The 101,292-nt window shown below is 46.2% G+C and overlaps 1 protein-coding gene and 1 long non-coding RNA gene across 2 annotated transcripts; one reads left to right on the plus strand and one right to left on the minus strand.

The window, feature by feature from the left end:
- Nucleotides 1-6,562: 6,562 nt before the first annotated feature.
- On the plus strand, nt 6,563-87,842 carry DDX11 (DEAD/H-box helicase 11). Its single transcript, XM_053658796.1, has 37 exons — nt 6,563-6,679; nt 7,169-7,451; nt 9,440-9,518; nt 12,214-12,308; nt 13,667-13,814; nt 36,061-36,309; nt 36,838-36,924; nt 37,214-37,371; nt 42,486-42,531; nt 43,495-43,602; nt 43,833-43,920; nt 44,285-44,493; nt 46,066-46,218; nt 47,138-47,184; nt 47,437-47,516; nt 48,338-48,382; nt 48,501-48,568; nt 50,117-50,155; nt 50,399-50,510; nt 50,671-50,802; nt 51,305-51,417; nt 54,615-54,687; nt 54,982-55,085; nt 55,766-55,915; nt 56,174-56,242; nt 56,334-56,434; nt 56,874-56,958; nt 57,269-57,347; nt 57,561-57,715; nt 59,526-59,560; nt 68,040-68,109; nt 77,176-77,221; nt 84,009-84,115; nt 84,434-84,556; nt 85,454-85,616; nt 86,657-86,749; nt 87,708-87,842. Exons 5-37 carry the CDS (start codon nt 13,671-13,673, stop codon nt 87,764-87,766), a joined length of 3,390 nt encoding a protein of 1,129 aa, XP_053514771.1. The 5' UTR covers nt 6,563-6,679; nt 7,169-7,451; nt 9,440-9,518; nt 12,214-12,308; nt 13,667-13,670; the 3' UTR covers nt 87,767-87,842.
- Nucleotides 51,987-57,158, minus strand: LOC128626414 (uncharacterized). Its single transcript, XR_008390365.1, has 3 exons — nt 56,944-57,158; nt 53,538-53,684; nt 51,987-53,332 (listed from the first exon to the last, which is right to left on the minus strand). It is a non-coding gene; the product is annotated as an uncharacterized LOC128626414 (long non-coding RNA).
- Nucleotides 87,843-101,292: the final 13,450 nt, after the last annotated feature.

Below are 101,292 nucleotides of genomic sequence, written 5' to 3' on the forward strand. Positions count from 1 at the left end.
TGTGCCTGAGCTCCATGCCAGGCAGGGCTGGCCACCAATGCTCCCCACGCGGGCGCTTGCAGAAGGAAAAAGCCACTTTCACTTAGGACTGTCCTCGATGAAGCAGTAAACATTAATTTTCTTAAATCTTAACTCCTGAGGACACTCTTTGGAAGATTCTCGGTAACAGACAGGGAAGCACACATAAAGCCCTTCGGTTGCACACCAAAGTGGTGATCTGGAGGAAAAGCACTTGTGCGGGCGTGTGAGCAGCAGACGGCACTAGCCACTTCTTACACAGGGCACTATTCTTACTTGAAAGAAGGATTCATGGTCTATGAGCATGTAGAGGTTGGTATCTGGTATCAAAAAGAAGTGAGCCAGTCACTTCAATGAATACAAATAACAGTAATTTTTGCCAGTGACAAAATTTGAGCTTCAAGAGGAAATTTGAATTTTGGAAAATTTGCATCTGCCTTTGAGACCTTGATAGCTTTCCACCACTTAATTTTTCTTTCATAAAATGAATAGTAACAAACATATTTTCTATTATATTGTATAAACAGATGTGTCAACATGGAAAAGAGCTCCATAAACATTTCCCAAGTAAGGAATGTATATGATGCTACAAAAGGGGAAATGATCCCTTCAAAGTTGAAGATAAACTGATACAATCTAATGTCACAGAACAGGAAAAGGTCATTAATAGGTTTCACATTCCACATTACGACTAACCTTTAAGAAACCACTTTTTTGTGGAGTTTCACTATAGTATTAAAGATGACTATGCACAACTATTTTTAAAAGCTTAGTAAAATATTTTCTCCTTTTAAAACCACATAGCTGTGTATGGCTGTAATTCTTCATATACTTCAGTCAAAACAACACATTGCACCAGACAGAATGTGATAACAGAAATAAAAATTGAGCCGTCTCCTATTAAGACATTGAAAAGCCTTGCAGAAGTACAAAACACTCTCCCCAGGGTGATGTTGTCCTCGTCCACCCCCCAGGTGACATGAGGAACTTCTGGGCCGTCCTACCTGGGAGGAGGGAGTGCTAGCAGCACCTGGTGGGGAGAGACCAGAGATGCTGCCGAACACCCTGCAATGCACAGCACGGCCCACAACAAAGAATTACCTGGTCCGAGCTTTCAATAGTGCCAAGGCCAAGAAACCCTGATACAAAATAACGCCACTTACTGTTTTTTTGTTTCAAAAATATTGGCCTTAGCATGTAATGGGCTTGTTATCTTTAAGGGACTTTCTAGTTTTCTAATTTCATACTTTTAATCATAATTTAGTAACTACTAATAGGTGTAACTCACATAAACAAAAGCCTTTTGGTGTCCTCAATGACTGGTAAGATTAGAAAGGGTTTCTGAGACTAAAGAGTTTCAGAACTCCTGATACAGACAATAGAGTGTATAGATGACAAAACCCCATTTGCTGAGCAGCCCCCCACAGTCCACTCTAAAGAAGAGAACATTTCATGGCAGGTGTGCCCAAGGGCATGCAGTTTCTTCTCAAGAAAGAGGTCTGGAGTGAGGCAAAGTGAAGGGGTCAGTGCACAGGACAAGAAATACAAGCCTCTTCTGTGTCAGGGTTTTTCTGATCACTGTTAGGAATGCCACCATGACTAACATGCAGTCACTATTCCCACCCAGCTTACTGTCTCGAAGGTTAGAGAGACACAGTAACTGAAATTTTAGTTGAAATACAGGTAGGAAGAAGAGAAATAAGGACGGGGTGTGTGAGATCAGTGGGGATGAACCTTAGGTTAGGGATGTCCAGACCGGCAGAGCTCCCTGGAGGAAGGGAGGTCTAAATTAAGTTTCAAGGAATGAGTAGGAATTTGGTCACTGAGAGTGGGCGGGACACTGGAGGAGAAGGCGGTGTTCCAGGTGGTGGGGGCAGCAGAAGCAAAGACACACAGTTGTGACACAGCAGGGTGCACTTGGAGAAGATACGAAAGGGTATAGAAAAAATGAAAAATATACTAGCTGTGCACACCAGTGAAATACATGTAATGCCCTCAATAAAATTCAGATGTTTTAAAATGAAGAAATAACAGCTCTGATAACATCAAATTATCACTATATTTAAAAGGCTGGTTCTTAATTTAGGTATACTGATACAAAGAACCTATTTGGGAAACAAAAATAAGACTTTGCTCGCTTCTCCTGATACAACGTGAAATGCTCCGGCCACTCCTCCCCTTGGAGACCCTCTCTGTCTTACACTGTCTCTGTCACTGGCTCACAAGGGCTTCCCAGTGTGTTTGACTGGGTCAACAGTTTCTGCTGGGAAAGGAGGGGAAAGCCCAAACCTTCATGGTTCATTAGCAGGAACATGCCCCCCGACCGAGGATTTCACTTGACATTTTCCAGGAAGGATTTACATGGTTAGTTCATGCAAAGACATATGAAGCTGTTTTTCCCTACCAAAGAAGTTGGTCAAGGGAGTTGAATATTTATTTCAAAAGCAGCATATCCACACCATGCTGGAAAAAGAGGTGAACAGGGGCCCTGCTAGTTATGTAACGTAGTAGAGAAGAGGGAAGAGAAAAGGAATGTTTTCTGCTAGTAATCGCTGCCCAACTATTCCCCTCACAGCCATCATCAAAGGTTGAATTGACCCAAAGGACATCCTGGCATTCACCCAGGGTGCCAGGGGGGAGCCTGCCCTTTCCAACAGAAGCTTGGTATTCGGCTTCCAAGAGAAGACAGATTGATACTGCTTGCAGTAAAGAGGGCCAGCCAAGGCCCCAGCTTCGGGCCTTGGCTCCCAGAACCCCCTCAGAGGGCCTGTGCAAGCCGGTGTCAGAGCGGCCTGTGGAGGTCAAACCAGGATGGCCATTTAACCAGCACAGTGGGCAACGTTTTCCCAGGCAGTGAGGCCAGTGATGGGGTATATGGTGGTCAGGATAGGGAGCTAGACAGTGAGGGCAGGGCTGGCTTGGTTCGGTTAGCTGAGGCTGGAGGCAACTCTAGAAACAGGAGAAAGGGCAGGAAGCCCAGAGGCTGTTGAGATTAGAGTCTCTGAGCAGATTGGGGCAAACAGCAAAGGACTGTGGATACTGGCAGTGGGCAAGTGAGCAGGTCAGTCCTTCACAGCTACATGGTTCGGGAGCAGGCAACCTAACTAAAAGGATCTCACCCTCGGAGACCCTGGTTTACACCTCTCTGGCCAGTAGTCCAGTGGCAGAGAGTTACTCCCAGACATTATGAACATCTGCAGGCCAAGGCCCAGGAGGGCAGTGGGTCTGTATGAACCAGAGGGCCTTGGCCTTCCCTCCCTTCTGGGCCAAGGTGCAGGCCTGGACCCAAGCCTTATCCATTGAGTCTCTAATCCCAGTGGTATCACATGGGCACCCCAATACCATGCAACCCTGCTATGCTGCCCTCAAATTTTCCCTCAAATCAATCCTTCATTTTTATGCTACACAGACCTCCCTGTACCATCTCTGACCTTCCCCAAGGGAATAGGTGGCACCACAGGAGGCCATGCTTTGTGGACCCTGTGCTTCACTCACCTACACGCTTTTCCTTCCAGGGACACAGCTTGCAGCTGCATCCATTGTGGGGCCACAGAGTGGGAGCACTGTGGGCAGCTGCCGCCTTCCTTCGGCCTGCAGCATCAGTCCACTTTGAAACACTGGTAATGAAAACGCTCAGAGATGATGGAGTACTGCTGCAAAATAAAAGAAGTGAAGGGTATACAAAGTGAAATAAAGAAAAATATACAGGGAACCAACAGTGAAGGGAGGGAGGCCAAAACTGAAATCAATGTCTTGGAGCAGAAGGAAGAAATAGAGTCAACCAGAATAAAATGAAGAAAGAAGAATTCAAAAAAATTAGGAGAGACTTAGGAACCTCTAAGACAATTTTAAATGTGCCAACATCCAAATCATAGGAGTGCCAGGAGGAGAAGAGGAAGAGAGAGAAATTGAAAATTTACTGGAAAAAATAGTAAAAGAAAACTTCCACAATCTAGTGAAGGAAATAGACATACGAGTCTAGGAAGCTCTGAGAGTTCCAAACAACATGGACCCAAAAAAGTTCACACCAAGACTCATCATATTTACAATGCCAAAGGTTAAAGATAAAGACAGAATCTTAAAAGCAGCAAGAGAAAAGGAGACAGTCACCTACAAAGGAGTTCCCATCAGACTGTCAGCAGATTTCTCAAAAGAGACCTTACAAGCAAGAAGGGGCTGGGAAGAAGTATTCAAAGTTATGAAATCCAAAGACCTACAACCAAGATTACTCTATCCAGCAAAGCGTTCATTTAGAATGGAAGGGCAGATAAAGCACTTCTCAGGTAAGGTCAATGTCAAGGAGTTCATCATCACCAAGCCATTACCATATGAAATGTTAAAGGGACTTATCTAAGAAAAAGAAGATAAAAAACTATTAACAGTAAAATGACAACAACTCACAGCTATCAACAACTGAACCTAAAAAAAATGAACTAAGTAAACTAAAACAGGAACAGGTTCACAGAAATAGAGATCATATGGAGGGTTATCGGCAGATTGGGAACGTGGAGAATGGGGGAAAGGTACAGGGAATAGAAGCATAATTGGTAGGTACAAAATAGGGGAAGTATAAGAATAGTATAGGAAGTGGAGGAGCCATAGTGCTTATATGTATGACCCATGGATATGACTAACGTGGGGGAGTAGAATGCTGGAGGGAATGTATATACTGGGCATAGGGGGATACAAGAGAGAAAAAAAACGAGCAACTGTTGTAACATGATCAAGAAAATATAATTTAAGCCCTGGCTGGTGTGGTTCAGTGTATTGAGTGCCAGGGGCACAATTTTCATTCCCACTCAGGGTACCTTCCTGAGGCCAGGTCCCCAGTGCGAGGTGTGTGAGAGGCAACCACACATTGATGTTTCTCTCTTTCTATTTCTCCCTCCCTTTCCTTCTCTGTAAAAATAAGTGAATAAATTAAATCTAAAAAGCAAAGACTTCCCACCCTAAAATGTACGTTAAAAAATATATACTTAAAGAAATAAACGTTGTTAGGAAAAAAAGTGTTTTCACAGCAAAGGAAACCATCAACAAAATGAAAAGAAACCCACTGAATGAGAGAGCATATTCACCAATGATACATCTGACAAGTAGTTAATATCCAAAATTTATAAAGAAGCCATACAAGTCAACGCCAAAAATATACAATTAAAAAATGGGCAAAGAACCTGAATATACATTTCTCCAAAGACATACAGATGGCTAGTAGACACATGAGAAGATGCTCAACATTACTAATCATCAGAGAAATGCAAATTAACCATGAGTTATCACTTCGCACCTGTAGAATGGCCATCATCAGTTAATGCACAATTGTTGGTGAGGATGTGGAGAAAAGAGAATCCTCGTGCACTATTGGTGGGATTGTAAATTGGTGCAGCCACTGTGGAAAACGGTATGGAGGTTCCTCAAAAATTTTTAAATAGAACTACCTTACAACCCAGCAATTCTACTTCTGGGTATTTATCCAAAGGTATCCAACACACTAATTTGAAAAGATAATATGCAGCCCATTGCATCATTATTCATGTAGCCATGAAATGGAAGCAACCTAAGTGTCCATCCATAGACGAATGGACACAGGAGAGGTGTGGCACAAGTATAATGGGATATTACTCAGTCACAAAAAGGAATGAAATCTTGCCACTTGAGACAATATAGAGGGACCTAGCGGGTATTATTCTCAGTGAAATGAGACAAAGACAAATACTCCATGAATTCACTTCTGTGGGATCTACAAAACAAAATAAAACAAACAAAAGAGAAACTCAGATGCAGAGAACAATTTAATGGTTGCCAGGGTTGCTGGATGGGAGAGGATCTGGGCGATGGGTGAAAAGGTTGTAGAGACTCAGAAGTAGAAATTGCCAGTTATAATTACAACGTGGGTAGGGGGTAAAAATAGTATACAAAAAAAAGCGAGTAGTATTTTAATAACTTCATGTGGTATCAGGTGGGTAAGAGACTTTTCAGGGTGATCACTTACTTCAAAAGTTATATGAACATCTAATCAGTATGTCGTACTCCTCAAACTAATGTTTTATGTCAACTGTAATTGGAAAAAAAAAAAAAAGACGTCCTAGTTCCTGTACAACCCATGCACAACCCAGTAGAGGTGCGTACCGTCAATCGCGAGGTAAAATAACAGGTTTGTACATATTAAGGCCCGACTATGGCGGGGACCGGTACACAGGATTCTCAGTTTTCGGATACAGCACTCAGGCCCTGCGGCGTTTAGTGACTACCCGACACTTTGCCCACGTCCAGGAACTGCAGAGGGCTTGGTACCTCTAGCGCTAATTAGCGGAAGATCAAACATTCTGCATCGAGCAGGAGCGCAGCGGAGGTCCACCATCCAGAGCAAAGGCTGCGCTCTGAAGAGAGGTTCTGAGAGTCCGTTACGCTCAGCGTCCAGCAATCCCACCGCTCGAAAAAAACCACCCCAGCTCGGAACCCGCCGCGCAAACGCAGTGAGGCAAAGAGAGAAAACGCGCCAGAGGCCGGTGTGAGCACGCGCGTGGCGCGGGGGCGTGGCGGCTATGCAGGATCCTATTGGGGTTGGTGTGGTCTGTGGGAGTCGCGATTTTGAATTCAGCTTCGTTCGCTCTGCTGCCTCACCAGTCTTCTCTCATGTAAACCCGTTCTTCCGGAAAACAAGGTGAGCAGGGTGCGGTGTGGTAACAAAGTTTAGGACGAGGAGAAACGAAGTGAGAAAGGGCAAACTCCGGGGTGAGCCTAAACCGGAGGTCTGCTAGGCGGGATTGGGGGGCGGGGAGGGCAGTCCAGAGCGGGAAAAATTTTCCGGATATTTAGGGGCGGGGCTAAGGTGTGATGGACAGGCGGTAAACCAATGCGAAGGGGAATGGGAGGTGCGTTGAGAGTGGGAGCTGCAGTTGAACTGGAGCAGTGCTTAAGAGTCCCAGTAGCTAACGCGCACCAGGGGGTTCAGTAATCCAAGTGAGGTAAGCGCTTTTCATAAAATATCTTGTTTAGTGGTATCTGCAACCTTGTGAGTATGCGCTTTGACCTCTCTTTTACACATGAGGAGACTGAGGGTTAGGGGTGTTAACTGAGGCACAAATACGGCTGGAATCCCAAATTTGGCAGTGTGACCCCAGAGCTCACACTGTTAATGGCTCTTCCCTAGTGTCTACCCTTCAGAAAATCAAGGTGGAGTGAGGTCCAAGTCGAGAAGATTCGGATGAGTGGAACTGACCACATTGTTGGAGGACGTGCCGTGAAAAGTAGCGGGTTTTTCCTACACAGTGTGAGAGCTCTGAGGATGGATGGGGCTGGCGGTGGACAGAGCAGGCTTGTCGGGGCTGGGCCATGCACCCAGCTGTGGCAGTATTGCGGCTCTGCATACTGTGGCTTTGGATTCACAGTAGGTGTAGGAGACGTTTTGTTTTGAGGCGGCGTTGTCTCCCCAGGTGTGTGAAGTTAAAGCGTTTTAGGAGCTTAGAAGCCAGGTAGTGCATGGAACATACTTGTTTCTGCCTTCTGTGATTTCTATAAGATAACACCACCATATGCAGCGTAGCTTAAAGCGCAGAATTTTTTTCTTACAGTTTTAGAGGCTGGGAAGTCCAAGACCAAGGTCCCAGCCTATGCAGTCAGCAGCGAGAACCCCCTTCCTCTCTCGCAGAAGGACTCCTTCTCGTCTGCACAGGGCTAGTGAAGAGAGCTCTCGCTCTTCCTCCTGTAAGGATTAGGACCTCACTATTCATGACTTAATTTTTTATTTTTTAATATATTTTATTAATTATGCCATTACAGTTCTATTTCCCCCTTCATTCCCCTCCACCCTGCACAGCCCCTCCCCCACTGTTACCCCCCTTTAGTTTATGACCACATGCTTCAAGTTCTTTAGATTCTATATTTCCCATACTATTCTTGCCCTCCCCCTATCTATTTTCTACCTACCGTCTATGCTACTTATTCTCTGTACCTTCTCCCCCCTTCCCCTCCTCCCACTCCCCTGTTGCTAACCCTCCATGTGATGTTCATTTCTATGTTTCCACTCCTGATCTAGCTGTCCTCTTAGTTTGCTTTTGTTTTAGGTGTGGTTGTTAATAACTGTGAGTTTGCTGTCCTTTCACTATTTCTATTTTTTATCTTCTTTTTCTTAGATAAGTCTCTTTAACATTTCATATAGTAAAGGCTTGGTGATGATGAATTCCTTGAACTTGACCTTATCTGAGAAGTGCTTTATCTGCCCTTCCATTCTAAATGAAAGCTTTGCTGCATAGATCTATCTTGGATGTAGGTCTTTGGATTTTATGACTTGGAATACTTCTTTCCAGCCCCTTCTTGCCTGTAAGGTCTCTTTTGAGAAATCATCTGACAATCTGATGGGAACTCCTTTGTAGGTGACTGTCCCCTTATCTCTTGCTGCTTCTAGGATTCTCTCCTTCATTTTAATCTTGGCTAATGTAATGATGATGTGCCTTGGCATGTTCCTTCCTGGGTCCAACTTCTTTGGGACTCTCTGAGCTTCCTGGATTTCCTGGAAGTCTATTTTCTTTGCCAAATTGGAGAAGTTCTCCTTTATTATTTGTTCAAATAAGTTTTCCACTCGTGGCTGTTCCTCTTCCCCTTCTGGTACCCATATAATTCGGATGTTGGAACATTTAAAGATGTCCTGAAGGTTCCTAAGTCTCTCTTCATTTTTTTTTGAATTCTTGTTTCTTCACTCTTTTCTGTTTGGTCATTTCTTTCCTCTTTCTGGTCCACTCCTTTGATTTGAGTCCCAGTTTCCTTTCCATTACTATTGGTTTCCTGTGCATTTCCCTTCATTTCAATTAGTTTAGCCTTCATATGTTCCTCTAATTTGTGACTAAAATCCACCAGTTCTGTGAGCATCCTGATCACCAGTGTTTTGAACTGTGCATCTGAAAGTTTGGCTATTTCTTGTTCGCTTAGATTTATCAGCTGTGGGGCTCTGAGTTGTTCTTGAGCCATGTTTTGATCTGTTCCTGCCTGTTATGCATCTCAGTTTCCTTTTCCATTTGATGTTAATTATCTCCTAAAAGTCTGGAGTCTCTTGTTGGGGGTTGAGGCTTTAACACATGACTCTGTGGCAGTTCAGTCTGTAAGAATAGTTTATACCTAAGTAAATAAGGAATGGTAATTGAGGGTTGAAGAACATGAACACTTTAGGACAGTATGTACCTGAGGTTCTTTCACAGTTAATGAGTGTAAAGTTTTCTGTGCTGGTATGTGCTTTAGCACTGGTGAGGCATTCTAGGAAGAACTTGTGTGGGAGGTCACGATTGAGCTCCCTACAACCAACCTAAAGAGGTCAGAAAAAGCAACACCAATCAACCTTAAAAGGTGTACTTAGTGTATCCACTATTCATGGATTTATCTTAACCCTTATTTTTAAATCCTCGCCCGAGGGTATGTTTATTGATTTTAGGGAGAGAAGAAGGGAGAGAGAAGCATTGATTGGTTGCCTCCCATAGGTGACCAGACCAGGCATCAATCCTGCAACCTAGGTATGTACCCTGACCGGGAATCAAACCTCAACCTTTTGGTGCGGGGGACAAAGCTCCGACCAACTGCGCCACCTGGCAGGGGCTAAACTTTTCTTTAACCTCTCCCTTAGCTTTCTGCTGCTTCTGGAATAATGAGATCCATAATTACCACTGACAGTGAATGAAATAATAATAACTGTCTTTCTGTATTGTTTTCTGTTGTCACTCTAAAGTTGTTACTCTACCAAGTCTCTTCACCCTACCTATCCTGGTGAGAAGGGAGAGTGAAGTGATACAAAGTCAGGGCCGGGACGGTCTGGCAGATGTGCGTTCAAAGCTCAGATTCAGGCAGTTTCTCATTGACTGAGGGCAAATCACTTAACATTTCTGAGTGTCAGTTTCTTCATCTGTCAAATGGAGCTAATAAAAATATTGGCCACACAGGGTTGTTGTGAGGTTAAATGAAGACAGTTGGAAACTTAAAGAACTGTCCTGTGGACTAGATATTTAAGTCACGGGGTAGCTCCACCCTTACCTCTGAAGAACAGAAACCTCCACCTACAGCCCCCATGTCAAACTGGCTTTTTATTTATACATCAGATTTTTATTGAATGTTTTCTAGTTGCCAAAGCACCTGTCTCTGAGTGCTAAGGGTAGGGAAAAACAAGATAGACAAGGTCCCTTCTTATATGCTGCTTACAAGGTCTGTCCAGAAGGTACCAAGCCATGTATTATGAAAACTAGAGGCACTTATCGAAGAAGATACAAGGAACATTGTACATAGGACAATGGCACCTCAGTCCCCTTCAGAGGAGGCACCTTGGGACCTCACACAGTTCTCCCAGTTGCCATCAGCAGCCCTAACATATTTTTCGGTATCTCATCAACAGTCTGAAACCTCTTCCATTTCCAAGGTGATTTTAGTTTTGGGAATAGCCACAAGTTGCAGGGCACCAAATGTGGGCTGTGGGGGGCTGAATCAGCTGGGTGATGTGATGTGTTGCCAAAAAAAAACTGTATAAGACACAATTCATCAGAAGGAGTGTTGTCCTGATAAGGCTGCCAATCACCAGTTGGCCATAGCTGTGGCCTTCTGAATCATCTGGATAGTTTTTGCTGAGGAATGTTCAAGCTTAGCACAGAATTTGATGCAGATTCATTGTTCTACTTGCTCAGTCATTTTGCAACAGCCACACAATATACAGTCACTCAATGGCATCTACCAACCCCATGACTAGTAAAGTAAAATCATCGTTCACACATGTGCATTCCAGTCCACTTGCCTTCGCTGCCAGGTTACATCAATTTCATGCAAACAATTCCCATTATGTTAACAGTGGGTGGAGTTTTTCCAGATGGACCTTATATATTCTAGTGGGAAGGACTAAATAAAATAGTGGACTGGCCAAGAAATTCATTTGTTTTTTTCTGTAAGATGGCTCTAGTCATGCTCAGTTGTCTTTAACTACATTCAAGACAACTTTGTTAGATTTTTTTGTGACAGCTTTTACATTGATGTGCCTTAAAAAAAGCATATCAAAATTGGTGAATTTTTGTGTTGGCATTTTAATATTAAGAGCATTTTCAGCATATTATGCTTCATTATGTCAAGAAAGGTAAAAACACAACTGAAGCACAACAAAGATTGGCGTAGTGTATGGAAAAGATACTGTGACTGGTCAAATATGTCACAAGTGGTGTGTGAAGTTTGGTGCTGGAGATTTCTCAGGACAATGTTCCAGGATCAGTTAGACCAGTCGAAGTTGATAGCAATCAAAACGAGGTATTAATTGAGAACAATCAACAATACACAAGCAGGAGAGAGCCAGGCCAACATACTCAAAATACCCAAATCAATAAATTTATTGGTGAAAATGAAATTTGTGTCTTTATTTTATGAGGAAAAAAACGACATGGACTTTTTGGCCAACCCAGTTAGCTGCTAGTGCTAAGAGCTATGAAGAAATTAAACATAGGGTATTGAAATAAGAGTGATTTACAGTAGAGCAGTGTGTGTGTGTGTGTGTGTGTGTGTGTGTGCGCGCGCGCGCGCACGCTCGCATGCATGCACGCACGAATGCGCACATGGCTGTATTTGGAGAGAGGGTATTTGACCACTAGGATGGTGAAGCAGAGGGAGAGGCTTCTCTGAAGAGCTGAGTGGCCCTAACTCTTGAGGACTCATCCTTCCCTGGTGTGGGGGGCTAGGGTGACAGTGGGGAGGGCGGCAAGTGCAAGGCCCAGGAGGATCAGGACCGCCTCGTGCTTTACCCTTGTGTGGGTTGACCAGGGATCTGTCTTAAAAGGTCAGGAGGTACTGATCAGATATTTCTCTTGGGGTTTAAAACTGAGAAACATGAAAAGCATTTTGTGGTAGTGGGAGCTGAAGCTAAAAGGTACAGACAGCTGAACCTACAGACATGGTACAGACCATGTTCAGGCTGAAGTTCTGAATGAGCAGAAGCTGTGAGTAAGCAGAGGAGGTCAGTCAGTGGCTCCATCTGGCATGTGAGTGAGCCAGAGAATGAAAATCCATGGATTTACTGGTTGGTGAGGTTCTGGGAGCTGTTTTGAGATTTGAGTGTGTCAGTAGTTCTAGTGTGCCAGAACTCCCACCCTGGTGGTAGCTTCCATTGTTTTTTCCAGATGGTCTCAATTCTCAATAGGTATCTTTTCAATAAATCTCCCTTTTATGTCTGTTGGTTATCTCCTGCAGCCTGTTAAATTTGACTAAAACAATCCTCTGGACCTCGGTTTGGATCCCTGGTTTTCCTCTAACTAGCTGAGACTTTGAACAATTATTCCATTTCTGTAAGTATCCAGATGCAACAACTGTATCCTTAAGTGTTTTTCAGATTAAATGAGATAATAGAAGCAAAAGGGCCTGTGGCATGCTTAGCACACAGGTGTTCAAAATTTGTTACACGCCTTTCTCTATCCCTTCACGTGGTAATGGTTATTTGATTACATGCCTCCCTCTCGTTATTGAATTGTCCATGTTTTTTAAAGTCACTGTTCTTGTAGTTCATCCTCCCACCTCTACAGTCATTTGAACTGCCCTTAAACTGTAACTGGAAGAACATTATAGTAACTGCCTTTCAAAACCTCATGTTGAACAGACACTGCTGTTGGTTTTATTGAGGCTAGTTAGGTAACAAAGATGCAAATGGTTTTAGGGTTATTAATGTTTGTACTTGTGAAAGATGGGCCTGCTAAAGAGCTTGGAGCAGTGACTTTCATAGAGAGAGTGTGGGACCAGGATGGAAGAGTCAGTCCTCCAAATGGTGACTAAGGGAAGGAAGTTCCTTAGATGCAAATGCTATCTCAGAGAAATCAGGTTCAGAGAGGACAAAAAGATGGCATAGACATGGAGCGGAAGAGTTTGCCTTAGACCTTGGCCTGGCAGGGGAAAGAGATGCCGTGGTCTCCCTTTGTGGAGCTCTTCCAGCTGGGCGCAGTCCTTGTGAAGAGCGCTCTGCCAGTCCGGAGCCAGACAGAAAGCTGTGGTTCTTAAGGCTCAACCATTTTGTGGAGGCAGCTCTGGTTGGTACTGGAAATGGAGGAGGGTAGGGTGAACTCAAGCAATTTGAAGATAATCTGTAAAATAGGGATATGTATGTTAATCTGCACCACATAAGAAAAGCTGTAAGGTACTTGTAATTTTCTGCCAGTGTGCCATGATTTTACTTAGAGATCTTTGCAACAGGATAAAGTGAAGCAAATAAATATGACATGCAAATGCTGCCCTGAGGACAACGGAGAGAAGAAAAACTAAAGACGTGATTATAGGCAACACCTCTGATCCCAGAGGAAATCTCCAAGGCTTTCCTAGGGGGCACTACAAGGCTATCCTAGCAGCAAAAGCATCCCAGGAGAAATGACAAGGAGTTCCCGTACAGGGGCTTTCCTAGGCTTCCTTCTTCTAGAGCCACTTTTGATGTCACTAGATAGATTCCCCATGGCTTGATACGGCTACATGGGGACATGCACATGATGGAGAGAGCATGGTGTGTGTTTGCAAAAAAAAATGTACAACCTAAGGAGAAGTTCCATAACTGGTCCTGCGACTGTTCTCAGGAATTGTTCTAGTTTTTAAACCAGTTTTTTCTGGCTCATCAGAGAACCACAAGGTGTTTTGTTTTTTTGGTTTTTTTGTTTTTTCCTCTTAGGATCATGGCTGATAAAACCCAGGAGGTTGGTGGCATCCATTTCCCTTTTCCTTTCACACCCTATTCCATCCAGAAAGACTTCATGGCAGAGCTTTACCAGGTGTTGGAGGCTGGCAAGATTGGGATATTTGAGAGTCCAACCGGCACTGTAAGTATGAATAGTGGGGCCCAAGAGGGCTCTTGGGAGTCCTTGATTACAATTAGTCAGAGGCTTATTTACCCAAGCAGAGATTTTCATGGTTTGAAGTTGGGCAAAGTAGTTCTTTCAGTTTATTTTTCTGAGCAATGCTCACTCCCCTCTATTAAATCATTAAACACACCCCAGGGTCCACGGAAAATTAGCCTGAAGGTGAATGAGAATCTGAATGGTTACGGAAGCACAGCACCGAACCTTTCTGGATTTCTCTGGGCACACAACTGCTTTGATGTTGAGCAACATAGAAATTACTTTGGTTTATTCACATACTGAATACATTGGTTTAATCTCCAGGAACTAGGTTATTGAGTGCTTCAAGGGCCCTTAAGTTTTGCTTCCTGGCCTGCAATGAGGGATTTATTAGATATTGACTGTTGAGGATTGCTAGGGCTGTGGTGATCCGTTCTTGCTTCTCTCTTGTACTTTATTTATTGTCTTTTATAGCAAGTACTATGTGATAGTAGAATGTATGCGTTGATGTGAGGGTCCCTCAACTAGGCTGTGACCTCCTGGAGGATATGACCCTGTGGTCCTCACTTTTGTATCCCTGTTATCTAGAAGAGCTTGGCCTATTAGGTCCCCAAAAGGCTCTTAGTAGGTGTGTGTTGAATGAATAAAAGAAAGTGACCCATTCCTTTTCTCTCACTTGCTGATGGAAGCATGTCATGTTTCTCGAGATGACATGATCTCCTGAGACAGGAGGAGGGCAGACTGGGGTACTGTACTGTCTCATTTTGTTCTTTCATGTATGTTTAGTAAGCAGGAGAGAACAAGTCTTGCCGATGGATAAAGTGCAGGTCAGGAATGCAATGTGCAGGGGGGGGTTGTTTTTTTAACTAGTATTCCACTAACATTCATACCTTCCATTTAAACCCAGTGCAGTGTGACTTCTACTACCAACCCACCAAAATGTCTTAAGATCAGTAGTGACTTCCTGCTTCATAGATCTGGATATTGAAAGTCCTTATTTTCACTACTCCACGGTGTTTGACTTTGTTGGACTCCTTTGTTGAAAGCCCTGTAAAAATGGTTATCACAGAATACTACATGTTACTTACAAAGTCAAACTTATTGATTTGGTGGGCAGGTGCTTTTAGTTCTTTTGTCTGTGTCTTAGAAAATACACTTGCTTAGCACATTTCAAAATCGTAAGCTGCATGCTGCTATTTCTTTATTTCTTGATTTTAATCATGGGTGCCTTCCTGTTGTGATGGATAAGACGTAGCTTTCTTCCCATTTCTTTTCCCTCTCTGTCCTGATGTAGTAATCTATTTTTAGTCTCTGCTAAGTCAGTATACTCTGATCATTTTTTTCCTTGAATAATTTTGTTTTTCTAGAGTTAATAACTGCCTTTTAAAAGTTTTTTTAAAAATATGCTTATGCCAATTGCTCACACATTATCCAGTGTTCTCAATAGAATACAGGTTTCCAGGCCATAGAAAGTTCAGCACCCATGGATTCAATCAACCTCAGATCAAAAATATTGGGCTGGGGGGAGCTACCTTGTTGCTGACTTGTACTATGTAGTTAGGCCTACAGTGGTTGCTGAACATGTACAGACTTCAGTATAGCAATTACTTACATAACATTTGCCTCATGTTGTCTATTATAAATCTAGCCTCTTGGTCGCAGGTGCCTCCTATCGCCAGAGTCTGGAGAGAGCTGTGAGGAAGGGGAGCTCTCAGCCATGTGCACCACCCCTACCACCACACCCCCACCTTCTTGGTGCTGGCACGTCTGGGGGAACTTGGCCTTTGGTGCTGAAGCAGTGGGGTGTTCCCTGTGGCCAGACTAGTTCCAGCATGTGCGCCCAGCTGCAGCCCGAGCTGGACAAATCTGGTTCAATGTCCAGCCACCTTTGGCTGGCATCTGCCATTGCCCCAGGCAACCTCCACCCACCAGGCCCCAGAGCCAGGCCCCTCCATCTGGGTTTCCTCCCTCACCCCCCCAACCACGCTGATGCCTCCTCATCTGCCCCCCCATATACCCTCGCAGCCCCTCGCCCTCCAGGCCCTGCAGGTGTGGGGAATTGCCCACAGAGGCACGAGTGGCATTGTGAGCTGGCAGCGCAGACAGCAGGGTGGTGGCGGTAGGTTGTGTGCCCCTCCACCCAACCATTTGCTCTCTCCCCCCTTTCTAGGTATCTTGCAGGTCCCATGGCAGAGGTTTAAAGACACTTTGGGGGTGGCCTGTCTGCCCTTGAGGACTTCAGGAGGGCCAGGCCTGGCCTTCTCTCCCTTCCCCCTGGACTCTGCCTCCCCACCTTGAGGTGGGGGAAGCTGGGAAGAAAACAAATCATCTAGACACGATTTAAAGTGTACTGGACGATGCGCACAGGTTATGTGCAAATACTAAGTCATTTTATAGCTAGGACATGAGCATTGACAGAGTTTTATATCTGTGGGGATCCTGGAAGTAGTGGCCTGTGGATACTGAGGAACAACTGCACAGCATTCCGAAGAAACCTTTCATAAGCCGAAATGGCATAAAGTGAGGAGAATCTTCCACTTTCCAAAAATGTGCTTTAAGCAGATTTGTGTTGTGCCATTTTGCTTTTAGCAAGGACCCAAGTTTGCCTAATGAAGTGGGGGATACCTGTATTCCATACCTAGAATTACCATCTCAGTCTGCTAGAGCTGCCACAGCACAGTCCCGTAGATTGGGTGGCTTGAATGACAGGAATTGATTTTCTCATGGTTCTGGGGACTGCAACATTCAAGATTCAGGTTGCATCAGGCTTTGGTTTCTGGAGAGGACCCCTTCCTGGCTTTCAGACTGCCCCTTGCTAGCTCATTTGGCACAGAGAGAGGGATCTTTGGTGTCTCCTCCCTTTCTATAAGGACACCAGTGGTTCTATCTGATCAGGGTTCTACTTTTACGACCTCATTTAACTGTAGTCACCTCCTTAAAGGCTGCTTTTCCAATATGGCCATAAGGGGGTTAGGGCTCCAACATGAACTGGGGGTGGGGGTGGGGGTGCACATTGAGTCCATAGCAGTAATCAATTTCATTTTACTCTGGAGACTTCTGTGAAATGCTCCATCCATTTGTTCTAGTTTGAATTAGTTGCTCGTTAGACCTACTTCACAGCTATTGCTTTATTGAAAAAACATCAATTTTATTGAGAGTAATTGACATAAAAAATGTACACCCTTTTAATTAAAGTGTACAATATTAGTGACTTTTCTGGTTTTGTAATTTTTTAAAAAATGTTTTTTATTCATTTCTGAGAGTGAGAGGAAGGGGGGGGGATATCCACTTGCTGTTCCACTTAGTTTATGCACTCACTGGTTGCTTTCTGTATGTGCCCTGGCCAGGCAAGGAACCTTACAACCTCAGGGTATCGGCACGACCCTCTAACCAACTGAGCTACCCTGCCAGGGCCTCAGTGAGTCCTGATAGATGTGAAAACCCATGTCGTCACTACCACCACCACAAATAAGACGCAGAACATTTCCCTCACCCTCGAAAGTTTACCTCTTGGAAGTTGCTCCCTGCTGCTGCTTCTCCATTCCCACCTCACCCTGGCCCCAAGCAGTCACTGGTCCACTTTCTGTTTCCACAGATTAATTTTACCTTTCCACCTTTTCCTAAAAATGGAATCACATTGTGCTCTTTTGTGTCTTTTGGTTTCTTTTACACAGAACAATATTTTTAAGATTTATCCGTGTTGTTATGTGTGTCTGTTTTCTGTGTTGGATTCTCGGTTTCTTCAGTTCTACATCTTGGTTTTCTTCCTTGTTTTGACAGAGAATCTTCCTGACAAGGCTGTATAGGAGGTAAATGTTGAAGACTTGGCTGTTCTGAAAATGTATTAATTCTGCTTGGTTGGTATTAGTAGTTTGGCTGGGTACATAAGTCTAGTTTGAAGGTAATTCTCCCTCCAAATTGCTCCTTCTCTGTGCTAGTTTCCATGGTGGCTGTTGAGAAGTTCAGTGGCATCGTGCACTCAGTCCTTGGTGACATGACCCCACCTTGCCCTCCAAAGTTTTCAGGATCTTCCCTTTCTCCTTGGTGCTCCGAGATCGCAGGTCAGGGGGCCTGCTGTGTTCTGTGGAATTCCTTGCGTGGGCTGCTTGGTGAGCACTTTCCATCTGGGGGCTTTGCCCCGTCATTCCTGAAACATTTTCTTATGTTTGTTAATAATCTTCCTGATGCCCCCCTTCACTGGTTTTGGACCTCCCGCTTCCCCTGTAATTGTTTTCTTCTAATTGCCTGTCTCTTAGGGCAGCATGATTTGTTTTTGTTTTGTTTTTGCCTCAGTTCCACTTCATCGAGACTTTTTTACCTTTATTGCCAAGTCTTTGTTTAGTTTATTTTGGCTGCCATCTCTGAAATATTCAAGAAGTTGTTCTGTAACTTCTTTAAAAGTAGCATCCTGTTCTTGTTTCATGGAAATACTGTCTTTCTGAAGACATCACTTAGGGTAGTTTTGAGGTTTTCTTCCATTGCATCGTCTTGTCCCGTCCCTCCCACCCCCACCCCAGTTTTGGGTTATGTGTTGTGTTCTGAGGCTTTCCTCAGATGTCTGGCAGTCCATGGCTGTCTTCTGTTGGTGTCCAAGAAAAAGGTGCCGAAGGATGAGGGAAAGGTCTGTGGTGCAGGCTCACTGTGGACCCATAAACTGAGTCTCTCTGTTGGGGCTTCCAGTGTCAGTATTTGTGGAATTCCCTAGAGCCATCCAGCCGTTTTTCCAGAGAAGCCTCTCCTCTGAATTTTTGCCCCGAGGCTCTGAGCCTGACAACCAATATTCTTGAGCGTGTCCTGGAGAAATGGCTTCAGGTACACTGTCTTCTCTGCCATGCTTCCCTCCATCTGCTGTCTCCAGGGCCATCCTGGCTCAGCTGCACCAGAGAAAAAAAGTCCTGTTTTCTATGAGGAGTGGGGACGGACTACAGTTGGGGGTGTAATTTTTTTGTTAAATTAAAAAGCAATTTTTAATTATTTATGGTATTAGAATTGTCCCAATGTTTTCCTCTTGCACCCCCCCCCCCATTCAGTCTCCTCACCCTCTCAGACAGTCCCACTTTGTCGTTCATGTCCACAGGTCATGCATACATGCATGGCTAATCTCTTCACCTTCTTTGAAACAGTCCCCACCTCACACCACCCCTCTTACACCTGTCAGTCTGTTCCATGTTTTTATGCCTCATATTCTGTTTTGCTTGTTACGTTATTTTGTTATTAGATTCCACATGTAAGTGAGATAATATGGTCTTCGTCTTTCACTGACTGTCTTATTTCACTTAGCATAATTGTCTGGAGGTCATCCATGCTGTTGCAAAAGGTGCATGGTACTTCTCTTTTACTGCTGTGTAGTAGTCCATTGTGTAAATAAACTATAGAGCTTTTTTTATCCACTCATCTACTGATAGGAAGTAAGGCTGCTTCCAGATCTCAGTATCCTAAGTAATGCTGCTATGAACATGGGCGTATATATTCTTTCTGATTGTTGTTTCAATATATCTTAAGATATATTCCCGGAAGTGGAATTGCTAGGTCAAAAAATAGTTCCATTTTAAATTTTTTGAGGAAATTCCATACTGTTTTCCACAGTGGCTGCACCAGTCTGCAGTCCCACCAACAGTGCACTAGGGCTCCCTCTTCTCCACATCCTCGCCAGCACTTGTTTGATGGTTTATTCATGATAGTCATTCTGATAGGTGTGAGGTGATATCTCATTGTGGTTTTAATTTGCATTGCCCTGATGATTAGTGATGTTAAGCATCTTTTCAAATGTCTGTGTGCCATCTATATGTTTCTCTTGGAATAGTGTCTTTTCAGGTCCTTTGCCTATTTTTTAATTGAATTGTTTGTCTTCCTGGTGTTGAGTTGTATAAGTTCTTATTGTGGAGATGAAACTCTTGTCTGATGTATCATTGACAAATATGTTCTCCTATACAGTGAGTTCCCTTTCATTCTTTTTCTTTTGTCTTTTTAAAGTATTTTTAATTGATTATGCTATTACAGTTGTCCCAGTTTTTTCTCCCCTTTATTCCCCTCTTCCCTGCACCACAACCCACCCCACCCCCCACCATCCAGCATTCCCCCATGCCTTAGTTCATGTCCATGGGTTGTACATGTAAGTTCTTTCGCTTCTCCATTTCCTATACTATTCTCAACACCCCCCCGTCTATTTCGCACCTACCATTTATACTTCTTATTCCCTGTACCTTTTCACTCCTTTCCCCCCCTCCCTGCTGATAACCCTCCATGTGGTCTCCATTTCTGTGATTCTGTTCCTGTTCTAGTTGTTTGCTTAGTTTTTGTTTTTGTTGTTTAGGTCCAGCTGTTGATAATTGTGAATTTGTTGTGACTTTACTGTTCACAAGTTTTGATCTTCTTATATTTCTTAGATAAGTCCCTTTAACCTTTTATACAATTAGGACTGATTGATGATGAATTCCTTAAAGTTTATTTTATCTGGGAAGCACTTTATCTGCCCTTCCATTCTAAATGAGAGCTTTCTGAACAGAGTAATCTTGGGTGAAGGTCCTTGCCTCTCATGACTTGTGGAATACTTCTTTCCATCCCCTTCTTCCCTGGCAGGTTTCTTTTGAGAAATCAGCTGGCAGTATTTTGGGAACTCCTTTGTAGGTAACTCTCTCCTTTCGTCTCACTAGTTTTAAGGTTATGTCCTTATCTTGCATCTTGGGTAATGTAATTATGATGTGTCTTGGTATGTGCTTCCTTGGGTCCAACTTCTTTGGGACTCTCTGAGCTTCTTGGACTTCCTGGAAGTCTGTTTCCTTCCCCTTTGGGGAAATTGTCCTTAATTATTTTTCGAAATAAATTTTCTACTTCTTGTTATTCCTCTTCTTCTTCTGGCACTCCTACAATTCAGATGTTGGAGGGTTTAAAGTTGTCCCAGAGGTTCCTCGGTCTCTCCTCATTTTTTGAATTCTTTTTCATTCTGTGCCAGGTCGATGTTTATTTCTTCCTTTTGTTCCAAATTGTTGATTTGAGTCATGGTTTCCTTCCCTTCACTGTTGGTTCCCTGTATATTTTCCTTTATTTGACTTTGTGTAGCATCATTTCTTCATTTTGCAACAGAGCTCTGTCATTTCTGTGAGCATCCTGATTACCAATATTTTGAACACTGCATCAGATAGGTTGTCTTATTTTCTGTTCTTAGTTCTTTTTCTGGAGTTTTGATCTTTTCTTTCAGTTGTACCATATTTCTTTGTTTCCACAGGCCTGTTGCATGGTAAGGTGTGGAGCCTTAGGTATTGGCCGAGGCAGGGCAACTCACTTCGCTGTGTTGTGGTGCTGTTTGTCAGGGAGGCATCGGAGAGGGAACAGTGACTCTTGTCTAGCCCTTGCTCCACTTTCTGTCACTTCCCTTGCTTCCCACAAGTGGGTCTTGCCCTTGCAGGTGTTGATTTGTATGTGGGTGGGTTTGTGTATGTTTTAGGACCCCATGGGCCTTTCTAACAGACTCGACTGTGAGACTGGGGGTTTCTCCCTCCAATGCAACCCCCCACGGTTTTTACAGCCAGAGGTTTTGAGTCTTTTGTTTCTTGTACTGAACCCTTGGGATTTGTGGTCTCATGTACTCCCCAGAGACACTTCCTGGTATCTCTACATGTGATATGGGACCCCACCCAATCAGCCAGCCCCACCTTACCTGTGTGGTCTACTGCCTTGCCTTGCTGTGTGTCCTCTGTGCCCCCATCTTCACCCTTCCCACCTGTTTGAATAAATGTTTCTTTGACTCCTTGGTTGTTGGAATTCCAAGCCGTTTGATTTTTCTGACAGTTCTGGTTATGTTTTTTTATCGTTGTTGTTATCCTTCTTTTGGTTGTGTGAGGAAGTAAAGTGTTTCTTCCTCTGCCTCCATCTGGGCCAGAACTTCTCATTCTGATGATGGTTTCTTTAGCTATTCAGAAGCTTTCTAATTTGATATCCCATTGGTTTATTTTCTCCTTTGTTTCCCTTGCCCTGGGAGATATTTTAGCAAAACTATTGCTATGCAAGTTATCTGAAATTTTACTGACTATGTTTTCCACTAAGGTTTTTATGGTATCATGAGTTATAGGTAAGCTGTTTATCTGTTTTGAGTTTATTCTTGTGTATGGGGTCAGTTCGTGGTCTAGTTTCATTTTTTTGTATGAACCAGTTAAGTTTATGAAACACTATTTATTGACAAGACTGTCTTTACTCCATTGTCTGCTCTTGTCTCCTTTGTCAAATATTAACTGAATGTAAAGGTATGGGTTTATTTTTGTGCTTTCTGTTCTGTTCCGTTAATCCATGTACCTGTTCTCATGCCACTATTAGGCTGTTTTGATTACAGTGGCTTAGAGAATAGTTCAATACCAGGTATGGTGAAACCTCTACCTTTGTTTTTTCTTAAGATTTCTAAGGCTATTTGGAGTTTATTTTGGTTTCATATAAAGTTTTGAAATATTTGTTCCACCTCTGTGAAATATGCCATTAGTATTTTAATAGGAATTGCATTGAATATATAGATTGCTTTGGGGAGTATGGACATTTTAATGATGTTGTTTCTTTGAATCCATAAGTATGGAATATACGCTTCCACTGATTTGTATCTTCCTCAGTTTCTTTATTGAGTGTCTTGCAGTTTTCTGAGTACAGGTCTTTTATCTCCTTGGTTAAATTTATTCCTAGTTACCTTAATTTGTTTTTGTTGCAGTGATGGTAGTAAATAGGATTTTTTTTCTTTTTTTTTTCATTTAATTTTTTTAAAGATTGTACTTATTTTTAGAGAGGGGAAGGGAGGGAGAAGGAGAGAGAGAAACTTCCAATTTGTGCTTACCTCTCACACACCCCCTACTGCGGACTTGGCCTATAACCCTAGCATGTGCCCTAGACTGGGAATCGAACAAGGGAGCCTTTGATTTGCAGGCCAGCACTCAGTCCACAGAGCCATACCAGCCAGGGCAGGATTGTTTTCTTAAATTCTCTTTCTGATAGTTCATTACTGATATATAAAAATGCCATCAATTTTTGAATATTGATTTTGTATCCTGCTACTTAACAAATTCATTAGGTCTGATAATTTGTTGGTAGAGTCTACAGGGTTTTCTATGTACCATATCATGTCGTCTGCAAATAATGTTAGTTTTACTTCCTCCTTTGCAACTCGGATGCTTTTTATTTGTTCTTGTCTGATTGCTATGCTAGGACTTCCAGTACTGTGTTGAATAAAAGTGGTAAAAGTAGACATCCATATCTTGTTCCTGATTATAAGGGAAACACTTGTCATTTTTGCCCATTGAATGTGCTGTTGTTGGCTGTAGGTTCTTCATATATGGCCTTTATTATGTTGAGGTGTGGTCCCTCTATTCCTGCTTTGCTGAGTGTTCTTATCATAAATCAGTGCTGGATTTTATCAGAAGTCTTTTTGGATCTATTGATGTGATCATGTGATTTTTGTATCTTTTATTTTTTTTAATGTGATGTATCATGTTTATTGATTTGTGAATATTATACCAACATTGCACCCCAGGATAAATACAACTTGATCATGGTGTATGATTTTCTTTTTTTAATGTATTGCTGTACCCAGTTTGCTAACATTTTCTTGAGAGTTTTAGCATGTGTGTTCATTAGGGATATTGGCCTGTAATTTTCTTTCTTTGTTGTGTCTTTATCTGGCTTTGTAATTAGAACAATACTGGCTTTGCAAAAGATCTTGTAAGTCTTTCCTCCTCTTGAATTCTTTGGAATAGTTTGAGAAGGATAGGTGTTAGTACTTCTTTGAATGATTGGTAAAATTTGCCTTTGAAGTCCTCCGGTCTAGGACTTTTGTTTGCTAGGTTTTTTATTACTGCTTCAGTTGCATCAGTTGTTATCAGCCTCTTCAGGTTTTCTGCTTCTGCCTGATTCAGTTTTGGAAGATTTTATGCTTCTAGAAATGTACCCATTTTTCCCAGGTTGTCCAAATTCTTGGCATACAGTTGTTCATAGTGTTTTCTTACAATCCTCTGTATCTCTGTGATACCAGTGGTTACTTATCCTCTTTCATTTTTTATTTTATATGTTTGGGTCCTCTCTCTTTTTTTCTTGATGAGTCTGGTTAAAGGTTCGTCAATTTTGTTGACCTTTTCAAAGAACCAGTGCCAAGTCCATTGATCTTTCTAATTGTGTTTTAAGTCTCTATGTCATTTATTTTCGCTCTGATCTTAATTATTTTTGCTCTGATCTTGATTATTTTCTTCCACTCAGTCTGGGTTTGTTTGTTGCTGTTTTACTGGGTATTTTAGGTGTAGGATTAGATTGTTTGTTTAAGATTTTTCTTCCTTCTTGAGGTAGGCCTATAATGCTATGAACTTCCGTCTCAAGACTGCCATCTCTTTGTCCCATAGATTTTGGGTGTTTGTATGTTCATTTTCATTGTTTCTAGGTAATTTTCTATTTCTTTCTTAATGTCATTGATAACCCATTCATTATTCAATAGCATGCGATTTAGCCTCCATGAATTTGAATGTTCTTGAGTTTTTTTAAGTGAAGTTGATTTCTAGTTTCATGCTGTTGTGATCCAAGAAAATGCTTGATCTGATTTCAGACCTCTTGAATTTGTTAAGATTTATTTTAATCTTAACACATCTTACCTTGTCCTAATGTGTGATATATCTTTGAGAATAATGCATGTGTACTTGAGAAAAATGTGTAAATATCATTTAAACCCATTCAATCGAGTGTGTCATTAAAAGCTGCTGTTTCCTTGTTGACTATTGTCTGGAAGATCTATCCAATGATGACAGTGGGGTCTTAAAATCCCCTACTGTGACTTTATTGCTGTCGATCTCTTCTTTAAATTCCACCAAAATTTTCTTTATCTATTTAGGTGTTTCTATAGTGGGTACATATATGTTTACAAGAGTTATGTCCTCTTGTTGCATCAACCCCTTTAATATTATGTAGTGACTTTTCTGTCTTTTGTTATGGCCTTTGTTTTGAAGTCTTTTTTTCAGACGTTAGTATTGCCGCCCCAACTCTTTTTTTTCTCTCCATTTGCATGGTATATTTGTTTTCTATCCCTTTCATTTTCAGCCTGTGCAAAAATTTGTTCTGTGGTGCATTTCTCGTAGACAGCATCTTTATGGGTCGTGTTTTCTTATCCATTCAGCTATCCTATGTCTTTTGATTGGCGTATTTAATCCATTTACATTTAAGGTTACTACTGATAGGTACTTATTCATTGCTGTTTTTTTTTCTTTGTACCAATTCTTTTCTCTATTCTTGAAGCAGTCTCTTTCACATTTCTTACAAACCTAAACTCCTTTAGGTTTTTTGTTTGTTTGTTTTGGTCTGGGAAACTGCTTATTTCACCGTCAATTTTAAATAATAGCTTTGCTGAATAGAGTAGTCTTGGTTATAGGTCCTTGTTTTCTTTACTTTGAGTACTTTGTGGCAGTCCCTTGTGGTCTGTAGTGTTTCTGTTGAGAAATCAACTGACAGCCTTATGGAAGCTTCCATGTAGGTAACTAACTTTCTTGCTGCACTTAAGATTTTCTCTTTGTCTTTCAACTTTGCCATTTTAATTATGATGGGTCTCATTGTGGGTCTCTTCGGATTTGTCTTGAATGGATCTCTTTGTACTTTCTGAAGTTGTACGACTTTTCCCTTCACCAGGTTGGGGAAGTTTCCTGCCATTATTTCCTCAAACAGGTTTTCTATCCCTTGCTCACTTTCTTCTCCTTCTGGTGGTACTCACGTTATGTGGATATTGTTACGTTTCATGTTGTCCCCAAGTTGCCTTACACTATCCTTGTCCTTTTTAATTCCGATTGTTGTTGTTGCTCTTCTTGGGTGTTTTATCTACCTTGTCTTCCAAATTGTTAATTCAGTGCTCTGCTTCATTTAGCCTACTTTTAATTTTTCTAGTGTAGTCTTCATTTCAGATATTATAGTCTTCCTTTCCTACTGTTTCTTATTTGTGTTTTTCCATGTCCTTTTTAATGCTGATGTCATTGTCCCTAAGTTCCATATAGTTTCTATAAAGTTCCTTGTGGTTCTAAGTTCCTTGAGCATCTCGAGTAACCATTAATTTGAACTCTGTGTCTGATAAATGGCTTGCCTCCATTTCATGTAGTTGTTTTCCTGAAGATTGCTCGTTTCTTTCATGTGGGGGTTGTTTCTTTGTCTTTCCTTGCGTTTGTTTCTATGTGTTAGATCTGCTTTGACTCCCAGTCTTCGTGGGGTGGCCTTACGTGACAGGAGTCCTGCATGATGCAGTATGCCGTGCCCTTGATCTCCTGAGCTGGATGCTCCAGGAATGTTCCTTGTGTGGGTTATGTGAGCTTTCCTGCTGTAACTGGGTCTTGATTGTGGTTGGCCTTTTGTGGGTGGTACCTCCCCTCTGGCTGGCTGATTTAGAGGCTCAGCCACAACATTGTCTTGCAAGCTATTGTACAAGTGGTGATGGAACAAAATAAAACAACACAAAACCTCCCAAATCCCCAACAACAATAGTAAAAACAACAAAGAGAAAAAAATAAGAAAAGAAAAATAGGGAAAGAGAATATGAGAAGACAAAAGAAAGGCGTAAGGAAGGAAGATTATGAGAGAAAAGAAGGAAGAGAATAAGACTAAGAAATAGCAAAACCGAGAAAAGAATAAGGAAAAAGAAAAGAGGGACAGATAGAGTAAGAGAAAGGAAGAATAAAATAAGAGATATGAAAAGAGGAAGAGAAAAAAATAAAGCTTTGAAAAAGATAAAATAATAAAAAGAACAAAGTAGAATTCATCTCAGCAGAATTTAGTGCCTGCCTGCTGGGATATCCCTTTGGATACAGCTCTGATGTCTGAAACTGGTGCAAGCCAATGTCAGATGCTGTCCATGTGAGTCTCAGAAGAGCTTGTTTGAAGCTATGAGTGATCCACAGTTTGTGGCTGCCTCTACCGGGTTTGGCTGCCCATGGGAGGGGCCAAGCTGTGCTCCAAAGCCAGCTTTTACCAGCACAGGGCCCACAGGTGGATGAGCAAATGTCCCAAGGCACCTCAGGATCTGCCTCCCTGACCTCTGCCTGCCAGCCGGCTGTCAACTATAGTCACTGAAATGGCTGTTTCTGAAAGGGCTTCTGGCAGAATTGGGGGGGTGGGACTCCTGGATCTCTCATAAGTCTGGAAGGTACCCTACAGACTTCAGAGAAAATGGTGAGCTATTCCGGATTATCTCCCTGAACTCAGGAGGGCAGAGCCTGTGGTAGGCAGGTGGGTGAGGCCTCTGGAGCCTAGAGTTTGGGTCTCTGGGTGGTTCTCTTGGCTCTCCGGTGAAGGGGAGCACCAGTCTGGTTCTTGGTAAAGTGTAGGGAATGGCTATGCCCAAAGCCAAGTCTCTGACACCCTCTGAGTCTGCATATGTTGCTGTCCCTTCAGCAAATTTAAGATTCATGTTGGGCAAGCAGCATTTCAGAGGGTAGGACCAGCAGTATCTCAGAAGATGCAGTAATTGCTTTTCCCCAACTGATTTCCCTGAGAAGGGCTTGCTCTTCTCAAGAAAAATGGCTGCCGTGATATGTGACGGATGAACCAGTACAGGGATCCGGGCAGCCGCTCCTCCACGTCTCCCCCAGTGCCTCCCACTCCAGACTCACCTCAGGTTACTCCAGTTCCCACTGCCCTCCCTTACTGGAGCCCAGGGTAAGTGGTACAGATAAAAAACTTGTGCTTTGGCCCTCAAGAAAAATGGCTTTGTCTCCAGTAGGCTTGGTCTCCACCGATGGATAGAGCTCTGCCATTATTCAGTGCTGCATGCTACATGGGCAGCTGATCTGGCTATGGCACTCAGTGCCAGGGAGTGCAGTTTGGGGTTCAGGCTTCACTTCTCTCAGTGGGAAGCTCCCGCAGCCGTGCTGTCCCTCTGTAACCTTGGCCTGCCACCTATAGGAGTAGGCCAGCCCATTTGTGATCCTATCCTTCCTACCAGTCGGGAGGTGGTTTCTGCCCACCCTTGCTTAAAAGTCTCTTCAGATGGTCTTCACTTGGTAATTCCAGGTGACTGTTCCCCTCTTTAGATCTATTTCCAGATTGGTTCTGGGAGGAGGTGCCATCCTGTGACTCCCTCTAATTATTCTTTAAAAGAATTTCAGACTTCTGCCAAGATGGAGGCATAGGTGGAAGCACTGTACCTCCTCACACAACCAAGTTTAAAAACAACAAAGTTTTAGCAACAAAAACGCAGCCAAACCACAGAAAATTGAACTATACGGAAGTCTGACAACAACAAATCCTTCAGCCAAAACAGTAAAAGGGGCAGAGCCAGCAGCAGAGTGGGATCAAGCAGGAAAGATCCACCGAACCACCCCAGGCACGCGACCCAGGCACGCTGGCAGCCATAGACGGATCCCAGGTGTGGAGTAGCGGGCGGACCCACTGAGGGCGCAAGGCGGTGGACTCACTGAGGGCTGAGCCCAGTCACATATTCGCGCGCAGATAAACCGGTGAAGGAGCAAGCGGTAAGACAGACCATGCAGGGCCAGGGCCAGTGGCAGGAAGCGGCAAAGGGAACCGCCATTGTCCCTTTCTGACCCCGCCCCCACGTACAGCGTCACAAGCCAGCGACCTGGGTTGCCCTGCCCTGGTGAACACTTAAGGCTCCACTCCTTATACAAAACGGGCACGAACAGATCAAAACATGGCTCAAGAACAGATCAAAACATGGCTCAAGAACAACTCAGAGCCCCACAGCTGATAAATCTAAGCAAACAAGAAATAGCGAAACTTTCAGATGCACAGTGCAAAACACTGGTGATCAGGATGCTTACAGAACTGGTTGATTTTAGTCACAAATTAGAGGAACATATGAAGGCTAAACTAATTGAAATGAATGGAAATGCACAGGAAACCAATAATAATGGAAAGGAAACTGGGACTCAAAGGAGTGGACCAGAAAGAGGAAAAAAATGACCAAACAGAAAAGGATGAAGAAACAATTCAAAAAAATGAAGAGAGGCTTAGGAACATTCAGGACATCTTTAAACATCCCAACATCCAAATTATAGGGGTACCAGTAGGGGAAGAGGAACAACCATGAGTGGAAGACTTATTTGAATAAATAATAAAGGAGAATTTTCCCAATCTGGCAAAGGAAATAGACCTCCAGGAAGTCCAGGAAGCTCAGAGAGTCCCAAAGAAATTGGACCCAAGAAGGAACACGCCAAGGCACATCATGATTACATTAGCCAAGATTAAAATGAAGGAGAGAATTCTAGAAGCAGCAAGAGATAAGGGGACAGTCACCTACAAAGGAGTTCCCATCAGACTGTCAGCGGATTTCTCAAAAGGGACCTTACAGGCAAGAAGGAGCTGGAAAGAAGTATTCCAAGTCATGAAATCCAAAGACCTACAACCAAGATTGCTCTATCCAGCAAAGCTTTCATTTAGAATGGAAGGGCAGATAAAGTACTTCTCAGATAAGACCAAATTCAAGGAGTTCATCATCACCCAGCCCTTATTATATGAAATCTTAAAGGGACTTACCTAAGAAAAAGAAGATAAAAAAAGATGAACAGTGAAAGGACAGCAAACACAGTTATTAAGAACCACACGTAAAACAAAAGCAAACTAAGAGGACAGCTAGATCAGGAGCAGAACCATAGAAATGAAGATAACATGGAGGGTTAGCAACAGGGGAGTGGGAGGAGGAGAGGGAGGGAGAAGGTACAGAGAATAAGTAGTATAGACAGTAGGTAGAAAATAGATAGGGGGGAGGGCAAGATTAGTATGGGAAATAAAGAATCTAAAGAACTTAAGACACGTGGTCATAAACTAAAGGGGGGATGGTGGGGGAGGGGCTGTGCAGGGTGGAGGGGAATGAAGGGTGGAAATAGAACAACTGTAATGGCATAATCAATGAAATATATTTTTTAAAAAAAGAATTTCAGTTCCTCCCTCTGTTTTCAGTGCCATGACTTGGTCCCTCTGGTCTCTGAGCACTCCAGAGGGGACCCTGGGGATATCTCTGTTGGCACCTAGGCTCAGTGTCCCTTACTGTGCTCAGTCAGTTCGTGTCACTGCTTTCCCTCTCTCCTAAATCTTGTGACTGTTCCTTCTTCTACTTTCTGTGTTTTAGGGCATGTAATCCTCTTTGATTCCTTTGGTGTAATTTTAGTGCATGTCAGAAAAGGTCATAGAAGAGCACATGTTCATTCCACATTCTTTAACCTGAAAGTCCACTTCTCCACCTCAGGTATTCCCGAGTCACTTGCCCATTCCAGGCATCCATTTCCTCCGCTCAGCCCTTTATGCTGATGCTCTTGGTTCTGTGGCCTTGTCTGCTTGTGGCGTTTCAGTGACCTTCACATTTGATGTCTTCACATCACACCCCTAATAGAGCTCCTCTCCTGTCCATGTGCCCCAGTACCTGCAGGGGATGCCATGCTGTTATAGGTTGTGCCTGATCTAGCTGTCCTCTTAGTTTGCTTTTGTTTTACGTGTGGTTCTTAATAACTGTGAGTTTGCTGTCCTTTCACTGTTCATCCTTTTTATCTTCTTTTTCTTAGATAAATCCCTTTAACATTTCATATAATAGGGGCTTGGTGATGATGAACTCCTTGAACTTGACCTTATCTGAAAAGCACTTTATTTGCCCTTCCATTCTAAATGAAAGCTTTGCTGGATAGAGCAATCTTGGTTGTAGGTCTTTGGATTTCATGACTTGGAATACTTCTTTCTAGCCCCTTCTTGCCTGTAAGGTCTTCTTTGAGAAATCAGCTGACAGTCTGATGGGAACTCCTTTGTAGGTGACTGTCCCCTTATCTCTTGCTGCTTCTAGGATTCTCTCCTTCGTTTTAATCTTGGCTAGTGTAATTATGATGTGCCTTGGCATGTTCCTTCTTGGGTCCAATTTCTTTGGGACTCTCTGAGCTTCCTGGACTTCCTGGAGGTCTATTTCCTTTGCCAGATTGGGGAAATTCTCCTTTATTATTTGTTCAGATAAGTTTTCCACTTGTTGCTCTTCCTCTTCCCTTTCTGGTACCCCTATAATTTGGATGTTGGAACGTTAAGAGATATCCTGGAGGTTTCTAAGCCTCTCATCATTTTTTTCGAATTCTTATTTCTTCATTCCTTTCTGTTTGGTTTTTTCTTTTTTTTTTCTGGTCCATTCCTTTGATGTGAGTACCAGATTTCTTCCCATCACTCTTGGTTCCTTGTGCATTTTCCTTCATTTCACTCAGTGCAGCTTTCATTTTTTCACCTAATTTGCGACCAAAATCAACCAGTTCTGTGAGCACCCTGATCACCAGTGTTTTGAACTGTGCATCTGATAGGTTGGCTATCTCTTGGTCACTTAGAAGTATTGGCTGTAGGCTTTGAGCTGTTCTTCTGTTTGAGTCATAATGTTTTGGTCTGTTTGCACCTGTTACATATGAGGGGCAGAGACTTAGGTGTTCACCAGGGCGGGGTAACCCAGTAGCTTGGTTGTGACGGTATATGTGGGGACAGGGTCAGAGAGGGAGGAATGGCACTTGTTCCACTCTCTCTTGGATTTCAGGCCCTCTGCTGCTTCTCACAAGCTGGCACCTTTTTAATCGGTGCTTTTAGGCTTTATTTCCTGTTGCTGGGGCCCTGATTTGTGTTCTTTCTTTCTGCCCGTTTTTGCTTAGGTGTTCACCAGGGCGGGGCAATCCAGTTTCTGGGCTGTGATGCTGTATGTGGGGGCAGGGTCATAGAGGGAGCAATGGCATTTGTTTCACAGTCTTTGGGATTTTGGTCCCTTCTGCCGCTTCCCATAAGCAAATTGGGCCCTTCTGGTGCTGGTCCCGGGTGGGTGGACTTGTATTTGTTCTAGGACCCTGTGGGTCTCTCCAACAAACTCTCCTGTCTCTCCCAGCATCTCAACCCTCGCTAGTTTTTTAAATTGGTCCTTTTGGGCTTTATATCCCGTTGCTGGGGCCCTGGGTTGTGCGGTTTGTCTCACTGCCCATTTTTTGCCTGATTTATCTGCCTGCGAATGTGTGTCCACGGTCAGCCAACCACCTTATGTACCTTATTGGGTTTGGTGGTTTCCTCCCTGTGCCTGAGTTGCCAACCACCACCTCCTTCTGCCAGGACCCATCTCTGCTGGCTGCTAACTCCGCCCCTCTTACCGGTCTGGCTGAATGGTTCGTTGTTGTCGTACTTCAGTACAGTTCAATTTTCTGTCTGTTATGGTTGTGTTTTTGTTTCTAAATCTTTGTTGTCCTTAAATTTGGTTGTGGGAGGAGGTACAGTATTTCCACCTCTGCCTCCATCTGGGTTGGAAGTTGTCAGAGTCACCTTTTGAAGAGTTTTATGAGTGCACCACATTGAGTTGACCTCTCACCTTTCTTTGTGCCTGCTATGCCTTGTGTAGCACTGCAGTTCTGGGATTTCTAAAACCTGGATTCCATGTCCTGCATGTGTTCATGAAGCCCTTCAAATCATATGTTTACATCTGTGCTTGTGGGCACTTTGTAGGGAGGTCTGTGTTCCCTACAAATCTTAAGCAAAAATGGGCAGTGAGACAAACCGCACAACCCAGGGCCCCAGTGCTTGCTACAACATAGATGTTTAGGATGAATGAATTTATTTGTCTCTCCATAAATTTGAACTGTATTTTCTTAGCAGAATCCCCAGTAAATAACATTGCCCAAAGCTAGGTATACTTTGGATACTTCATTAATTTTACTTCATAACTGAGGTGAGCATTTGGTTATGTATCCTCTAAATATTTTCCAGTGTATAATCTCTCTGGCCTTATTACAGAATAAAGATCTGCAGGCCTTTAATGATCTTTTTTCTTGGTGTTAATATATACCCCCCATTGTTTCTGGAAGGTAACTTAGACCATCCCCTCAGAAAATTTCTCAGCTTGCTTTCAAGAGGTGGAGGCTGGCTCTCTAACCAGGCATCTGTCCCTGGGCCGTTTTTACGGGCCCTCGTTCCTATTCTGAGGTTGGTGACAGCTGAAGCTGATGGCTCCCCACCCACAGGCCCCACAGAATGGCTGCCCCCGGTTCTCTTGGGGACTGCTCTCTACAAGTCTTTGCCACTCTATTTACCAAAAACTAAGAAATGGAATAGATGGGTCTTTGCCAAAGACATGTGAGCCATCTATTCTTCAGGAGTAGCAGTCTGTCACAGGGTCTTCTGAGAATTTGATGACAGCTGATAGATCCTCATCTAAATTAATAGTGATTTTAATATTACTCACTAGCAGAGAGAGGGGGGGAGACTCCAATTGCTCACTTCTCCCAGGCATTCTTCTAATCTGGGTATAGATATTATTCTTTATGTGTATTAACTTACTTAATGCTGGCAACAACTCTGAGGAAAGTCCTAGTTTTATTCCCACTTTGCATTTGTAGAAAGAAACCTAGAGAAGTTAGTCTAAGGTCATGGAACTGCTAAGTGGAACAGCCTGTATTTGGCCCAGGTTACCTGGTCGTGGAATCTGAAGCTTTATCCAGTGCGCTCTGCCACTTCCCGCAACTCTAGAAACAAGCATTTCACCAACTGTCCATTCAAGGCCGAATTAAGATCAACCCCGGGTGAAGCAGGCTTGGGAAGCTGATGGCTGGGACCCAAAGGTATTGGCCCCCCTGAGACTCACCTGAAATGAACTTCTCTTTGGACACCAGAAGAGGCAGCTTTGTGAAACTCACTGCACCCTCCACTCCAGAAGGACTGTGTTAGTCTTTTCCTGCTGCTGTAACAAATCCCACAAACCTCAGGGGCTTAAACAACAGGAATGTATTCTCTCCCAGTTCTGGAGGCCAGCAGTCTGAAATCAAGATGTTGACAGGGTTGGTTCTTCCCGAGGGAAACATGAGAAGGAGCTGCTCAGGCCTGTGTCCTTGGCTTAGAGATGGCCCTCTTCTCCCTGACAGTCACCTTCCTTCTGTACATGGTCCTGTGTCCACATTTGCCCTTTTTTATGACATTTAGCTTCCAACCGTGGGAAAGATAAGAACCCACTGCCTGGGCTGTCTATGGGGCCAGAGTTATCGACCTCTGTACTGGGTCACAAACCAAAATTGATCATTACATGGTACCAGGTTTTGGAAATTTGCTCATCTGCATGCCAAAGACCCACCTTTCTCTTTCTCAGCCTCCTGGGAAGAACAGTGTACCCCTGGATTTCATTTTACCCATTAGTGGTGTCCAGGCCAGCATGGACTCTGGGTTCATTTACCCTTTGGTTGGAACGATGAGCACCGTGCCCAGACTGCCCACGCAGCCCTGTGTTTACAGCAGAGGCCTTGATATGGAGATAGAGCAAGTGAAAGGTGGTTCTCAGTAAACTGTTAAAAGGAAAACGAAGCAACCAGACACGGAGGGATTCTGGAGTACAAGGTTTATTGTTTAACGTGTACGGGCGCAGAGGAGTAAGTCTCCAAATTCTGAGCCTTGAACAAAGGATTCTTGGGGTTTATATAGTCTACGGGTCTTCCTGTCCACGTGACAAAAGCGGGATACAGAAGCAGAATGTGACAATTGTTCTATCAGCAGGGGTGCTAGTCGCAGCCCTACTGACTATCCCGGCTATCAGCATTCCCAGCGGGGGTGCTAGGTGAGTCAAAGTCTCCTAGGACCTCTCCCTTCATTTCCAGTCCTCACTATCCGGCCACCCGCCCTCCCAGACGGCCCCATCATTCTCTCTAGGGCGCCTGGGGCCTGGGCAAATAAAGGTTAAACAGAGGTTTTTCAAAGCTTCCCATATCAAACAAGGCTTTCACAGGACCCGATTCAGGCTTCTGAACCTCAAACTACTCCCTGCCTTTTGGCCTCTGCTAAAGAAGAAAGTGAATTTGAAGTATAGTCTGTGGCAGACTCTGGCCAGCAGAGTCCACCTGTTGTGACTGAAGACAAGAATAAATGCACAGGCTACAGCAGTCTTGTAGAGAAAAAGGGGACGGCATGGCTACTCTCTGAAGCGGAGAGCACCTCGATTCTTGCCAAGACAGGCTTTTATTGTTTTTCTCGGGTTTTACATCAAAGAAGGATTTATTATCTTTTACATAAAATATTATTGTCTACATTTCAGGTACAATCAAGGAAATGAAAATAACATGCAGAGGGGAAAGGTGGCAAGCTGATTAGCTCTGTCCTTGGGAGACCTCACACAGGCTTTGGAAATTGCCTTGAAGATAGACAATACACATTTGTTGTTTCAGAACAGGGTGATGCAGTTTTAGCAAGAGCAAGCCATAACAGTCTGCATGCATTTTCTAGGCCTGATTCCCATGGGAAAACTCGGTTTGAAGGTCTGGCTCCTGCCCAGCACTTTGCATCTGCAGGTTTTCCATACAGGGCTGAGTCACATTTGCCAGACCAAAACAAACTGGTCCCCTACAGTAGTCATTATTGCAGTGCTGTAGAAGTGGTGGTCACAGCTGAGCATAGTGTTCAGTCAAAGGACCTCCACCAAGTTTGAAAGAAACGGATTTTATTTTCAGTTTCTTCAGAGTTTACATTATTCCGCATTGCTTACCCTTGAGAATGTTTATTGTATGGGGACCGTGCAATTAAAAGCAAATGAACTAAAAGGTAACATTTTCTCAAACCCCACAATTACCCCTTTTTATGAGGACACCAGTCGTTCTGGATTCAGGTCTTCCTCATCTAACTGACTACATTGGCTCTGACCCCACTTCCAAATAAGGCCACATCTGAGACATGGGGAGTTGGAAGTATGGTATATGAACTTCGGGGAGACGTGACTCAACCCGTAACACAGACCCACTGGGAAAATTCTGATCTTTAAATCAAGAGCTGTGTTCATCAGAGTCATGGCTTTGCTTTACCAGAGTTCTGAGTGCCAGGACCCCCAGGACTGCTCACGCTCTGTCTGCACACTGGCTGCTTTAAAGGGCCAGTCCAGGTGGCTCCTCCTCAGTGCTGGGGGGGTTTCACGCTCTGCTTTCCATGGCCTTGATTCTTTTGGGGGCTGTTTATCTAATTTCTCACCTTTTCTGATTACTTTAACTTGCAGAAGTTGTATGTAGCCTGATGAGTCACTTTAAATTGTTTTGGGAATTGTGAGCTGTATAATTAAGCAAAGAACTTCATTTTTATTTCTTTGGTTCTACTTTTCCTGGCTATTCTCTTGCTAATTCCCTTCCCTTTCTTCCGCAGGCTGGTCTTAGAACACCCTCTCACATTTAAAGTCAGACCTTCCTCAAAGCTTTAGTAGAATGGACAGGGTCGTTCTGGGAAGCTTTGCTTTTGTTCTCTGTTTCTGAAAACATTTCTTTTCCCTTAGGGAAAATCCTTAAGTCTTATTTGTGGGGCTCTGACCTGGCTCCGTGACTTTGAACAGAAGAAACACCAAGAAGAGGCAGGACTCCTTGAAACTGGAACTGCCCCCTTAAATGATGGGAAGGACCAGCCCCCATTTATTTCATCCTCTTGTCAAGAGCTGCCAGACACCCTGAGGCCTGCTGGAGAACCTGACTGGATTACGCAGTTTGTGCAGAAGAAAGAAGAAAGGGACCTGGTAGATCGACTAAAGGTGAGATCTGGGACAACAGGAAGTGGGAGTGAGCTAATAAACAGGACTACACTGGTTATTTTGGATTTAGATAGCATGTGTTCTTTGCCTTTGCAGTGCCTAGGAGCTAGCCTGGCAACTTTCTTGGATCAGTGGGGCCACACCCTTGCTGTCTGTCTTTTTTAAGATGATGTCAATGCTTAACACAGCTGTCTCTAGACCAGGGACTGGCAGTTCCCATTCATTACCACCTGGGAAAGGACCCTTCCTCACTGTTGCCATTGGCCAAAGGGTTTTGTGGCTACTAACTCAGTTAAGGAATGCATTTGATTGAGTGTGTGTGGCTTTGGAGGGAGTATACAGACTTCCTGCAGTGAGCAGTGATCCTGGGACCTGGCCAAGTTCAGGGTCTGGTGAGGAGTGCTGGCCAAGGGAGGCGGATTACCCTGAGTGAAGAGGCACTAAACCCAGCAGCCCCAGACTCTCTAAGAAAGGCCTTGGTTTGGGGCTTCCTGCTGGAGTCTCCTTTATGGCTTCTTTACCTTTTAGAAGGAGCAGATCAGGAGAAAGAAGAGAGAAGAACGCCTGCTGCAGCTCCGGCACAATACACAGCTCAAGTATGCAGCCAAACGTGAGGTGAGTGTCCCCTTCTGGAGTAGCTGCTTGGGGCCTCAAGGTGTGGCTCCTTTGGGTGAGTGGCTGGGACCTCGGTCTCCTCTGCCTGCCCTTCACTGGCTAAGCTCTTCTCACCCAGTGGTTGGGCAGCTTGAGCCGAGGCATTGATACCAATAAAACAGCAAGGCCCGCGTTAATGGTGTGTGTTTATTGTCCTGGGGAATAGCCACACTGAGGCCAACTCTGTCGAGGAAATGGAGACACCATTACTGAGTTGTTCTCTTTCCCCACTTGCAATGCTCCTGAACAGAGACTGGAAGAAGAAGAGACTGGGCGTCTCCTCCGCCTCAGCAAGGACATACTGGCCGCAGGAACAGAGGCTGAGCCGCCCGAGCAGCTAGCATCGGGGGAGGAGGAGCTGGTCCTCTCGGAGTACGAGAGTGATGAGGAGAAAGGAACAGCTAACAGGTGAGATGGCACTTCTGCCCCTCCCACTGCACTGCTGAGTCTGCAAGGAGACTTCCTGGGAAGCAGCTCCTTTTTCATTCTCAAAAAGAGGCAGGCTTCTTTGTCACTCTTAGGGTGTCTGAAGGGATGGAATGTCAGCCACTGCCTCTGTTCCCTCATTAGGGCTCCTCCTTAGGGTGCCGAAGGGATAATGACAGTGATGACCAGCCCCCTCTCTCTGCCAGGTACTGGCTACATGTGTGTTAACGCCATTATTTTCAGAACAGTACCTGTGTTTTCCCTTTATTTTTATTTTTTAATGATTATGCTATTATCAATTTAAAAATTATGAATAAATTATCTTTTATTGATTATGCTATTACACTTGCCCTGATTTTCCTCCCTTTGTCCCCCTGCACTCAGATCCCCCATGTCCACAGGTCATACCTGTAAGTTCTTTGGCTATTCCATTTGCTACACTATATCTTAAAGCCCCTATTCTGTAACTCCCTATTTACTTCTTAACTCCTCGCCTCTTCACCCCTTTCCCCTCATCCCCCTCCCATCTGTCAACCATCAGAAGGCTGTCCATGTTCATGAGTCTGTCTCTGCTCTTCTAGTTTGCTTAGTTTGCTTTTTGGAATTCAGTTGTTGATAAGCATTTTTGTCCTTTTGTTGTTCCTAGTTTTGATCTCCTTTTTCTTAAATAAATCCATTTAACATTTCCTATAATAACGGTTGGGGGATGAATAACTTCTTTAGTTTTTTCTTGTCTGGGAAGCTCTTTATCTGTCCTTCGATTCTAAATGATAGCTTTGCTGGGTAGAGCAATCTTCAAGGGAAGTCCACCCTTTTCATGACTTTCAGTACTTCTTGTTAATCCCTTCCAGCCAATAAAGTGTTTTCAGAAATCAGCTGACAGTCTTATGGGAACCCCACTGTAGGTAACTAACTGCTTTTCTCTTGCTGCTTTTAAGATTTTCTTTTATCTTTAACCTTTGACATTTTATTATGATGTGTCTTGGAGAGGGCCTCTTTGCATCCCCCTTGTTTGGGACTCTCTGTTCTTCCTTTTCTTGCATGTCTATTTCCTTCACCAAATCAGGGAAGTTTTCTTTCATTATTTTCTGAAAGAGATTTCTAATTTCTTGCTCTTTCTTTTCTCCAGCACCCCTGTGATGTGAATGTTGGAACACTTGAAGTTGTCCTAGAGGCAGCTTATCTACTATCCTCATTTTTTTAATTCTTTTTTCTTCTTGTTCTGGTTGGCTGTTTTTTGCTTCCTTGTGTTCCAAATCATTGATTTGGTTCTTGGCTTCATCCACTCTACTGCTGCTTCCCTGTAAATTGTTCTTCATTTCAATTAAGGTATTCTTTGCTTCTGGGTGGATATTTTTATGCTGCTGAGGTCCTCACTAAGTTCCTTGAGCATCCTTAAAACCAGTGTTTGGAACTCTGCATCTGATAGATTGCTTCTCTCCATTATGTTTAGCTCTTTTTCTAGAGTTTTGATCTATTCTTTCATTTGGGCCACATTTCTTTGTCTTCCCATTTTGGCAGCCTCCCTGTGTTTCTTTCTGTCTTAGGTAGAGCTGCTTTGATTCCATGTCTTGGTGGTGTGGTCTAATGTGGGTGTCCCTGTAGGGCCTAGTTGTACAGCCTCTTCATCATTCAAGCTGGGTACTCTAGATGCACCCTCTGTGTAAGCTAAGTGCGCCCTCCTCTTGTAGTTGAGCCTTGATTGCCATTAGCAAGTCAATGCAAGGGATTTACCCTGGCCAGTCAGCTGCGAGGACTGGCTGTGACCGCTGACCTGCAACGTCTGCTCTCTGTGGAGGATCAGCTAGCTGTACAGGGGTAGTGTGGTGGTGGTCTGACATGGTGGGTAGCGGCCCACTGGGTGAGTAGGCTCTGGGGTTTCCTGGGTGGTGCTGGCTAAGGTCAGCCCCCACCTGTGTTTTGCCCAGGGCCATCCTGTCAGAGTTACAAAGCAGTCTGAGATGGCTGCTATTTGTGCTGGGCTTAGAGTTGGCCAGGCAAAGCCAAGCTGTGAATCTAGGCTGTGTGCTGCTAGTGCTGGGCCTGGGGCTCAATGAGGCCAGCTCTTGCTTGTTTGAGAGGATTTAGGAAGTTGTGAAGCATGAGCCAAGAGCAGCCACTCATATGGAAAAGTAGCTCGGGTGGACCCGTAAGTTGGGTGGGATGGAGTCCCTGTGGATCTCCAGGGCAGAGCAAACAGTATTTGCCAGGTTGATGGAGTCTCATATATGGTGCCAGCTTACTGGCTCTTTCAGGGGAGGGTTTAGTTAAGGGACAATGGCCTCTGCTCACCTTGATGCCAAACACTTCAGTTTCTCCCTATATGCCACTGGTGCCCTTCAAGCTGCCCCCCTGGTGCTAGAGCTCAGGGGGAGTGAGTCTGAGTAGGTGAGTCTGTGTGGGGGCTGTTGAAGAGGAACTGCTTGGGGCTCTAGGAGTTTCTTCCACCAAGTCAATCCCAGCTGGTTTTTATAGCCAGAAATTGTGGAAACTTACCTTCCTGGCACTGGAACGGTGGGGTGGCAGGCCTGGTGTGGGGCTGGGACTCTGGCCTCCTGAGATAGCCCTCCTAAATTTTCATCTACCACATATGGGTGTGGGACCAGCTCATTCTGTGTGTCCACCCCTCCTACCAGTCTGGATGGACGTGGGTCCTTTAATTCTGTAGTTTTCCAACTTCCATTCAACTCAATTTCTGATGGTTCTGAGTGATGGTTGTTCTATATTTTAGTTGCAATTTTGACATGGTTGTGCAAAGAAGTAAGCCATAGCTGGCTGTATCATCTTCTTGACTGGAAGTCTCTTCTATTTATACCTGAGGACACTCTGGTCAGCAAGAAGTGATGCCTTGGCCAAGAATGCAAGGCCCAGAAGCGGAGAGCTGAGACTTGAACCCTCACCCCCAGCTGTAGATCTTGGGCTCCTAAGTACCAAACTGCAGTGGGTCAGATTTGTGGTTAACCCATTGAGGCATCCTTAACTGTTTTTCTTTTCACTGTCAGTCACCTTTGGTCCAAGTTAATAAGTTTCTAATTTATGGGCTATGACACATGGGTGAACTAGAAACACAGATAACAAGTAGGCATGTTTCTGGACCACAGTGCCCGTCATGAGATTCTCCTTTTTCATTGACGAATTAGCTTCCCAAATGACCTCTGAGTGTCTGCTCTGGGTGTGGCGCATTTCTAGATGCTGTGCATGCTGTGATATGGAGCTGAATAAGACAGATGTGTCCCCTGCCCTTCGAGAACTTGCGTTTAGTGGAGGGAGACAGTAAGTGTGAAAACAGCCCTTACTTGAAAGTAGCACATGTACCTCTGAGGGCAGTGAAGCAGCCTAAAGTGGGTAGGGTGTGGTTTGCACCTCCAGGTGGACAAGTCAGGGAAGGCCTTCTGAGGAGGTGATGTTTGTGCCAAGGCCTGAAGCATGAGAAAGATTCATGGGAAGAGCTGGAAGGGGAGAGTTGTGGTCAGAGACCTGTCAGTGCAGCGGTCTGGACATGGAATGGGTTCGGTGTGTTTGGGGAAGAGAAAGGAGGCCCGTGTGTCGAGCAGAGAGAGGTTAAGGAAGAAAGGAAGAAATGGCCAGAGATGAGGCAGCTGGTAGTGAGGCATTTGGGTGTTATTGTCAGTGCAGTGGGACTCTGTGGGAGGTTTCAAGGAAGGGAGTGGATTTGGACATTAGAAAGGTCATTACCACCTTGAGGTTCAGTGGCTTTTCCTCTAAGGTGTGAGTGCTCCTACAGATTATCCATCATAACCCCTAGCTCCGAAGAGGTCTTTCCTGTCCTCAGAAGGTGACAATAGGTTCTACATGTCCCACATTTTCATCAATGCTGTGGTCGTCATGTGTGTCTGAAGTGTAACTTCAAGGCCTAAAACCCTTGGTTGACTCTGGTTAAGGATAAACCGATGCTCTTTCACAGTCTGTCTGCCACGCAGCTGGATCCTGCTGTGCTTGTTCACAATGTGGCATGTGATTTCAATCCAGGCCTTTTCGACAAAGCTGACTGAACAGTTTTTTACTGACCAGGAAGCCGCCCCTGTAAATAACTCTTTCTCTCTTAGCCCAAGGCAATTAGCATTTCCACCTTTAAAAAAAAAACTGAATTGGCCTGGTAAACAACAAAAATCCATGTGATAGCCCTACCTTATACACAAGGAGGAGTGTATCTGTAAAAGGGTTTTGTGTCCATTCTAGGGAGCTTAAACGGATGATGTTGACTAATCATCTAGCCAAGTGTGACAGGGTTGAGTCACCAGTCCCCAGTGTTGATGAGCCCCTCGTTCACTCCTAGAAAGGGTAGACTGAGGAGAAGAGATTTGTCTGGTCATGAATGACGGCACCTTTTACTCACTCAGAAATGTGCATGGAGTTCCTTCTGTGTGTGGGGTCGGGTCCAGGGGCGGCACTCCACAGAAACAAGACATGCCCTGTGGTACTGCCTGTGGATGTGGCAGTGTGGTCAAGGAGACGGAAGGAGAAGGGACGGCTTTGAATGAGATGAGTATGCAGAGAACAGGGGCAGGGGCCGTGGAGTCGTATCACAGGGCAGCCACGCCTGCCAGGGGAGATGGAGGAAGGTGGCCCGGAGGAGGTGATAATTTGTAGAGATCTCGAGGTTGACTAGGAGTTGGCTCCGTCAGAGGAGGAAGTGAGGGCAGAGAGCATTCCAGGCACAGAACACAGCATGTCCCTGGCTCTGGGGAACTGAGATGAGACAAGCAAGTCCAGTTTGCTGGAAGTTGGACAGTGAGGGGAGAGGGGACATCAGTGGCAGTCAGACATTGAACCTTGGCTTTGGGAACACCCTGTCCTTTCTCTGTCCTCTCCTGAGTGGCAGTGGACGGATGGCTGTGGTGTCAGCCTGGGGCATCTTTGACTGAGGGAGCAGGCGAGCACCTGCTGCTTTGGTGGAACTTCCCTGCAGGGAGCTCTGACCTTCCGGCGCAGAGCTCCATCCTCAGTTCCATCCTTGTTTGTTTCAGTCTAGGGCTGGTCGCTGGCATGTGGTAGATGCTCAGTAAATGCATCTCTAGTTGACCCGAGTTCTCTGAGGAGACTGTTTTTTCGTGTTCTATTTTTCTCTCTCTCAGATTAGAGGAGGATGAGGATGACCTAGAGGAAGAACATGTAACTAAGGTAAGATGCCATATCCTGGCCTTCTGCTCTCCTGTGATTGGTCTTGAGTCCAGGGCTCTCCATCCCCAGGGAGACTGTGTAGTCCCTCCAGCCCACTGACTCGCCATCTCCCCAGACCCAGACCTTGGTCTGTAGGTGCTCACTGACCGGCTGGGCTGGGCTGGGCACCTGGGGAGACCTGTCCTGGGAGCAAAGCCTGGGCTCATGCATCCCAGGGCATCAAAGAGCAGGCGTCTGGGCCAAGGATCTGGGGTTTCTCTCTCCATTAAGGATGTAGGGAAGGCCAGGGCCGGTCCAAGTGAAAGTCGTCTGCCCTTTGGGTGTCTGATGGTGGGCTCCTCTTTTCATACTTTCACTTGCGTGGAGTGCCACGGTGCACATGCGGTGCCGACTGGAGTCATGTCAAATCATTTGGTTTCATTAATGCAAGACTTCTCTTTTCTCTGTGAAAAATTAGGTGTTTTCTCTTTTTCTCTCCTCACTCTTCTAAATCTTGGCACAGTTCAGAGAGAGTATTCAGCAGGGCCTCCTGCTTTACAGCCAGCCCATCCTCCAAGCCATTTGGGGGTGGGGCGTGGAACAGCCCCCCTCACACATTCCCCAGGGTCTTAGGAACCTTTGCCATGTCAAGAGTCACCACTCGGGGACATAGCCCTTCCTAAGATGACCAGCCCCTGCAGAATAGTGGGATTAGAGGCTGAGCGTGACCAGAGGGAAGAGTCCTGTCCTGTAGGCATTCTGTTGAACTTCAGGAGTGGAGAGTGAGGTGGGAAGTCCCTGGGCCCTGTGTTTGCCAAGATCTTCTGTGAAACAGTCACCTCGTCAGGTGTGTATTTCCGTGGCCAATCTCTTTGTTCGCTTAGCCCGGCGTCACTTAGGCCATGGCATTCCTTGATGTGCAGAGAGTATCTGAGGATGTAGCATCCTGTCTCCTTTGAAACCCCCTGCTTTTCCCTGGATCAGATTTATTACTGCAGTCGGACCCACTCCCAGCTGGCCCAGTTCGTGAACGAGGTACAGAAGAGCCCCTTCGGCAAGGACACCCGGCTCGTCTCCCTCGGCTCTCGGCAGGTAGGCAGAAGCAGGGTGTCCTGGCCCAGGTGCTGTCTGCTTCCTTCCCTGTGCGTTTGTCTTCCCCTTCCAGGCCTAGAGGAAGGATGGGTCCAAGGCAGGCCGAGCTGGGGGAGGAGAGCCCCTTCCCTGGCCTTGCTGGCCCTCGGAAGGGAACAGAGGAGGGCGGGCTGCTGTGTCGATGAGGCAGCCAGCACCAGTTCTTTAACCCTTGCTCCTCTGTTGTACAGACTCTGTGTATAAACAAAGAAGTGAAAAACCTGGCTTCTGTGCAGCTGATCAACGACCGCTGTGTGGAGCTGCAGAGGGGCAGACATGGTAGCCACCCCTGACCTAGAGGAGCAGCCTCCGCGACCATTTTTGTGGCCTCGGGCAGTATTGGGAGTCAGGGGGCTGGAGGGGGTATGGACCGAGGTCACAGGAAATACAGAGAGTATCTTAATAGAGGTGATGGTTTCTTCCTGAAGATCCTCTCCTTGGGAAAGGTTTTTTTTTGCTTTCTGTGTCAGTGTTCATTCTGAAACCCTGGCTTTGAACACTGACCAAAATACCAGAATGTTATGATGAGACCAAAATAAATAGTTCATAAAAGGGTTTTGTAGACTTGATTTTCCAGGCCAGCTCCTGGCCACAGGACAGTTACCATTCTTTCTGCCTCTCCACCCTCCGGTGCCCCGCACAGAGAACAAGAGCAGAGCCGAGGAAGGGGGTCTCAAGAAGAGAAGGAGGGAGCCCCAGGCTGCCTGTCCCTTCTACCACCACACTCAGCTGCAGCTTCTCCGGGACGAGGTTCTGCTGGAGGTGAAGGACATCGAGCAGCTGGTGACCCTGGGGAAGGAGGCTGGGGCCTGTCCCTATTACGGGAGCCGGTTTGCCATTCCAGCGGCCCAGGTGAACACCGCGGAGGGCTGGGCAGTAGGTCTTGGCTCCGACTGCAGCCTCGGCAGTGAGGGAATCCTTTACTCCTCTTAGCTTGGGAGGATGTCACCGGCTGTGGCTGGACTGACTGACTGAACTGCACACTGACGACACGTAACCCGCTCCCCTGGTACATAGGGTGGCTGGAGGCCCCCGGGGTCCTTGGTAACTGGGCTTCAGGGACTGTTGGCACCATGGGGCACAGCAAGCAGGTCAGAGCCAGGAAGGAGGGTGCAGGACTAGTTGAAACCACAGTGAGAGATGCCAGGACGGAAACTGAGAGGAATGGAGTAAGGGAGCTACAGAATGTACATCTACTTCCAAATGCCCTTCTAGAGTCACTGTCCTGACTCTGCACCTGCCTGCTGCATTTGAGCATCCTATTTTCTAGACTGGCCATGTGGAGGATAATTTAATTGAGAAAACCTGCCCGTTTGACAGGCCCAAACTGATGTCTTTGTTATCTGGTATGACTTACCTGTTTTCTCACTTCTCCTTCATTTGAGTGACTTTTGGAAATAGGCTATTATTTGTGGAGAGTTCTGTATTATCAAGAAAAGGTTAAAGTCGATTTTAAAGTTTCCGGGAAGTACATGAGTGAGCATCCACGTGGCACTGATTGGGCTTCGGCGTCCTGCCCTGCACTGTGTGTGTCACTCACAGAGGAGCCCAGGGGCCCCCGGCTGTCCCACTCGGAGGGTTAGTGCCATCCACGCTGTGTGCCAGTACGGTTTTATGTCCCCGGAAATCTTCATGATCTTGACTTTTTAAGGCGCTTTTCACCTCATACTGGCTTTTGTGGTATCTCATTGAGACAGCTAAGACAGGCGCTTTCTGCATTCTCCACACGGGGACCCTGGGGTCCAGAAGGGTTAGGTGATTTATCTGTTTTCTCACAGCAAGTGTGGAATGGAACCGCTGTTAAAACCTGGCTCTTAAGTTTCCGTTTTCCTGCATTTTCACTTTGCTTATCAGTATCCTTTAACTGGAAAGTCATCATAACACCACAGCCACGGGAATGCTTAAAGAGCACTTTATTTTTGTTCCCCCATCCCCACTCCTTAACTGTGTCTCAGGTGGATTCATTGAGTCCGATTTGCAGATGAGGAAACAAGGGTCATGAGGTTAAGTGACTTTGTTGGAATCGCTGGGGGTGGGGGAATGGCAGCTCCAGGACCAGAACCCTAGGCTGCCTTCTGGTGCATAAGTGGTTTTCACAGCCTTTCAAGGAAGCTTGGGTGCCTCAGGGCTGCCTTGGGGGCGTGGACATGGCTAAGCCGTAGGGGTTTCACTCCTGTCCCTCATCCCCATTCAGTCAGAAGGTAGATCGGCTTCACTTTTACGTTTTATGCATTTGACGCTCCACATAAAAGGTCTGAGGGAAGAGTCTGTTGCTAAAAGCACAATATGACGCATTAGCTTTCTCTCTGCACGTGTTCTGGGCAGGAAATAAAACTTCCCACCAGGAACTTGGAGCAGGCTGGGTGAACCTGCTGTGGAGGCTGTCCTGCCACCACTCTGGGGGCCACTGTGTCTTCCTCCCAGGTGGTGGTGCTGCCCTACCAGATGCTGCTGCACACGGCCACCCGGCAGGCCGCAGGGATCCGGCTACAGGGCCAGGTAGTGATCATCGATGAGGCGCACAACTTGATCGACACCATCACGGGTATCTACAGTACAGAGGTCAGCGGTGCCCAGGTAGGGACGCCCCTCTAACTGCCTGGAGCTGGGATTCCTTCAGAGACGGAGCTTGTTAGAGGTGCACTGAGTCAAGGCAGTGGCCTCGTGAGAGGCTGACTCTGGCTTTCCAGCAGACCTCAGAACTTGGGGATCCATCTGGCTCAGGCAAAGTGGCCCGTTCCCTTGATCTTCACTGGCCTGTGTTATGCTGAGTTCCTTCAGCCCAGGAGGCTGCTAACTGTAGTCTCCATGATCTCGGATAATGGCGTGAGAGCAACAGAGTCTGCGTGAAGTTGGATGTTACTGTTATCACTATTGCCTTGAGGGGATTTAACTGAGGAATGTTCAAGGTTTCTGAAAACCGCTATTTGTGTATTACCTAGTATGTGCCTTGCCTACTCTGCATGGGCTGGCATTCCCACTGTCCACTGAGAACTCAGACATGCAGAAAGGTTTAACCAGTGCCTAAGGCCACGCAGCTAGTAGTGGGGAGCTGGGATCAACCACTGCTTTCTGACCCTGAAACCCACATGACACCCCACCACATCTGCTGACCAGTGCCTGGGTTGACCTTAGGGCAGGACGTGATGGTTAACTTGAAACATCGCTCTAGCACACAATACGTCTTTTCCCAACCCAGTAAATATTAGCAGGGAGCTTCAGGACCTAGGAGATTCAGGCCCTGGCTTTTTGCCCTGGCACAAAGTGGACACTGTAGCAGAACATATTTTTGTTTCCCTCCCTCTCAGGTCCCACCAGCCTCAGGGCCTTTGAAACCCACAGTTTTGTCTGTTCCGAGACCCTCCCAACTCCCCAATTGCCTCCTGTGTGTCCCGGGCTGGCATTTTCTGGGCACAGACTAAGATGTCACTGGCACAGCCCCAGGCTGCTTGCCCAGAGCCTGGCCTCCCTTCACGCCCATTTCTTCTCTCCCCAGCTCTGCCAGGCACATTCCCAGTTGCTCCAGTACATGGAACGATACAGGTGAGACACCACCACCTGAGAGCGAAGGGAAAATCCCGCTGAGCCTCAGCGCCCCTAAGTGGGCCCCTGAGCCGAAGCACTGAGGTTGCCCACTCCGGCCAGGCTACGTGGCCATGGCCTCTTTTTCTAGGAGGGTGTCTGTAGCTTGGGAAGTAGTTTGAAAGCACCAGACAGAAAAGCCTCAGCTTGGGGCACCTAGAAGGTAACTGCTGTTGGAGTAACCCCGCTTGCCGTCCACTGGTTTGTCCTCAGGAAGCGTTTGAAGGCCAAGAACCTGATGTACATCAAGCAGATCCTGTATCTGTTGGAGAAGTTTGTGACTGTGCTGGGTGGTAAGGAGTCCCATGCCCACCCAAGTCCAGCCTGCTCAGCGGGCCTCACCCAGTTCCCTGGGTGCCATCAGGGCATCTGGGTTTCCCGTGTCCTCAGATTGTCTGGGCCATTCATTAGGAAAATTCTTATTTTACAGAGCTTGGTTTAATTGTCTGACTTAGATCTTTGTTTAGAAGCCTGGTTTATTTGCCACCAATCTGTGGCAGTAACAATAATATAGTAAAAGTATATGGCACTTTATGCAATAGCGATAGCAGCGTAGAGTGCTCCAGTGAGGAAGCAGCACAGGCGTGTTCACCCTCAGTGACCCAGGAGGAAAGGAAAGCTAAGAGCAGAGAAGTGACCTGCGTCTGGTTCCTGAGCCCTGTGAAAGGAACTAGAGTCTGCTGGCTTCAGGCGCCACAGGACTCTCCAACATTCTGTGCAACAGCCTTGTCCTTCCTCGGTGACCCCCCTGAAGGCTTTCGTAGAAGTGGAAGTCAGGAACGCCAGCTGGTTTGCTCTGCGGGATTGTGTGTCCTATTGCTGCTCTTTGCTTCCATCTCTGCCTTGCCCCTGTCCCAGTGCAGCCTGGGCACCTCCTGTTGGCACCTGTGTGAAATGGGCCTCTCTGTCCCTGCCTCCTTGGAGGAGGTGTGAGAGGAATGAAGTCACACGGGGGTCAGACTTCGAGGCTTCCTGGGACTTCCTGTGCTCTGGGTTCTAAACGCAGCAAAACATCTGCTCAAACACAGGTGTTCTTATTTGACTGGCCTGTGGTAGAGTGTGAGAAGATGGGGGTAGAGGACCACCGTCCTGACCTGTTTGCATTCTCTTTTAGGGAATATTAAGCAAAATCCCAACGCACAGAGCCTCTCACAGACAGGTAAGGGGGCGGCCCTCATGGGCCCAGAGCTGGTCTGAGCCAGTTCTGATCTTCCCTCTGGGGCCCAGAGCTGTGGGTTCAGAGCAGAACTCCCAGACTCTCATTCGTTTGCCCTTAGGGACCGAGCTGAAGACCATCAATGACTTCCTCTTTCAGAGCCAGATCGACAACATCAACTTGTTCAAGGTAGAGGTTTTACCTGTTTACATTAGCACATCACATCTTATCCTTACCACCACCTGTGGGCAGAACCCTAGGTTAACGTTGGAAGGAATGAAAAGTAAATTCCTTCTGTCCTCCAGCAGTCCAGAGGAATAAGTATCTACGGCACACGCATGTCATTTATCCTTAAAAAAAGCAATGTGTCAGCAAGAAGAAAATCCTCTTCCTAGGGTTGAAGGGTCACAGAGATTAGGGAAAAATGGCGCCTGCTTTTGTACCTGATAAGCAGAAGTGGGGAGGCCCGGGCCCTGCACCTTTTGTGTCTTCCTTGGGCACAGTGTTTCCTTGGGCAGAGCAGGAAGTTAATTTTGTGAGCACGACCCTGCCCTTGGGCTGAGGTGAGTAAGGACACAGCGGGGCCTTGCGGGGCCTTTCCAGGTTGCAGCCCCCGTTCTTTGCCTGCCCCAGGCCCACACAATCGGTGCCCCCCCAGGTGGGGCACAGCCACTGGCGCTGGACATGCAACCATTAGCAATTCTAGTTTCCCGAGTGGACCGGACCAGTTACTGTGCTTGAGGCTGTGTGCCAGCTTCTGTGACTCCAGGGCAGGGTGTTCCAGAGCAAAGGAAACGGAGGCAGGGTGAGGCCACATCAGGAGGGCAGCACACACAAGCCACACAAAGGGCGCAAATGGTGTGTGGCGGAGCCAGCGTGTGAACCCGGCTGCACACACTCAGGACCCTGCTTGCTTTCTGTGCTGACTTTGCGTTTCAAACCAGCTTCCCCCTGGCTCACCCACTGTGGTCGTGGTTACTGCCGTTATCCCCCTCCGCCAGGCTGGCAGTCCTGTCAGTTTTGAGTGCTTTCTTTTTCCCATTGTGTCCCACATCCCAACAGCTGCCTGGCCCCACAGCCTGAAATAACTCGCGTGTACCCCACCTTTTCATTTCCACAGCTCCTACTTCATTGCGGCTCTTTTTCCTCTGCCTTCTTTCTGGTCTTCTCATTTTACTTCATTCTGTTTCCCTTCCGAAGGCTTTACCAACTAGAGACTAGTGACTCTTATTTGAAAGGTACTGTTCTTTTCAGAAACCTTGAAAGGCTCCAAAGTCATCGTCTTGCATTTCAAGCCACATGGCTACTGAACCGCAGCCCAGGCCTCCCCTGAACAAGTCCCAAGCTTCACCTCCTTAGTGCTTTGGCTCCTAGGATTTCTTTTTATTTTTAAACTAACAATCCTTCAAGGTGCAGCTTAGGTGCTGTCATGTTGAGGGAAAGCGGAGGGGACAGAGCTATCACCAAGCACCTCTGAGAGGGTCGGGCCGTGCAGACTTCTCCGTAAGGAGGTCATGTGCGAGGCCTGGCAGTGGCCCTGCCATGGGAGAGGGCTGGGTGATGTAGGGACACAGGGAGGAGTGACCTCAGAAAGGAGGATGACACTATCACCCCCAGGAGGCTCTGGACTCCTGGGGAGGTGGTGGTGGTGAGTCCTGCTCCCTGGATTTTGGAAAGGGGTCCTTTTGTTTCTCAGCGTAAGGTTCCCACACACCTGCAGCAGGCTTGGTCTTACAGGTGCGGCGCTACTGCGAGAAGAGCATGGTCAGCAGGAAGGTATGGCCGCCCTCCCTTGGGACTTGGGCATGGTGGGGTAGCACCCAGCTTACTGCCCTCACAAAGGCAGCCCAGTCTCCACGGCCCCCACTGTGGCGCAGCCTTGCTGGGGTGGGGAGGGTCTGCCAGGACGCCTGGGGTTGCTGGTTGTACAGGGGAGGAGAGATGGAAGCCTCTCTACTGGCTCAGTCTCCCTCAGCACTGCTACCCTCATTAGTCTTCATTGCTCTCACCCCTGCTCAGCTGTATGGCTTCACCGAGAGGTGGGGGGCAGTCCTTGTACCCCCTGTGGAGCAGCGCAGACTGGCTGGGTTCCAGCACTTCCTACAGAGCCTGCAGCCCATGGTGACCAAAGGTGAGTCAGGAAGGTGGGGGCAGGGCCACAGGCCCTGGGCAGAAATGTTCCTGCCTCACATGTGGACTGGTCTTCCCCAGAGAACCACTTTAGCCCACCTGCAGAGCGGCCCTCTGCCCTTGTCTGTGGTCCCAGACTCTTCTCCTCCTGCTCTGTGCAGCTCCCACAGCCCCTGTGGAGGAGAGAGAGGCCATGGCACCTCGGCCTGCTTCCCCGCTGATGCACATCGAAGGCTTCCTTGCAGCTCTCACCACTGCCAACCAGGACGGCAGGGTCATCCTGAGCCGCCAAGGTATCTGAGGAGGAGCCCATCTGCAGCTGGGAGGCCAGAGCATGAAAGGAGTCTGCTTCCAGCCCGGCACCTCCCTGGGTCAGACAAGGAATCAGGGTGGTGACACCTAGTCTCCTATGGCCTGGGAAGGCGGTGGGTAGTGAGGAGGGATGCCGCTGAGCTGAGATGGTTGGCCATTTCAGGCGAGGGTGCAAGAGAAGCCATGCAGCCTCGTGGTGAAGGTTATATGAGTTTGCTTTGAGTCTTAGTTCCAGCTGCGTGCCTTGGACCAGTTTCTTTGTCTCTCAACCTCATATTCTTCATGTGAAAAGGGAGATAGTCGTACTCCCTGCCTCAGGGTGGTCCTGGGCAGCAAACGAGGTGTAAAGAGAAAGTGCTGTCGCTCATGCCTCCTAAGCGGACCCAGCTGGAGATCCCCTTTGCCTTGAATAGAGAGATGTTTCTCTTGGGCCTGTACGTGCCCCCTTCCCTTGTAATTGTCTCTTGTTTGTCTTTTTACCAGGCAGCCTCAGCCAGAGCAGCCTCAAATTCTTGCTCCTGAATCCAGCTGTGCCTTTTGCCCAGGTGGTAAAGGAGTGTCGAGCAGTGGTCATTGCCGGAGGCACCATGCAGCCGGTAAGGACACCAGGCTTGGCCTCTTGTACTGGATCTGTGCACTGGATCTGGATGGGACAGGGACTGGGAAGGGTGCACAGTCAGGCCTCTTCACCTCATCATCCCTTGGGCTCCCAACCCAGAAAGGGGTCGGCTTCACCAGGTGGCATTGCTGTGCTGTCCCCCTGCCCAGGCCTTTCAGGCCTGGGGACCGGGCACTGCCACGCTCCAGTGTCCCTAGCAGTGGGATCACACTTGTGCAGAGCACAAGTGAAGGTGGCGGCTCCTTCCTCTCACGAAGTCCCCTCAGTGCCCCAGCCTGCCTGTGGCCACCGTAGCTGTGACCTCCCCTCTTTTACAAATGTAAATACACCGACTGTGCTGTGTGCACCCCTGTTTCTGTGTGTACTGCACATGGGACTGGTATTCCCACGCTGCGTAACCATTATCCCCATGTACAGTGTGCATCCTTATGCTTCTCTCACAAAGTTGGGCAGGTATGTGCATTATACACAGCAAAATATGGAACTTTTAGAAAAGTATTATATTTTCAAATGTGGAAAACAGAGACAAACAAAAACAGGGAAAAGGATCATAATTTGACAAGCAAAAGATTCATTTTGTTGTGCACATCATTATAGCTGTCTTTGCGTAATTTTTACAAATACATATTTTTTAAAATGGTACAGTATTATCTGTATGAGCTATTGTTATAATTTGATTCCCCCCACCCAGCAACAGAATGCCATGCATGTTTTTTCTTCTCAACAAATAAGCATCTATTTGCCACGCCCTAGCCGTACTTTGTCCTATTGCATGGAACTGTTTTCTGTGGCTGCTCTTCTTCAGTGAGATACTCAGGTAACTCCTACTTCTCCTGTGTGAACGAAGGCGTGGTAAATGTAACCCATCCCTGCACAGCAGTTGTGTCCTTGGGAGACGTACGTCCTAGATCAGGACTTGGTGCTGGGAAAGCCCCTCAACACCTTCAAGCCGTCTGTGCCAACCTGGGCTTGTCCGACCACCCCTGTAGCTTTTTTTTTATTTCCATTCATTCTTGTGTATAGACTTGTAGATCTTAATTTATTTGTGTGTAAAATTGTAGCCCCTGTGGCTTTTGATGCTCAAGTTGTCTCAAACTTGGCCTGTGGGAACCCCCTAGCTGCCTCCGGTCCTCTGGGTGTGACCCCCATGGCCTTGGAAGGCCTTCCAGCTCGCTTGCTTTCTGGCGTGACAAGAGCACGCTGGGCCGCCTGATGCTCTCTTTGACCCCGCGTCCAGGGTGCCCTGGTTTCTATTACCAAGGTGGCTGCTGAGAAGCCAAGGTCTGGGTGCTGCGCTGTTTGCAGTGTTCCTGGGTGACTGTTTTTTATAGGCCTTTTCAGTGCAGACCTAGGAAATATATTTTCAGACTTCATGAGTCCATATTGATATTTCTAAATCAAAATCAATGTATTTGACTGTATGCTGTATCTCTTTTCTCTTGAGCTCAACTTTGGATTTCTTATATTCATATAATTATTTATTCACTCTATCCCACAATATACTCAAAACAGTGTCCAAAAGATAATACCAGTGTTCTAACAGTAAGCTGTTGATTAACATTTTATTTCTTTGCACTTAGTTTTTGCCCTTAGAGTACATCCTACTAAGGATATATATATGGTTGTTAAGGATATGAAGTCACGCCTTGACCCGTGTGGCTCAGCTGGTTTGAGTGTCATCCTATAAACCAAAGGTTGTGGGTTCCGTCCCTGGTCGGGGCACATGCGACAAGCCCCCAATCGATGTTTCTCTCCCTCCCTTCCCCTTTCTTTAAAATCAAGGAGCAGGTCCTCAGTTGAGGTTTTGAAAAAAGGATATGAAGTCACTTGGTATCAGGCTTTGTTGCAATTTGTTTTCAGTTTCAGTGTTTGCCTTTTTTGTTGACTTCATTCTGTTTTTAGAAAATGTAAACGTGTGTGGTTCCAAAGTTGAACCTGAAGAAGTTTTAGCAAGTCTCACTTCTACCCCTTTCCAACCTCTTCCCCATCCCTGTAGGTGATGAGCATGTTTTATTAGCTGCTGGTCTGTCTTCCCACTGTTTCATGTGATGTTTTGCAAAAAGAAGCAGATGTACGTCCTTATTCTTTTTTACTTACCTCAAAGGTGGCAGAACCTGCTTTTCTGTGCCTGTACGTTCTGGCAGTGCCTCCCTCCCAGTCCACAGCGGTGGAGGGGCCGAATTCCTCAGCTGGGCTGTGCAGGGTTCCGTCGGGCGGATGTGGCGCAGCTCAGGGGACCAGTCCCTGTGGAAAGGTGGCCATGCTCTCACATGTCATTTCACATGTCACTTCACAGGAAATACCCTTGTGCAGGTGGGGTTTGGTTTGTGGAGCTGAGTCTTCGGGGGAGACTCCTGAGTGTGGGATTGCTAGGTTAAAAAGTAACAGTGAACCTCATTTGTTAAATATTGTGCAGATGCCCTCTGCCTGGAGCAGCACCACTCTGTACCCCACCCGCAGAGTGAAGATGCCAGTTCCTCCGCAGAGTGGTCGAACATTAGGATCATTGCCCATGTGATGTGTAAAAAACCTGGATGGGATTCATTAAATAAATACAAAAGCCTAGTCATTCCCATAGAGATTCTTTATCTTTGTTTTTTGTTTTTAAAAAGATTGTATTTATTTTTAAAGAGAGAGGAAGAGAGGGAGAGAAACACCAGTGTGTGGTTGCCTCTCGCACCCCTCCTCCTGGGGACCTGACCCACAACTCAGGCATGTGCCCTGACTTAGAATTGAACCTGCAAGCTTTTGATTTGTAGGCCTGCGCCCAATCTACTGAGTCATACCAGCTAGGGCTCCCCCTAGAAATTCTTATTCAGTAGTTTGGGCTGGGGACTGGTTGTGTATGTATATATGCATATATTTAGATTCCCACTCCTGATTTTGTGGCACCCCCAGAGCTGAGACTCAGTGCTAACGTTGCCAAATATCCTTTGCCATTGCCACAAGTAGTTTGAATGAGACTGCCAACACTGGCGTCATTAAATTGTTTTTTCGTGTTTGCTAATTTATCAGCCTTTCCTTCAACCTCTCTTCTGTTCCTAGGCACGTGCTGCCTCCTCACCCTGACTTGTGTCTTTCCAAGTGATTCTCTCTTCCCCTGCCTGCCAAGGGCCCTGGGTCCCTGACCCTGGACCCCTGCAGGTCACAGAGCCTTGATGTTGTGGTCTTCAGGTGTCTGAATTCCGGGAGCAGCTGCTGGCATGTGCTGGGGTGGCAGCTGAGCGTGTGGTGGAGTTTTCCTGTGGTGAGGATCTGTGTCCAGGGTGGAGTGGGCCCCATAGTCACGTCATGGGCTGTACTAGAATTGAGCTGTATGCTGTTAGCAGGCCGAAGGGGCTGAGGGGACCACGGGATGCTAGCTGTCTGTGTCCCCCCACCTGCATGGGAGAGGCCTGAGCATCGCCGTTTTACTGTGCAAACAGCACGGGAGGGTGACAGTTCAAAGCTGCTGCTCCTAGTCTGCAGGACAGTCCCTGTGGCATCTGCCTCACAGCAGAGTCTGCACCTCAGGTTTCAAATCCTCCCTCTGCCTGCCCAGGTCACGTGATCCCTCCAGACAACATCCTGCCCCTGGTCATCTGCACTGGGCCCTCCAACCAGCAGCTGGAATTCACATACCTGAAGAGAGAGCTGCCTCACATGGTCAGTACCAGCCAGCCAGCTTCACCGCTGCCATCTTTGCTGGGGCGGGAGGGAGATTTCTGGGGTGGGGGGCATGCTGGCCAATCCAGAACTGGCACAGGATGAATAGTATCTAGATACTTATCAAGGAAGGTCTGAGTTTCCCACACCCCTCACCCCTTGGGCTGCTAAGTAAGTTTTCCTGACACCTCCAGCCTTCCCTGTAGGATGAAGCTCATGAGAAAGTGACTCAGTCCCTTTGCTTCTCTTGTCCTTTGGTTATATCGGTTCCTGCCTGGCAAGGAGGCAGGTGCTGGGACACTTCTCTAGTGCCATGCCTCGGGTTTTCAGTGCCCAATCTGTCACAGACAGTGCTTAATCCCAAGTTGCCGACAGGACATAGGGTGCTGGGGAAGGATGGCCTTGGCCCACACCCACAGCAGGTGCAGCTCTGCTGTGCACGCACGGTGGCGTGTGTCAGATGCTTCCTGTCACCAGGAGCACCCCTTGGGTGTGTTTGGTGGGGAGAGTGGCACGTTCCAATCTGATTCCCAGCCGGGGGGTGTTGCCCAGCTGCAGGCCTCCCTGACCGCATTCACCTGTGTGTCTCTGTACTTGGCTCTGAGCCCTAAGGTTAGGAGCCTTTTGGGGGTGTGGCTTTAGGAGTGGCCTCCTGGAGGGCCTTTGTCTTCTTTTCTTAGATGGATGAGACAGGTCGCATCCTCTGTAACTTGTGCAATGTGGTCCCCGGAGGAGTGATCTGTTTCTTCCCCTCCTATGAGTACCAACGCCAGGTCCATGCCCACTGGGACAAGAGCGGCCTGCTGGCTCGCCTGGCTGTCAGGAAAAAGGTGAGTTACCCTCAGCAGGACTTTCCACTCCTGGGGACATGGAACCCAGAGTTCTCCCTGGAATTTCTGGTGCACATCAAACCAGATGGTCAGGCCTCACGTACGGGCGCTTCTCCCACCACTTCTAATCCCCGATGACCACCCAGAGGAGTCTGTGAAGGTCCCCGGGGCTCTCTGGGCTGGAAAACAAGGCTTGGGCCAGACCTGTGACCCAGGCGTCCTGAAACCCTGTTCTGGGAAACAATTCTTTATGTCCAGATATTTCAGGAACCGAAGAGAGCAAGCCAGGTGGACCAGGTGCTGACGGAGTATTCCACGTGCATTCAGGTGAGAGGTGGAACTCCGGCTTGGGTCTAGACTGTGGGGTTGGCAGCTGAAAACGTTTTGATGGTGACCCAGCTTTGGGTGGTCCCCGCAGTGCCATGTTCAGGCAGGAGGCACAGTGACAGGGGCCCTGTTGCTCTCAGTGGTTGGAGGCAAGATGAGCGAAGGCATCAACTTCTCTGACAACCTTGGCCGGTAAGTAGTATGCTCCATGTCTCCTGGAACGCTGATACCCGCCCACCCCTCACTCCGAGCATCTCACCACCATGCTCCCCCAAGCCCTTTCCAATCTGCTGCCATCTGAGTCTGCACCTGGGCTGACCGGGAAGGTCAGTCTTCTGCATGGGGAAGTGATTCGGCAGCTTTGGGTTTGCCCCTTTGAGTCCAGGTGAAAAATGAGGCAGACACGAACTTTCTTGAACTCAATTCCTTGGTCTGGCTGGGATGTTTCAGACTAAAAACCCCTTTCCAGGTGGTAAGTTTAGGCTGGGGAGGCAGAGGTAGAGCCTCTGAGCACAGCTTGACTGAGGGAATGGTAGAGGCAGCTGTTGTGACTTGTGGGTGAGAACCCGGCCTTTTGTCCTGGGCCTTGAGGACCCCGGATGCTTCTGGCTCCCATGTGCCCCCACCCCAGGTGTGTGGTCATGGTGGGCATGCCCTACCCCAACATCAAGTCTCCGGAGCTCCGAGAGAAGATGGCCTACCTGGATCAGACCCTGGTGAGTGCCTCCAGTGTTGGAAGGATGAGGGGAGAGGGCAGGGAGAGCTCGGTAGCCCTGAGGACTGAGGTACGCTGGGACTTCCCACTGCCCCTTGCTGTGTGCCACTGTTTTCTGTTTGCCCGGAGGGATGGCAGTGTCCTCTGTGGCCTCTGGACCCACACATGACATCATCCATCCTATCAGCTGCTGGCAATTGTGCCCCGGAAGCTGACTGGTCTTGCTCACAGCCCAGCAGTGTCATTTTCTCAGAATGCTAGGCAGGAGGCAAGAAACAGTTCTGATAGGTCATCTGCTTTGCCCTTCCCAGCCCCGGACCCCAGGTCAGCCCGCCCCAAGTAAAGCTCTGGTGGAGAATCTGTGTATGAAAGCTGTCAGTCAGTCTATAGGTGAGCCTGGGACTGCTCCTCACTTATCAGGAAGGACTGCTCCTTCCCTGCTGGGGAAGGAGGGAGGGAGGGAGAAGGGATGAGGGAGGAGATAGGATGGGGTCTGTTCCTGGCCATCTCTCCATCCTGGGGGCCAAGGAAGGGAAAGGGACCGAATAGCAGTGCTCTGTCGAGAGGCAGGTTTGATCAGAGCCCCAACCTGTTCCCGTCCAGGCAGGGCCATCAGGCACCAGAAGGACTTTGCCAGCATAGTGCTCCTGGACCAGCGGTATGCACGTCCACCTGTCCTGGCAAAACTGCCCACCTGGATCCGAGACCGTGTGGAGGTCAAAGCCACCTTTGGCCCCGCCTTTGCTGCTTTGCGGAAGGTCAGTCCTGCCTTTCCCTTCTCAGCAAACTCCCCACCGACACCTCCATCTGGTGTTTCATGGTCTTGCCCTATCTCCTCAGTTTCATCATGAGAAGTCTGGCCTCTCCTAAGGAATATCCACACTTGTCTGGCATGCAGACCAGGCCCCTTCTGCAATCACCAGGCCGCCAGGACCCAGGAATAGGCGTAGAGGCCAGTTGGTGAAAACTAGGTTACTTGGGTCCCAGCCATCCTTGGGCCCCTCCCAGAAACTGGATCTGCCCTCCTGCCCACCACGGCCCAGTGTCCTCCCTGCCCTCCTTCCTGGCCAGCCTTCCTGGGCAGCTGTGGAAGCTGCACCTTCCACCGCATCTCTGGCCCTGCCTGTTTCTCAGCGTCCAGTTCGTCAGAGGTGAGGTGGAGCAGGCCTCTGCCGCCTCCCCTTCTCCTCCTCTCCCTTTCCCAGCTCAGATTGGCTGTTTGAGACCTTCACCCTTTCCTCAAAATTAGGGGCGTTCCCCACTCCCAGAACCCCTGGTGTCCAGGGCTCCTCGGCCCTCAGGCTTCTGGTTACTTACTGCATCCAACTGCCATCTGGGCATTAAAAACCACCCCTGGGAAATCCGGCACTGAAGTCACTGAGAACTGGGAACAGGGCCCCGTGTGTTGCTGCGCCACCTGCTGGCCTCACCCCTTTACTTCCAGGCTGCTCCCTAACCTGTTCAGGCCCTGCACAGCACCCTTATGCCCCTGGATGAGTACCAGGTCCTGCAACTCAGTAGCACCTCTCCCCCTCTCAGCCACCTGGGCAGACTCCAAGACACCTCTTCCCCTGACACCAGCAATTACACCAAGGGCCATTAGGCTCTTAGCATGGCTACTTTTAGATACTCTGTGTCCGTCAGCCAGGCAGTTTTTCCTCTGTGAGAATACCCCTGCCCCCAACTGCAACAACTGCCCCTGTTGACACCTCTTCTCTCCCTGACCCCAGAGAAAGGGCCTTGGTCGGTCCCCTTGGCACCTGGCCCCATTGCCTGAGACCAGTGGGAGCAGGTGCACAGGCCCTGCCTCGGAGAAGTTTGCATTCTGCATGGCTCTACTTCTTTAATTAAAAGTGTACTGCTGGTTGATGGCTTTCTGCTTTCTACTTCTTTATTGATTTGTGCACTGCTGTATCTCAAAGTCTCAGGGAAGAGCAGAGCACACCAGTGAAGGAGGTGGGTGGAGCACAGGCATGGAGCCGGGAACCCTCCCCCACCCCTCAGGAGCCAGCCTCCCTCCCTCCTTGAAGCGGGCCCAGCCACAGCCCTGGTGGTCCTCCAAGACCCCCGTCCCTCCAAGGGCATCAGGGGATGAGAGACCTGCAGACCAAGGAGCCCATCCCAACTGCATCCATGTAAGGGCAAGAGCCTCAGCCTGGGCTTGGGAAGAAGAGGGAGCCGCTGAGCTCCTAGGACTCCCAGTCACGGTCATCGTCCTCTCCAGGTGGCTGCTGTGGGGGAGGCAGAGGTGGGATGGAGTCTGACATTCGAGTGGAGTCTTGCCCCTCCCTGGCGCTGGCCCCGGCCCCAAGTCTTTTCTGAGAGATGCCTGGAAGGGAAAAGATGGAGGGTGAGGGGGGTGCTTTGGGGCACCAGCTCACCAAGCCCCTAGAGACTTAAAAGCTCCTGGAGACCTAAGGCAGATTGTACATGGCGCACAAGCCCCGAGTCCCCCGGAAGGCAGTGGTGCTCCATCTACCTCTGCGCCTCAGGACCAGCTTGTTGGAGGGATGTGACGTCAGGCCCCACCGTGGCCTGTGGCCCTCACTGCAAGGTTTCTCCTCACAGGGGACACCACCGGCAAGGAAGGACGAAAGGACCAGGTATGAAACCTGCTCCTGGGTGACAGCCCCAGGGTTCAGTCACATTTGTCCTCTTTTCCTTCATCACTGACACACCACCCCACAGCCACCGGGTCACCACCAGCTTCTGGACCTTCAGTCTGTCAGTGGAACCAGCACCAGGGCACCGATAAGAAAATGGTTAACGTTTAAGAAACACCAGCACAGCCACCCTGTGAGACAAAGGGGCTCCAACATGCAGCCCCAGTGTGTGAGCAACCAAGAGTCTTAGGCAGTTGGCCCAGGTCACAGTGTAAAGCTCAGAGGCCAAGCTGGGAGTCAATGGCAGGACTGCTGCTTCATGCCCAGGTGTCACATTTTAATCGTGGTCCCAGTGGAAGAAATCCGTAGCCCCAAGGAGCTTAGAGAAGCAGGACTGAGCCACCCCTCCAGGTCCTCTGTTTCTAAAATATCTCAGGTCTGGACCTGAAACACTGTCCATTCTTCGTTCCTCGGACAACTGCCGGAGTATGAGAAGATTCTCTCTTGCACTTGGAGCTGGAGGAGGCTCTGTTGCCTATCCCCTCAGCAGGCTCCGAAACCCAGCAGGAACCCACTGCCCAGGCAGCAGAGACGGGGATGTCAGGGTGGCCACCCAGGGTTTCCAGCAAACACCCAGGGGACAGCAGGGGGCTGGTCTTTTAACATGTGGGTGGCATGGAGCACCCTGTTGGAGTCTGGTGGTGATTGGAAGAGCTGGCCTTTCTCTCAGCCCTCCTGGAGTGGGTGCATCTGAATCCCCTCACCTTGCTCCAGCTCCTTCTCATTTATCTTGCACTCCCTGACACTGCGGAGCTTGGCCTTGCAGGTGCCCCCAGCCTGGTGGATGGACAGCAAGCGGCCTGGCCACTGGAGGAGTCCATCATGTCTTTGGGAGCTCCCTGAACTGGGAAGAAAGGCTGCTCACTCAGGCCTAGGCTGTGGGAGAGCCCTGCCCAGCATAAGGTTCTGGGGATCCCGAGGAGCTGTCAGCAGCCTGGCTGTGAGGAGGGGCCCTTCGCGAAGAGGAAGCTGGCTGGTGAGGCCGGGCCTTTGCTGAAGCCCGGATGCTGACTGCCTCTGCCTGAGCTCAGGACCCTCTCCAATCCCCACCCAGCTTAGCTGCCACCTGTGGAGGGGGGCCTGACAGTTTATGATATGCCGAATATCTCAATGTGACATGTGATCCAACAAGGAATTTCTCTGCTACTTCTGGAAGAGGGAGATGACTGGAAGATACATTGAAACAGCAATTCTGCAATTTAAGGAACCCATGGATATTCTGTTGCTGTAGTTTTCAGTGATTTCAGCGGCCCCTCTTATTCCACTGGTGTCAGTGGGGGACCCACAGCCCCATCTGCCCAGGCGCCCTCCACCCTGGAGGACAGAGTTCCAGAGCTCCACGGACATGGTTTGAAAACCACTATTAATGAACCCAATGGGACAAGATTTAAAATTAGAACTATCCTGAAACTGTAGAATTTATGGCCACTTAACCAAACTACAGAAAACCCTTCAGGATTTTCAGAAACTTGGAGGTGCCCCCTAAGAAAGTGCCCTACCCCCACACACGTGCCCAGGGGCCCTTCCCCTACTCCTACCTGAAGGAGAAGAGCTGCCATCAGCTTCCTGGGCATCGTGACCTGGAGAGGCCAAGGTCTGTAGTGGAGGTAGGTATGAGGGGAGCACTGAGCAGCACTGCTGGAGCCGGGGGACGTGGGCGGCAGTGGGGGTGTGAAACAAGTGTGAGAAACGTGAGGTGTCTGAGGAAGAAAGGGGCCCAACTCCCCTTCCTGGCTCTGGCTCACTTGTCTCAAAAGGCTTGGCCACCACTGTGGGGAGGCAGGCAGCTCTGGAATGATGCCTGGGGTGGAGAGGGCAATGCCAGGGCCAGATTTGCTCTGTACTTGAGGTCATCAGCCATGCCTTGCAGGTCAGGTAGGTGGCATATCACGTCACTCTCACGTACTTGGCCCAGATCAGGCATGCAAAAGTGGTTCTCTGGAACCTGCAGGATTAGGTGGGGGTATGTGTGCTGGGGTGCTGCAGTTTGACCTTGGGGCAGTCCCAGAACTGCTCCTCCCATGCGAGCTGCTTGCTGACCTGCTGATGGCAGACAGCCAGCTGGGCCTTGGTGGCTTCATTGATGGGGTAGAGCTGCAGGACTTTCTGGAAGTCGGCCCATGCCGAGTCAACGTCATTCACTGCCAGGTGGGCCTCTCCGTGGTGGCGAAGGCCCTTCTCATTGTTGCTGTCCAGCTCCTTCTCTGGTCAAGACTGGTTTTTCAAGGTATGTACCTTCAGCACGATGATGGAGAATGCAAATGGCTGGTTCCACCTGTAAAAGAATGAGTCTCGGGACATTAAATGGGGAAGACCAAGGTCTACAAAGGAACCTCTTTCAGTCCTAGAGGCAGAGAGGGAAGACAGGCCTTCCTCAATGCCCCCAGGCAAGACCAGCTGGCTTGTACTAAGTGAAGATTGCAGGTGCCACTTGTCCGCTCTCTGGCAGAAACTGACCTCAGCCATCTGTGGGCAAATATTTGCCCAGAGGAGCCCTCCCTGAGCGTGTCCTCAGAACCACACTGCTGGCTCCTCTTCAAGCACACAGCGCCTGCTCTTTCACTGTGGAGCTCAGTTCCAGCTTCTCTGAACATGTCTCCCAAGACTCCTTGCCTGCCATCCACCGAGGGAGAAACACAACTGTCAGCGACCCCAGAGAGTCACCTCCAGGGTGGGAGGCGACTTCAGGATGGGCAGGACCTTGAGCCAACTCACCTTCCCAAAACTCTGGAGGCGCATTTCCTGTTTCAGGTCAGCGTTTGGTGGGAACTGGAACTTTCCCTTCCCAACACTGCCAAAAGCAGGGCTGTGGGGGCAGAAAAACCCCCTAAGCCATCTCATCAGCAGTTAACCTGCTCCTCATGGAAAAGAATTCCTGTTTCCCAAAAAGTACCTCCGTGTCCTGTGTGGCAGAATCTTCCCTGACCTCCAAACACATTACTGGTTCTCTTAGTATCTCACACACCCTAGTGACAGCTCATGCTGTACATACACTGGCATGACTACTCACTGAACTGGCATCTCACTGAAAAATGAGTCAGTAGGTGGCAGGAGCAATGTCTCTGAGAAACTCGACGTCGTCAGCACCGTGCATGGCACAGAGTAAGTGTGCTTCCATAAGGTCACCAATGAGCAAGTGAACCAATGGAGCACGAAAACATTGATGTCGGTGAAGGGGAGAGTCTGCAGCAGCCATGAGTGAAAAGATTATGCTTGATCCAAGGAGATGTGGACAGTTGTGACCACGCTCCTAACACAGCGAAGAGACCATGATGGCCTATGTTTGCTGTGCCCAGAGGCACAGTGAGCACGAAGGAGGCTGTGGGGGTAGAGAACACGTGCCCAGGAGAAGATACACAAGGCCAGCCATTTAACTCTCCCTGGACATTTAGATCTCTGACCTCGGTTCACACTCATGCTCTGCCAAGCCCACTCCTGACCTGGGCTTGAAGTACACATGGAATGTTCTCCACTTTCCATGTGCTGAATGGCCTTCTCCAGCCCAGTAGGCAGATCCAGACTCTGCACCTCACCCATCTCAAAGTGGAGCTCCTGCTGGTCAAAAATCTGGTCCTTGTACCCTTCCAGTGCAGCTGGTGTGCAAGAAAGGCAATGGACCCAGTGCACAGGTGGGGAGCAACTGAAGGAGGACGCCGTCGGCACCCTGCTGTGGTCTCACCACTTCCTGGCCCCAAGGCGCCCTGGTGTTCTGACTTGGAGGGATGATGAAAGGGTATGTTCCAATCCCTCATTTTACAGGCAAGAAAAGGGGACCAGAGAAAGGAAGCAACCTGCCCAAATCCACTCAAAGACTAAGTATCAGAAACCTAATTAAAACCTGCCTACTGTTTTACCCTCCACCACAGCACCCTCGTGGGCCTGGCACAGCCTCTGTCCCGAGTCCATATTCCCTGCATGGTTGCCCCATCTTCTTCCTCTTTTAGGTCCTCGCCCTTGAACTCACACCACTCTACTTGTGGGACACGGTGTAGGGCCACAAGTCCTGTCAGCACGAACTTGTCAACAGTGAGACACAACTTCTCTCCCATTTAGAAGAGTCCCTCCTACTGCCAGACGAGGTCTGACCCGGAGGGCAGCCACGCTACGAGTGAACAAAGTGGCACTTTTGCCAAGTTCTCGGGATTTGCCCCAGTCTCAACTTTGGTAGAGGTGGGCAGGCCACCCAGATTTCAGGTAACCTCAGGACATCGGTCTGTTCGCTCCCTGCTCTGCACAGTAAGGACAGGTTCTAGTCAGTCCTAACTCAGCTACTTGAGAAGCCCAGTCCGACAGCGTTAGAAATGACCCAACATCTTTCAGCAGTCTCCTGAACATCCTCCAAGTCCTTAGTGTTGATTAGGGCTCCACTACTTGCAGACTGACCAGTGTCAAGTCCCACCTCCTCAGAGGAAACTTTCCTCACCTCCCTGACCCACAGGGGGCGGCATCTCCCCCTCCTCTTATCTCTAGACACCAACATTCTATACCGTCATTTGTAACTGCACACACATTCTGACCTCCTGGCTCCTGTGGGTTCAAATCACACCCCGTCTCTGGGCACTGCTCTTGAGATAAACACGTCTCTGCCCATTACTGCCTGGAGTCTGAAGAGGGGTTCAGGGCCACCTCTTTCCACCTGAAACCTCCAAGTCGCCTCTGTCCTGGCAGCAGTAAGCTGTGTGCACAGTGAAGCCAACTGCCCTGCCATTTCTCTTTCCCCTTAAGGCCAGACCCTTAGCTTTGGCTGCATTGTCTCCAAGTGGCAGGAAGGCCTGCAACCAGGCCCTCAGCTGGCTCTTTGCCTTGCTCCCTGGCTGGACGCTTACCTCAAAGAAGGGTTGCATTGGAAGGGGTTTGCAGAGGGCTGCCTGCCCAACCGTGGGCATATTCTGGCTTGCAGGTGAGGCCACATGCTTCTCCCAACATCAAGGTTGCTACAGCAACGTCCCAACCCTTGATGACCTCCCCTTTCTGTAGGTACAGAAAGTGAACAGGTCCTTCCTCCTTGGCAGGGAACTGACTGGGCCCTGTGGCCCCAGGGTACGATGCCCGAGGGGAAGCTGGACACTCTTTAGAAATGGGACCAGGAAGGTGGAAACATGTGGCTGCAGTCAGTGCTGTCACCTCAGACCCCTAAACACCAAACCAGAACCAAACCGCTCAACTCTGGAACAAGGACGTTCAAGAGACAAGGCAGCCCCTTCTGAAGAGGAAGTGAGGTGCTCAGAGTGATCAGAGCAACGAGAGGAATCAGTGGAGTTACTGGACCGTGGGAGACAAAGGAGCAACAGCAGCAGCAAAAGCAGCAGTTTGCACTAAACCATTCCTCCTCAAGCTTCTGAAAATATGGTTCCTGCTTGTGAACGCTCACATCCTCCCGGAAACCTAGCTACCAAGCCTGGTTTTGCCCACCTTTTCCCAGATCAAGGAGAATTTGTCTCTGGAGTCTGGACTGGAGGCAAACTTGGTGCCATCTAACAACCGGACAGTGTAGTGAAGGAGGACTCGGTCCCCAGTCATGAGCATGTTTGTGGCTTGATGACCTGGGAGGAAGGGGGAGGTGAGTGCCCAGGGATGGGGGCAGAAAGAGGCACAAAACAGCCTGCACGTTTCTGACAGGTACATACAGGGAGTCTCCTGCCTCCTTGTAAAGAGCGTCAAGGGACCAATGCCAAAGGACTTCATGATAGAAAGCTTGGCCTGAGTCCTGACCACAGGCTTCCAAGGCGGCCAGAAGAATAATGGCCAAGGCAAGGTCCCTGCACCTTCGCTGCCCCCTTCGGAGCCTGCAGCCCTCTCAACTCCAGAACAGTGCAGCCCCTTCAGGAAGGCCATGTACCTCACCGCCCCCTGCAGGAGCACTGCGCCAAAAGCCCGGAGCCTGCAGGGGCTGCTGTCCCGTCCCAGGCTGGGCCAGAGGGTAGCTGCGATGGGCGCTCCAGTTCCGCGCCCCCAGCAGACCCTGTGCTCCCCCCGCGCCCCCACCCTCACCTTCAGCACGCCTTCATCATGCTTGGGCCTGATGTCCACTCTCTCCATTCCGAGGGGCGCCGGCTGCACCGCACTCCTTGCTGCCTTCATCTCCTCCATGGTCAGGGCCACTCCAAGGGCCCTTTACTCAGGGAGCTGGTCAGTGGGCGGGAGCCAAGCCCTCTCAGCTGCCCGCCTGCCTGCCTGGGGTGGGGCCCAGCTTGGCAGCCACCCGCCCCTCCTCCCCCCTCCAAACTAAGTGGTCCAGTGTTCGAGCACCTGTGTCTCAGGACGCACTGGCAGGGTGCGCAGAGCCCAGCTCAGGACTAAGTAGGTGGTGCTGAGCGGCCCCAAAGCCCTGGGTCCCACCCGCTGCAGAGCGAGGGGCTGGGAGGAGCCAGAGCCGGGGTACCGGGTGCTGGGGGTTCTAGAAAGTTTTTAAAAAATCTTTCATGTTTAGGTCTATGATCCATCGCAAATTAATTTTTGCCTGTGGCGTGAGGTGGAGCAGGTTTATTTTTCTTACACATGGATGTACAGTTGATCAGGCCCCATTTATTGGGAGGCGACCATCCCTGGGTGAACTGTGATGGCTCCTTTGCGGCCCATCAGGTGTGACCATGCGTTTGTGTCTGTTGGCAGACCTTCCTTCGTTCCAGAGGTCTGTTCCTCTATCCCTGGGCCACATGGTAGCTTAGTTGCTGTAGCTTTAAAATGAGTTTTGACATCTGGTAGTGTAAGTCCTCCAGCTTTGTTCTTCTGTTGTTCGGATTGCCTTGGCTTTTGTAGGTTCAACACACTGTTTTGGACACATATTAGAATCATTTTGTCAATGTCTGAAAAAGTGCTGATGTTCTGGTTGAGATTCCATTGAACTTATACATCAAATCAGGGAGATTTGGCATCTTAAATACTGAATCTTCTAATCCAAGAATGATATGTACCTCCACCTATTTAGGTATTCTTTTTTTTTTCTCAGCAATGTTTTAACGTTTTGTATTTTTCAGCATAGAGGTGTTGCACATCTTTTATTAGATTTATTCCTAGATATTTTTGGTTGGAGTGCTATTGTGAAATTTATTTTATAAAGTTAACTTTCTAATCGTTTGTTGCCGGTATATGGCATACAATTGATTTTTGTTTTTATTTTTCTTATTTTAATTGTGGGACGGTGTGCATAGCATGAAATGTACCATTGTAGCCATTTTTGGGTGTGTAGTGTTTGGGCACTAAGTGCATTCCCATTGTTGTACAAACATGCAAATACTTTCTTTTGGTAAAAGCTTTATTGAGACATAATTCAGAGCCCATGTAATTCACCCATTTGCGGGGTACAATTGGGTGACTCTTAGGATATGCACAAGGTGGTGCAGCCATGACCACAGTCAAATACAGAATGTTTTCATCACCCCAGGAAGAAATCCTGTGCCCTTGAGAAATCACTGCCCAACCTTCCCCAGCTCCTGGCCCCTGGCAACCAGCCACCTATTTTTGGTCCATCTGTTCCCTTCTTAGTTCACAGGTATTTACAAGGTTTGAGAGCATGACTGGTGGTTCATTGTCAGGCACATGCAGTGCTTGAAGAATCCCACAGGCAGCCTTAGCTGCTCCTGCACTTCCGCCAGCCTTTTAGACACTGACATTGTTATGTTTGCTTATCTCCCTGGGTCTTAGTGTTTTCTTTCTTTTTCTTTCTTTCTTTCTTTCTTTCTTTCTTTCTTTCTTTCTTTCTTTCTTTCTTTCTTTCTTTCTTTCTTTCTTTCTTTCTTCATTTTCTGTGCCTTCTAATGGAAGAAAGAGGTGTATTTATTCTTATTTTTATTTTTTGAGAGAGAGAGATAGGAAGATAGAGGGGAGGGGGAGAGAGAGGAAAAGAAACAATCCATTTTTTGCTGGACTTTTTTATGCAATTCATCAGTTGACTCATGTATGCCCTGGCTGGGAATCAAAACCATGACCTGGATGCACCAGGACAGTGCTCTGACCAACTGATCACCCAATCAGGGACAAAAGAGGTGTATTTCTTACATGTGACACCTTCTCTTTCCCTGAACCTTGAGGCAGACAAGCCCACTCTTCCTTGTGGGTTCTCCCAGCCCTGAATCACTGTATCTTTCCAGGTGGCAAGGTTTTCCCTAGTTGATTCTGCCGCTGCTTGAAAACATTTGTCTTTCTCCATTTTTATTCACCAACTCTTCTTTTTCTCATGCAGTTGATTTTTAAAACCAGTTTTACTGGGGTCTGATTTACATGTGCTAAACTGACCAACGTTAAGTGTATAGGTCAGTGAGTTTTGATAAATGCACACAGCCATGCAGCCACCACAAGCAGCACAATACAGAGCCTTAGCCTCCCCACCAACAGTTCACTTGTGCCCCTCACAGTCAGCCCCACTAGACCTCCTCCCTGGGCCCTGGCAGCCACTAACCTGTTCTTTCCCACACCTTAGCCTGTTGGAGAACTTCACGGGAGAGAATTATACAGTGTGTATCCCTTGTGTCTGGCTTCTTTCACTCAGGGTAAGCTTTTGAGATTTTCCTATGTCGTTGTGTGTATCAGTAATTTGTTTTTCTTTTTTTAATTCCTGAGTAGTATTTCATTGTTTGGATGTGCCCCAGTGTGCTTATCTGTTCACCAGCTGAAGGACTTTTGGGTTGTGCCTAACCTGTGGCTGCCAAGAATGAGCTGCTGCAACATCCTTGTACAAATCGTTGTTTGGAAATATGTTTTTATTTCTCTTTGTGTCCTCATGAGGAGCAGCAGGCTTTGCTAGGTCACATGGTAAGTATATGTTTAACTTTAGAATGAACTGCTCAACTGTTTTCTGACTCGGCTGCACCATTTTGCATTTCCAGCAGCAGTGCATGAGAGTTACATGTGCTCTGCACCCTTGCCAGTACTGAATAGTCTTTTCACCGTTCTAGTGGGTATGCAGTGAAAATCCTAGCAGTTTTATAATTCTCATTTCCCTCATGAATAGTGATGCTGAGCATCTTTGTGTGTACTCATTTGCCATTTGGTATCTTGTCTGCAGTGAAGAGTGTCTTTTACCTACTAAAAAAAATCAGATTGCCTTGTTATGGATTTGTGAGAGGAACATGTGTGTGTGTGCGTGTGCATGGCACAGCGCTAAGCTGAATAATGGCCTCCAGAGAGATGTCCTGGTGCCAGTCCCCAGACTCCATGAGTATATGTGACCTTGGATCTTGAAACGGGGAGATTATCCTAGTGGATCCAATGTAGTCGAGTGGTTTTTGTGAGGGAGGGAGGAGGGTCAGCCTCAGAGGTGGAGATGTGACAATGGAAGCAGAAGTCAGTGTGCCCTGGGGCTGTGAGCCAGGAAATGCAAGCAGAGTTTGGAATGTGGAAAGGGTGAGGAAGCGAACTTTCCCTTGAGCTCTGGAAGGAACTGAGTACAGTCGACACCTGGGTTTTCCCCAGTGACACTGATCTTGGACTTCTGGCCTCAATTACTGTAAACCAGGGGTGTCCAAGCTTTTGGCATCCCTGGGCCACACTGGAAAAAGAGTTGTCTTGGGTGACACAATAAAGATATTGCAACACATAATCACAAAACAATCTCATAATGTTTGAAGTAAATTTATGATTGTGTGTGGGTTGCATTTATTCATAGCCCTCCCAAGCCACAAGTGGCCCACAGGCCACAGGTTGGACACCCCTGCTGGGAACTCATAAAGCTAAATGACTTTAAGCCATGAAGGTTGTGGTAATATTAGCAGTGTACGGACACTCAGTGTTTATGGAATGATTTGGAGCTAGCTTCTTTGCTTCTAAGTCATGTTGTTTTGTTTCTACCATCTTGTTCTGGGTGGAGGGAGCAGGGTCTTTCAGGTGGTTTGAATGGTACAAGAAAGGCCCCCTGCCAAGCAGGACCTGAGCATCCAGGGCACCGAGGGTAGAGGAGCCTTAGGTGGTGGAGTGTGTTGGAGTTCGGGAGAGGAGATGATTGGGTGGAGAGTACTCGATTTTGGAGGCAGAGGACTTTGGGCTTGAGGTGCTCAGAAAACACTAGGAGTCTGGAGCATTTAGGCTGCTCATCAGAACTGTGGGCATGGGGGGCAGGGGCTGGACCAGGGTGAAATAAGCACGGAGAGAAAAGGCTCTCCAGCCCCTTTCACTCTGAGGAGCTGGCAAACCCAGCCTGCTCTTTGTCATGAACTTAGAGAAGCACTGCACAGTTCTGCAGCCCAAGGTGCTTCTGTGAATGTGGGGAAGGGAGTCAGGGAGGTCACAGCCACCTTCTTCCTTTTGGCCCCTCAGGTTCATTGGATGGCCCAGCCCTCACCTCCTGCAAAGTGGCACTGGCCTCACTGATGACATGAGATGACACTGTCAGACTGGTCAGCACTTTCTCTTTCAGCGTGGCCATGGGGTTTGCTGTGGGGTGGGTGGAGGAAGGGGGAGGGAAGCCCTGGAAAAGGTGGCCAAAGTATACTTTGACCTGGGAGCTGTTTTCTTTGCTGCTTCTGCTCTGGGGGCACAGGTCTCAGTAAGGACGATGGGGGTGGGCAGGCTGACTGTCCCCTTTACACCACGTCTCTCCCCACGCTGGGAGCTCTGAGGACACTGCTGTCCCTGGGTCTCACGATGCTCCCAGACCTCCGACAACGACTTTCCCATTCTTCTTCCTACTTGTAGTTGGCTTCAGTTCAGACCCAGGCTTCTCCCTGACAGCTCCCCTAACTGAAATCACTTCCTTTCTCTGCCACACATTTTCAGGACCAGGTGACTGACAGTTTCCTATTTCATGGTGTCTTCTACTGAGATCGCAGACTTCCTGGGGATGGGAGCAATCTTTCTGCACCTGTGCCCTGTCTCACTGAACACACTGTCAACCACTGGGGGGCAGCTATTGCTTTACCGAAGGCAACGTTCATGGGGCCTGTTCAGATTGTTGTTGAGGGAACTCTTCAGGGAAAGGATAAGTGAACAGGAACTAAGTGAGAGGAAAGGAGGACTTCTTCGGAGCTCAAGAGGGATTATTTGCTATTTGAAAAAAATATTCCCTTCCTTGTGTGGTGGATTCCAAAACTGAGGGTGACACTATCTGGCAGCTCTAATTTTCAGGCTTTAAGCAGATGGGCCTCTGGTCCCTAGCCCCTTTTGTTTTCTTCCTGTGCTCCCCTCTCACTTTTTCAAGACATCAGGTGTTGATTGAGTGCCCTGTGTGATAAACACTGAGGACTGACACCAAGGTGAACGCAGGTGATCTTTGCCTGCAGGTGGCTGTCTTAGGTGCTCTGAGCCTTTAACTGTACACATTACTCCCAAACCTCTGTCTCCTCTCCCAAGCTCCTTCCCCAAATCCATGTCCCATGTCATGCGTTAGATAATTTTCCAGATGTCAAAGTGCACACAGACCTGCAGCCCCAACAGGAGCAGAGATAGTGCTTCTCTTTGTGGGGCTGGGGGAGGGTGGGGGAGGGCAGGGGGGAGGTCGGTGCAATATGTCACATGACTTGCTGAAGCCCTGGGAAGGAAGGGACGCAGGGCATCCTAACTGGTGTTGGATTTGGGGGGAAAAGTCGAGAAACCCAGAGAGCATCAGAGACAACTTCCTACCAGTATGAAGCTGAGTTAAAATCAAGAGAAGTGAGCAGTCAGTTCAGAGTGTTTATATTCAGGGTGGGGCAAAGGTAGGTTTACAGTCGTGAGTATGCAAAACACATTTTTACTCTTGTATTATTGTGGTTAATTCTTGCATTACTCCCCATGCAAATATCTGAAAACCTACTTTGCCCCACCTTGTACAAGAACAAAACCAATGCTTTAGCTTAACAATGGAGGAAGAATTAGTGATCCCGAACTAAAATCAAGGAAAGCAGCAGTAGTAGTGACACGTCAATGACAACAGGCCAGAAGGAGAAACAAGTAAGATCCCATCCAAAGAGTTTACAGTTTGTGGGGGAGGACAGGCTCCCTCCAAGGATGCGCCCCTCCTTCTGGGGCACTGCCTGGCTCGTGCACCCGGGCTTGCAGGGACACGTGTGGGAGCTGACAAATGTGCCTCGCCAACACCTGCATCGAACTTGTCTTTCCTTATTTACAGTCTTGGGAGTATGTTCACTAAAGCTGGGGGCACTGAAACGAGGCAGGACTTAGAAGAGAAGAAGCAACAGGAGAGAGCCTGGGCGGGGCTGAGTTGGCTCACTGGCAAGTCAGACTGAAGGGGGCCTTGGAGACAGGCTCAGGGAGTTAGGCTGGAATGAGCTGCCACTGCCCCCTGCTCCCCTGCAAGTCTCATGGGAACCCCTAGAGTTTAGGAGAAGCTTTGCCCAAGAGGGAAGAAAGGTGTGGGCATGATTCCAGGAGGCAGGCGGCCAATCCAACTTGTCCCTTTCGACAGTTCATCAGGTCCCCCCTCCTTTTTCTGCATTTCCTTCCACAGCCAGTTTTGAGCTGGGTGGTGGGGCAGGTAAGAGGGGTGGAGGTCTGAGAACAGAAGGACAGGAAAACGTGCTGCCTGTGGTTAGGCCGATTCCTCATGTTGCCAGCAGAGGGCAGAAGATCCTTCCCTCTACCACACTGCAATAATGGTGCTGTCTAGGTTCTGGTCACTTTTTTCAGTGGTCACTGAGGGGCACTTTGTAGCAGGCTCTGTACTGGGCACTGGGGAGTGCCAGGCTGACTGAGCTGTGAGCCCTGGCTCCAGAGGAGCCCATGGTCTGTGAGAGCGAGACAGCCATGGACACCCAGAGTGCCAAACATTGGGCTCTTCAGGGGACTGTGGGGGGGTGGGGGGTGGAAAGGAAGGGCATCCAATGATCCTCATAGGAAAAGATGTTTGAACTGGGGCTTGAAAAATGATTTTTATTTTGCAGGGTACACAGCCAGGTATGGTAGCCAGGGCAAGCATGACACTCCGTGGCACAGGGCGGTAGGGAGGGGGCTGGAGACGAGACTTGGGGAGTTGGGGGATCCTGGAGGGCCGTCCTTGGCTGCCATGCTGAGGAGCTTGGACTGAAACCATGAAGGAAATGGGAGGCCATCGTGGGGGCTTAATTATAAGAATAACACAATCAGATTTCCATCTTTAAGACATTCACTGTTCCAGCTGTGGGGAGGATGGCCAGAGGAGGGATGTGGGAAGGACAGGCCTGAAGGTTGCTGGCCAGCTAAGATTTGCCTGAAGCAAGTAGAGTGAGAGGTGCTGGCGGTCTGAACGAAGGTGGTAGCAGTGGGACCGAGAGGAGGGACTGGACAGGAGACTGAAAGGACAGATTGTGGTCTCTGATGGGATGGAGCAGGGCGAGGATGGAGATCTCCTGTGTTTCTGGCTTCAGTAGCTGTGGTGGGTGCAGGTGGCAGCTGAGAGGATGGAGAGCAGAGGGGCAGGGGAGAAATCTGGGGAGAAGGATTACGAGTCATTGAAAAATATGAGGCATCCTGCCCTGTGCTGCATTTGATTCCCTCCACACCCCACAGTCTAGATCCTTCCTACTCCTCACTGGTTCTGTGAGAGCGGCTTCCTGTGGGATTTCACAGTGTTTAGTCTGCTTCGGTTACAATAGCTTATGGATGCTTTCCTTTAATACATATTTATTGACAGCCTATTATGTGCAGGCACTGGGACAGGTGCCTTCACCCCCAGGGGCTTATATTCTACTACAGAAACATCATTCTCTTGCCTCCAAAACACACTAATCAGGAACTAAGTCCTTGACCTAGGTATGCACCTTGATGGGGAATAGGACCCGCAAACTTTTGGTGTATGGGAGGAAGCTTCAACAAGCTGAGCCACCTGGCCAGGGCTGTGAAGTTACAAGAGAGCATTTGTCTCCAGGAGTCATAATGGGGGGAGGGGCTGTCCATTCTTTAGACTAACAGCTGGTCAGTTACAGATTGAACATTTTAGGCTTGGTTGCTCAGATGGGAATCTTTCTCACACTTGGGAAGCATTCTCAGGAGACACTCTGTGTTGTCTGACTACTTCCTAATGGTGCTGTTTGCCTATCTGGTGTTGGTGAGAAAAACAGAAATAGGCTGAGGCCTCGAGTGGAGGTCAGTGTGAACGTGGGAAAGGAACCTGGGTAGTGACCGTGTGAGGATTGGAAAGGGGTGGATTCAAGGGGCATTTCATAAGTAGAATTCTGTGTCCTGGGAGGACCTGGGTGGTGTGTGAAAGGAGGAGTGAAAGATGACCAAAAGCTCAAGCACTGCCTGGACTCAGTGCTGTGGTCAGTCCAATGTGGGAGGTATTGAACTTGAAGTACTGTGAGAAATGAGAAACTATGAAATACAGGAATGAGGGTTTTCATCTCCAACAAGACCTGGGAGATACAGGTTTTGTTACTCTAAACAATGTTCAGTGTTCATGCTGACTCTCCATTTTTCTAACAAGGCTTAAATTTCATCAATTCCCTATATTCATTGTGAACAAGCTAAGCATCTGAACCCCTCGATTGCCCTGGAATTGCACCTTCTCTTCTTTTTTGTTCTGTTGGCTACTGTTGTACTTCCGTCATGACTTTAAGTCCCTCAAATTAGGGGTGATTATTACTGTATTTTAAGAGTTAAGAATTATTTAGACTTGCCAATTTCATTGTTAGGCTCCTACATGAAAACAAATTACATACTCAAATAAGGATAATTCCAGAAGAGTTTAATAAATAAACTAATTAATTAATTACTTATAGTAGGTCTTTCTAATGGGTATACATGGGTTGAGGTTCAGAAAGTCACAAGAGGCAGCTTAATGTCCCAGAGCTAGTAACCACAAGAGTTTTGCACTGCTAGGCCTGAGGATATTTAGGAAGGGAGCTGTCCTGGAAAGCTGAAAGCAGAGATGTGCACCCGGAGTTATTCTGAGAGAAGCAGAGACCTCAGAGATACACACCCACACCAAGGATCATCATGTCAGGAGAACAGGAGACTCTGTACTCTGACCGCACCATCCTCCCTTACTGCAGTGTCCTACTAGGGCTCTCCATTGGCAAAACCCAATTGCCAGCCAGAGAGCAAGGGAGCTTGTTTGGTGTGGGCCATCCTGGCCAGCCTCCAAGAACTTGGCAGGCGTGGAGAAGGGTGTTAGGGCTGATCTGGAGAGCCAGCAGAGACATTCAGGATACCACGTGTCTGGTTAAGTCTTTAGTACACAATTTCTTGGTTCCTAATTTTCCTTTCCAGAGTTATTTTATTCCTTGCTGAAAGAAGTATATTTGTGTGTCTTTCAATGAGGGCTTATGAATAATACATTTCTCAGTACATCTGAAAATGTCTTTAGTTTGCTCTCACTCTTGAATGTTATAGCTGAGTATAAATTTCAAGACGGATAGATATTTTCCTTCAGAACTTGGAAGCTATTTTTTCCACTGTCTCACCTACTCTTACTGATGAGAAGTCTGCTGTTGGTCTGGTAGTCTGTCCTGAAGTTGATCTTCTTTGTCGGAACTTTTTATGATTCTCTCACTTTCCTCGGTATTTTATTTTATTGCAGTGTATCTAGATATCAATTTGTTTTTATTCTGTGAGAGACTTGGTTGGCTTTTTCAATCTTAGGATTTATATCTTTCTTTAATTCTGAAACATTCTCAGCCCTTATCACCGTTACCTCCTGCCCAGACTCTATTTCTTTTCTTTTTTTTGAAACTCCCATCAAGCATATATTGGAGGTTTTTTTAATGCTGTCCCTCATCTCTTTAAACACGTATTTTCTTCATCTTTTTTTGCACCACTTGTGTCATTTACATGTATATTTGTACTTGTGCAGATTGACATTTATAGTATCTCCGCCTTGAGCAGTTGTGACGACCTTCAAGGCAGACCAAGGCCTATGACTCTGAGGTGGTAATTTTTTTGAGTCCAGAATTGTTTTCATTGTTGTTCAACTACAGTTGTCCCCATTTCTCCCTGTATCTGTGCTGTATTCTGGTCACTTTAGTCTGTGTTCCAACTCACTTATTCTCTGCTCAGCTAGGCTACTCTGAAATATTTCCACTGGGTTGTTTACTCAGTTGTTTGTTCTTTTCTGCATCTATCTATCTATCTTATAAACATATAGCTACTTATTCATTTACTATAATATCCTGTACTTGCCTTACCTGTCCTTAAAATTTTTGCTGTTAAATAAACACTGCTGTCTATGTAATTGGATGAACCAAGTACATAGAGCTCAGTGATTTCTCACTGAGCAGATGTCTCCATCACCAGCATTGAGGTATAAAGTGACATCACCAGCACCCTAGAACTCCCTATTGTGATCCTTTCTGGTCTCTACTCCCTCCCAGGCTAAGCCATGAAACCTTTATGTAAATCACTCCCTTGCTTTTCTGTAAAGTTTTACTACCTAAGTTGGCATTCCTAAACACAGTAGTTTATATTTGACTGTTTTCAGTTTTTTTATAGACATGGTAAAGAAGTATGTATTATTTGGTGTGTGACTTCTTTCACTCAGTGTATATTTGTTAGATTTGTACATGTTGTTACACAAATTGTCGTTTATTCATTTTCAGTGCTGTATAGTATTCCATCAGATGAGTGATACATACATATATAAACATCTATTTATCTATTATGAAGATGTTAGAAATTTGAGCTGCACTTCAGGGCTATTATGAATAATGGCAGTCTGAACAGGCACTCTGATGTGTGTCTGTTGCTGTAAGCAGGCATTCATTTCTGCCGGGTGTGTACCTAGGAGAAGATCATGAAGTAGATAGTGCCGAATTGTTTTCCATAGTGGCTGTTATTTTACATCCCCACTGGTAGTATGAGATAGTTTCCTTGTTCCATATCTTTGGAACACATGTCACTATGAACTTTTTAAATGAAGGCATTCTTCTGGGTGTGTAGTGATGTATTTCTGATGCTTTAACTTTCATTTTTCTAATTTCTGGTGATGTTGAGCCAAAGTTTTTAATGTGTTTATGGACCATTTGGATATTCTCCTTTATGAGTTGCTCACAAGTCTCTTACCTGTTTTACTATTTGTGTTCTTCTTGGATTTGCAGGAAATTGTTATATATTTTGGATATGAACCCTTTGTGGATTTTATGGGTGATATTTATCTTTTTTCATGCTGTAGTTTGCTCTTTTTACTCACCTGTTGGTGACTTTTTGATGACTTACAGATTTCCATTGCTCTCCCAACTTTTTATCTGAAAAAATCCAAACCTATAAAAAAAGTTGAAAGAACAATACAATGAGCACCTATTATTCTTCAACTTATATTCACCCATTTGCTGAAATATTTTGCCATATTTGTGCTCTGTCTCTTTTTGTCAATCTGCCTCTTTCTCTCTCTCTCAACCTGTCTCTCTCTCTCTCTCTTCACACATACTAACAGATATGAATCATCTCAGAGTGAGTTCAGCTGTATCTTATGGTCCTATCAATATTCCAGCATGTATCTCCTTTGAAAGAAGTAAAGTGCTGATAACGTCATTATACTCTAGGAACTTGTAACATTGTCATTATAATATAGACTATAGTCAAATTTCCCAAGTACCCTCTAAATGTTTATAGCTTTCTTTCCCTCACCTAAGTTCCAATTGGAGATCATGAATTGCATTCTTCCTTTATCTAAAACAGTGCACCAATTGTTTTTGTCTTTCCTTGTTTTGTAGACTGTTCCACAATCCGGATTTGACTGTTTCCTCTTTATCGACTCAGGTAAACAAATTGGGCAAAAATACTACATGGATGATGTTGTCTGTTCTCCTTTGCATTATCACGAGGCTCATGATACAAGTTAGTTCCATTATCACTGATGCCTGGTTTGATCACTTCATGAAGGTGGTGTCCATCAGCTCTTCCCATGTAAAAGTACCTTTGTTTTCCTTTTGCAGTTAATAAGTAACGAGTATACTGATCGGTAATAGTGAGGCCATGTGAATCTCTTTTTTCATTGATGCTTCTTGCCTGCATCAGTGATTTCATTTGTAGTAGTAATTCTGTCATTTCTTCTACATTTATTAGCTGACATTTTTTGAAGTAGAATCACCCACCCCAACCTTCATGTATTTTTGGTTATAATTTGGACCCATGGGTGCTTTTTTCATTCAAGGGGCCTTAATCCATTACCTTCATTGTTGTTTTTGATGTTCAGGTTGTTCCCCACTTGGCCAGTGGGAGAACCTTTTAAGCTGGACCCTCTGTTCTTTTAATGTATACCCATTAGTTTATGAGCACTTCCTGTTTCTGGCATAAAAAGATGCTCACATCGAACCTTTCCTACTCCCAACCAGTAATCAGCTATTTTTCCAAGGAATTCTTTCTTTTTAAAAGAGTGTGGCATGAATGATATATGGAAGAAAGTAGGATTTGGGTAGTAGGTGTGCTCTTTGCTACTGGAGTGTCATTGCTTTCAGGCCTTTTCTTTGAACGGAGATACCTGAAATGATGAATTCTTACTTATACTTCCAATTCAGATTGGAATATTGTAGGGTTCCCATTACGTATTTGCATTTCCCATCTTCCAAGGTAAGTATCCCCTTTCTCAAAAAGCATCACTATATTTAGGACAATATACAGAATACTTGCAGTATTCCTACTCCAATAACACTGCCAATTACAAACTTATTATGAAATCCAGAGCTTCTGGACAGGTATTTTTACCTTTAGAAACATCATCACTCTGACTTCTGCTCAAGATGGCAGCATAGGTAAACACAGCTTGTGGCCTTACACAACCACATCAAAATTACAACTATAAAATAGAACAACTATCACTCAGAACCATCCGAAGTCAAGTTGAGTGGAACTCGGACGCTACAGAATTCAAGAAACCACATCCATCCTGGCTGGCAGGAGGAACAGAGACACAAAAGGGTCTGTCCCACATCCACATGGCATGGATGAAAACTTGAGAGGGATATCTCAGACATGAGGAGTCCAAGCAGGTCTCCCATGCCAGGGGTCCAGTACCAGGAAGAAAAGTCTCCATAACTTCTGGCTGCAAATACCAGCAGGCTTTGATCTGGTGGAAGAAACTTCTTGAGTCCCAAGCATTTCACCTTAAAGAACCCACAGACAGACTTCCTGTAACATCCTCCCTCTGACGTCCAGCACCAGGGTAGCAGCTTGAAAGGCACACCTGGCCTACAGAAAGAAACTGAAGGCCAGTTTCTGGCTTCAAGGCAAGCACTAGGGGACAGCTTTTCCCAGACAGAGAGGCAGGCAGAGGCCATTGTCTTTTTTGTGATCCCTGCCCCAGCAGAACAACAGAGGCAACAGACGGGTTCTATATGTGGGACTCCATCAACCTGGCTAACACTGTTTGCCCCACCCTGATATCACTGAGTCTCACCAACTTATGGGTCCACCCAAATGTTAATCTATGACTTTTCCACATGAATAGCTGGTCTTGGCTCCTGCTTCACAACTCCCTCAATCCTGTCAAGCAAACAACAGCTGGCTTCAGTAGGCCCCCAGCCTCTGTACCACTTTCTCAGTGGCCCCAGACCAAGTATTAGCAGCAGCCAGCCTGGATTCATAGCTTGGTTTCAGTTGGGCATCTTCAAGACCAGCACAAGTGAAAGTCTACTCAGATTGCTTTATAGTTCAGGCGGGGTGACTCCAGGCAGAACACAGGTTGGGACTGACCTTCACGTGCACCACCCAGAAAACTGCAGAGCCCGTATACCCAGTGCACAGCTACAGACCATGTAGGAGCACCACCACCTTGCCCCTGCACAGCAGATCCTCCACAGAATACAGAGATTGGTGGTCAGTGGTCATAACCAATCCTTGCTGCTCACTGGCCTGGGTGAAACTCTCTCATTGACCTACTAACAGCAATCAAGGCTCAACTACAAGAAGAGAGTGTACCCAGCCCACATGAAGGGCACACCCTAAGTACTCAGCTTAAATGGTAGCGAAGGCTGTGCCACTGTGCCCCCAGGACACCTACTACATTAGGTCATGCTACAAAGACAGGGAGCCACTGAAGCCCTACCTCATATGTAGAAACAAACACAGGGAGGCTGCCAAAATGAGCACACAAGGAAACATGGCCCAAATGAAAAAACGATCAAAACTCCAGAAAAAGAACTAAACAAAATGCAGCTAAGCAATTTATCAGATGCAGACTTCAAAACACTGGTTGTAAGGATGCTCAAGGACCTAGTGAGGACCTCATCAACATAAGAAAGATTCCGTCAGAAATGAAGGATCCACTAAGTGAAGTAAAGAACAACTTACAGGGAAACAACAGTAGATTGGATGACACCAAGAATCAAGTCAATGATTTGGAACATAAGCAGGAAAAAATTAAAAACAACCAGATCAGAAGAAGAAATAGAAGAATCTAAAAAATGAGGGTAGTGGAAGCAGCCTCTGGGACAACTTGAAGAGGTCCAAAGTTTGCATCATAGGGGTGCTAAAAGGGAAAGAGAAAGAACAAGAAATTGGAAACCTCTGTGAGAAAATAATGTCAGAAAACTTCTCTGCTTTGGTGAAAAGAATAGACATGCAAGTCCAAAAAGCACAGAGACTCCCAAATAAGGCAATGCAAAGAGGCCCACACGAAGACACATCATAGTTAAAATACCAAAGGTTAAAGATAAAGAGAGAATCTTAAAAGAAGCAGGAGAAAAGCAGTTAGCTACCTACAGGGAGGTCCCATAGGACTTTCAGCTGATTTCTGAAAAGAAACTTTAGCGGCTAGAAGAGATTAAGAAGAAGTATACAAAGTCATGAAAAGCAGGGACCTCCCACCGACATTGCTCTAACCAGAAAAGCTATCATTTAGAATAGAAGGGCAGATAAAAAGCTTCCCAGATAAGTAAAAACTAAAGGAGTTCATCATGACCAAAACATTATTACATGGAATATTAAAGGGACTCTTAAAAAGAAAAGATCAAAACTATAAGCAATAGGGGAATGGGTGAGAATGTGAGGGGATTAAGAAGTACAAGTAGGTAGTAACAGAATAGGCACGGGGATGTAAAGTACAGTATAGGAAGTGGAGTAGCCAAATTAGTGTTAAGCATGACCCATGGATATGAACAATGAAGTGCTGATTGCCTGAGGGAGTGGCTGTGGCTGGAGGGCGAGATATTGGGACAACTGTAGTAAAATAACCAATCAAATAGAATTAAAATTTCATAAAGAATATAGCACACTAATGGTATATAGTTAGAATGTCACGTTTTAAATTACTTAAATTATTTTTTTCTATCTAGCTATATAATCAGGTTTGTTTGCAGTAAGATTCATTTATATGTATTGTATTTAGATTTAGGGTTTCCTGGGTTTGATCCCCTGGGATTTTGTTTATATTCAAATATGTGAAGCACTTTTGTGATTGAAAAGTGAAAACTTTATGATGAGGTAAAGCCAGAGGAGTCTTAATCCTATCATTATCCCTTCTTTTTTCTTCCCTCACACCACAATGTTAACCATTTTCATTAGTTTCTTGGTTGTCCTTTTGTGTTTTTTTCCTCCAAAATTAAACAAAACTATCCATCTCTATAGAGGAATATATGTGTACACCCAAATGTACATTTTTTCTTATTTTTTACTCAAAACGTAACATAATTCCTCAGCTTTTCATAGGGATCTTTTCTGTACATTAGCTGCATAATATCCCACTGGGGATTGTGCCGTACCTCATTCATCCAGTTTTTAATCCATAGTCATTTAGGTTGTTTCCAATATTTTGCTGTTACAGTGATACTAAAATGAGTAAATTTGTCCACATATTGTTTCATATTTGTGGAGGAGAATTTTCAGGGTAAATTCTAGAAGTGAAAGGTTGCTAAAGAAAGAGTGAATGCACATGTGATGTTGTTAGATGTTAGGAAAATTCACTCTGGGGGGCCAAGCCTTTCTGCACTCTTACCAGTCACGTGTAGCACAGCTTGCTTTCCCCAGGCTTTCATGCTTTTTAACATTTTGTCAGTCAGGAAAGGAGAACTGGAATCTTGGTGTGTTAAACTAGTTTCTTTTTTCTACAACTTCTAATGCATTGTTATCTTTTGCTGTTGGATTTAGATTGGTTTGTTTGTTTTTTAGAGGGGAAGGGAGGAAAAGAGAGAGGGAGAAACAACAATGTGAGAGAGAAACATTGATCTCTGTCCTCTTGAACATGATCTGACCAGGGACCCAGTTTGCAACCTGGCACGTGCCATGATCAAGAATTGAACCAGCCACCTTTCGCTTCATGGGATGAAGCCCAACCAACTGAGCCTCACCAGTCAGGGCTTTAGTTTTTATTTTTTTTTAAACAATTTTCACATCTATAGTCATGAGCAAGATTGGCTTTCGCTTTCCTTGCTTGAACTGTCTTTTGAAAGTTTTAGTATAAAGATTATGCTGAGGTCAGTAAATGGGTTGAGGAACATAGCCTTCCCTCTTTATCTATTTTCTGAAAGTGTTTGTGTATAATTGGCATTATTGTTTTCTTAAATGTTCAGTAGAATTTATTATTGAAGTTGTTCAGGCCTGGTGCTTTTTTGTAGGAATGGTATTTATTAATCATTGATTCAGTATATTTTGTAGTAGTAGGACTATTCAGATTTTTCCACTCCTGTCCATTTTAATAGATCATCCTCTTTTCTAGGAATTTGTCTAACTTATCTCAAGTCTGCAAATTTGTTCTGAGGAAATTGTAACTATTTTTTTAATTTAAACAAGCTTAGTTTTTATTTTAAAAAATTATTTTATTATTGTGCATGTACAGTTGTCTGCATTTACACTCCACCACTTTTGCCCCCAACCCCACTATCCCTACCTCCCTCCCTGTTCCACCCCAACTTGGTTTTGTCCATGTGTCCTTTATAGTTGTTCCTGAAAATCCTTCTCCCTTCCCCCTCCCCTTTATCCCCTCCCACCTCCCCTCTGGTTACTGTCAGATTGTTCTTATAGCCAAAATTGTTCTTATAATAATTTCAATGTCTCTGGTTATGCTTGTTTGTTGGTTTTCTTGATTAGATTCCACTTGAAGGTGAGATCATATGGTATTTGCCTTTCACTGCTTGGGTTGTTCCACTTAGCATAATACTGTCCAGTTCCATCCATGCGGTTGTGAAGGGTTGGAGCTTCTTTTTTCTTTCTGCTACATAGCATTCCATTGTGTAAATGCGGCAAAGCTTTTTGATCCATTCATGTACTGATGGGCACCTAGGATACTTTCAGAACTTGACTATTGTAAATTGTGTTGCTGTGAACATTGGAGTTCATGGGTTCTTCTGAATTGGTGTTTCAGGATTTTTAGGGTATAATCCCAGCAGTGGAATTGCCAGGTGAAAAGGTAGTTCCATGTTTAGTTTTCTGAGGAAACATACTGTTTTCCACAGTGGCTGCACCAGTCTGCATTCTCACCAACAGTGCGCTAGGGTTCCCTTTTCTCCACATCCTCGCCAACACTTGTATTTTGTTGATTTGTTTCTGATGGCCATTCTGACTGTTGTGGAGTGGTATCTCACTGTGGTTTTAATTTGCATCTCTCTGATGGCTAGTGATGCTGGGCATCTTTTGATATGTATTGATATGTATTGATATGTATGTATCAAACATTTGATATGTTTGATATGTATGTATGTTTGTCCTCCTTAGAAAAGTGTCTATTCAGGTCCTTTGCCCACTTTTAAATTGGATTGTTTATCTTCCTGGAGTGGAGTTGTGTGAGTTCTTTCTATATTTTGGAGATGAAAACCTGTCTGAGGTATCGTAGGCAAATATGTTTTCCATGGATTCCACTTAGGATGCACTTTCCATATGAGGACTTTTTTTTTGAATTCTGGAAATTTTCAATTATTTTTATTATCTTTTCTCCATTCTTCTAGAACTTTTCTCAGTCTATCTGCCATGTCTACTCATTGTTCTTTTATTAAAATTTATTTTACTTTTCTGCATTGCAGACTAGGTGAATTCCTCAGAACTATTCTTTAATTCATTAATTCTCTCTTTAAGTGGGTTCAGTCTTAACTATGTATTTGTTAAGATTTGAAAATTTAATGCTGATATTTTTTATTTCCAAGTTTTCTACTTGGTTCTTCTTCATATATTTCTATAAATTATAGTTTCATTCTGTTTGTTTTTAGTTTGTAGTTTAAAGTGTTCAGGTTCATAGTCCTGCTGACCACCACCCCCGCCCCCAACTCCCTTCCAAACATGGGAAGCACTTATTCTCTCAACAGAACGGATGTGAGTCAGAGGGCAGGATGAGATCCTAAAACTTGGTACCTGATAGCACATGTCTCTTGTTTGAGGAATCTCATATTATACTAATTTTGCATGTGAAGAAATAGACTCTCCAGAAGTGACATGAATGGGCAGAGGATACATTGTTAGTGAGAGGCAAAGAAATATTCAGAGCCAAACTTGTCTCTTCTGGTTTTTCACTATTTTGTGCGTGATTTCATCACTCCATGTTAACTACTTTTCAAGAAATACAGACCCACCTCTAACAAGAGAAAAACAGCTTCTCCCTGCTCACCCTCTTTATTCCTTACAGAGATGTTTAGACGGAAGGTGGCTCCCCAAAAGCCTGCCAAGAAGAAAAAATATACTGTAAGCTCAAACATCAGGGACTTGATGGAAGCAATCCAACATGCTGATCAGGTGAGGACATCTCTGACATCTTCCTGACTCTAGCCAAAGTAGAACCACCTCCACAGTAGCAGCTGCTTAAGTGTATTGCTATTGTGTCAGGAGAATGGGAAGAATTTCCAGTCGGCAGAGCACTGCAGCTCCAGGTCAAGTTCCCACGTCCTTATTCTGACCCATATGTTCTCCACCTGCCTCAACCCTGGGTCCAGCTTGAATCCTCACTCTAGAGTCACCCTTCCTCTTCCTTTCTCAACCAGGATCATTATTCTCCTTTTTAAAAACCTCCATCCTACAACCTTCCTTTCTTATTGAGTCCCCTCTCTCCTACAGGTCCCAGAAGAAGAAATATTTTACATACTCCCATTATTGAACATCAATATCATCCATGGGAATGTAAAATATAACGAGTGTCTGGACTTGGTAGACGTCATTGTCAATTACCTGAGCAAAATGGTGAGGAGCCCATGCCTCTGGGTTGAGGTTTTTTGGGGGAAGAAAGGATCACAGGTCTAAACCCAGAAGTTCCTTTCTGGTGAACTAAGTGGTATATGAGATATAAGTACCTAAAGTTTCTATACAATTTACTAGAACCTATATCTGATATCACAAATGTGTCTCAAGACTGTGATGTAGAAGATAAAGTAAAGAAGTAGAGGGTAGTGTGGGAGAAATGGGATGCAGAGGCCGGGAAGGATTAGGCTTTTGGCTCCAAAGCCTGATCTTGTTCTTCCACTGTGTTCTAAACCTGCTCCTGGGATAACTTAGGCAGTCACCCTTGTTACTGCAACTCAACTAATCACTTCAGTCTATTTACTAAGTGACTTAAATCCACCCACGTGTCTGCTAGCCCACCTTGGGACTGAATATTCATAACCTCTACCCATTCATCTATCCACATACCCATGTACATAATTTTTCTGACACCGGGTAAATCTGGTTTCTGATTTTATTGGTTAACTGCCTACATACAAGGTGTCTTCCAGTTTTTCGGCCTTCCTTGGCATGCCTGCTTTCTGATCAAGACCCCTGACCTATCAGGGACTTTTCAAATTGGCTTCCACCATCTAACCACCTTTCTGATGGTTCACTTGCAGCCACAGGGAAATCTCTGTGCTCTGGATATGTCAACTCCCTTTCCTACCAAACACACAAGCCAGAGACTTTGCAGAGAATTTGCCCTTGTCCTCCATCATGGGAAAGTTGTATGTTGAATGAAGTGGTGGGATTAAGAAATTTAGCATCTGCCCTTTAGATAGAGGAGAGCCACTTATCAACCAAAGTCAATTCTCAGAAGCCCCAGGACTCGTGTTGGATATTAACTTTGGTACAGTTAAGTCGTTCTCTTTCCAGAAGCCAGGACCAAAACTGGAGAGTTTTTGCATTATCACCTTAAAAGGTGTGGGGGCAAAGAACCCACAAATGGTCTACAGGAAGCTGTGGGATAGAGAATACGATCACTGTCTGCCTCCAAAGAGCCTCCTGATTGCGGTTGGGGATCTCTGCCGCTCCCGAGGTACTGCTCCCTGTGGTGGAAGAGTTAGTCTGAGAAGAAAGAAAATGGGGGGAGTAGGCAGTGGGGTGCTGCATGGAGTTTAGAGGTTAGCTTTATCCTCCAGTCGTGGGTGTGTGTGTACAGGGGATGGGAGCAAACTAGGATCCCTGTAGGGCTGATGGGAACTCAGAAGGCAGTTCCTGGAGACTAGGAATGGCACAGGAGGGCACATTAGGGCATGGGACGCGGTGGGGCTGGAGGTTACACTTGGGCACAAAGATGGAAGGCACCGTTCGAGAGTGCTGGGTAGGGGCAAAAGAGAAGGGAGAAGTGCTTTGCTTGGGGGATCCTGAAGTTTTTAATTTGATTAGAAGTTTGGGGGGGTAATAGTGTAGTAAGATGAGGCAGAGAATCGTTACACAATCTCCAACTGGTGGCTGTTGGTGACAGCACTGGCTCTCTTACCCTTTCCACCCACCTCCTTCAGTCACAAATTGTGAAAAAAAATTAGGTTGCTGGGCAACTGACAGTACATGTCATTTCTTTACCACTTGGAATTGAGTGTAGAGATGAGTTGGGAGAAGTCAGCTGGCCTTGTAGGCATTATGTTCAAAATGACAAGGCTTATGGGTTGGGCTGCATAGCACGCTTAGGGGACACAGTAACAGAATCTGGAAATGTGTCTCTCACCTAACCAGGCCAAACGTTCTCACTTCAGAACAGTGAGCAGAGCTTCAGGCAGCACAGCTCCTGTTTCCCTTAAGGGTCCTTGGAAGGGAGTGTGTGTGTGTAGGGTGTGTGCTAACATCCATCATTGCCCTCTATTTTCCCAGCAGCTCTGTGAGGTGGTCATGTTAGAAAGTGTAGTCCTATTTAGCAGCTGAGGAAGCTGAAAGGAGGATAAATTCAGTAATTTGTTCTGGGTTGTCCAGACTCTCTGGAGGCAGAGATGGGATCAGGACCCAAGGCTCCTGTCCCCTAATCAATAAGGTTTTCCACAGTAAGGCTGGGAGTCTCCTCTCCCTGAGACAGGGCCATTTTTCTTGTACTCTCCCTCCCAGGTTCTGCTCTCTTAATCGGGCGCATATGGCAACGCCTTGTGTTATTTTTGAAGATGGCCCACAATGGGAAGGACATGTTGGCGATTTGTCATGGTGAGGATCGGGAGGATTCAAGGAAGGCTTTGTTAGAATCAGGAAGGGAGAAGGGAAGGTCACGAAGAATCTGGGTCCCTCTGCATGTGAATCCAGAAGGCTATGGAAGGGGCAGAGGATGGCTGAGAGCAGGCCTGCTGTGAGTAGATGCTCTTCTCCATATGACCTTTCTTGGCCTGCTTTGGGGCAGGGGCAAGCTAGATAGAGATGCTGTCGGTGTTGACAGCCTTTCTCTTTCACTCTCCCTGTCCATGCTGGGTCGACTAAGTATGGCCTGAAAGGAAAGGCCATTGGAGAGGTGGGGGATGTTTTGGACTTTCTCAGCACAGCACCTTGGAAGCCCTTTCAGGGCCGAGAAGGAGAGGACAGTACTTAAAGGTGTATATGCTTCCCCTTGTGGGAAGAGAAAGGTGATAAGACTCTAACTTCCTGCTCCCCTTACAGCAATCATTGGATTGGTCACCTGTGCCCGGGAACATCTGTGCACTGGGCATGAGAAAGTGATGGCCATCTTTGAAAACGAGTTGTCCTTCAGGGCCGAATGCACTTTCCTGATTATCTGGAACCGATGGTCTTTGAAGAACAAGAACAAGGTGGGAGTTGGAGATAGCAGGAATTGGGCAGATGGGCTGAAGGAGTAAGACTTGAGCCAAAGTTAGAGCACCACAGTGTTTGTCCACTGGCGAGTGGAAGGCTGACTCCCCAGGCTCTTCCAGGAGAGCAGGGCGGTTCTCCTCAGGCTCCTTTAACATTCTTCAGGAAAGGGTAGGGTCAAAGTATACTTCATTGTCCATTCACTTAACTGTTAAATGTGCAGTTTACATCTCCTGATCACTCTTATTGGCCGGGCCCTGTGTAGGCCTTGGTAATAAGAAAATGAATACGGCAAAACCCCTGAGAGCTTGTCCTGCCTTCATCCCTTTGCTGAGGCAAGTTTGTTGTGTCTCCTTGAACACAGGTGACCGAGGAAGTTCTGGTGGTATTTGGCCATGTGTTTTACCTCATGTCACCATCTGAACTCAGGAACCAAGTGAACCGCTTAACCCGATGGTTAAAGACTTTGGTATCTACAAAAGTGACACCTTTCTACATTTCCCAGGTGATTGGGGTGGGGGTAAGAAGGAAATTTAACTAGTTCATGCATTTCCTATTTATTGAGTAGTTCATACTGGAGCTGGCAAAGCGTGGCCCACAGGCCAAATCCAGCTTGAAGCTCGTTTTTTAACTAATGTTTTACTGGAACTCAGCTCATTCTTTGAAAGTCTCTGACTTGCCTCTCACTGACTTCTAGAGTCAGATTGCAAAGGCTCAAGACAAACCCACCTGGATAATCTCCCTATTTTTAAGTCAATCTGTGTGGGATCTTACATGGACAATAATCCCTTCCCATCAACACTTAGATTAGTGCCTGATTGAAAAACCAGGCAAAGGTAGGTGCACACCAGGGGCCTGGAATTTTGAGGGCCATATCAAAATTCTACTTGTGATAGAAATGGTATACAAACATTAGATATTTTTATGCATGGAGGATGAAGAACTGGAACCCTAATTTTCTGATTGTTGTTTCGGCTCTCCTTCCAATATAGTGACATTTCTCAAACCAAGTTCCCCCAACTCCTAATGGGTTTTCCACAGAAAGACGGTGTGTTATTTAGTACAATGGATGGAAAATGCGTAGTTTACAATTAAACAAATTTCTTAACTGTGGGACTTCTCAGAGCCTTCAGCATGTGGTTTAGTCTAATCTTCCAAGAAACAGGTACCAACAAGGAATTGAGGTATAGGAGGCTTATTGGAGGAACACCTATAAGTAAAATCAGGGAAGGAGCCAGAGGAAGCTGGGAGAGTCATCAGAGTGAGTAGCAGGCCAGACCCTTGATAAGGAGAAGGGGAAGGAAGGAAGAATGGTGAGGAGGGAAGAAGAGAGCCAAGTCTTAGATTATAGTGCAGTTCTAAGAGAGTTTCGGCAGCGCCAACAGGGAGTCACTGGGCCAGTGTCACCCGTCAGAAGAGTCCCACATCTCGCCTGAGTAGGCCTGCCTCAGTGGACCTGCCATACTCAGTCATTGGCTGGGAGAAACCTGTGGTCATGTAGCCACAGATTTTTTTAAGTTTTACTTAAAAAAATGTTTATTTTTCTATTTCAGTTGTCCCATTTACCCCCCTTTGCGCTCTTCTACCTATAGCCTTCGTTTTGACACAGTGATGGATTTTATAGTATAGAGGCTGGAGATGTTGGTCAATTATGTCCTCAAGAGTAGGCATCTAAGGGGCACATTGGCCATGGTTGCTCAACAAGTTTCATATGTATTTGTAAATTTTCAAGAGGAGAATTTTTTACTTAATGCAGCACCCATTAGCATCAGGTTTGCAGGGATCACAGTTTGTGGTCTACCATTGCTCTACCGCCTCAAATGTGCTGTCCTTGGTATGTGAAGACTTGACCTTTTTCACATATGTGCTCTGAGTTTTCTCCGTTAGTAGACCAGCCAGTATCTTCTTTACTTGCTCTCCTGTCACATATCTACACGTCACCTAGGGGTAAGGTCTATGAATCTGGAACAGAGGTTTGCTCTGCATCATCAATTAGCCAGTTGGAGGATGAAATTTGTAACCTAACTGCTAGTCTGCAGATTGGTCCAGTAGAGATTCTACCATACATTTTGGAGGGTAGTGGAGTGTTTTGGCTACTTCCTTCTTCTCTACCGCTCCAGGGGATAGTGACTAAAAAGTGAGATATTTGCCAGTCTGTAGCACTAACCAGCTTTGCTTAGGGAAGCTGGCCTAATTTGGGAGTTCATCAGGCAAAGCAAAGTGGAAGAAACGTTAAATATTTAAAATCCAGTGGAGGGATTTCTCTTCTGGCAAAGGTGGAGTAACTGAAGCTAGGGTTACTCCCTTCTGTGAAACAACTAAAACACTGGGCAAACTATATGAGACGATGTTTCTCAAGACATTGAACATCAAGTAACAAAGAACACTGATCCCTGAGAGACAGAAACATCATTAAGCTCTATAATTGCCCAGGCTTACTTTCTTAATATAGTTTCCAGGCAGTGGCAGAGGGAAAGAAAACTCAGGCAGAGTCTGATGGATTTCCTGAGTTGAGGAGATAGTAGTGCCAGTTCAGGGAGACCAAAGTAGTTAGAATTAGCTGGGTGGAATACTAAACAGTGCATGTGTGTGGGGAAATGGTCTCAAGTAAGGAAAAGGACCAAGATTCGAAAGAAGAGTAGAAAAAACTCACACTGGGCCAAGAGTAAAACCTGTTCCCACAAACCAGCTTTAAAATTTCATAATTTACAGAGCACTAGGGTGTAGTACTTGGAGGGGTAGGAATCGAAATTCACAGCAGGCTGAGTGCTCTTCCAGTACTGTCTAACAAATCATAAAAGCAAGACCCAAAAGGATCAAATTATTTCTAAGTAACTTTAACTCTGTTCCAGAAAAACCCAAGAATATGTATAGGAACCCCAGCTATTCACACTGAATAAGGTACCTTAAAATGAGTGGCAGAAAATTAAAAATCACCAGGCATACAAAGAAGCAGGAAAATATGGCCTGTCATTAGGAGAAAATTCAATGAAAAATGACCTGGAACTCACACAGATGTTATAAGGAGCAGATAAGGACAATAAAACAGATAATATAACAGATCCTATTGGTTTAAAAGTAGTGAAAAGATTAAGTAAGTAAGTAGAAACTGGTAAAAAATATTTTTAAAAACATCCAAATTGATCTTCTAGACATAAAGTCTAGAATACCTGTGATAAAAACACTGAATGCCTGGGGTGGTGTGGCTCAGTGGATTGACTGCTTGCCTTGGAAGCAGAAACACACTGGATGTGATTAATGAGAGATCAGACATTGCAAAACAAAAACATTGGTTAATTTGGAGACATATCAATAGAAACTACATAAGCTAAAAGAGAAAAAGAATTAAAAATAAATGAAGAGGAAAGCCTCAATGAGGCATAGGACACCTTCAAGTATCTATTCAAAATTTTTGCCAATTTTCCAAAATTTGCAATTAAATTTTGAGAGTTCTTTATATACTCTGGATACATATATATAATTTGCAGATATTTTCTTCCAGTCTAATACGTGCCTTTCCTTGCTCCTAACAGCTTTCAAAGAACAGAAATTATTCATTTATCAGAAGTGGTGGGGAATCCTGGGTGGAGGGGTGGAAGAATTGAGCAAAAAAGAGAAAAATAGAGAACAAACTCATGGACATGGACAACACTGGTGATTGCCATGGGGTGGGGAGAGATGGGAACTCTAAGTTCCCTCATAAAGGGGAGAGAGAGAAAATTTATTAGAAGAAATAGTACTTGAAAAATTACCAAGTCTGAAGAAAAGTATAAAGCCATTCATCCAAGACACCAAATGAACCCCAGACACAAGAAATATGAAAAAATGCCACCAGGTCAGATCCTGATCGAATTCTCAAAACCAGTGAAAAAGAGAAAATCTGAAGTGCAGCAAGTGAAAAAGAAAACCATGTTTCATATGGAGGAATAAAGATAACAGCAGATTTGTCAATGAAAACAATGCAAGTGAGAAGATAGTGGAATAACACCTTTGAAATACTCGAAGGAGAACACTATTGGCCATCAAAAAAAAAATGAAATGAAATCTTGCCATCTGCAACTGCATGGGTGGACCTAGAGGGTATTGTGTTGTGTGAAGTAAGTCATTCAGAGAAAGACAAATGTGATATGATTTCACTTCTTTGTGGAATCCAAAGAACAAATAAATGAACAAGCAGAAGTGAAACACTCATAGATACAGAGGACATTTTGATGGTTCCCAGATGGGATGGGGTGAGGGGATGGGTGCAAAAGGTGAAGGGATTAAGAAGTACACATTGGTAATTATAGAAAAATCATGGGGATGGAAAGTACAGCCTATGGAATATAGTCAATAATATTCTAATAGCTATGTATGATGTCAGATGTATGGGTACTAGATTTATCAGGGTGATCATCTTGTAAGTTACTTAAATGTCTAATCACCAGGTTGTACACCTGAAACTAATTGAATATTGTCTGTGAATGTAATGGGACACAGAGCACGTCTCTTGATAAAAGGGAACTCCCTCACAATTCTGTCTGAAGGTAGGATTCAGTAATAGGAAAGAGCAGAAGACATAGTGTTGAAGCTACATTACATAACAAAGGCAATTTAATAACCCTGCCCTCTTGAAGGGAAGAAGGCTGCTGCCCAGGGCAAATTGTGCACATGACTACCAGAATGTGCAGTGACTCGTTACATAACCAAGAGGGCAGATGCCCCTCGCAGATGCTTATGCATCAGTGGGAGCTCTTGCCCTGACTAAAGATGGCAGCCAAAACAGTGTCAAAGACACAGGGTCGCTGACCAAAATGAGAAACTCTAATGCACCATAGGAAAAGCCGGATGTGAGGACATACAGGAAGTTCTGAGGTAAGAATTTAAATTCGGGTGGGCCAAATGTCAGTAAGAGAGACACAAGGAGGAGGTCTTCAGAGAAGTCAGCCATGAGCTCTGCTAGAAGGTCTGCCTGGAGAAGATGGTGGCAGTGCTGATGGTGCTGTGGGGACCCTCCAGGCCAAGCACAGACATGTGAGAGGTGCCTGGAGGTGAACTGTGACCGGGAATGCTGAGCTTCAGACTTCTGCTTCTTTGGGGGACATAGGAGAAGTTGCACTCTTAGTATGGGGACTCTTGTTACAGGACTTTAGGGCTTAGTGTAAACTCTCTCCCCCTGGAAATTTTTGCAAATGGACATTCTGGGCCTGTGGCCCTGCTTGATTCATGGACAGGAGCACTCATGGGACCAAGAGAGGCAGAACTCACCAGTGGCTTAGACCATGCAGATGATAAGAGGCAGGGTCCCACACTGGGACAGTGTAGCATGACAATAATTTCCTGAACTACTATGTGGAGGCTGAGAACAGTGCACCCCAGATCCTGAATGAGAAACCTGTTGTGAGAGGATTGCAACTCTGAAACCCACAAGTGCACCTTCCAGAGAGGATGAAGACCTGTTTGTGTGACTGGCTGATAGGCAGATTAAAAATATGGGGACCTTCTGGGCATGGTTTTGGCATGTGTACCTTTGGGAAACCAGGGAATTTCTGGGTCTCACGGAAAGTAGGGCTCTGAACAGAAGTGCTGTCACTTCCTCAGATTGGAACCCTGTTAATAAAAACCTCTTTCCTTCGACACTAACTGTGGGCTCATGTAGATCCAAGGTGCTAAGTGGCTGAGCCCCAGTTTGCAGGGTTACATGAACCATAACTGAGAAATAAAACACAATTTTAAAAAATGGATAAATAAGTTTGACTTCATCAAAGTGAATAATTCTTTTTAAAATATTTATATTTATTTTAAATTTAATTTTATCTCTTCTTTGTATTGAATTTATTGGGATGACACTGGCTAACAAAATTGTACAGGTTTCGGGTACACAGTTCTACAACACATCATCTGTACCCTGTGATCCAAGTTCATCCCAAGTCAAGTCTCCGGCCATCACCATTTATCCCCTCTATTCCCATCTTCACCTCTCTTCTTACCCTCACACGATCACCACACTGTTGCCCATGTTCATGAGTTTGTACTCTTTTTGGTTTGGTTCAACTCCTTTATCTCTTCACCCAGCATCCCCCTCAAAGTGAATAATTTCTGTTCTTTGAAAGCTGGCAAGAGAATGGAAAGACAGCTATCATATTAGAAGAAAATGCTTGCAAATTTAATATATAACTATATATGTAACTATATATATACATATACATACACATATATATATATACATACACACACACACATATATGTATACAAAGAACTCTCAAAGCTCAATTTGAAAATTTTAAAAATTGGAATAGGTACTTCATCAGAGACAATATTGGGATGGCTAATAAGTACAGGAAAAGTTGCTAAACATCATTTAGACATTAGGAAATTTAAACTTACAGTGAGATGTCACTTCACATTTGCTAGAATGTAAATTGGCACAACCAATTTGGAAAACAGCCTGGCAGTTTCTTAAAAAGTATGCAACAGACCTGTAGTGACAGAAAGCAGATCAGTGGTTGCCTGGGGAAAGGAATGGTATTGGGCGGGGAGGGAAGGAGGAGTTACAAAGAGATGAGGAAACTTTGGGCGGCCCTGGATATGTTTATCATCTTCATTGTGGAAATGGTTTCAAGGCTATCTACATTTATCAAAACTTATTTCATTGTATATTTTTAATATGTGCAGTTTATTACATATCAATTAGACATCAATAAAGGTGTTTTTTAATAAATTAAGTGGAATATTAACACATTTGAAAACTAAGGTATTTGTAGCACTCTCATAGAAGTGATAAGAACAACCCATAAAACAGCACAATGTACCAGGTAAAGGGTAGACATTTAGGTGTTTAAACTTGGTCCTCCAAATTTTGAAAGTCATATCCTAGACCCAGTTCTTGCTTTGGCCATGGCTATTTTATCCTATTTCTTTGAAGTCGGCCAACACCTGCAATGTCGACCTGCCCTAAAAGTTTCTGGGGAGTAATGAGGTTCTTTGAAAGTAAGTTTCGCTCCCTGGGTGAGGGGGAAGAGCAAGTCATGACTGTATTTGGCTATGGAAAAACTAGCTTCTGGGCCTTTCTTGAAAAAGCACAAAAGGGAAGTGTGAAACTATGATAGCTTGGGCCATCCTCTACAAGACAATGTGAAGACAGAGGCTTTCCCTTGAGGCTGTGGCAAGGGCTGGCTGACTGGTGCCCACTCTGTCTTTACACACAGTGCATTTCACATCTGGTGGATGCTCTGGCTCTCAGTGGCTACGGAGGCGTGAACTTGGAATCCAAGCTGGAAGACCTCATAGGCATGCTGTTTGACCTGGTGAGTGCTGGGGGCTGGACGTATCCTGGCCTTGTTCTTCCTCTCTTTTGTGGAGGTGATGGTTACCCCAGCCCAGGCCACAACCTCCACACAACCCAGAGGTGTTTCTCATGGTGACCTTAACTGCACACATCTAGGCTTCCCTAGAACATCTAAAGGCCTGGATGCTGGCCACAGAGTGGATATTTTCTATGAGGTAAATTGGACACATTCTGTATGTTTCTCGGAGTGGAGGAACCCCCTTAACTGGTGTACCCCCTAAACTGGTGCACCCCCTAAACTGGTGAAGAGCAGACTGTTCACACAGCTCCATTATGCCTGTGGGAAATGGCAGGCCTTCTCTAGAGAAGAAAGAGGAAAATTGGATATTTTGCAAAAAGGGGTTGCCTTCCATATATTCAATTTGTTGGCCACTGTCTTCCTTCCTTTGGAGCTGTGTAGGTGGTTCCTGGATTCTATTTTCATGTTCTCCTTATGACCAAGTCCACACTTTTCATGGCTGTATGCCTCAGGTTCTCCATCCATGTCCAGGGCCCCTGATTTTTTAGTGTTCCCAGGTCTGATGGCCTTCATCTCTCCACAGCTGAACAAAAGAGTCAAGTCATCAGTCCCTAGTGCTAATTTAGAGAACCAAAAATTCGCCCTGAGGGCCTTCTTCATCCTGAGTAAGTTGACCTTTTCTTAGCCCCAGGTGTGTGTGTGTGGGGGGGGGCGGGTACTCAGGTACTCTTGTCTCTCCCAGAACTGGAGTGGGGGCCTCAACCCCCACCTGGGGCTTCCATCCTGCAGACAAGAGGCAAAGTAATTCTTGTAAAGTTTGTCCAAAATTCACTGAATCTCAAAGGGAATAGACATTGTCCCACCCCTGCCCCTTTTGTCCCAACTCCCTTCACCTGGGTTGGCTTCCCACACTCCTTTAGTGATCCCCAGCTCAGAAAGGTGATAATGGTGTTTACAGCACTGATGGTCATGAAGGGGGTTCTGACCTATGGGAGGCACCCATGGCAAGGCAGGGGAGGGACAGGCCTTGCTCAGAAGCAGCATCTGCTTCCAGGTGCAGCAGATGGCAAATGCTGGACAACCACTGGCTCGCTTTCTTTCTTCTTCTTTTATCTAACCTAAGGGACCCTGACTTATCCAGCCCATGGCATCAGTGGTTGCTGTGAGCATGATTTACTTCTGCTTACCACCTGCCAATTGAACATGACTCTGACCATCTTGTGTTCATGCCCTTTGATAGCCAAATTGTACCGGGAAAAGGTGGTATCATTGATTATGAAGACTGTGGAGTCCTTTGATCCAGTCAATACTCCATTAGCCCTTCGAGTTTTCAGATGTGTATTTTCAGTAGGTGAGTGGGGAATGAGCTTGTTCTTTGGGGTCTTTTCTCATGAGATCCCATTTCTCTGGGAGACAGTCCCATATAGTAGTTAAAAGCACAGTTATAAACTCAGTGGGTTCAAATCTTGGCTTTGACTCTTAGCTATGCAAACTTGGACAGATTGCATTTAGTCTGTACCTCTATGTCCTCATTTGGAAAATGGAGGTAACATTAATACCTACCTTTAGGCATTTTCAGTGAAAATGAAATGAGAAAGCACATGTGAGGGGCTTTCAGTCCAGTGCCCACTGTGCAGTCTGTTTTATAGAGGTTCAGTGTGTGATTATCTGAGAGTGCAGGCTTCAACTCCAATCAAGTGTTCACACCTCCACTGTGTGCCCAGCACAGTGGAGGGACAGAAAATACACACAACTGTCAGGCATGGTCCCTGCTCTCAAGGAGTTCACTGTTAAGTGGGGCAGATGAGGCTGTTCGCACAGCAAAATGTCAGCGTGGCGATGGGCAAAAAGGATGAAGACAAGGTGTCAGGGGAGCCGGGGTAAGCTCTGTGCAGGAGCTGCATGGAGGGCAGGAAGGAGATTATGAGTCAGAGAAAGCTCACACAGAAGAAGAGCAGTGCTTGCAGTTCTGAAGCTCCAGACATGCAGAGGGTGAGGAGAACAGCTCGGCTGGCAAGGTGGATTTGTGAGGGCAGTCCCGGGAGACTGGCAAGGGCTGAGGCTCCAGTGCCAGCTTGATGAAAATACTGTTTTAGGTCACTCTTTTCCCTGGTTTGAGGCAGACAGGTGGGGGGATTACCTCTGGGGCCTAACCTGGCCTTTGAAGATCAGGACTGTCCCTAAACTTCCTCCTACCTGTCTGTCTTGTCCTGCCCTGCAAAGCAACAATGAAGAGGGAGGAAACTGACCCCCTGCTGCATATCTGTCTTTTCTCTAGTGCCCCAGACAGCAAAAGTGAAGCGTGAAGTGATGAACTCGATCATTTTGCTAATTCAGGAGAACTTAAAACCAGTGAGTAGAAAGGCAGGATGTTTGAGCTGGGAGGGCAATTGCTTGAGGTCTGGTAAAATGGAGAAGAGAAGGTTTGGGGGGATGAGGAGGGAGGTAAGGCACAGTTGCCAGGCCACTTTGGGCCTCAGATTGCTGCCCATGGGTTACATTTGATTCTCTTCTTTGGGAAGCACTGTGGTGACGCCAATGGGACATGGAGCTCTAAAAGATATTAATTCTGCCCCCTGAAAATTCAGTTTGCTTGGGGAGAGAAACATCCTCAAACATCTCATCTGGCATAGGGGTCTGAGAAGGCATGTGTGTGTATTTTAATTCTTATTTTTAAAATATTTTTTGCATTTTTAATAACATTTGACACCCATTATTGTATTTGCCCGAGGAGTACAACGCAGTGATTAGATACTTGTTTTTTGTTTTTTTGTTTTTTTAAAATATTTTATTCATTTATTTTTTAGAGAGAGGGATGGGAAGGAGAAAGAATGGGAAAGAAACATCACTGTGTGGTTGCCTGTTGTATGCCCCCTACTGGGGACCCGGCCTACAACCCAGGCATGTGCCCCAGCTGGGAATCGAACCGGCCACTCTTTGCTTCACAGGCCCGTGCTCAATCCACTGAGCTACACCAGCCAGGGCAGATACTTGTTTATATAGCTTATGAAGTGACAACCCCAATAAATCTAGTACCCACTGAGCACTGTGCATAGTGATCACAATATTATTGACTATATTCTCTACGCTGTCCTTTACATCCCATGAGTATTCATTCTGTAACTACCAATTTGTACTTCTTACTCCCTTCACCTTTTTCACCCACAGCCCTACTCTTCTCCCATCTGGCAACAGTCAAAATGTTCTCTGTGTCTCTGAGTCTGTCAGTTCTGCTTGTTCATTTATTTTGCTTTTTAGATTTCACAGAAAAATGAAATCTTATGACATTTGTCTTTTTCTGTCTTATTTCACTTAGCACAGCACTTTCTAAGTCCATCCATGTTGGTGCACATGGCAAGATTTCATTCTCTTTTGTGGCTGACCCAAAATCCACTGTCTGTATGCACCACTTCTTCTTCATCCACTCATCTCTTGATGAACACTTAGGTTGCTTTCACACCTTCACTATTGTAATTAATGCTGCAGTGAACATGTGGATGCAGACATCTTTTCAATTTAGCATTTTGGGTTTCTGAAGGTAAATACCCAGAAGTGGAATTGCTGTGTTCTTCTTTGTCTCTCCTCAGAGCCTTTGTTTTAAAGTCTATTTTATCTGGTATAGGCATTGCTGCTTCAAATTACTTTTTGTTTCAGTTTCCATGAAATAGCTTTTCATGATTCTGTTGTGTCTTCAGATCTGAAATGAATCTCTTGTAGGCAGCTTATAAAAAGGCCTTGTTTGCTTACCTACTTAGCCACCCTGTATCATTTGATTGGAGCATTTCTCCACTTATATTAAAAGTAATTGTTGGTAGATATATAGTTTAATGCCATTTTAGTATTCATACTTTTTATATGTTATTGGTGATCCTATTACACTTTTTCACACTGTTCCCTCTCGACTCCCCTCCACATAGCACTCACCACACCCTCAGGCAATCCGCACACCATTGTTCAGGTCCACAGGTCAGGTGTATGAGCTCTTTGGCTACTCCATTTTTCGTACTGCACTTTACCTCCCCATGGCTATTGTGTAACTACCTATTTGTACTGATTAATCCCCTCACCCCTTCACCCATTCCCCTACACCCCCCTTTCACCTGGCAACCATCAAAATGCTGTCTGTATCCATGATTCTGTCTCTTCTTATTTGCTCAGTTAGTTTTATAGTTTCAGTTGTTGATAGATATGTATTATTGCCATTTTATTATTCATAGTGTTGATCTTCTTTTTCTTCAAAGAGTCCCTTCAACATTACATAGGGTAACATATTGGTGATGATCAAATCCTTTTAGATTTTCTGGTCTGGGAAGCTGCATATCTGCCCTTCAATTCTAAATGATACTTTTGCTGGGTGGAGCAATCTTGGTTATAGGTCTTTGCTTTTCATGACTTTGAATATTTCTTCCCAATTCATTCTAGCCTACAAAGTTTCTTATGAGTAATCAGCTGTCAGTTTTATGGGAACCCCACTCTAGGCAACTAACTGCTTCTCTCTATGTTTAACCTTTGTCATTTTAATTATGATGTGTCTTGGAGTGGGCCTCTTTGCATCCATCTTGTTTGGGACTTTCTGTGCTTCCTGGACTTATATGTCTATTTTCTTCACTAAATTAGGGAAGTTTTCCTCCATTGTTTTTCAAAGAGATTTCTCATTTCTTACTCTTCCTCTTCTTCTTCTGGCAGCCCTATGATACAAATGTTAGAGCTCTTCAAGTTGTCCCAAAGGCTGCTACACTATTCTAATTTTTTTAGGGTTTTTTTCTTCCTGTTCTCATTGATTGTTTTTGGTACCTTATGTTCCAAATCATTGGCTTGATTCTAACCTTCATACGCTCTACTGTCATTTCCCTGTCAATTGTTCTTTATTTCAATTAGTGTATCCTTCATTTCTGATGGGATCATTTTTTATTCTGTTGAGGTCCTCGCTAAATTCCCTGAACATCCTTATAAGTAGTGTTTGGAACTCTACATCTGATAGATTGCTTTTCTGCATTTTGTTTAGTTCTTTTTCTGGAGTTCTCATTTGCTCTTTCATCTGGGCCATGTTTCTTGGCCTGCTCGTTTTGGCAGCCTCCCTGTGTTTGTTTCTAGGTATTAAGTAGAGCTGCCACAACTCCCTGTCTTGGTAGTGTGGCCTCATGTAGTAGGTGTCCTATAGGGTCCAATGGCCTAGACTCCCCTGTATTTCAAGCTGAGTACTTCACCTACACTCTTCATGTGGGCTGAATATACCCTCCTGGTGTAGATGGGCCTGATTGCTGTTGGCATGTCAATGGGAGGGCTTTACGCAGGCCAGTCAGCAACAAGGACCGGCTGAGACCATTGACTACCAACCTCCGCTCTCTGGAGGATGAACTGTGCAGGGGCATGAGAGGGGTGGTCTGACATGGTCTATAACTGTTGATGGTGTTCACAGGCTCTGTGGTTTCCTGGGTGATTTAGTCCAAGATAATCTCACACTGTGTTCTACCCAGAGCAACCCTGCCTGAGCTATAAAGCAATCTGAGATGGCTGCTACTTGTGCTGCTCTTGGAGATGTCCAGGCAAAGCCAAGCTGTGAATCTATGCTGGCTGCTGCTAGTGCTGAGCCTGGGGCCACTGAGCAAGAAGTACAGGGGTTGGGGGCTACTGAGGCCCAATGTTGCTTGTTTGATAGAATTTAGGAAGTCGTGAAGCATGGGTCCAGACTAGCCATTCATATGGAATCATCACTGTTAACAGTTTGGGTGAGCCTGTGAGTTGTGTGGGATACAGTCTCAGGGGATCTTGTGGGTGGGTCCTCAACAATGGCACCAGCTGGTGGCTCTGTGGCTCTGTCAGGTGAGGGTCAGAAAGGGGAGAATGTCCTCTGCCAGCTCTTCTGTCTGGGAGAAAGCTGACTCCTAGTTACTGCTTTAATGCCGGACACAACAATTCCAACCTGTATGCCACTATTGCCTTTTAAGGGGCACCCTGGTGCAGGAGGTCAGAGGGAGTGAGTTTGAGGAAGTTTCTGTGTGGGTTCTCTAAGGTCACCTGCTTGGGACTGTAGGAGTTTCTTTTTGTGATGCAGTCCCTGGTGCTTTTTTTGCAGCCAGAAGCGATGGGAACTTATCTTTCTGTCTCTGCGACTCTGGCCTGGGGAGCCTGGTTGTTGGGCTGGGACTCCTTGCTCCTTTGATATCCCTCCTGAACTCCTATCCACCAAATGTGGATGAGGGTTCAGCCCATTCCACGTCTGTGCCCCTCCTATCAGTCTGGATGGATGTGGGTCCTTTAATTCTGTAGTTGTCAAACTTCCATTCAAGTTGATTTCTCATGGTTCTGACCAATGCTGGTTCCATTTTTTAGTTGGAAGTTGAATGTGGAGGCAAGCCATGTTTCTCTATGCCTCAATCTGGACCTGACATTATTATTATTCATGTTTTACATCTTCTTTCACTCCTCTCCTTCTTAAAGAAAACCCTCTAACATTTTTTTTAATCTTCACCCGAGGACATGCTTATTGATTTTAGAGAGGGGAAAGGAGGGAGCCAGAGAGAGAGAAACATTGATGTGGAAACATCAATCAGTTGTCTCTCATACATGCTCTGACTGGGGACCAAACCCACCACCTAGCCAGGTGCCCTAACTGCAAGTGAACCAGTGACGTTTCATGTTACAGGAAGACACTCCAATTAC

This window comes from Artibeus jamaicensis, unplaced genomic scaffold (assembly GCF_021234435.1).
Source record: "Artibeus jamaicensis isolate MK-2021 breed Jamaican fruit bat unplaced genomic scaffold, CSHL_Jam_final scaffold_584, whole genome shotgun sequence".
NCBI classification, from domain to species: Eukaryota; Metazoa; Chordata; class Mammalia; order Chiroptera; family Phyllostomidae; genus Artibeus; species Artibeus jamaicensis.

What these genes read in the sequence shown, in the direction of transcription:
- DDX11 (XM_053658796.1), top strand. Translation starts at nt 13,671, where the DNA reads ATGGCTGATAAAACCCAGGAGGTTGGTGGCATCCATTTCCCTTTTCCT. An exon ending in GGTCATCCTGAGCCGCCAAG is followed by an intron (nt 50,803 to 51,304) that starts GTATCTGAGGAG and finishes TCTTTTTACCAG; the next exon opens with GCAGCCTCAGCCAGAGCAGC. An exon ending in AGAGAGAGCTGCCTCACATG is followed by an intron (nt 55,086 to 55,765) that starts GTCAGTACCAGC and finishes TTCTTTTCTTAG; the next exon opens with ATGGATGAGACAGGTCGCAT.